Source organism: Cupressus sempervirens, chromosome 1, assembly GCF_028749045.1.
Source record: "Cupressus sempervirens isolate cs-2001-9-10 chromosome 1, ASM2874904v1, whole genome shotgun sequence".
NCBI classification, from domain to species: Eukaryota; Viridiplantae; Streptophyta; class Pinopsida; order Cupressales; family Cupressaceae; genus Cupressus; species Cupressus sempervirens.
The window spans coordinates 111,059,466-111,203,644 of record NC_143118.1 but is presented as its reverse complement, the minus strand read 5'-3'; the positions used below and the strand labels follow the sequence as shown (position 1 = coordinate 111,203,644).

The 144,179-nt window shown below is 35.8% G+C and overlaps 1 protein-coding gene across 1 annotated transcript; it reads left to right on the top strand.

Moving 5' to 3' along the window:
- The first annotated feature begins 48,468 nt into the window (after nucleotides 1–48,468).
- Nucleotides 48,469–102,593, top strand: LOC149576459 (putative beta-1,3-galactosyltransferase 12). Its single transcript, XM_089817380.1, has 7 exons — nucleotides 48,469–49,211; nucleotides 57,878–58,030; nucleotides 58,131–58,213; nucleotides 58,354–58,453; nucleotides 58,633–58,746; nucleotides 99,773–99,915; nucleotides 102,186–102,593. The coding sequence occupies exons 1-7, from the start codon at nucleotides 48,832–48,834 to the stop codon at nucleotides 102,269–102,271; spliced, it is 1,059 nt and encodes a 352-aa protein (XP_089673506.1). The 5' UTR covers nucleotides 48,469–48,831; the 3' UTR covers nucleotides 102,272–102,593.
- Nucleotides 102,594–144,179: the final 41,586 nt, after the last annotated feature.

Below are 144,179 nucleotides of genomic sequence, written 5' to 3'. Positions count from 1 at the left end.
TCATCACCCCTTGGGACGACCTCAACTCCAGCATTTCGGCGGAGTATAAAGATCGGGAGGTGAATCCAAAGACACCTCTCTTGGGATCAAAATTTTGTCACTCGGGCTAAGCCTCAAGGAACTTTATACCCTTGAGAAGTGAAAGAAGAGAAGTGGGTTACCGCTCCTCTCGGCTGTGTGACATCTTTTTGGTTTCATCTACCGATTTGGGCCTCACGTACCTTGCATATATCGAGGACTCCCTAGTTAAACCAAATTTCATCCTTGTAGAAAGCTTCCTAGGATGTTGGTGTGGTTGACGTGCTTGCTCCAAAATTTTGTCTGCTTGTTTGTTCATAAATTTTGAATGAATGTTTGCCAACTTTGGTCAAAATCCCAGAAAAGCAAAAATCTCCCAGCTCAAGGCATACTTAGCGTAGTCACTGCCTTATCAGAAAATCATCCAAGCTCCCCCGCTGAAACCGAATCTATCTAGTTCTTTGCCTTAGAACAATCCCAAATCCAAAGTCCATCCAAATCATCCCCCCAGCCAGCTAGCAACCCAATCCAAAATCACCCAAGCCTTTAAAAAGTTGTTGTTACTCTGCCAGAGTTTGCTATCCAATCAATCCTACCAATCAACCAATCTCACCAAGGTTATCCCTCTGACAGAGCATTGTCTAGGGTAATCTAGCTTTGTCACTTGCATCCCTCATCACCTTGAGCTAAAGGTTGGGATCCACAAGTGGTCAATCTCGTGTCATGCCCATAGGATCATTAGTCTATCCTCAAGTTGACACAGCCACCACCAAATCCAACACATAGGAAAGAAAAACTCTCACTTTTTGACAGCATACCCTTGAAGTCTTCCACCCACAAGATAGCCAAAAATCTCTAGCCAATCCTCCTTAGGTCTGTCATGCAACTTTGACTCTCCCTAGGAAATCTTTCATCAGCCAATCCAAAATCTGTGCTTAACCCAAATCCAACCATGAGCTTCCATGTTCATCCATACGCAAGACCCCATCCCCATCAAACTCATCATCAAAGCATGAAGTACCAATCCTATCATGATGTGTTTGGTCGCATTGTCCTTGCTCCCGCCACCTCCTATTCCAATGATGATGAAAATCTTGTTGACTATGATGGGTATATTGAAAGCCTTAGAAACATTCCCCCAAGCATCCCCCAAAATCCAAGAGTTATTCCAAACTATCTAGTCATGCCATCTGATATTCCAGCTTCCCCTTCATCACCCCATCAACCAAGCTTCCAATCTTCCACCCTCATCACACTAGCTATTCCTGTCAATCCACCTCCACCTTCGACACACGAGTCTCCAAGGAATCTCCTAGAGGAAATACAAGAAAAGTTGCCTCCAACAGTCGATAAGCCATGTCATCTAATCCAACCATGTGAAGTAGTCAGTGATGAAGCTTCCCCATCTATAATATCACCTCCATCTCCCATAGCTATCATCCCCATACCATCCATCAAATTGCTTAAAATCCTTCCACTTCCCACAAGCATCAAAATCCCACCACCTATCAAATCCCTCCAAATCCTATCCACATTGCCTCCAAGCATTTCCCAAATCTCTCATAATGACCCTTATGCATCCATCTTCTACTCACCCATCTCCACTACTGAATCCCCCATCTATCCATCCGCTGCCTTTGAAGAATCCATCCCTTCACCTCCTATCGCACCATCCACTCCAAACCAATCCTATCAAGATCCTGCCCAAAAGCATGTTGACATCCCCCAAAGCATAAATGAAGATATCATCGTACCATGTCTTCCATCCATAGTGCAGTCACCATCTCCTCCATCTCCAAAACCTCAAGCCATATCTCCTCCACTACAAGATATCTTGTCATCCCACCAGCTACATCAAGATCCTATCCTTCCATCTCCCCCGCTCCATGCTTCCATCTTACCACCTATCCAAGCTATTCCACCATCTATAATCTACCCTCTTGGTTCACTTACATTCATCTACGGTGGCCCTCTCTCAGCAGAAGAATTAAGAATAGTATCTCCCCATTGCAATACACCTAATAAATCACTTCTACCATTTTCTGCAAGCAAAAAGTTTTCTCAGCTTGTTCAAATGCTCAATCGATGGCATTATCAAGGTCAAGGTTTAGGACCACAAGAGCAAGGAATCAGAGAGCCTATTATTGCACAAAAAAATATAGGATTTCATGGTCTTGGATATGTATCCAAAGGCTCACCATCTAAAGGTGTTGGTACACCACACCCCCAAACCAAGCCTATCTCCAAGCCCACCATGCTAGCCTCCCATCACTCCTTCAAGAAATCTTATGTCATCCCCCCTCCACCATCTTTGCAACCCAAAACAACCTACCATATCCCCCCTTCATCCGCTAAATCCATTTTGGGTCCCTATGTCCCAAAATCTACCATCCTCCATCCTCCTATCAGCCATCATAAAAATCCTATTCCATCCATTCCTATGCAAGATCAACAAAGGCACATATCAGGGCACATCATCCATCATCATCCCCCTACATGCTCTTTCATATCCTCTCCATCTCACAAAGCTTCTCCTAACCATCTTCCCAAAGCTTACCACAGCAATGTGAATGCCAACTTCAAAATGCATAAAGCTAAAAATCCACATCCTAGGCAATCATATGTCTATTCTAAAAGACATACTCCAAAAAGGCAAAATCCAATCAAAGAATGCAAAACAATGCAACAGCCTATGAAAAGAAAATCCAAAACCATGTGGATCCCCAAGAAAAAAGTTGAAACCCAATGCATAATGCCATCCACCATTGCTAATCCCCCATCTAGTGACTCATGTCCCCCATCTCCTAACTCCATCTTGGGTGCCTATATCCCCAAGCACGCTTCCACAAATCCTCCATCACGCCCGCATCTACCATCTATCCCCCATATGCTCTTTTCACACCCATCCCAACATGTGCCAATGTTGCTCTTGTAAGCATCCCCATCTCATGCTCCTTTCCAACCTTTTCATCCCTCCATCTCTTACCATCAATCCCATCTAATCCAATCTATTGCATAAATCACACATCCGGTGTACCAACAACTAGCAACAAAATTGAACATTCCAACAGTTAGTGAAAAATCCCAAAAAAGCCAAAATAGCTGAAGAAAGCCAAAATCATTCCAGCTAAGTCCAAAGTCAAAAAGTCAAAAAAAAGTAAAGAAAAATAAAGCATCCACTAGTGAAAACTTGGCAATTCAAGCGCCTTGGACAAGTACCATGATGAAAACTTGGCAAACAAGCGTCATGCATAATCCTGCCATCCCCAGCTTAGCCTATCACCCTCATGCTTTTGGTGATCTCTTGACATCCACCTCCATCTTCCAATCTATCCACCTATCCTGCATCCTCCAGCTTCCATCTCACACAATCCACTAATCTTATGCAGCTTCAGCCAATCATCTCAGCTATCATCCATCTCCCTAGCCCCTTCAGCTTTTTCCATCCTAGCTTCAATCCTATCACATCCATCATAAGACCTCCTTCCGCATGTTATCTTCTGATTGGGGGCACTATATTCCTTGGAGATCTTGTCTTGTCCATCCTCCCTTGTCATTGGTATCTAGCTCTAGGCTATCCTCATGCAAACCCAATGTCATCTCTTTATATCCATCATAATCCTAGCTATCTACCATCCTATCCAGCCATCTCATCTTGCTCCTCTAGCTATCCTTGGTCACAAAATCTCTCATCATCATTGGATGCATCCTGCCAAATCCATATCTTTCGCTATCACCCCACCCTTAGCTTTCGCATCTTGCACAACATCGAACCATCCCGCTATCCTATCATCCTGAGCTTTTTGCCTGCTTGTAACTATCTTGGTCAGCTCCAGATTGTAAATATCTTGGTCCGTCAGCTTGTACATCCTCTTTAGCTTAGCACCATTGTATCTATCCAACTTTTGTGTCAGTTCCTCCTTAATCAGCATCTTGCACACATCGCACAACCCTTGGTTAGCTATTCCAATGCATCCTTTAACTAGATCTCCTATCACCAAAGTGTTATTCTTCTTAGTTCAGCTTGCCAGACGCATCACTCGTCTAGATCCATTAGCTTAGGTGCTCTCCGATAGATCCTTGCAGGATATAGCTTTCCTCATGTCTGATCTTGGTCCGTTAGTACCTTGTCCTACCCATCTCGTTGGCAAATGTTTCTCTTTTTGATTTTCACTTTCTTTTGATTTGGAATCTTCCCTTTTGGGTCTTGAAGTATCTTTTCCAAACAATCTTTTCGTTCCCTCCTCAAAGTTGCCACGATCTTCCATATCATGGTATACTACAAATGGGGTAATTTGGGCATAAGGTCTTGATCAAGTCTTTTGTTTGTTTTTATTTTCTGCTTGTGGGTTACCCAGTGTCGGTTCCACTCTGATTCTTTCGAGATTCATGTGTGATGCTGGGGCAATCCTTGCGTGTTTGTTTTGAGTCAGTCCGTCAGTCCTCTGGGCAGTTGGTGAAAAGGCCTTGATGTTCTTGGTAACCTTGGCAATTAACCAACAGTCCTATAGAAAATCTAGTGCTCAACTACATGGTGGTACTTCTCTTTGAAGTATCCCCCTACTCAAAAAGCTTCAATGGAATCCCTTTATCTCTGTTATCCCCCATCCATCTCCAGCATCTGTCTCTCCTTCCCCAGCTTGTGCAACCGTATCTCTCAGAATCAATCATCACTCTTAGCTTTAGGGATCCACAATCCTAGTCTTAGGGATCCACCAATCCAAATCAATCCACCAAGCCTCATCTTTTGAGATCCACAATCCTAGTCCTAGGGATCTTCAAAACCCATCTTCTGCCAATCTGACTCTTTGAAATCCTATTGCATCAGCTTTTTAATCCCCTCATCCATCTCCCTATCCTAGATTCCTTTTTATAGCACTCTGCTCCTTCATCCTCCACCTTCCCTAAAGTCTTAAGCTTGCTTCCTCTTGTGCATCTTATTCTCCTTTATCATTCTCCCATAGTGAGAGTTTGAGCTAATTCAGCCCCTTCTCTTTGCCAATCTGAGTTTCCTTGCTCATCCGAGATTCTTGTACTTTTCAAGAAGCCATCGAGCCTCGCTTTCTCTCCCCGCTACCTTCTTGAGGGGGCATCTCACAGTCCATTCTCTCCTCTTCTGCTCTAGCCTTGGGCATCTTATTTTCTTATCTTTGATGCCATGCCACTTGCGGCATCACATCAAAGAGGGGCAAAATGTAGACACCTAAAAACTTTTAGAAAATAAAGTATTTTTATTTTCTGAAAAAGTCCTAATGACATCATCATTTATTAATTAATTATTTATTTAATTAATTAATTAATTTTTATGCCATTAAATCCCTTTATCTTAATTAAAAATATTTAATTAAGGAATCCCTCCCAAAAATGTTTAAATCTTATTTAAATATTATTTCCTTATTTATTAATTATTTAATTAATAAATTGACCAAAAAACCCAAAATAAATAAAAAAAATATTTTTTGCCCAAAACTTGGCCAATTTCCTTAAGCCCACTAACCTCTTCCAAAATCTTATAATCCTTTTTTAATTTCGATTAAAGGCTAATCCCATCATTTCCTACCCCTAATCCCAACTCAAAATATTTAATTAAGATTAAATATTAATCCTCATGTTTATTAAAAAAGTTTTAATAAATATCTCCTCAACCCAAACCCTTGAAATAAATAAAACTTTATTTATTTCCTAAAAATCTAATTTATCCTCATCCTAAGAAGTTCTAGACTCTTCTAGAAAGTCTTCATCCTCATCCTAGGAAATTCTAGACTATTCTAGAAAGTCTTTATCCTCATCCAAAGTCTAAACTCTTCTAGAAGATGTCTTTAAACCTAATCCTAATCCCCTCCTAACCTTTTCGCATTCCCTAAACATGGGTTAAGAATTACTAACCCAAGCCAAAGTTAACAAATATCTCCTCCTTCACCCACCCTCATTAAATGCCATCCACTTGCCTATCCCTAAGCTAATCCTAAACCATCCTAATCCATCCTCTAATCATTTGCACAAGCCTAAACAAGCTTAAAACCTTCCTAATCAAGTCCAAGTCGAAATTGCTCTCATCACCCTCAAAATATCTCAACCATAAAACTTTATAAAGTCCACTAGGTCATAAATGACTCTTACAAGCCCTTTTATTGCTCTTACAAGTCATTATGAAGGTCTTTATGAAGATTTTATCCCTTGAGCCTCCTTTGTTGACTCATCCTTCCCCTTTCCTCCATCCTCTCACCATGTGACATGTGTCACTCCTTGATTGGCTATAAGGAAGCACAATCCATGTGCTCTCTTCTCATGCAATCTGAGCCCTCCATGAGCTTTTTCCCATCCTTGCATCTTAGCCCTCAATCCCTCAAGCCTCTTGCCTATAAATTGGATCCTTCCCCTTTGCAAAATAACACAATCCATGAAGTAAAGTCATAATGCCATTTTGAGAAGCCATTTTACGTCAAAACCATACACCCACACCCAAATTCCAACTCCATTTGAAGCCTTTTTTGAAGCATAAGCTTGAGCATACATCCTATCTATTTAGACAAAGCTACTCAACAAGAGAGCTTCTCATTGAGAGAGTCCATTAATGGCTCATATTCTCAATTGAGAGCTTATCTTAGTCTATCTTGAAGTTTATGAATTTTGTTTAGTTTGTAGAAGCTTTATTTAAATTTGGTTTCTATTAGCATACTAACATTGCTCATATACACCTAGTTGAGTATTCTAGTAGGGTCCTCTCTCTATTTTACGGTCTCCAATAAGGCTTCATGATCAGCATTAGTAATAGTAAAATGTTTTTTTACTTTTAATCTTTCTTGATGCTTCAACAACTTCACATTTGTTGCTATAATAAGATGCAAATATATGAGAATTATTTTGTGCTTCTAATAGTCTTTGAATGTAGGAATTCCATTCCTTCTAAGCATATATGTCTATAGCCATGTTCCAACAACAACCACTGAACCAGTAGGATATCTGAATCCATCATCATCTATGATCGATTGTACAATATTTTTTTTACCTCTTACACAACATGCTAACCAATAATCTAATTTCTCATCATTCCCTCGTGGTGCAACCAATGCAAAGATATGGCATGGCTAAAGAAGATCTCATAGATGGTTATGCTCAAGTGAACTTTCCATGTCATCATTTCTGATAGAGGGTATGATAGATAATGGAATAATATAATGTGGAGCCTAAGTGTCCACCCATCACTCAACTCATAGTGATCCCAATCACACTAAAAACAACTAGGACAAAAGCAAGCTAGTTGTCATGTCCAAATGGTCCATGTACTAGAATCAGAGCTCCGAAATGAATGCATTTTTTATGAGTCTCTCAATGTAACACAATCTGATATATCACCTATGGACCCTTCCTTAACCAACCAAAAGAATCTGCATACTACTAAATCAAGAGTCCCCTCTTATGATAATGTTGAACTACACCAATCAACAATGCTACGAGCATCAAGAAGCTTTGCTCCTGAAATTGTCAATTGCTCCTTAACTAGAGCTCTCTTCACACATGCCCCAGCTCCATCATGTTCCCCTTTCCCATGGCTAGACTTAAAATAACTCCAAATATGAGGTACCCCCCTATCTATTGCATCCTACAAAATCAATAAAACATGCGAGCATTCTTGAATTGAGCTCTGTAATTATCTGACCAAATGATATGTCTATCCATAGCAATGCCATACTCTTATAAGAAATCAAAATAATTCTCGAAACCATGTTGTACAAACTCATGAGAGTGAGAGCTATCATCACTCATATAAAAATGGTACTCTCTAATAATCTTCCAATTATCTTCCGCACTATCAGGGGCATGTCTATATGTTATGTGGACAAAAAAAGCAATTTGAATGGAGTTGTAATACCAAGATTGTGTCTCATTTTGAGGCTACAATGCGTAGTGCTCAGTAAAGTCAACAACTCATATAATAGTGCCAATGGGAAAAGTCTCCTTACACATTCTAAATTTTTGATCCAAGCACTAAGACCTGTGACTATGTCTTGCATACTTGTAGAAAAGATTTGTCTTGAAATTTGAAATAAAACTAGCCACACTAATTTATTTTGCAACCAATTCACATCTAGAGCCCTCACCCCCACTCTTCAATGTGTATTTCACCATTTCATATACCATTTTTTTTACTACTATCTTCCCAAGATCTTGTTCGCACCCCTAATGGAAACATGTGTCAAACTTGGATAAGCCACCACATTTTGAGCACTTCTCATTTAAGTAAGCATTTCTATAAAAGAAACAACCATCAACTCTATGACATAAAAATTGATCTAGCAAGTCTCTTGATGATTTTGGAAGCCCACTAACACCACAATTCTCCAACATTTCTTTACTATGAAAAGTAGAATGAATGAAGCATAATAGTTCATGGTGCATAGAAAACTTGACATGATATTTGCAATAACATGTATTTCAAATTTTAAGTGACACATAATAAAATGGCTTCAAAGATTCAAGAGCCCTTTGTGATATATGCAATCTTGGATGACTCTAAATTCTTTGAACATAGTTTGACATACATCCAAATAATGTTTAGGATGTGGCATGCAGTCTTTGATGCCAATTCTCAACTTTAACATGTCTTTAGCATTGGGTGATACTCTTGAGCTAGAGTGCCAAAACTGTGTAATTTCTTCCTTTACATCATCAGATAACTTCTTATCAATATGTGGAAGTCTTCCACCAAAAGCCCATGTTTCATTTTGAAGAGGATCATCTATCCTCTCTTGTCTACTAAGTGTTCTTTTCAAAGTAGTATGATTTAGGTTCAAGTCAATACAAGTTTGTCTCATATATCTACCATCTCTCAAATGATGACTTGCCAAAGAGGTTGTAATAACTCTTTAAGCAATTCTCTTATCCTTCTCCCTGCTATATTTTCCAATGCTATTGAGAGCGCTGAAAAGATTCTTCACAATAATGGCATTTCTTTCCAATTTTATATTGACACAAATCTTCAATTTAGGAAGCATAGGTCTCATCTTTTGCATCTTTAATAAGTGCATAAAAAGTTGACATTGCTCCACCACTATATTGTGGTTGAAAAACATCTTATATAGTCTTGAAGCCCATAACCGAATAGTTCTTTGTGATTTTTTCCCTTCCAAATTGGTAATAATCATTTCATCAATTTCAATTATCTATTTTGGTGTTCTAGAACATTCATGTTCTTATCATGCAATTTACATTATGAATTGGTAAAATTTCATTCTCCAAATTTTCGTTCTCTAAATTTTCAATCTCAGCATTATCATTATCAATTAGTTCATTTTCATTCCCCAACTATACATATTCATTCTCTGACTCTATGATTTCACCTTTGATCAATACATCATCAACTTGACTCACATTTAACATACCTTGTATCTTCCTTCGGTGATTTACCTTGTCCCTTTCCTTATATGCAACATTATCTTAATTCGATACCTTCTTTTTGCATTTAGCCTTTCGACGACTATTGCTCCCTATTCAAAATACAATATTGGACACCTAATCATACATTATAGAACCTTTTTCAATTGTATGGGCCCCAAAAAATCATTTTTCTCCAAATTCATAAAAATGGCCCTTAAAAAATGTGATTGTCGAGTTTGCAGTGATAAAGAATATTTTGAAAAATGTATGCTAGTATTTTGGGTACATGATCCCATATCGGGTATTCGATCCCAAATTAGATACCTGATATGATATCGAGTACCTGAAATGGATGCCCAAATTTTAGAGGGAAGTCAAAATTTGGCAAGTGTGGGCAATGTGAACAAATTTGTACATTATTATATATTAGTATATTATTAAATATAATATTTGTATATAATTATTATTATGAATAATATTATTATTATTATTAAATATAATATAGTAATATATATTATTATTATTATATTTAATAGGATATTATATATGATGATTATTATTATTATTATTATTATTATGACCTGTGAATATAATATATTAATATATGTATATATGATTATTATTATTATATTTCATAAGATATTATATATGATTCAATCGAATGCGTCGAAAGGAGTCATAGGTTATCTTATGACCTCTTTTGATGCATTTGATGACAACATATGTCCCTAGGGGCCCTAGGACCCGTAGGGACCTATTTGGTTGGTTCAAATGCGCCAAAAAGGTTCATAAGATAACTTATGACCCCTTTTGATGCATTTGATGATAACATATGTTCTTAGGGGCCCTAGGACCCCTAGGGACATATGTTGTGATGAAATGTGTCGTATGGTCCCTTTCAATGCATTTCATGACAACATATGTCCTTAGGGGCCCTAGGACACCTAGGGACCTATTTTGGTTGGTTCAAATGCATCGAAAGAGGTCATAGGATGACCTATGACCCATTTTGACACATTTCATGACAACATATGTCCTTGGGGCCCTAGGACCCCTAGGGACCTATTTGGTTGGTTTGAATGTCTTTCAATGCATTTGATGACAACATATGTCCCTAGGGACCTATTTGGTTGGTTCGAATGCATTGAAAGAGGTCATAGGATAATGTATGACCTCTTTTGATGCATTTCATGACAACATATGTCCCTAATGCGTCGCAAGGGGTCATATGTTATCCTATGACCCTTTTCAACGCATTTCATGACAACATATGTTCCTAGGGGCCCTAAGACCCCTAGGGGCCCATTTGGTTGGTTCGAATGGGTCGAAAGGGGTCATAGGTTATCCTATGACCCCTTTCATCGCATTTCATGACAACATATGTCCCTAGGGGCCCATTTGGTTGGTTCGAATGGGTCAAAAAGGGTCATAGGTTGTCCTATGATCCCTTTTGTCACATTTCATGACAATATATGTTCCTAGGGGCCCTAGGACCCCTAGGGACCCATTTGGTTGTTTTGAATGCATTGAAAGGGGTCATAGGATAACCTATGACACCTACTGATGCATTTCATGGATAACCTATGACCCCTTTCGATGCATTTTATGACAACATATATCCTTAGGAGCCCTAGGACCCCTAGGGGCCTATTGGTTGGTTTGAATGTGTCGGAAGGGGTCGTAGGATAACCTATGATCCCTTTTGATGCATTTCATGACTACATATGTCCCTAGGGACCATAGGACCCCCAAGGGTGTATTTGGTTGGTTGGAATGTGTCCAAAGGAGTCATAGGATAATCTGTGACCTTTTTTGATGCATTTCATGACAACATATGTCTCTAGGGCCCCTAGGGGCCTATTTGATTGGTTTGAATGTGTTGAAAGGGGTCATAGGATAACCTATGACCCCTTTTGACACATTTCATGACAACATATGTCCCTAGGGGCCCTAGGACCCCAAGGGGCTCATTTGGTTGGTTGGAATGCATCGAAAGGGGTCATAAGATAACCTATGACCCCTTTCGATGTATTTCATGACAACATATGTCCCTAGGGGCCCATTTGGTTGGTTTGAATGAGTAAAAATGGGTCATAGGATATCCTATGACCCCTTTCGATGCATTTCATGACAGCATATGTCCCTACGGGCCCTACGACCCGTAGGGGCCTGTTTGGTTGGTTTCAATGCATCAAAAGGACCTATGACCCCCTTTTGACACATTTCATGACAACATATGTCCCTAAGGGCCCATTTGGTTGGTTCAAATGCATCGAAAGGGGTCATAGGTTATGTCATAAAATGTGTCAAAAGTGGTCATAGGTTATCCTATGACCCATTTCTATGCATTTCATGACAACATATGTCCCTAGGGGCCTTAGGACCCCTAAGGACCTATTTGGTTGGTTTGAATGCATTGAAAGGGGCCATAGGATAACCTATGACCCCTTTCGATGCATTTCATGACAACATGTCCCTAGGGGCCCTAGGATCCCTAGGGACCTATTTGGTTGGTTTGAATGCATCGAAAGGGTTCATAGGATAACCTATGACCCCCTTTGATGCATTTCATGACAACGTATGTCCCTAGGGGCCCTAAGACCTGTAGGGACCTATTTGGTTGTTTCAAATGTGTTACAAGGGATCATAGGATAACCTATGACCCCTTTCGATGCATTTCATGACAACATGTCCCTAAGGGCCCTATTTGGTTGGTTTGAATGTGTCAAAAGGACACATTTCATGACAACATATGTCCCTGTCATGAAATGCGTCGAAAGGGGTCATAGGATAACCTATGACCCCTTTCAATGCATTTCATGACAATATTATATTTAATAATAATATAATACTATATATTTTAATATAATAATAATATATTACTAGATTATATAACAATAATAATCATATATATTACTATATAAAATAATAATAATAATCATATAATATTACTATATATATTTAATAATAATTATTATCATATATATTACTGTATTATATTTAGTTATAATAATAATCATATTTATTACTATATTGTATTTAATAATAATCATAATAATAATTATATATATTACTCTATTATACTTAATAATTATTATTATTATAATAACTATATATTACTATATTATATTTAATAATGATAATCATAATAATCATATATATTACTATATATAATAATAATAATTAACAATAATAATGCCCACACTTCCCAAATTTTGGTTTCCCTCCAAAATTTGGGTAGTTTCCCTCCAAATTTTCCAAAATTTGGGCTGGGCTATGAATGTTCAAAAGAATTTTGGTCACCAAGGTTTAGGTACCCGATTTCATATTGGGTACCTAATAGTACCTGATCTAGTATTGGGTACTAATTTGAAATTGGGTACCCAATTAGGCTTGGTATTTACCAAGCCTATTTGGTCAACTCAAAAAATGTGTTTGACAAAGGTTTCACTGACATTCAGACTTCGAGTAGCCATCTGACAATATTATTTTCATCAAAATTCAATGAAATGAAAAGAGTTTTTTAATAGCACTCTCAAGATTCCATTGATATAATTGTGTTCAAATTTATAGTTCGATAAGTATTTATTAGTTAATTTTTAATGAAGATTTCTATAAAGTGTTGATTGACATACTAATTGAAAACTAGCTATAACTTTCAAATAGTATAACATTTTTGAAATCCAAAAGTTGTGTTACATTCTATGCTTCACCTAGTATAAGGGGGGGGGGAATTAATTTGGTAAAGTTTTTGACTAGTTAAGGTGGTCAGACACATGAGTTTTTTTATTCTGGAAAAGTTATAGTAGAAAATTCATATTTAATTATTTATTTGGAATAAAAATACACAAAACTATGTGTCACATCTAGCCATGAGTCTACTTTTTTATCTAGAATTATACTAAAAATTATTATCATTTGATTTTGATTAAGGTGGTTAGACATACGCCTACTTTTTATTTTTGCCCTGAAATTTTTGTAGTACTTCATTAAAATCCAAAATTTTGACAAATCAAATTATTTTTTCTCTATATAAGGCCTAGTAGTTTAGAAATTACATTCAATTTCCTACAAATTCTTTTCTTACAAAATTTTGATATAAAAGCCCATAACTACTTTAAAATTATGTGCCAGGTTAGCATAACCTTGATTTGCTTGTTTTTCATTGCCACCTAAGGCCATAGTCTGGTTGACCATGATCTTACACATACCCAAATAAATAATACTATTTTTTTAAAGTAATGCGACAAAGAGTTTAATATTTTGAGGAGGAGCAAAGGTTCGACATCATCATGAAATCAATAATCATGATCAAGGATCAAAATGAATATATTGTATAACATTATTTAGTTTAGGTTCTTATAGTACTTGTTGAGAACTGTGAAAACTTGGTCAAGACTTCATAGCCCATAAAAGGCTAGTGTAATCTGGTCACTGACAAGATATACACCATCACTCTCATTGAGTTCAGTGCCACCATTCTCAAATTTACCATCTAAGCTCTTGCACAAAAAACATGAGCTTCATTTGTACTGTGATATGTGATATTAATGCTAATCTAAACGGTGGTTGACATGCATTGTGAACCAAGGAAAATTGCTCATTAAGAACCACTTTGATTTGCATAAACATTCAAGTATAATAGGACCAAACATTGGATATTTTCATAGTTTTGGCTTAGATTCAAACAAACATTAAATTTGTTCTTGACACAAATTTCTATGCCCTAGTTGTTTCCATTTGATTCAATTCCTTTAGCCTCTTCTCTGATTATACATTGATGAATGGGGTACAATTTGCTTGCAATTTGTGATTTGTGTGTTTGACTACCAAGCACAACTCTAACTCACATGTGCAACAATAGGCACACTCTAATCGACATTGGAGCCATCTCTTCCCATTCTATTCCCAACGTTAGTCATCTAGCAAATGATAGCTTGTCATTGATTTTAATATTATATTTGCCTTAGCATTCATTCTGACTTAATTTGCAAACTGTATAGAAATCAAATCTGGGCATTTTTTGGCACTAACATTAGAAAAAATGGTTATCGAACCTCCATTGCAACTCATAAATCAATTTGAAGTTCTCAATAACATTGGTGAATTCAAGGATCATGTTGCCCCTTTAAAATTGAAGCCTCAAATTGATGTGCAAGAAGCTTTCTATTCCAAAACCAAATACTCAAGGCAATAATTAGACCTTGCTGGTATAAACCAGAGAACATACACAAGCAAGCAAACCCTTGGAAGATGCACATGCTAATAATCGAATGGGTATGGAACACAATGCAACAATCAAAAAAAGAAGAGATGGATAATGGTGATGTATAGGATGAAGAAAAATAATCCCATCCACATACCATCAGCCACTTAGCCTTCATTAGATGAACAAACTGCTAGAGTAGGAAAGCCTCCAGCCTGCTCTAGAGCCAGATTTGATACTTCTTTCCCTATAGGACCCCATTTTAGGCCCAAACCTCTCAATAGAAACACATATAGAAATTCCTACCTCCCCCCATATAGAATGGTTCATCATTCACTCATACTTCAAGAAGAAAATTTTTCGAAATAAAATAATGCATGTTATTGCGCTAGGGTAGAAAATCGGCTCCACTACAGAGACATCACATAATCATCTATCGCTTAGTAGAGCATATGTGAAACACAAAATTTTTGTAAACACTCACATCATTAGCAACACACATAGTGAAACCAGATGGTATGAATGCAAAAATAAAGGCCTTTATACATATTGGGGTGGATCTGAATCTAAAAAGTCTTGACTCATCAAATGGCTAAATTTTTTTTGGGAAGAGCAGGAAAGTATCTCTAAATTTTCACATCATGTGATTTATATTCATTGTCATGATGGTAGAATTAGAAATAATTTTTTATCAACTTCAAAATTGTTTTTACAAAGGCTATGCTATCAAATTTTTCAAATGGGAACCAAATTTCAATAAAATCCTGATTTTAAATTCACAAATGCCTACATGGATCTCCATTCAATCCTTACTAGCATAACTTAATAACATAAAAATCCTAAAATAGATAGGATCTTCCATTGGGGAGTTAATAGGTATGGACATCAACTATTTTCATTCTAAAAACACTAAATTCCTCATAAATTTGGAAATAGGATAGAAGAACTAAAACCTCTTAAACTAATAAAGAATCACTCCATTTATGACCTAAACATTATTGGATCCAATGAACATATAGAAGGAATTGATAAGATGGACATAAACAGATCTAGATCCTTTAGAACTATCAACAAAGATTCATCTTTATGCAATTTTTTTCACTCATGAACATCTGGAAAAGAAATAACGACAGGGAAAAGGAAATTGAAAGGATATAATTAGAAAGGGTATATGTAGGAGGAAAAACATGAGGAAAGATTAAGGGCAATAGAAGTAGGAGAAAAAAGGGAAGATAGGATAGCACAAACCAAGGAAATACAGAGAGAAAAAGGGTTTCTTGGAGAAATTTATTCACCCAATAAGTTCATTAAAAAAAATAATGAAGAAAAACTTCTCTTGGAAAAGGAAAGTGCCAGATTCCAATACCACAGCACACCTTCAATCATGTAATTAACTCAACAATTTTACCAAATGTGAGCTCTAATCATTATCTAGATAGCTTAGAAATAATGGATCAACATAAGCCATCTAGGAATCCATTTAAATGTGAAAAGATGTGGTTCTTGGATGAAATTTTTATGAGTAACATCAATCAATGGTGGCAAGAAGGCATATTTTAGGTATCTATGATGTTTTGTTTTGTCTCTAAATTAAAACTCTAAAAAGAAAATATGCAAAAATGGAACAAAACTCACTTTAACAATATCTTTCAAGATAAACTCAAAATATAGGAAGAATTTAAAGATCTTAATGAAGAAATTGTTAGGAATGAAATGAATAATAGAAGTTTTTTAAAAGAAAAAGAATTATTTTCCAAACAAGAGAACATATTAGGAAATAAAGAATCTTTTGTAAACAAAAATCGAGATAAAAATGGCTAACCAAGGGAGACAAAAGTACTAAATTCTTTCACAATAGCACAATTAACAATAGAAACATAAATAAGATAACAAGCATAAAAAATGATGTAGGGAGTCAGGTTGACATGTCTACATAAATAGCAAAAACCTTTGTTAATTATTATACGAACCTTTTATACAATTATAAAAGCTCAAATGTCCCTTCTCAAACACCATGTTCAGTTCAATTCCAAAGATAATTACACACGAAGACAATACATTTTTAAATTAGCCATTCACAATGCAAGAAATAAAGGATGCATTATTTAGTCTCTACCTAAAAAAATCTCCAGGACCTGATGGCTTCCAAGCTTTCTTCTTCCAAAAATGCTAGCAGAAACTGGGGGAAGACTTATGTCAAGCAATAGAAGCCACTTGGGGCATAAATCAATAACACCTTCCTAGCACTCATGCCCAAAAAAACTAATTATAAGACCCCGAGATATTTTTGGCCAGTTGCATTATGTAACACTATATATAAATTTTTAACTAAGGCTCTGGAAAATAGACTCAAAGTGGTATTACCAAAACTAATATCAGAAGAACAAATAGGATTTATACCAAATAGATTGATATTAGATGGAATAATCATCATTCAAGAACTCATTCATTATGTCCAAACCAACAAGGAAGCATGCATGTTAATGAAACTTGATATACACAAGGCCTATGATAAAGTAGATTGGACATTCATGTGTAAAACTTTAGAAGCCTTTGGTTTCTCAAACCAATGGACTAACCAAATATTCAATTGCATCTTGACTCTGAAAATCTCTATACTCATAAATGGTACTCTAGAAGGCTTCTTCAACATCTCTAGGGGAATTAGACAAGGGAATCCAATATCTCCCTTTCTCTTCATAATTATGGAAAATCCTTTGGTAGAGAAATTAAAAAGGCACAAGTAGAAAATAAAATTAAGAGAGTCTCGATCATTGACGGGATTGCTAACATAACACATCAACAATTTGCGGACGACACAATTCTCTCAGCGGAGATTAAAGTGGAGGAAGCTAAAAATTTATAAACTTATAATCAAAACATATGTGGAATCCTTGGGTCAAATGGTCAACATGGAAAAATCAGAAATATTCTTCTTAGATACTAACATTGAATTAGAAAACAATATACGTAAAGAAATGGGCTTCAAGAAAGGAACATTCCCATGCAAATACCTAGGTGTGCCAATAGAAAAAGGAGCTAGAGATAGAAAATCTTGGGAACATATCATAGAAAAAATGGGAAATAAAATTGGAAATCGGAAAGGGAATTGGCTCACAAAAGCTGATCGAGTCACAAAAAGCAGATTAATTATCTCATCCATCCTAATATTATTGAAAACAGATTGATACAAGTATGATAAATACATTTCAATCATTGTTTTGTCACTGATTCCAAGCCTTCTATTCGATGGTAAGACAAAATTTTATATGATTTGAGTACTATCATTTATTTGATTGATGAAGAGGATTTGATCAAATGAGGTAACAATAGAACCTAGAGGAAAGGTTGAGTTATGATATGGAAAAGGAGTACAAGAATCAGCTAAGACAGTGATATTATAGTGCATTGATAATCTACTTGAGGTTACAAACGTTGGTTATATGGATTAAGTTTAGAAGAAGAAGTTAAATAGAGATTGTTTGCCAAGCTTGACCGAGAAAATAGTAAGTGTCGAGCAAAGTTAGTGCAAGCCGAGCAAAAAATTAGTTAGAGCCGAGCAAAGTCAATTTTAGTGTAAGTCAAGTGAAATAGTTGATGTTGAGCACTAGTAAACTTTAGTTTGTGCCAAGAGATTTTATAGTGGATGCCAAGAAATGTAGTATGTGTCAAGAATCAGAAGCCAGTTAATGTTGAGTGTCAACATTATGAGAAAGATTGAGAATTGAATGAATCTAAGCTGACAAGTTTGATTTCTTGGATTATGTGAACCGTATGGAAGATAAGATTGATGAGCTAATAGCATAAAATTTATGATAAACTATTTTAGGTGAAATCAAAGAGGATTGAAGGAGAATTTTATAAAAGGGAATGAAATGAAATAAGGGGTAGATTCATTGAATCCTACCTAATCTATCCTAACCCTAAATTGGGCAATGGAGGATGAATGACAAAATATCTTAATTCTCTATTTATAGAGATGACTAGTCAAAATCAAGGTTGGTTATGTGCGAGAACCTAAGGAAGACAAGGAGTCTAGGGTATTGTGTCATTCATTGACCTACGAGAAGAGTTTGCATTGGAAAGCTAAGCAAGAAGGCTTAAGAGTATGGATGCGTGAAGGGTGAACAAGCTATTAGAGCTGAAGTGTGTGAAAGCCAAGAAGAATGGAGGACTAAAATAGAGTTATGTAATTTGCAAATGGAGTTGTAAGTTATTATCAGATCAAGCCTTACTGTTACTTTCTAATAATTGTATTAGTCTAGGGTAAATCTTTTGGATTAAGGTTGACCTAACAATCATTTTTAAATCCTTTAACCAGATGACATTTCAAGTGAATGATCTAAAGTCCTCTAATAAGGCTCACTCCTAACAAGGTGATTGAAACCCTTTAACGAGGTCACATTTAATAGTGTGCATTGTAACTTTTAATAGGGTTGGCCTTTCATAGGGCATCACTTCAAAAGAGTGAGAATGAGTAGCATGTTACTAGTGGTTTTTTCCAAAATGGATTTCCACATTAAATCATTATTTCAAATTTATTATTTTGAATCTATTATGTTTCATGTTTACTTTTCTACAAATTGATTCGACGGTAACCTACAAGTTTTAAGTGATTGCATAATCTAATGGATGCATGCATGATGAAACTGTTTTATCAATATGAGTTCACTAAGTTATGAAAATTTTTATTTATACATTTGGACCTTGGATAGCTGATTCACACCCCCCCCCACCCCCCTCTCAGTTATTCTAAAGAATTCCAATAATTGGTATTAGAATCATCTACTTAAGAGGACTAAGTTGAAGGTACTAGAAGCACAAAGATCAAGATGTTAAAAAGAGAAGTACCCAAGCTTAATAGAGATAACTTTCTTGCATGGCCAAGTCTAATGAAGCTACACCTTGGAGGATTTGGAGATCATGCACAATCTACCATTATTATTGAGTATATTGATCCTGCTAGAGGCCTAACTATTAAAGATCTAAAAAAGAAGAAAAAACACAACCAAGCAATGTTGGAGACTACCTCTTCCTAAGCTATGCTGAGTTTGATGTTATCAAAAGTCTTGACAATGCAAAGAAAATGTGGGATGCTCTACACACTATCTATGGAGGTGACAAGAATGTTCTAAGTGCCAAATTTGAGAGTCTTAAAGGTAAGTTTTATGATATGAGAATGCAAGAAGGTGAAAATATTTCTCAATATTGCTCAAGGATAAAAGATGTTGTTAATGCAATAAGAAGAGCTACTTATACAACATATGATGATACAATAATAAGAAAAGTTTTGAGAACACTATTACCTATATATGTTATTAGAGTTTATGCAATACAAGAACTAAGGTGTATATTAGGGAATACCCTAAGTATTGAAGGTTTGGTAGGTAGGCTCTGTGCTTTTGAGCTATCTAACTTTGATAATTATAAACCTAAAAATATGGAATCTGCTTTCAAAGCTAAGTTGTCATTGAAGGAACCTAGTGAGAAGAAGTAGAAGAAAAAGGAAAATATGTATCTAGTGATAGTGATATAGATGAAGAAGATGTAGATCAACTTGAAGCACTAATGGCAAGGAGATTTCATAGAGGTAAAGGAAAGTTTTAAGGTAAACTACTTATCATTTTTTTCAATTACAATTAGGTTGGTCATATTGTTGCTAGATATCCAGAGAAGAAGAACTACAAAGGTGGTGACAAGTACAAAAGTAGACGAGATGAAGATAGCAAAGATTATAAAGACAAAGGCAAGAAGTCATGCTACATTGCTAAAGAGGAAACAAAATATGGATCTAAAATTTATGATGATGAAGTGGTGTATGTTGCAATGAAGGATGAATCTGATGAAGATGTAGCAATTGCACTTGCGTCTTGTGTGAATAAAAATGATAGATGGATCATTGGTAGTGGATGTTCACATCACATGACTGGAGATAAAAGTAAGTTCATCACCCTGAATTGTTATGACAGAAATAGCGTAAGATTTGGTAATGATGCACCATGTTTGATAAAAGGAAAAGGTTCTATCAAGCTCACAGAAAATATGTTATGTGACAATACTTACTATGTTAAAGAACTTAACTATAATTTGTTGAGTGTGTCACAACTAAATAATTTAGTATGTAAGGTTGAGTTTGAAAACAAGATTGCTAAGATATATGACACTGATGGAAAACTAATTGGAAAGGGACTTCATATAATAGCAATATGTTCTTGAAGACAGAGAAAGGAAAAGGTATTTTGTTATCTAATATTTTGTTATCTAAAATTGTTTGTTGATGATATCATATTTGGAGGTCAAGATACTTTATGTAATGTTTTTGAAAATGAAATGAAGCAAGAATTTGAGATGTCTATGTTTGGAGAGATCAAGTTCTTTGTGGGTTTGCAAGTACATCAGATGAAATATGGTATATACATCACTCAGTGAAAGTATGTTAAGGAGATACTAAATTTTTTTGGATTAGAGGATTCTAATCTAGTAAGTGCACCTATGGTGACAAGATATAAATTGTCAAAGAATGATGGTTCAACTGAGGTGAATCAAACATTATATAGGTCTATGGTTGGCAAATTACAATATGTAGTACATAGCAGACCTGATATTGAATTATCTATAGGGATAGCTACAAGATTCTTTGCTAATCCTAGGGAGAATCATTTGATGTCTATAAAGAGAATAATGAGATATCTAAAAGGAACAGAGGAGTATGGTCTATACTACAAGAAAAATGAAAATTTTGAATTGAAAGCCTATACTGATGTTGATTGGGCTGGAAATATTGATGACAAAAAGAGCATCAGTGGAGGAGCATTTTTCCTAGGCAAAAGGCTAGTTACATGGACTAGCAAGAAACAAAACTACATTTCTCAATCTACTACTAAAGTTGAATATGTTGTTGTAGTAAATTGTACAAACATTGTATGGATCAAATAGCTACTCAAAGGTATGAAGAAGGAAATTGTTGAACCTGTGATACTTTATTGTGATAATACAAGTGCTATAAATATATCAAAGAATCTTATGATGCATATAAAGACTAAACACATTGCAATCAAGTATCATTACTTAAGAGAATTAATTCAAGATAAAGAAGTGAAGATGGAATATGTCAACACCAAAGAAAATATTGTTGATATCTTCACAAAAGCATTACCTAAGGATGCTCATGAGTATCTAAGAGGTGAACTAGGGGTGATACCCCTATCAAAGGCTATCTAAGAAACATGAGGTGTGCCCTACATCAAACAAGTTGATTGACATATGTTATACATTGATGTCGTGGAACTTAATTTAGGAGTTGTCTAAAGTAATCAAAGAGTTGGATTTACAAATTAGTCATAAGCAAGGTGATCAAGGGAGAAATTGAAACTATTCATATCTGCATATTTCAAATGACGAGTCTTTGGCATTATTGTCAAAGAGGGAGATATAGAAGGAAATTGAATAGAAACTTAAGAGATTATTATCAAAGAGGGAGAAATCCTAACACACGATATGAGGGAGAAATTATGACTGCTAAGAGAAAAAGTGTATCTACTGATTACATCTACCTAGTAAGAGGGAAATATAAGAAGCAATTCAGGAGTCATAAGGATGAGTTGATTGTTTGTTGATCAGAACATAATAGAATTTTGTAACCTATTCGAAGATGAAAGTTGTTGATAGAGGGAGAGATTTCAATACAAGGAATTATTTTCTTTTTGGTATTTTGTTGGTCTTACTACTTAAACCGAGTCAGTTTGGTTGATCAATTTGGTTTGCCATCAATGCCAAAGAGGGAGATTGTTGAAAACAAATTGATAATAGTATGATAAATGTGTTTTAATTATTATTTTGTCATTGATGTCAAACCTACTATTTGTTGGTAAGAAAATTTCTTATATGATTTGAGTACTATCATTTATTTGATTGATGAAGAGGATTTGATCGAATGAGGTAACAATAGCACCTAGAGGAAAGGTTGAGTTATGATATGGAAAAGGAGTACAAGAATTAGTTAAGACAACGATATTATAGTGCATTGATAATCTACTTGAGGTTACAAAGGTTGGTTATACTAATTAAGTTTAGAAGAACAAGTTAAACATAGCTTGGTTGCCAAGCTTGACCAAGTGGATAGTAGGTGCTGAGAAAAGTTAGTGCAAGCCGAACAAAAAATCAATTAGGGCTGAGAAAAGTTAATTTTAGTGTAACCCAAGTGAAATAGTTGATGCCGAGTAAATTTTAGTTGATGTCGAACACCATTAAACTTTAGTTCATGCCAAGTGATTGTATAGTGGTGTCGAGCAATGTAGTATGTGCCGAGCATCATAAGCTAGTTAATGTCGAGTGTTAGCATTATGAAAAAGATCGAGAGTTTGATGAATTTGAGCTGACAAGTTTGATTTCTTGGATTATGTAAACTATGTAGAAGATAAGATTGATGAGTTGGTGGTACATAATTCATGATAAACCATTTTAGGTCAATTCAAAGAGGATTGAAGGAGAAGTTTTTAGAAGGGAATGAAATGAAATAAGGGGTAGATTCATTAAATCCTACCTAATCTATCCTAACCCTAAATTGGACTATGGAGGATGAACAAGAAAATATCATAATTCTCTATTGATAGAGATGGCTAGTTAGAAGCAAGGTTGGTTATGTTCGAGAACCTAAGGAAGACAAGGAGTCTAGGGTATTGCTTCATTCAATAACCTAAGAGAAGAGTTTGCATTGTCAAGCTAAGAAAAAAGGCTTAAGAGTATAGATTGTTGAAGGGTGAACAAGTTATCAGAGCTGAATTGTGTGAAAGCCAAGCAGAATGGAGGACTAAAATAGAGATCTATAATCTACAAATAGAGTTGTAAGTTGTTATCAGATAAAGCCTTACTGTCACTTTCTAATAATTATATCAGTATAGGGTAAATCCTTTGGATTAAGGTTGACCTAAAAGTCATTTGTAAATCCTTTAACCATGTGACATTCCAAGTGAATGATCTAAATTCCTCTAACAAGACTCACTCCTAATAGGGTGATTGAAATCCTTTAACTAGGTCACATTTAATAGTGTGCATTGTAACCTTTTATAGGGTTGGCCTTTCACAGGGCATCACTTCAAAAGAGTGAGAATGAGTAGCATGTCACTGGTGGTTTTCCCAAATTGGGTTTCCATGTTAAATCATCTTGTCAAATGTGTTATTGAATATGTTATGTTTCATGTTTACTTTTCTGTAAATTGATTTGATAGTAACGTATAAGTTTTAAGTGATTGCATAATCTAATGGATGCATTCATGATGAAATTGTTTTATGGATATGGGTTCACTAAGCTGTGAAAAGTTTTATTTATACATCTGGACCTTGGATAACTGATTCACACCCCCACCCCTAGTTATTCTAAATAATTCAAATAGATATACCAAATGTCATGTTTACCTCTACCTAAAGGAGTCAAGAGGAAAATAGATTCACAACTTAGGGATATATTTTGGAAAGGTACATATGATAAGAAGAAACTATAATTGATTAAAGGAGATAATATTTGCAAACCAAAAGATAAAGGTGGCCTAGGTATTAAGAACCTTAGTTGGCAAAATGAAGCCTTGTGAGCTAAATTGGTTTGGAGAATGTATAATGAATACAATAGTAAATGAGCCCAAATTCTTTATAGGAAATATCTAGATAGATCTTCCCCCATTTATCTATTCATAAATATTAACCCTCCTAAAGGGTCAAAATCTTAAAATTTTGTGATGTAGTGTAGCCCTCTCATTGGCAAGAACTTAACTTTGGATGTAGGAAAGGGAAGAGAAGCTTTATTTTCAAAAGACTCTTGGAATGGTCTTCCCCCTCTCGATTCTTATAATATTCCCACCAACATCAAAAATATATTGATCAATTCATGGTACAAGTAGGTTAGTCACTATAAATGTAAAGTAAATGGTACTCAAAATGTAGAATGGACAAGGAAATTAGTAGAAGGAACCGCATTATCAAAGCTTGAAAAATAACAATTCAATTCCTTCATAAATCAAAGAGATGTTAGTAACAAGAAGAGATAGGACAAACTAATCTGCGAGCCTCAAGATCAAGAGTTTATACTATTAATAAAGGATATGAACTAATTATCAATTCACAAAGATGGGATCAGCTAGAATTCTCCTAGAACTATGTTGTGATCCCATGTTTTTACCTAAGGTTGGTCCTATCCTATGGGCAACCTTGCAAGAGAGGATACTCACAGTTAATAGATTCACCAAAATGGGGTATGGAGGTCCTTCTAGATGCCACTCTGTAAAAAAGATTTAGAGATAATGAGTCATCTATTTTTCATTGCAACTTTTCTAAAAAAAATTTGCATCAAACTTAGTTGGTTTTCAACCCTTCCCAATAGCCTTTGGGAGAATTTTTTAAGTTGGCCCAAAAATTGGCAATCAAAAATCTATAGTGGTTTGTGGAAAATATTACCTTCAATTCTCTTATGTGAAATATGGAAGGAAAGGAATAGGAGGATTTTCCATAATGAAGAAATGAATTTGGGATCATTTCAAAATCAAGTTGAGGCTTGTATAATTGAATTCATTAACAATCATCTCAAGAACTCAGTTAAAGAAGAAGTTTTGTTCTTTGAATGGGATGCAAAGATGAGAAAGAATTGGAACAAGCTTATTAACCCCCCATTGGTATACACTAAAGTTGATAAGAAATCTAGACTAAACTATAAATGGGAGCCTCCACCAATCAGATGAGAAAAACTCAATTTTGATGGAGCCACTAGAGGGAACCTAGGAAGAGCAGGACTAGGATGTATCATTCACTCAAATAAAGGATTATGGTTAGCTAAGAGAGCTAAATCTCTAGGACTCACTTCAAATAATAATTCCAAACTTGAAGCTCTAATTGAAGGACTATGACTTAGCTTAGAATTAGGAATGCCAAAATTAATCATAGAAGGGGATTCTCAAATTACTCTAAATGCTCTCAGGAATAAGAAGGTGCTTAATTAAAAACTAAAGTCGTTACTAGAAAATGAATTACTCTTAATTCATAAATTTGAAGACATAGGGATTCAACATATTTATCATGAAGGAAATATTGAGTAAGATAAGTCGGTCAATCTAGGAGTTCAGAGTATAAATATTAATGAGAAACTACCTACTACATAATTAAAAAAATCATAAATACCCCCTATTGTTTCAAATATAAAATGCATCTTCCGCCTTTAAATAATCAAGAATGTTTGTCCACCTATTTCTCACTGAGGAATTAAACACAATTTCATCATTGAAATTAAAACCTCAAATTATCAACCCTATTAAGTAACTTAGCATCTTTCTTAATATCCTAGAAATAGAAAAGTTTGTCTCAAATTCAAATCATTATTAGAGATAACCTAACTTAGAGACACATTATCCAACGATGGAACTAAAATAATTCCTATGAATATAATAGAACAAATTAGATGCAAACCTTGATTTTATTAAGATAATCAATGGACCTCAGAAACATAACATCCACTACTAAAACTTAGACAAAACTATAATAACATCTTTTTCATGCTAAGGAATGGAAAGACAACACCACAATAAAAGGAAAATCTAGGGTGAAGACTATTTTTAGTTATGTTTGTGCTAACATTACATATGAAGTGGTAAATTTCTTATAGTTGCAGCAAGATATGAAAGCTAATAAGAGGAATTCTCACTAAAAAATAACATTTCACCACATAAACGATTGCAATAACAACATAATCTCAAATCAATCCTACATAAGGGACTTACGAAGGAAAGAGAAAGATATCTATCCATTTCATCAAACATCTTCTTCTTCTTCTTCTTTTGAAAGTACTCAATTATATGAACTTATGTAAAGAATGTTCTTCTATATGATATATAAACTGGGGTATGCCCCTTTTATTCTTTGTAATAATACATGACTTTTGTCTTGGGCAAGAATAGAGGTTTTATTTTTTGTTCTTTCCTACCAGTGCCTGTTTAAACATAGCCCTTATAATTTTTTCATTCTTTTATATAGATAATCAACGAGGCCTTGGCCTTTTATCAATAAAAATATATATATATATATTATTTTTTAAAAATTTGAAATTAATAATAATAATTTATTTTTTATAATTTCAAAATTTAATATATATAAAATAAAAATTAACTTGCATGCATTATTTTCATGTCCGATTACTTTTAAACATGCATGATTATTCTATCAATTTTTCCAACATTCATTTATTCATTTTCACATGCATAATTATATTCATTTGTATTCATTCATTTACATGGACAAGTACATTGAGTTACATGTATATCTTTATACATATATTTTCTATAAACATAATACTTTTCACAATAAATATATTCTATTTTATTTATAAAATACATAAATATATTTTCACATATAATTTTCTCAATTTTACTTTATTCCAATATTAGATTTAACTTCTATTTTGGATGACAATGTCTAATTCATCTTTGACTTTCAATTTGTTTTCATTTTATAAATTATTTACAAAGACATTTAATCAAGCTCTAAATTGGATTATTATTCAAAAATTCTAATTATTTTGCATGCAAGTTTTCTCAAGAAGAATTTAGAGTTTTGACAGATTTCATACAACATGGTTTTTTAATTTTAAAATAAAAGTTTCTAGATTTAAGCTTTATGGAAATTTTCTACACAAGAACAACAAATTTTCTTCTTTTTAATTTCTCAAAAATAATGTAACCCAAAAAGTAATTTCTCTTTTAATTTTCACAAATAAAAATTATTCATAAATTTTAACAATCACTACAAAGCAACATGATAAGCACAAAGAAGACTATCTTTTCAAATGAAAGAGTTGCAAGGTTCTCAAACCCTACCTCAAATCTACTAGTAAACTTTTCAAGATAGCACAAGCCCAAAACACACGATCCAAAATTCTCCTAAGCTTTGAATTTACTCTTTAACTTCAATGTCGAAAATATCATAAACTTCTTTGTAAACCTGTTAATTCTAACTCTATGTTCAATTGGTCTAGCCAAAAATTGTCTCTCTCTAAAATGACCGAAAAGCCTCTAATAAAGAGCCCTAACCCTAACCATGATTTTCTAATTTTTAATATACAAAACATCACTTACTTTTAATTAAATATTAAATAACTTAATTTATTAAATCTTTTCATGCACACTTAGAACACTTTTAATATAAAATATTATTTGCTTTCTTTTCTCCACTTTTTTTTAATCTTGCACGACACTTTTAGAATCATAATTTATTATTTCAATTAATAATAATAATTAAAGACCATTATTAAAATACAACTCTAATTTAATTATTATTAATTAAAAAATTATAATAAATCAATATTAAATCTTTAATATTTCAATTTCTCTTTATCCAAATTTTCAATGTAGATTTTTAAATTATTATTTTAAAATTAAAGTACATATTTAATTAATTTCCAATTAATTAAACAACATCATATTTTATTAATTTTCTTTTAAAATCAAATAATATTTAATAATTTGAACGTCATAAGATTAATCCAAGCATCATAATTATATCATTTACAAACAAATCACATAGTTAAAGTCACATAAAAGCAACATGAGTAAAAATGACCAAAGTCAAAATCAAACAACACACACAAAGAAAAACTCACGGGTTTCAAAATGGTAGGCAGTCAGATAAATATCCTCCTTCTCAGGACAAATAATTAGTCTTTGGCTAGGATAAAACCTAAACATTATTTCCTCATTCTACCATTGAATTATTGTGATAGGGCACGCTCATTCTAGCAATTTAGTGAAGTTGATGCCCAGCACCTGCAACTTGCATAAAAGATGAGCATGTACATGATATATATCTAAACTAAATAGGCAATGACAGGGAGTGGTACATCGTGTAGATTCTGGCTCGTACGTGAGTACAACTCCCTCCCTCAACCATATTTGACATACCAAATAAAAATATAAAACAAACACGCACACACCATACACATGCAAGTATGGGGTAAGTATAATTAATAAAGCATGAATATAAATATCATCATTTCCTAACATAAGAAAATCATCATCACAAAGGTATGGCAAACATCATTCAAAGACACATCATATGTCATTGTTAGTAAGGTAGTTGCACTCACTAATTAAGAGCAATTAAAGCATCATCATTGCAAGTAATCATTGTTATGTGATATAATCAATTATCCTACATAACAAACTATTGCATTTAAAATATCAATTAAGGGCTAACATGTCCATAGAAGAGTCAAATAGAACTTTCACAATGAGGTCTACAATGATACTAAAGGAGGGGTATTCCATATCCTCCTCTTTCTTTTCCTCTTCTTTCTCTATCTTTTTCAAGGATATAGCATTGGATGTGACTTTGTCTAATATGTTTGACTAGCTACCGATTTATTCAAACTTTGCACTCACATGAGTAGGCACCAAAGATAGTTTTATAGGTACTACTTGACTACACATAACATCATAATCCTTTTTTCTCTTGTTCTCCTCTTCATCCTCTAAACTAGTGTAGTCCACAATATAGGTTGTCTCCAAATTACCAACTTCATCTTTCTCTTTTTCTACAAAGGGATCATCTTTAATACTAGCAAATGGGTCTTTACTTGTATCAATGGTGACAGTAGATCCCCCTGTCATCATAGTGTCATATTTCACTTTGGGTGCATCATCTATTTCCATTCCAATTTCATCATGTTCATCTTTAGTTATTATTATTATTGACAACGCTAACTCTATCATGCCCTTTATTATTGCCTCCTTTGTCTATGTAATAATGTCATCATATACTCCTCCCATTAACAATATTGATCTTCTCTTATTTCTTAGCAATGGAGCAATTTTCTTCAAGATTTCTTACTTTTCTTCATCATCCATAATAACACAAAACCTTGTAATTTTTTTCTCTCTTATTTTCTTGTCCTCCTCCTTGATTCTTGGTTCATTCTCAATCAATCTATTATATAAGTCCTTTGGAATGTCCCTATGAATATGTACAAAAAATTGCTTGAAGTCTATCATGTATTTGATGACTGCATTCTTCAATTACCTCTTCTACATAGGATCATATAAATTATAGTATTTGTTCAATTGAGATAGATTTCCATCTCTAATTATCATTTGGTTCATCTTGCCAATTTTAGGTTTCCAACTCTTTCTCTTCTTCTCACTACTCTTTGTTTCCTATGAGTGTAGTTGTGGTTGTGGCTATGGTTGTGGTTGTGGGGGAGGTGGAGAAATCTTCCCTCTCATCTTTCTTAGTGTCTTATCTTTCTTTTCTATTATAGCCTTTTTTCCCTCATAGGTCATTAAAACTTTCAGTTTCTTACTGGGTCTTGGACCAATGGCCATTTCCTTAATCCTTTTTTATCTTTTAGGTAAAATTTCTTTTTTTTTTTGTTCCTCCTTTTCTTGCTTGACAAGTGCAAGTGTCATTGATGGTGTGGTTCTTGTAGATCTTCTTGACATTGTAGGCAAACTCATTTCACTTATCACTATTAAATCTTCCTCTTTTTCTGATTATTCATCAACTATTGTAGGAATGACATTGATAGGTGTTGTTGATGGTGGACTACTTGGTGCAATGGATAAAGGTTACACTAGAAAAATGTTGCTTTGGCATGTTGCCTTCATCTCTGTTGCTATTTTTTAGCCTCCACATATTCTTCATGTGTCATCTTTGTCTCCTTGAGCATTTTCCTCACAACTTTTTCCATTAATTTCTTGGCTACCTTGGATGTCTATAATTCATGTGCTTCTGCCAATCTTTCTTCTGTAGTGCCTCATTTCTCACACTCGTCATCTACATCTTTATTTTAACAATTATGTTGCATACTTAATTATCTATGTTTTAGTCACTTCATATCCCAATAGGTCAACAAACATTACTCTAGGCACAATTGCCTCCATGGATGTTCTGTCAGTTTCAACCATAAAACAAATTTATTTCTTATACCTTTCAACAATAGACTTTGGTATCCTTACTTTGTTTTTTCATTTCTATCTGGAATGATCTCATGAAATTATTTATAGTCATAACCATATAATCTTTAGGTGTTTTTTGTGGTTATGGTTGTGGTTGTGGGGGAGGTGGAGAAATCTGCCCTCTCATCTTTCTTGGTGTGTTATCTTTCTTTTCTATTGTAACCTTTTTTTTCCCTCATAGGTCATTAAAACTTTTGGTTTCTTACTGGGTCTTGGACTAGTGACCATTTCCTTAATCCTTTTTGTCTTTTACATGAGATTTCTTATTTTTTCTCTTCCTCCTTTTCTTGCTTGACAAGTACAAGTCTCATTGATGGTGTGGTTCTTGTAGATCTTCTTGACATTGTAGGTGAACTCATTTCACTTCTCACTATTAAATCTTTCTCTTTTTATGATTGTACATCAACTATTGTAGGAATAACATTAATACATGTTGTTGATGGTGGACTACTTGGTGAAGTAGATAAAGGTTACGCTAGAAAAATATTGCTTTGACATGTTTTCTTAATCTCTGTTGCTATTTTTTTGCCTCCACATATTCTTCACGTGTCATCTCTGTCTCCTTGAGTATTTTCTTCACAACTTTTTCCATTGATTTCTTGGTTGCCTTGGATGTCTATAATTCATGTGCTTCTACCAATCTTTCTTCTATAGTGCCCCATTTATCACACTTGTCATCTACATCTTTCTTTTAACAATTATATTGAATACTCAATTATCTATGTTTTAGTCACTTCATATACCAGCAGGTCAACAAACATTACTCTAGGCATAATAGCCTCCATGCATGTTCTATCAATTTCAACCATAAAGCAAATTTGTTTCTTATACCTTTCAACAATAGACTTTGGTATCCTTACTCTATTTTTTCATTTCTTTCTAGAATGATCTCATGAAATTGTTTAGTCATAACCATATAATCTTCAGGTGTTTGTTGTGGCTATGGTTGTGGTTGTGGGGAGGTGGATAAATCTTCCCTCTCATATTTCTTTTCTATTGTAGCCTTCTTTCCCTCATAGGTTATTAAAACTTTTGGTTTCTTACTAGGTCTTGGACTAGTGGCCATTTCCTTAATCCTTTTTTATCTTTTACGTGAAATTTCTTATTTTTTCTCTTCCTCCTTTTCTTGCTTGACAAGTGCAAGTGTCATTGATGGTGTGGTTCTTGTAGATCTTCTTGACATTGTAGGCAAACTCATTTCACTTATCACTATTAAATCTTCCTCTTTTTTTGATTGTGCATCAACTATTGTAGGAATAACACTAATAGGTGTTGTTGATGGTGGACTACTTGGTGCAATAGATAAAGGTTACGCTAGAAAAATATTGCTTTGGCATGTTTTCTTCATTTCTGTTGCTATTTTTTAGCCTCCACATATTCTTCATGTGTCATCTCTATCTCCTTGAGCATTTTCCTCACAACTATTTCCATTGATTTCTTGGTTGACTTGGATGTTTATAATTCATGTGCTTCTACCAATATTTCTTCTATAGCACCCCATTTCTCACACTCGTCATCTACATATTTCTTTTAACAATTCTATTTCATACTCAATTATCTATATTTTAATCACTTCATATCCCAACGGGTCAACAAATATTACTCTAGGCACAATTGTCTCCATGCATGTTCTGTCAATTTCAACAATAAAATAATTTTTTTTTTGTTTTTATACCTTTCAACAATAGACTTCAGTATCCTTACTCTATTTCTTCATTTTTGTTTGGAATGATCTCATGAATTTTTTTTATAGTCATAACCATATAATCTTCAGGTGTTTGTTGTGGCTATGGTTGTGGTTGTGGGGGAGGTGGAGAAATCTTCTCTCTCATCTTTCTTAGTGTGTTATCTTTCTTTTCTATTATAGCCTTCTATCCCTCATAGGTCATTAAAACTTTTGGTTTCTTACTGGGTCTTGGACTAGTGGTCATTTCCTTAATCCTTTTTCATCTTTCACATGAAATTTCTTGTTTTTTCTCTTTCTCCTTTTCTTGCTTGACAAGTGCAAGCATCATTGATGGTGTGGTTCTTGTAGATCTTCTTGACATTGTAGGCGAACTCATTTCACTTCTCACTATTAAATCTTTCTCTTTTTATGATTGTACATCAACTATTATAGGAATAACATTGATACGTGTTGTTGATGGTGGACTACTTGGTGAAGTAGATAAAGGTTACACTAGAAAAATATTGCTTTGACATGTTGTCTTCATCTCTGTTGCTATTTTTTTGCCTCCACATATTCTTCACATGTCATCTCTGTCTCCTTGAGTATTTTCTTCACAACTTTTTCCATTGATTTCTTGGTTGCCTTGGATGTCTATAATTCATATGCTTCTACCAATCTTTCTTCTATAGGGCCCCATTTATCACACTTGTCATCTACATCTTTCTTTTAACAATTATATTGAATACTCAATTATCTATGTTTTAGTCACTTCATATAACAGCAGGTCAACAAACATTACTCTAGGCATAATAGCCTCCATGCATGTTTTGTCAATTTCAACCATAAAGCAAATTTGTTTCTTATACCTTTCAACAATAGACTTTGGTATCCTTACTCTATTTTTTCATTTCTTTCTAGAATGATCTCATGAAATTGTTTAGTCATAACCATATAATCTTCAAGTGTTTGTTGTGGCTATGGTTGTGGTTGTGGGGAGGTGGATAAATCTTCCCTCTCATATTTCTTTTCTATTGTAGCCTTCTTTCCCTCATAGGTTATTAAAACTTTTGGTTTCTTACTAGGTCTTGGACTAGTGGCCATTTCCTTAATCCTTTTTTTATCTTTTATGTGAAATTTCTTATTTTTTCTCTTCCTCCTTTTCTTGCTTGACAAGTGAAAGTGTCATTGATGGTGTGGTTCTTGTAGATCTTCTTGACATTGTAGGCAAACTCATTTCACTTATCACTATTAAATCTTCCTCTTTTTTTGATTGTGCATCAACTATTGTGGGAATAACACTAATAGGTGTTGTTGATGGTGGACTACTTGGTGCAATAGATAAAGGTTACGCTAGAAAAATATTACTTTGGCATGTTTTCTTCATTTCTGTTGCTATTTTTTAGCCTCCACATATTCTTCATGTGTCATCTCTATCTCCTTGAGCATTTTCCTCACAACTATTTCCATTGATTTCTTGGTTGACTTGGATGTTTATAATTCATGTGCTTCTACCAATATTTCTTCTGTAGCACCCCATTTCTCACACTCGTCATCTACATATTTCTTTTAACAATTCTATTTCATACTCAATTATCTATATTTTAATCACTTCATATCCCAACGGGTCAACAAATATTACTCTAGGCACAATTGTCTCCATGCATGTTCTGTCAATTTCAACAATAAAACAATTTTTTTTTTGTTTTTATACCTTTCAACAATAGACTTCGGTATCCTTACTCTATTTCTTCATTTCTGTTCAAAATGATCTCATGAATTTTTTTTATAGTCATAACCATATAATCTTCAGGTGTTTGTTGTGGCTATGGTTGTGGTTGTGGGGGAGGTGGAGAAATCTTCTCTCTCATCTTTCTTAGTGTGTTATCTTTCTTTTCTATTGTAGCCTTCTATCCCTCATAGGTCATTAAAACTTTTGGTTTCTTACTGGGTCTTGGACTAGTGGTCATTTCCTTAATCCTTTTTCATCTTTCACATGAAATTTCTTGTTTTTTCTCTTTCTCCTTTTCTTGCTTGACAAGTGCAAGCATCATTGATGGTGTGGTTCTTGTAGATCTTCTTGACATTGTAGGTGAACTCATTTCACTTCTCACTATTAAATCCTCCTCTCTTTTTTATTGTACATCAATTGCTATAGGAATACCACTAATAGGTGTTGCTGATGGTGACTACTTGGTGCAATAGATAAAGGTTACAGTAGAAAAATATTTCTTTGGCATGTTTCCTCCATCTCTGTTGCTATTTTTTTTGCCTCTGCATATTCTTCATGTGTCATCTCTGTCTCCTTGAACATTTTCCTCAACTTTGTCCATTGATTTCTTGGCTACCTTTGATGTTTGTTATTCATGTGCTTCTACCAATCTATCTTTTGTAGTGCCTCATTTTTCACACTCGTCATCTTCATATTTATTTTAACAATTTTGTTGCATACTCAATTATTTATGTTTTAGTCACTTCATATCCCTATGGGTCAATAAACATTACTCTAGGAAAAATTGCCTCCATGCTTGTTTAGTCAATTTCAACCATAAAACAAATCTGTTTTATACCTTTCAACAATAGACTTTGGTATCCTTACTCTATTTTTTCATTTTTGTCTGGAATGATCTCATGAAATTGTTTATAGTCATAATCATATACTCGTTAGGCATTTTTCTATAGAAATAACTCAATAGTTCCATTGTACATGTATCTGAAATCCGCTATGATTATGGCATACTTGGAAATATTTTCATAAAAATAAAGAAAAGATATGTAATTAAAGATCCAAATCTAAAGGCTATACACTTGTTTTTCTTAATCCTCTTCAAGTTGTCAAACGATTGTTGCTTCAAAATCTCATATAGGTTTACTTCAATTTTATCAATACACATTTTATATGCAACATTGAGAAATCCTATTGAGAATCCATCCTCTCTAGAGCTTTAACTCATCCTATAGGCTAGGATTCTACTTATAAATCTCACATCATCTTGTTAAATTAAGTTCAACATCAAGCCTATACCATTCCATTTAGTCTTTGTGTTTGCAAGCACTATTTTCTTCACATTTTTCTCATTGATTGGAATTCTTCCCTTATTGCTAAGTCCACTTACCTCATGGATTAGGTCACTTTTGATTTCAAAAACTGGATCTCCCAACCAAAATTTGTTGTCATGTATTATGTTTAAGATGATTCTACCCCATTCCTCATTGTCAAACTCATGGTGGAATATATTTTGTCCAATCTTGAGTTGACCTAAATGATTGTACTCATCCTTGAAAATCGTGTATTGTTTGCAAATACTTTCAAATTCCTTAGAAATATCATTATCTCTTGTGGTCTTAAACTCACAATGTATGTAAGATTGCACTTCCTCTATAATTACTACTTTGTTTTGCATTTGCGAGAATGCCCCAACAGGGTCATCTCCTAATTGTGCAATTGAACCTCTCCTAAATTATATCTAGGTTTGTCCATAATATCATGAAATAAATAATGATCCATTTCAAATTTCAAATTACTTCATAGTAGATCCTTAGTAACATGGATAAATGCCTTGAAATTGTGAATCTAGGGCTTTAGCTTAAAATATCTTAAATTACTTCACAAACACTTCAATTTTCCTTCAAATCACACTTCAATATCCTCCAAAAGTTTCTCTTGGCTCCAATTGTTCTAATGATGACTCATTACTTCAATTCAAGTCCTTTTATCTACCACAAATAGTACTTGCATTAATTGTGCCAATGCGCAAACTCAAAAAGTTGATACTTTAACTAATAGGACAAATTTCTTTCTCAAGCTCACATATGACCTTAGAATTTTATGTGTTGTTGATTGTATCTTCTAGACATAATTTTCATGCTTCTCCTAAATGCACAAAATTTTATCCCATCATTTCAAGGTCTAATAAATTTCTAGTGCAATATCCCTCGTTTCCTTTAATGAATTGATTGCTTAAATTGATAAGGGTTTGTCAGCCACTATAACTGATTTCAACTTCTTCTCAGATGTGTCATTTGTCTTCTCAACCCATACTTGTGTACTTGAAGGTGTCATTTCCTTAATAAATGTTTCATTTAAGTTTTCCACTCGATCTTTTACATTTTATTTCTACCTTTCATTACATTTTCCATTCCTTCTTATGTTGTTGCTTACATTCCTTCTATAGTTCATGTTTTGTGACCTCATACTTGGTATTCTCATGTTGTTCAATCTATAAAATCTTTCCATGTGTCCCATTTTGTTGCCAATTTGACATGCTATTACATTGTTACCATATCTAGGTCCAAATTTATTAGTTTGTAATATGCAATCCCTAGTAATATGTCCAAAGTTGTTGCACTTATAACACATAACTCCATTTCTTGCTCCAGTAGGTCTACTAGATGCAGGATTAGTACTTTGATATATTCTATTATTATTAATATTATTATATCTAAGTTACCTATATTTATTAGCTCTATGTCCATAAGCAAAACAATTATAATAATAATTAGAAAAGGGTTTAGAATACTTACTTGTGTAGTCCTTCTTCATATGACCAAGTTCATTGCATAAAAAAATATTCCATTAAATTTTTTCATCATCTTCTTAGTTTGTTCAGGTTGATTTGGTACTTCCTTGTTTAGATCTGCTTGTTGTTCAGGTTGTTGGTTCACTAGGTTTGTTTCCTAAGTAACTTTGGATCCTTTAGATGATTCTCCTTTAGTATATCCAATTCTTGTCTTATCACAAATAGGTCTTTGTGCCATGATTTTCTCAACAAGCTTCTCAGTACTAGAATACAACTTATCAAGATGTTATTTTTCTTGTATAAGCTCTCCTTTAATAATAGTGTTGTACTTCTCAAGTTGTGTATATTGTATCTTTGTGGTCTCAAGTTTAGATGTCACCTTGGTAAGTTTGGATTTTAGATCTGCATTCTCATATCCCAAATCTAATTGAATTTTCTTCTCATCTTCCATCAAACTCATCTTAAGATTTGTGATCTCAAGTTCATGCTTTAGAATCTCACTCTCCTTCTTAAGATTATAAAGTGTATCACTATCTTTAATCTGATCATTTGACTCTTTCTTCTTGGATTTAGTAGATTCAATCCACTCCTTCAAATTCTGAATGAAATCTTGTGCATCTTTAAGTTTTATCTTTAGATTGTCTCTTTCTTTTGAGATTATAATAAGTTCCTCAAGAGCTTCTTTTAGGTTCTTCTATAACTGATTCATATCCATAGTGATCTTACTCAAGATATTAGGTCTCCTCTAAATAACAAAGCTATGATACCAATTATTAGAAATATGGAATACTTGTGAGGGTGAGGGTGAATCAATGTTCCAAAAACATTTGCCCAACTGCAGATACTATTTACAATCTTAAAACCAACATATATAATCAAACTAAAAAGTAAACACAATAGTAACATAATGCAACTCATAACATTATTATTTTTTAACTAGAGAAACCTTGTCCTAGGGAAAACCCTGGTGGCGATGGTACCCAAAAATGATCCACTAATCAAAAGTATGTTGTGAAATATATTGACCTTGTTAGGAGTCTATTACATCTATATAGTATATCTATCCTTGTTAGAAGCCTCAACCCTATTAGGAGTTGATATTAAAATTACAAAAGTAGTAAGTTGAGCCCACTACTCAAACATGCATATACAATAAGTACAATCTTTACACAAAATGTATAGATACAAAAACCTTTTTTATTGTGTTGACCTTTTTGACTGTGTTGATATCTTCAATATCTAATTTGTTCTTTGTAGCTCTCTTCACAAAACTAATTATATTGTTGTACACTTACATGTGGTATCAATACTAATTATACAAAGTGTGTATTACAAAATTATAACATTAAATTACAATGCCACACTCTTTTCAAACAAAAAGTGTCTTCCTTTAAACCCATATTCTTAACTAGTTAGCCTTCAATACCTTGCATGCTTTCCAAAACATAAAATTTATTTTTGCTAATTCAAGGTTAACATCTAGGATGTCATCCCAACCTTGTTAAGTCATTGTTTTGGTAAACTAAAACAAGGACTTAACCAAAATACCTTTATTATGTTATCTTCTTTGTTCCACCTACATCATATGTACCTATAAAACTTGCCATAACTCTATCCATACAACGAATATTCTTAAGCACTCTTAGACACATGCTTATTCCATCATATTCTTCATTTAGTCAACTACGCATAAGCTCAATTACTTCCTGTAAACTGTACTAAAGCAAAATGCACGATTGTTCATAGTTCTCCTGAATTATACTTAGATAATGTTCTAAGTTCAAGTACCCAAAACTTGATACAATGTTTTCCCTTCTTCATAGAAGGTATATGTTATCATAAATGAAAAACCTATATCATCCTAGCCAAACTGCCAAAAAATCTTGACTTGGGAGCATGAGAAAGAGATTTGATATCTTGATTATGAAAATGAAGTCTCCAAGCCTCCTTGTATATGAGTTTTCAAGAAAAAAAAAATACAAGTCAATTGGAGAGCACAATAAAACCAATAAAACCCCCTAAGGCCTTTTGGCCCCCAAGCCCTAAAATCATTGGTAATTAGGTCAACTTGGTCAACCTAGTCTTGGACTAGGTAGACTTGGGGTTGACCTGGTCCTAAAGTTTAGGTCAAAGGTGCCATAGAAAGAAGAGGCAATTACTAGAAGAAATAGGAAAAAAAGTGGAAGAAGATAAGGAAAAGAGGACATCGAGCACATGTACATCCAGGGTCTGAGAAAGGCATTATGGAAAGGGTGCTAAAAGTTCTTAAATGGAAAGTGCATCCATTTCAAGATGGTAAAGTTACTCCATGACTCTATGGCCCCCTTGTGTACATTATTGAAATGTAGTGATATTTTAGAAAATGAACACTTGTATTTGACATTGTAAGTTGATGAATTTACAATGATTGGTCTCACTATCATGATGGATATCATGTGACTTGATATACATGAGCATGTTATGATAGTTAGTATCTCTTGGACATTTTGATAAATATCATGAGACTTGATATCAATTGAAGATCATTATGATCCTTAAGAGAAAAATCATGGTGGATAATATATTCATGGACATACCATGACTTGTTACAGTATACATCACGAGACTTGATGTTAGAGCACATGCCATAATTTGGATATTTTATGAAGAATGTCTCGTGACTTGATCTTCTTGAGCATATTATATCTTTTGATATCGTGAATAAGGTGATATCTTTTCTCATAATAGATGAGCCTTTTGTTGTGATCTATACTTGGTTACAACTTTGTCTTCCCTATATTTGAGGGAGTGTTGAACAAATGATAGCTTGGGTCAAATGTAGGTGTGATAATTGATTCTATGATATATATCCAAATACTTATGTAGCTATCATTTGTTCAAAATGTTTGGATATCCACGTCCCTAGATGATTTTGAGATAGTAGAAAAAATAAAACGAGTCAATGATACCATATATGCAAGGGAAAAAATTGAAAAACTAAAGAAGAAATGATGAAATTATAGAAATATAAAAGAGAAATTTATAAACAAAGGACTATTTTAAAGATGCCATGACCTATGGTGTTTAAAATCAATCTCCTAAACCTGAATTTTGAGCCCCATTAGTGGCTCTTGTTAAATGAATTGACTAGACTATTAATTTGGAGTGTTGCAACAAGCATATAAGAGGTCATACACATTGGTAGATATGGGATTTAAAAAACTAAAATAAATAATGAGCCTTCTTTCACATAAACTCAAAAAAGAAATAAAGATACAAGATGTGTAGAGCTATGACTACTAGGACGATGTGCACTTAGTCATATGCAACAAAACTTTACCATGGTAAAAATTAATCTCTCTCATAAGTTTGACCCTATCAATTTAGTGTGAAATGCATCTTTGAATATTAAAGTTGTGAAAATATAACAATTCATTAAACCACTATTCAATTCAAATTTATTCTTTATAAATAAATAATAGTAAAAATAACCCCTATACAAGTTCTAAATCTAATATTTCAAACATTGATTTCATACATTTGCTAAAAGTCTAAATTTTGGATGATCAAAATGAAAACCTTTGGTTCATATGGGAAAATAACAAAAGTATTAAAGGAACCTGAGAATATAAGGAAGATCTCTCTCTCATCCTGAAGTTTGTTTTCCTCTCTCACGTCAATTTTCTTTTATCCTTTGCTCTACATTTTTCCTTCTTTTTCCATCTACTATACATCATATCCAAAGAAATTGTTGATCTCATTTTTGTTTTGACATATGAGTGACAATACACTTAAGTCATTACTTAACAATACTTATTACATGCCAAGTAAGTAGTGTATGTCGAGCATAAGTTGTCAAATAGTGCATGTTGAACAAGATATATAGTATGTGTTGAGCAAACAGTTAGTATCGCATCACTCCAGTGACAAGAAAGCTAATACATGTCGAGTGATTTAAATGCTAAGTGAATTGTGGATATTGAGTCATTCAAAGGCCGTGTTACAACATTGAAGATCTAGTGGATGCCAAGCATTAGAGGCTTCAAGTGCTAAGTAAACATTTTTGGACATAGTTGTTTGTAATGGCACACACTCTTATGTAAACTATTTTTGGGCCGACTTAAGGATTGCTTTGCAATTATGAATGAATCTACATTGAGATCCCTATGTAGTACATGTAGCCAATCAAATAAAGGGATGAATTAAGTGGAAAAATAAGTGAATCATAGTCATTGATTCCTACCTAACCTTAGGTCACCTAAGTCTTCTTAAGGAAGGCAAAACCTAAAGAGTTTATGAGTGGAGAGAGAAGTTTCCATATATAGATAGAGTATTCATGGTGACTAAGGAGTTGTGAGAAAGGATATGAATTGTAGAATTAGTTAGAGAGAACAGAGGAAAGTAGAGAGAGGACATAAGTGATAAATTTGATCAGAGAGAATCAAGTATACATTAGGAAAGAGATGATCTGATATCTAGCAGAGAGGTGCTAACCAAAGGATCAAGGTTGAAACATTCTAACAGGTGAATTAGTAAAAATCTCTTAACCAAGTAGTCCTATCAGGCTTTTTAAAATTCTTTAATGAGGTGCTTACTTCATTGTAAGTTGAATTCCTTTAACCAACAACACTTTTAATAGGGTGTTGAAATCCTTTAATAGGGTAAGACCTAACAGCCTTTATAAGCCTTTAAAATGGTAGACCTTTCACAGGGTAGATCATAGTTTATGATCAAACAATTGTAACCTTCATTGAATCAACTTTACACCTGCAGTAGTGAAGATTTGTGGGTGTCATCCCTACCCCAATTTTAGCTTCTCATTGGAGGGTTTTTGGGCAACCAAATATCTTGTTTCATATGTGTTTCATTGTTTTCATGCTATGTATGAATATGCTTAGTTTGGTATTTCAATTTACATGCAAATTGTGAGATGGATGTGTGGTGAATGTTTTAATGGTTAGAGTTTTGAAGTATTGACTCACCGCCCCCCCTCTAGAGTTTACTTTCCCTATTGTTATTTCCAACATTTGGCATCAAAGTCTTGTTCTTTGGAAAGGAAAGCTTTATGGCTTTGAGGAAAGATCTTAAAGATGGAAGTCTACAAGTTGGGAAGCCATTAAGAATTAGAAGTTTGAAATCCATCTTTCCCTACATCAGTTGGATTAAGCACGAGATGAGTTGAAGCACTCATTAAAGAGAAGGAAAGAGATAACTATTGAGGAGAATTACACACATTACCAAGAGGAAAACACTACTGAATTGTTTGCAGATGGAAACTCAAGTGAATTTGATGCAACAGTTGCAGATCTAATGGAAAAGAATGGTGCCCTAACTGAAGAGGTCAGAAATATTAAGATAAGACAAGAAGTCCAATCAATATTGCTATGTGAGGTGATCGAGTAGAAAAAGAAAGCTAAGGAAGACAAAGTCATGATTGACGATGACAAAAGAATATCAACCAACAGACTAGAAGAGAAGACATCCGAGGTACAAAGGATTGCTAAAATGTAACTGGAAATAATGAATCAAGTGATGATTTCCAATCATGAATTGAATGGTAAGGACATTGAGATCACAACCCTGAAGTTATAGAATGAACAACTAAGAAATGATCTAAGAAGAGAAAAAGAATTTGCTAAAAGTTTCAACAAGTGTAGTGAAGGCATCAAATACTTTGAGAAATTGATGAGATCTCTTAGATCTAACAATGATGCTACTAGATTGGGATACACAAGTACTGAGGAAGGAGAATCATTTAAAAGTGGTGAACAAAGAAACAACAAAGGTAAGAACTACAAACCCACTTGTCATAATTGTGGAAAGATAGGTCATACAACAAATGTTTGCAAGAACAACAATGCAAATTAAAACCCCAAGTAGAAGTTTATGAGTTGCTATCATAAGTGCAACAAGCAAGGACATCAAGTACACACAGATTTGAAGGATATTGCCACAATTGTCAAAAGTATGGACATAAAGCATATGAATGCAGATCTAATGCCAAGTGGACATCAAAAAAGTAGACAAAGGGACAATACAATGGAAAATCCTACAATTGAGATTACAATACAAGGTATAGTTGTCACTATTGTCAAGAGTATTGACATTTTGTTGAGAATTGTATTAGAACTCATTTTAGAAGTGATTACAATAGGTGGTTGAATCAAACTACATGTTTTAGCTGCTTGAAGATTGGTCACATCAGCAGAAACTGTCCAACAAGGTCAAAAGCACCAAGCAATGAATTCAATAAAGGCAAAGAGAAGGTTGATGTTGATAAAATCAAAGTGCAGATGAACAAGACATGGAAGAAAAAGGAAGATTATGGCACATCGAGTTCAGATGAGGTCACTTCATCTAATGGATCAGGTGATCACAACACCCCCAACTAAGAAATCAAAAGGTATGTGGGACTGATATTTCAATGATATATTTTACATTAGTTCCAAGAATCTAAGTTCTAAAATGATTATAGATGCATGAATTAAGATGCAACGTATTGGTTAGAACCTAAAAGAAGTCTATAAGTTTTGTTAGTTTTCATGTTGTTGCCGAGCATGAAAAGTTTCACAGTTGTTGTCGAGTGAAAATAAATTTTTTGTTGATGCCGAGCTATTAAGGGTGATGGTATTAGCTGAGCTCGCTATGGTTTCTAAGTGTAGTAGAAATCATGTGTAAGCTGAGTGAGCTGAAATTTCTATGATAGTCAAGCTTACAATTGTGTAAGCATTGAGCATTTATTGCTAAGTTTTAAGGGTTATATAGTCGATTTTTGACTCATTTACATTCATTCAAGATTGAAGAGAGCACAAAGAGAATAAGGTGAACTAAGGTGAAGGATTCAAGCATTTTTAACTAGATTTAGCTGCTACTCATTACCACTTATCAAATTCATAAGGTATTTATCATGTTCTGAGCTACATTGTTTAAATTATTGCAAACCCTAGTTATTTAAAATGGCATCTAGCTCTTCTACTACTGTTAGGAAGGAAGGAAAAGAGGTTTTGAATGTTCAATTAATATTTAATGAGATTAAACAACCACCCTTCCAAGCTATTCCTAAGATAGCATACAAGGGATATCCTACTGGTGCATTATTAATGATACCACCATAGGTTTTGATGATACAAGATGTAAGATGTTGTTACACTTGTAAGGTTGGTAGTATTGGAGACATAGAAATTAGAGATTTATATGGAAAACTATGTGTAGATGGAGTGTTGAAGGAGGAAAAAAAAATTGTAGAGAGAAAAGGGTTAACCGATGCCCTAGATTTTCCAAATGTATTCAAAATGGAATGGATTAATATAGTACTTAGTAGAATACATGATCACTTTGTATGGTTGGAAAATGGCCCTACCAAGATCACAAAAAGGATCAATGAGGTACATGGTATCCTACCCTTGATAGACCCAAGACCATGTCAAGTGATGCTAAGGAGGTAATTGAGAAGAATACAAGGGTTGTATGGAACAAAATAGGGATGACCATAGACACAATTTTAGATCCCCTAATTGCATTTGTAGTGAGAATAATTGCTCACAAGTTCTTTCAATCTAGCAGATTGAACAATGTGTCTTGTATGGCTATAGATTTAGGCTACAAGATAGTGAAGAAGGATCACTCTTATGACCTTGCCGAGTTACAACTCCAACAGTTATCAGAAAACTTGGGGGTCATAAGAAAGACAAAGAGTGCACAATGTAAATTTGGTTCACTATTAGTTTGCATTTTTTTTATGTGTGGAATACATTTCCTTCATTTGGAAAAGTTGCTTGGAAGACCAATAGGTCTATTATGATTTAGATTGGAGAGTTCATAGAGCAACTTGGGGACAACTTTGAGATAGTAATGACAAGCTATTTTGAAGACTTTAAGAAGTTTATGAAATAGAGACTGAGAATACCAGTGTCACTAGTGGAGAAATATTATGATGATGTTTATTTTCTAGTTGATGTTGATCATACATATGTACAAGTAGTTGTTCCAAGGGTTAGATGGCTCAAACCATTGCCCTATGAAATCAATGTAAATGAGGCATCGACAACCATCACAACACTATTAGAAGACAAGAGTGCAACCTCATTTGGCAATTATGAGGAAGACAAATCAAGAAACACAATAGACTTGAAGACAACTTCTATGGTTAGAAAGAAAAAGAAAATTGTGAAGAAGCTAAAGGAAAGATTTGGTGAATGGGGAGAGGAAGAAGAAGAATATGATGAGGATGGTGAAGATGATCAACCAACCCAAGCCCCACTTAAACTTACACAAGGTCAAGGAGAGGACCAAGAAGAAGAAGAAGTAGAACATGATGAAGGTGTTGAGGCAGAAGAAGTCAATGAAGCACCTAAACCTACAGAAAAGAAGAAGAGGAAAGATAAGGAGCATGCAGTGAGTAAACCAAAGAAAGTTGTGAAGAGACCACAATAGAAGCCAACAATAGGGTTAGTACAAGGGCAACTGCAAAGGAGATTCAAGAAGTTGAGAAGCCTAAAGGAAAAAGAGTTATTGTAGCCACAAAGGAGGATGAGCCTAAGAAGAAACATAGGAGAAAGTATGTAGCTCCAACCGAATCAGATGAGGAGAGGACAAAATCAGATGACAACAATCAATTCCATGTGGTAAGCCACAATCCCTCTTCTGATTTAGACAACTCGTGTGACAATATTAAGAATAATGTAGATTTATTAGGGTTCACATGTGTTGAGTTGGATAAACTTGGGAAGTTAGATATGAATAAGGTGGAAGAATCTGTATATAAGATAATGGCCACATTTAAGAACACACCTATTGAGATTGCCAAATCATTACCTAAAAGTCTATATGACAGAGTTGAGCAAAGGTGGCGATATAGTTTAACAATTGAAAGAAATATAAGGGAGACTACTCTAGCCAGAGCAATGCCAAATTTGGACAAGTCATTAATGAATAAGGCCATAAACAAATACAAGGGGAGATTTGCTCCAAAATATAGAGCCTTTAATATCTTACATAATAATATTGAAGAGGTTTTCAAATAGAGCACCTAGATATGGATAGTCATCTATGGGTTGACAATAGAAAAGGCAATTGAACAAGCACCTAAGGAGGTTGGTGAAGAAAAAGATGAACAAGAGGTAGTAGAGATTACTAAGGATGAATTTGTCAAAGATAAACATGAGGGAGGCACAATGAAGGAAGCAAATGAAGAGGCTACAACTAAAGAAGAGTTGCTACAAGATCAAAATGTACCTGAGGTACATATGTCGAGTGTCAATCCCCCTCAAGTGGACCAACCAAGCCAACAAGATACAATAAAGATAAAGGATGTTTCTAATAACACAGTGCTGAACATCAATCCTTTGACAAAGGATGATTTGAAAAGGATAACACCAGATTCTATTTTAGCTACAAAATTATGCACTAATTATGTATTAGTTAGCATAGATGAGATTGACAAGGTCTTAATAGGGGAGAAGACAAATGACACATCTAGTGTACCCCTTACATCTACATATACAAAAGGTACAAAAGCACTATAGGGTGTCACCATTGACACACATGTTTCAATGCCCAATGTGGTATATCAAGTGAATGACACATTGACATCATATGTCAACAAATTAGTGCCAAATGCTTCAATGCAAGAAATATTGACAGTTGAGTAGGATAGGACACAAGTCCATATAGGCTAGGAAGGCAGTCCTACACCTATCTTACAGATACAAGGTGAACAAGAAAACATAGAGAAGGAGAAGGATGGGACTGAAGAGTCAATTTTGACTACACAACCAAAGGAACAAATAGCAATTCAAACATTGGTTACCCTACCGATCTCTACATCCCCTATTCCTTGTCAAACTCTTCATAGGCCGAGTGTAGATGCTACACCATTGCAATCATCAAGGCCTAGTCCTGATACATCTAAGGTTGGAGAAGGCATGTCTTATGGAGATGTCAACTTGGATGAGGTGATTGAACTTCCAAAGTTTGATCTTGCAACAATCACCATAGAAGAAATGAGCATATTACAGGAAGCTCTAGCAAGAAAGAAGCACCAAGAGTTACTCAAAAGGGAGCAAAAGCAAAGACAAGTTCTCTATGACATTAGAGAAATATTTCTTGATGCATTTAGCCTCCCAACACCTAATGAGGAAAAACCTATTATTGCGCAACTAGTGAATATGGTTGATAAGATTATACCTGGATACAATTACCAAACTTCTAGAATGGTCTAAGAAAAGGTTTTAAACAAAGGTCAATGAAAAGATTTCTAGTGCCATTGCACTAAGATAGGTTGACTTAGCAACCAAGATGGAGAATGTAAAGAAGGTGTTAGAGAATATATTTTCTCTATACCCAAAGCTTTTTGGTGTGAATTTATTCACACAAGAAGGATAAAGGGATATTGATTGACTACAAGGAGATCTAAAGACTACAAGTAACATTCTTAAGTTGTCTCTTGGTCAAAGCCAGACTCATTTTCAAAGATTGTTATCTACTCAAGGTCAACTAGCTGCATTACATCCACAAGATGTAAATATTAGGGCTCCCTTGATAAGTATTCAAGCCATGTTGATCCCCACACATGGAGGCGTTGCACAAGGAACTAGCCTTTTTTGAAACATTGATGAAGAAAGATTCTCATCTTTCGACTTATGAAGGCCTAGTAGACCTTGCTGTCGAGCTAGATGTTCAAATTCAATATCTAGAGGTAGTGTGTAATAATTAGAATGCAACACTCAAGATTATAAAGGAGGTCCATCAAACATTTTTGGACAAACACACTATTCATGTACCACCCATGACATAAGTGTCAAAAAGGAGGATATTGTTCTTCAACTTAGAGCCAAGTAGTGAGGGGCATCCATGTTGTCAAAATCATGGGCTCTAAGTTATTCCTAATTAACTTAGAGCCCATGTATGAAATATTCCTAAATATTGTTAGACTTTCTTTAATTTTTGTTGACTTGGTCAAGAGTTTCCTACCCAAGTCATTATGTCTATGATTAGACATGTTAGACGATATGTATTTCGACCTTACTTTTATCCTCGCGTCATATGATGATGATATTATGATGATATATCTTGTGTTGATTATGTTATTATGTTCTCATGATGACTATGATTTACCTTGGAACATGTTAAATAGAAATATTGAAAATTAAAAGTGCAACAAAATATATGCAATTAAATTTTTTGGTTATGATTTAAATTGACTAACCTACTGATTATATCTTGAGCGAAATGGGAAGTTGATGCAAAGATAGGGGTGTGGTTGAGGTAGAGGAGGCTAGCTCCTTGATAAGGGTTGACCAAAAAGATTTGGTTGCAAGTATACACATTGCATGCTAGTATTTTGTCTCTATCCTATTCTCAATGAAAACAAGTGCATGATTATAATACATTGTATTTGTTATTTAATAAAGTAGATATTGCATACATGGGTGAGGGGCATCCATGCTGTCAAAATCACACAGGGCACAATCCTGGCCTCATCCCTTATGATATTGGGTATTTGCACTTAGCAAGATTTGATCTCTATAGACTCTTTATGAACCATTCAACTTCACTTCTAACCCAGGGCCTTTGGACAATAGATCACTTTTGATTTGCTCAATCGTGGCCTCATCCCTTATGATATTGGACCTTTGCACTCAACAAGATTTGATCCTTGTAGGCTCTTTATGAACCATTCAACTTCAATAGACCACTTTTGATTTGCTCAAACTTTTTGTTTTGAGTTCCACTGAAATTCGAGGAAGTGACTTCCAATATAAAAAATTAATTAATTAATTTTCTTTTTCCCCGAGGAAGTGACATCCGACTTAAAAATAAGAGCGCAGCGATTATCTCTAGATTCACCCTGCCATTGAATTTGTTTTTAAAGCAACAAAAACATGTGCAGATAAAATCAAGATCCAACATATTATTCCTGTCCCTTCGAAATTGGGATCAAAAGGAAGCTTGGGACTGAATCAAACTCCTCCAACGTTCACCAAACGAACTGCTGAAGATAAAACTCTATAATCAAAATCAGTGTAATCGTCAAATCGGGAAAGCAATGAAGGTGAGAAAAACCAGACGGCTTAGATAAAAATGGCGTCCAAATTTCTCCCACTGTTTCAAAACGGAAAATATAAATCACGGTTGCAGCAGAGATCTTGCAGCCCTCACTTTTCAGTCTTTTGCCTGTGCGCGGGCATCATAGGCATTTCGTTTGGCCTATTTGCACTGATAAGAGGGAGACCTGTATATAAATTCAGATGCGGCAATGCGGAGGACACGCTGAGAAGCCTTCATCTGGGAGGGGCTAATGCCAGATATGCGGCGTGGCCTGGGGGTTTGAGTCAATTGGAGGAAGAGGCCAAACACAAGGTTTTGGGCGTCGTCGGAATTCAGACCGGATTTGGTTCTAAAGAGCGCCGGAAAGCTTTGCGGGAAACATGGCTGCCGTCCGATCCGGACGGCTTAATCAGGTCGGGGAAAATGTCTTGCCGTTGTTTTGGATTTATTTTCAATTACGCTGAATTAATTAATCTCTCTTGTTTTTAATTTTTCCTTTGTTTCAATCCTAATTCTCCCGATCGAATGAGTGATCTGTCCAGAAGCCCTAGGGTTTAGTAGTCTAATGCTATATTAAACGCTCCTGGATCTGTCTTCGTAGCAATGCAATTACCGATGTTTTGGTTTCTCTGCCGAGCCATCATTAAGGCCAAGAAGTCATGTGGCAATGATTGATTATTGTTATCAAATTTTTAGTGTCTTGAGAAAAGTTACAAAAATAAGCTAATTGATTTATAATTAGAACCTTTTCTCCATCTAGAGATGCAAAATCAGCTGGGAAAGTAAAATTCACAGAATCCTAGTATAAAATTAAAATATTAGTGATGGAGCTGAACAACATCCTTCAACATCCTTTCTGAATATAAACTGTTACATTTCCGGATGCTAACTATTAATGACAACAAATGAAGCTAGCTGTAGCAATTATAAATTGCCAACCACAATGTATAATGGCTTAAAACCTGTAACATTAGATTGGATGCAGGAATAACACGAGCAAACAGGACTGAAGATATTGCTTGTATCAAATTCACATGGGATGTTGTATTAAACAGATCTTTAGCTTAGACACAACTATTGATCAACATCTTCATGGTAGAATTCACTCAGGACTTGTAGTTAGTAAACACTGGTTATTATGCCACAGCTGAGGGATATCTCTCTACTGAATTCGCCAGAGATTTGAATCCAGCCTCATCCATTAAGGGACAACATGCCCTGTGAGTTTTGATGCTGTATTTTACTCAATTTCATCTCTTCAACTGATTTTCTGGAATTTGAACTTGGGGCTCCATTGTTAATGCCCTTGCCCCTAATACTATCACTTGAACTCATCCTGGTTGACTGGGTACAGATTCGTTGTTGAGAAGTTTGTGTTCCTTTTTAGTTTCTTTCAGCTTCTTTCACCTATTGATGGGATTATACTTTTAAGTTTTTAACATGTTCACAATCTCAAGGGATGATTTGCTTGGATGATGAATATTAAAGTTAGAAATATCTGTGGATTGGCACTAAATAAGCAAAGCACTGGAGATCCACAATGATAATAAGCAAGAAAACCCATAAAATTTATTTAAAAAGTTTGCAATGGATGCCTATTTGTGAACGTTTATCCTGACCGTTAGCGGGATTCAGACTCACAGGCTACTCATGATTCTTGCAGTTAATTTTCCAATATTAGAGGCAAGCATTAATAAAACAAAAACAAACTATCAAAGGCATGGTGCTTAAATACAAATTTTAAGTTTAAATAAGTTATTTTAGCCAAACTGTCCAAATTAGAACCTTAACTGGTTGTACGGCTGGAAAAAGAAAAATGAATACCAACAAAAAGAAAGTCCTAAAATACAGTTGAAAGATTGATGCTGAACCTAAACAGCACTAATTTGAAATTTAACTAATCAGCTTCTTGATAACAATAATTAATAGCTAAAAATTTAATTGCAGGAAAGTTCATGATAAAGATCTAACACAATGGGACCAAAACAATTTTATATGTAAAGTTCAGTAGGACAATAGCCAGACTTATACTCCGTACCCTTAATCTACAGAAACTTAACAATTTAAAAATAAGGTTAAAGCCAGCATAATTAGTTATGAGATTTTGAGACAAGTGTAATTCAACTAGCTGAGGATTAATGGCAGCCTGGCAAGTTTGCACTGGGTAAACAAATATGGTAGTTACTCAGGAAAGAGTTATGTTTGCTCATTCTATTGAAAATTAGAGTTAAACTCTTGATTATGAATACACCTTAGAATAGAATTGTAATATTGAGAATTTCGATCCTCCCAGATTGAATTTCCATGCACAAGATTGCTACACTATCTCAGTTCAAGTAAAGGTTTCCTCATCCTGCACCTCAAATAGAGAGATGGAAAATGATACAGATAAGGACACTTTGTGCTTATTATTAAAGCAAGAAAAGGGTGAAGTTTATCTGTAAACTCCTTATTATGAATCACTTACAATTTTTTAGATTCACCAAGATACAGAATTGAAACGAAGATCGATACAGATGTTGCTTGTGAACTGATCAAATAATACTTCGGAATGCCAAAAAAAAAAAAAAAACTAAGTAGACAAAAACATGCATCAGAAAGAACAAGAGACAAAGGATTTGATTTTGGAGTTCACCAGACTCTGGCTACATCTTTAGATCTTCAAACTTGCAAGATCGATGCCATTATTATGAAGCAAAACTCTTACATCATCATGATCTTCTATGGAGTTACAATCTGCTTCCTGCTTCTACACTGCGATGACAGGAACTTGCTAGCAACATGTTCGTGCCTAGCTCCTTTGTCACATTTACAATGCTAAGCAACAAAACTGCAACTCTCTCTCTCAACAAGAGCATATGAATACAATAGGCATTCAGTCTTTACAATAACGACATAAAGTCGGGAACAATCCTCTCAAGAAAGCTCTAAGTTTTCATCTTATTTTATGAGACCAGTTAATTCTCTAGAGCATTCTCTCCCAAATTCTTGTCTCTTGGATTACAAAGACTTCTCCAAGTGTCATTCCTTCACCAAAATTCTCCCAGAATAAATTGTCTTTGCAAAGGAAAATGACTCCCTTTTATACACCATTTTTACCATATTTGATTCAAAACTAACCAACCACCATATTTATTGAAAAAATACCCTTCTTAGCTTATATAAATATAAGCCTCACAAAATAAAGTAACCCCTTCCTCAATTTAGTGATCCGATAAATTGAAATTGATTTCAATCATTCATATTGGCCATATAATTAATAGGATGTTATAATCAAACTAAAATAACCTTCTTAAAAATCATGAATATCATGGCACCCTATCCTTTGATTGCACAAAATGGATTCTTGGGAGTTAGTTCACCATGTGGTCCCCATGCTTTGACCTTAATAGCCAAAATTGGCATACTAAGTAAAATAGTGTAAGTACATTTATCAAGGCCGCTGCAAGTGGTTTAATGGCAAGGGAGATTATTAAGAGAAGGGAGGTTGGTGGTTCAAAACAGGTGCCTACCTCTTTTGTCTTATCTATGTTTTGTCTTATGTGCTAAGAACAAATACAATTTACCGCCAATGGTAAGCGCATGCATGGTGTGATGGTAGAGAAAATAAGTAGGAAAATGGAGTTTATGGGTTTGAAACCCATAAAAATATTTTGAAAGAAAGAACTGCCTTATTGGCTACCAGGGTGCCACGTGGCAACAAGTGTCATGTTTAGTATCTGATATGTGTCACACTTTGATTGGACCAATAGTGCATTGCCCTGTCACTATCTTGATCATCTAAAAATGCCATGTCATTGTGAGCTTGCCACATGTTAATTTTGACTGGCTGACTTTGCTGATTGGGATGCTGATGTCAACACCGTCCACCTTGTCCTCCTTTGACCACAAAACTTTAACTGGCCATAACTTTTGCATATGAACTTGGATTTCATCCAATCAAAATGTGTTAGAAAGCTCTTCAATTTGAGACCATTTTTGATCTATTTTGAGAGAGTCAAATATTTACCTTTTTGGGCAACCTTTGTTTTGTTTGTTTGACCAAACCTTTGACTGAGCATGTCTTGAGCAAACAGACTCCTTTTGACATGCTTCAAATTGTGTCAGGAATGTTTTGTTGTGCTCTATGCATTGATAAAATTTTTGGGAGATTCTGAAGGAGTTGAATTTTTGAGGTCTTTGAGATCCACCTGGATCATAAGTTGACGAAAATGAGTATTGATAGTTTACAAGTGTCTTGCAGAAAGATTTGATATAAATGACAGCTGACGTTTTTACATCAATGATGTGAGTGTCATATAAGCTGCATAAATCTTTTGTGAATTCTATACATGTTTCACTGTCTTACAAATCTTGTAGATCTCTCAAGGATGTTTAGAAAATGTGTTCTTTATAATTTTTTGGTTAGAGTGTTCATTTTCAAGGTTGACTCTTCCAGCTGCATTGATTTCTCACTCAAATTCTTCTCCACATAATTTTTTATCTGAATTGCTGAACAGCTTTGAGAAAGTTAATTTCATGAAAGACAAATTCTGTTCTAGCTTTTCACGTTCATTTTATAAAACTTCTGTACGACCAGAGATATGATCTTTTCTTTGTCCGCTGCAACTAATAAGATAATTATTTTCAGAAGTGCAAAAAATATTTGTAGCTTCAAGGATGTGGCAATATTCAGGCTAGTTTACTATAATGATGGTAGTTTTCTTTGTTTTTCTCTTTCTAATAAATTGTCATGTATGATTTGCTAACCATATAACAAATCAATTTAATGATATTCTGTTGCCTAAGCTTATTCTAAGATCACTTTCATAGTTACTGGGTTCATACCCTCAGGCCCTGTGCTGGGTTCGGGTATGCACCCAGTATGGCTAGATCTGTGGGTACCTGCTGGGTATGTATATGCTTATTCAAATATTTTGCACTATCAGTTGGCATTTGGCATTGATCAATGATCAAGTAGTATATTATGAAATTATTTAGTTTAAGAATTCTGCATATTTCTCTTATTTTTTTGTATACACACGTAAACACGTACCCACACATACCTCAAACCCTAATTTTTTTTTTTCACGTATCACATAGCCATGTACTGACTTCTCGTACCTGCACATGTCCCCGAAGCTGAACTGGTAACAAAGCAGTTTATATCAAAATAAAGTTTCCTCTTATCGACTAGAATGATTGGATGCAAGAAAATGGTGTTAAATGTAATAATATTCATGTGATGTCTCTTGTGATCGACTGCAACATAGAACCACAAGTTATGATTTCATTCTTCTCTTGCTGCAACAGGACCCATCACTAAGCTGTCAAACACATCGTATGGGTTTTCTTAGAAAACATTCGATGCAGTTCTGTAATGAACAATGGATGATTCTTACTGATAAATTTGCCTACAAGAAAACTTGTGATCCTTATCTGAAATGTAGTTGTGCAATTTTTAACTCTGCTCTTCCTTGGTGACAGGGAAGATGTCCTTAATTTTGGATAAAGATTAACCTAAAACTTAAAGATGGTTTATATGGCGTCTTCAATTTGCTGTTATAGCTCAAAATAATCCCATTCAAAAATTGCAGAAAATCCAGGTAGTGTACAACTCAATGAAAGCATGCATTACTCTGTTTTGAAAAGTGTCACCCCTAAAATGCCAAAAAATTTGATGGGGTTACTCATTCTGATCCAGGTTGTTCTTGGGTTCCATTTACTGGTTGCTTACAGTAACAATATAAACACAATTAAAAGAAATAGCGAACCATGTAGGAGAGTTTTAAAAAAAGGATTCAAAATAGAGAAATACATCACTAATGAAACTGCTGCTGGTCTTACTGTATCTGCTGATTTGGTTGTCTTGGACGAAGACAATCCTGATGTTTTGTTCATTTATCTGATCACTGATCTGTAAACTAGGATGGTTAGCTCATACAATACTCAGCAGCATACAGATAATAAAGGACACAAATATCAGAATTTGCTAGCGAGACTTCAACTCAGAATTGCAAGGAAATGAGAGTCAGCAATCACAGAATGAAAATGATTTACAATGAGGAAACCCATTAGCGGGTGAAAAGTACAGCCAAATATCTGCCAACTACTCACATAAATCCTCTATTGGTAAGGTTATTTTAATATTAGGCCACTTGAGGACACAACAAGTATATGAACCTCCAGAATAATAAAATTAACCAAATACTAAAAATACACACATATTGAACCGACTTATTAAATAAAAGAAGAATAGAGAAGAAGCTTTAGATTATGGCAGAACTGTCCGAGTACGTAAGCCTCAGATGAAAAATTGTTTTGAATCAAGAATATCTGATCCTGCATGAGGATGCCGTGCAATCCAAACTGGCAGGAGTCATGGAATCTAGTGTACCATAATATATCTAACATTCAACACATGTAATGAAATGCTAATGCATCAATATCATGTGGCAGAGAGGAATAAATAAATAATCAAATAGTAATATTTACCAATGATTAACAATTTGGGCTTACTATTGACGGGTAGATTTAAAGTAGAAACCTACCCTTCTGTGATACTTTATATTCAAAACCCGTCCATCCTTAAGTAGTACCAAAAAAATCAACTACACAAGAATGCAAATATGTCTACTTGATAACTTCCCAAAGTGTAGTACTGATAAAAAAGAGATCAGTTTACAAATCAGCAGGAATCAAGCATGTAGATTAGCAAATACTATATATTGCAGACCACAGAAATATTATTTATGATGTCATTGGATGACAGTGGGTCTACTTGTAGTCTTTTGTATCTTGTCTTGAGACAATGAGTTTCACTTGTGCAAGTCTGTGGTATCTTGCTCTAAGGCAGGGAGTGCTAATTGTGCATCTTTTCCAAGTACAATAGCTCCTTGGCAGTGTTTCTAAAACATTGTAATTCAAGCTATTTATATTATGAATATAATTCTCACAGTGGTTTTTCGCAGTTTTTGGTTTTCTAGTATATTGAGTGTCACAAGTCAAAACCAGAAGTTTTGAGCTGAAGTTGTTGCCACCACTTGCTACTTAATAATTTATAGGTGGAGGCATGGTCAGGTCATAAGCCTTGACTAAGACATCTTAGAGTTGTTTTAGGCATATACACATATGCAAAAAGAGAAGCTCAAAAAAGAAGTTGGAGAGCAATGCTATGAAATGAATCTTTGTTGGGAACAATCATGGTGGTAAATAATATAAGCTTTGGTTTGCACAAATGGTAATATGTACTAGAATTGTTCATCTATAGAGAAGTTAACCTCTTATAACATTGCAACCAAAACAAACTAAAGATGATGTGATTCAACTTCCCTCTACACCTAAGACAGATAAATTGAGACACCTAGATAGACAAGAAATCAAGGAGAGTCCATCTAGATTTGAATCCTCTAAAGAGGATGAAGAACGTCCAACTCATTTTGTTTGAAGGTTTACTAGACATAGACAACCACTTGAAGGTATTCACATGATGGGTGGCAATTTATTTTTTATTTGAATATGGATGAACGTAGATATATAAAATATATAAAAGAGGCATCAAGTATGAATGATGCATAATATTAGAATATCTATATGGATGAAAAAATGTTGCCAACAAAAAAGAATGAGACATATGGGATCTAGTACCATTTTGTAAAGGATGAAAACTTGTTGGTTACAAATAAAGAAAAATATTGGTTTGGATTGAAGTACAAAGAAGTACAAAGCATGATTGTTTGAAAAAGACTACTCTCAAGTTGAGGTGATTAGAGTGAGATATTTTCACCTATTGCAAAAATGATGTCCATTAGATTTTTCCTTCAATTGTAGTTGCTATCATATTGCAATTTTCTATATTTTCACAATCCTCGGAAGGGATTGAAGCTGTTTTATTTTTAATTTATGGTTGCGATTTATGGATTACTGTAATTAATACTAATCCCATTAAACTAGGAGATAGTGTTGCAAGTACATGGAGATAAAAATAGGAGAATATCAAAGTGCCAGTTGTTACAAATATTATTGAAAAAATGATGCCTTTTCTGGTTTCTCTTCTGGAAGGATGGATATGTTAAACAATGTGAAATATCTATTCCAATATTTATTAAAAACATTAAAAACACCTAAAGCTAGCTGGTCAAATGGACACAAAGTTCCCAAGCTAGACACGATTTATTTTAAAACAAGTCCTAGCGACTATCACAAAATTGGAAATTGCTAGGTTTAAAGCGACTGTTTGGAAACATCTAAAATGTTGTTGCCACTGTCCTGGTCAAAACACATGTAAAAAAGGCTGCGTAGACAAGGCACACATACCATTTGACAAAATGCCTCAAATAAATGTGGTTACATGGGAAATCTTGGTGGTAAGGTTACATAATGACTTTTTCAAAAATTTATAGGAAATTTGGCACGTGTATGCTGAATAACATTGTTCACAAGCCTTCAATAAGGTATCTGATTTTTTTATTGCAAGGCATATGCACATATTTCAAAAGAGAAGTAAACAAAGTCAGAGAACAAGGCTGTGAAATGTATCTTCATTGGGAAGTGTTGAACCTCACAATTTACATCTCACTTAGTCACTTGTGTGAGTGGGGAACCCCCTTTTCCTTGTCTGTTAGCCTTGTCTGTCTTTTTATTAATCACAAATCAGAGGGTCAGGGATTTCATGAAGATTTGACACCCTCGAAACTCAGATCCTTGATTCTGCCTGTCTATTTCCTTTATTTGTTTCCTTGTTGAGGATTAGACGCGAAGGGATCACAGATGTCATGGACTGCGAGAATTTCTTTGCTTCTCTTTTTGGTACTGATCTGCAATGAGTTGTACCGTGCTCTCTCTGTGATATGTTTTCTGACTTCTATTCTCTGTGGTTCTTTCACAATATGTACATATTTGCATCATTTCCTTATGGATGAAATAAGATAATTAATTCAACCTGGCATCTCTTTTCTTCGCTTCAACCTCATGATGGTGTACCTTTTTCTATTGCAGGCGGTGTTCTTCATTTGTCTTGTGCCTACTGAATTATATTGCTATATCTGTTTCTTTTCTATCTTGAGAATATTTGATGTGAGGTTAAAATCATGTTTTGCAGCTTGGAGCAAGCAACAGGTTTGGCTTTCAGGTTTGTGATTGGTCGAACTAAAAATGTGCAAGAAATGGCAGAACTGGACAAGGAGATTGAGAAATACAAAGACTTTATGCTTATAGATGTTGAAGAGGAATACCTTAAACTTCCGTATAAGACGTGAGATTCTGTGCTAGCTTAGAATGAGTTTGAAATTTCAGCTTTGCTTTGATGAACCTTTGTTCTTCAATACACTGAAATAGAGCTTTGGATTTTCCAGGTTGGCTTTCTTTAAAGCGGCATATGCTCTTTTTGATGCTGATTTTTATGTTAAAGCTGATGATGATATTTACTTGCGGCCAGGTAGCCCTGAGGATGAATTGTTTAATTACAAATTGGAACTTTTAATTTGAAGTCCCAAAACTTATTCTGGAGATCAATTTGTGCAATTTTTTTCTTGTTTATACCCTGAATCTGTATATTTGTTATCCTTTAAATTTTAGACCGTCTTGCAACACTTCTGGCAAAGGAGCGTCCTTCTCCTCGGACATACATTGGATGCATGAAAAAGGGTCCAGTAATTACTGATCCTAAGTTGAAATGGTAAACAGAAGATATAAACATTTATTTTGAATGACAATTGTTTTAATCTGCAACTTTTTGAAAATTCTGAATCTAATGCTGTTGTGGACTAATTATTCCTGAACTTATTTACCAAATTCAATATTTTGTAACAATTAGCCGAGTTATACTAAATAGAAATATTTCGACACTCAATACAGGTATGAACCTTTGGGTTACTTACTAGGGGGTGAGTACTTCTATCATGCATATGGGCCTATATATGCACTTTCTTCTGAAGTAGTAGCAGGACTTGCAGTGGCAAGAAATGACAGGTAATGTGTTTGCATAATTATTTGTTAATGTTTGTTCTCAACTCTCTATATTGATGTTTTCTTTACTGTAGAAATAAGCATTTCAATACCAATAACCATTCTAGAAGTTACAAAATTACTCATGTGAGACTTGAAAATTTAAATTCTGACTTTAGCAGGAAGAACATAGTAATTTGTTATTTATAGGTTGATGTATGATTGTTTTGATATACCATTTTGTCTGCAATCAACAACCCAAATCTATGCATTATTAGACATATTTATTAGATTTAGCCAGCCATTAACATCTTTTTAACCTTGACGCTATTGGACACGGTCCATATAGGCTATTTTTAGCCCACAGTCAGCCTACATAACAAACCTAAATGAATTCTGTATTATAACTTACCTTCATAAAATTTAATAATTTATTCTGGCATAACAAACAGCAACTTTAACAGATTCTATATTTTATCATATGCTGCAGAGTCTGCTGACATTTCGCATGGTTATCAATCTCTGTATCATGGGATCATGCCACAATGACTAGCATTCTGATGTTTCCTTTAGTCAATCTTTCACTTTGAAACTATATATTTTCAGCTCATACTGTTGTTAATGACACAAATTTTGAAGTCATTGTAGTTTTCTGTTGAGGACCTCACTAATTGTTTTTTATTATAATCAACAACCTAACAAGTGGGTTGGCCCTTACACAACCACAGCCTGAAGGTGTCAAAGAGAACAACACTAAAACAGGGGTGCTGGCTTTTACAGAACATCAACGGCCTATTAACAGCACAAAAAACAAAATAATCAGTACACTAGCACAAAGACCAGTAGCCCTTTACTAAAACAGGGGTGCTGGCTTTTACAGAACATCAACGGCCTATTAACAGCACAAAAAACAAAATAATCAGTACACTAGCACAAGGACCAGTAGCCCTTCTTGGGAGTGGGAGGGACACGCACTCATCGCTGTGTGTAGAGTGTGGGTTTGAAGAACTATTTTTCCTGCACTGATGGACAACTATCCAGGTGATGCTGTCCTTAGAAAGCCCACCATAAGAGAGGGCTACTAGTGAAACTCCATTTGGGCACTGTCAGCACAATGACAAGAGTGCTGAGAAAATTGAACATTGTTAGCTGAAGCTTGGAACAGAGGAGCAGAAGGCAAAGAGTGGTCCACAGGTCGAAAGTTGGCTGCATCAGAGGACCTCACTAATTGTTGACTGATTCCTTTAGAAGGAAATTACTACGCTTTGCCACCAGTTTTGAAGTGATAACTTATCTCGTTTGAGGACCTCACCAATTTATCACAACTTCTTTTAGAATGCAATCCCTACCCTTTACCGTCCAATATCTGCCATGCATTCCCTGTATCAACGATTATATCTGAAGGTTATGCTTCTCACAATGAACATCAATTGTATAAATTCAGAATTGATTTCTCCAATCCCAAGGAGCTGCTGTATGAAATTAGCACCCCAAATCCATAATGGCAAAGCAACAATCTTGAATAAGGGAAAAAGGGAACACCAACATATGATTGCATTAAGAATCAGCAAAAGAATAACTTATATCGTACAGGAGGCATAAGCTTCTATTTATCCAACTTTTTGTAGGGTTTCTTTGAGTTTTGGGGACAAGTGTTAGAAGGTTGCAGGTTTTAGTTAGGATGGCTATCTAAATAAAAAAATTTAACATATGAATTTTTGAACTACAAATAAATCGAAGGATAATAATTTGTACGACTAAATAACTTAAAGAAGGTGAAAATTTATGAAATACATTGTGTTACATAATACATTTCTAATGATGATAAATTGATCCAATAAGCTATTCCTTATTATACCTTGATTTTCATTCCATCAATTTATGCAAAAAGGATTAAAGTTACAAATTCAAAAGTAAGAAATTAGAGTTGAGAAATCCGTAGGTGCATTTGCTAACAAGCTTAAAACTTAGAGCATCATGTGATATATATGTGGGAACTGCTTTCCATCAATTTGTTAGGCTTTTCTTAAACTGAAGTGTCAATGCAATCAGTTAGATGTAAGGGATTATGTATAACAATATGGTTTTCCTCTTTCTTAGAGGCAAGTTTATTCCTTTAACAAAGTGGATTAAGATATAAGCGAATAAATTTGTCTCAACAACAAAGAAACTAACAACCAACAAGCGGAGGCAAATAGCGAGTGTACTAGCACTCAGTAATCTTGCAGACCCATTTTTCTACAATTAATTGTTTTGTTTTGTGCCAAGATGTGATTTTCTATATTTGTAAAAATCTTGTAGATTTAATGTTTGCCTACCTAAGGAGCTTTTTAGTCAATGGATATTCACATGAAATGTTCATATTTGGCAAGGTGATCCACCACAACGTATATGCAATCTTTTTTGGTGTACTTTAGGAAGCTTGATTATGAAGCCCATAGAAACACTTTCACATTTTTTATTAGGAATGAGTAGTGGTCATAGGAGGCTTGTTGGATGGGTTTTGACTACTCAATTCCTTTGACAAGTCAGACATTTTTTTAACATGTTTGAGGATATCTTTCTTGAGGCCTTTTCATGAGTTTTTTGCCTTGCATATAAGTTTTATAGCATCCTTGGTGGTCAACCAAGAAAGAGTTTGTCATGATATTTGTTGTGACCTTTTCACACATCACCCCATTGCAAATGGGGATCCCCTACATTTTTGTCCACTTGGTCCATTGTTGTTGAGCTGCTAGTGGTTTAGTGCGATTTCCCAATGTTTCAATAGTCTTCACGGGCACTGATGATTTATGGTATGTTTGGAATCAAGCATCAGTTGCCTTAAGTGTTTCTATCCTATAGACTCTAAGTGAGTGAGTCTTGTGATTGAGGGGATAGTGAAATTCGACCGTAGAAAGGAAATACGTCTTTCAAAAGGTCTACTAGTGATGTTTTTAAGTACTTTGATGAACATGTTATTTTTAGTAGGTTTCATTGTGTCTCCATTTGGACAAACTTACTATTTCTAGTTTCTCGGTGTCTCCATTTGGCCTAATTTTGATTTTGGACTAGCTAATTATTTTTAGTATGTCCTTTTTTGTCAACAAGTAAGCTTTGAATACAAAAGAAACTAAGAATATCTGTATTCAAGTCTGCTGAAGTGAAAGACTAAAGTGAGAAAATTTCGCAAAGGCATGGAAACAGTCCAAAGTCCTTCACTACCTCCCAAATTTGCCAAGGAAAGAGAATTAACGATGACGAAGGATTCTTCACAAACTCGAAATGTTTTCGACAAAATGTGCCAAAAGAGGGCCTCCATGAGTGCAAATCTCAAGGAGAGGAGGATTCCTCCCAAAAGGAAAAATCCTCCTTCACCTATATAGTGCGTCAAGAAATTCTAGAAGAGGAAAAGTCTAAAAAAATTGGCAAAGGCAAGGAAAAATCAATTGGAATTGTAATATTTAATAATCTTTGTTTCAATTTTGTACTACCAAATCAAATTTGGGCATCCTAGTTTTGCATCGTTCTTTGGAGGACAATGGGGGATACCTTAGGAGATATGGCTGTCTTTTGCTCCAACATTGTGAGTCCTCAGTCTTGGTGATCCTAAGTGGGCTCTCTTGTTTTTTGGGGTCTGACGGTTTCACCTATTGGCCACATTGCATGATGTGAGTATGGTGGGCTATGCTCTCACCTGTCCTTCCTTCATTCCCTACATCAGGTGCTTCACTTTCTCCTCGCCTTACCCTAGTTGAGGTCCTCCTCAACTATACCCTTGGGATCTCCCATCCCCTTTCCACCCCCTTCCTCGAGTGGACCCTCATCCCCACTTCCTTTAGCTTCGTTGATAGTGATGATGACCTTTTCATCCTCCACATTAGGCGACTTCTACCCCAGGATCCCCCCATTGATCCCAAATATGCCTCCAGCTTGTTTGACATGCTTGCGCCAAGCGCAGGAATACATGTCCTTGAACCGTTTGGTTCGCTTGGCCTTCTCCACTCATCCTGCTTGTTCACCTAGTTGAGACTTTCTTATTGTTTCTTTCTTCATCATAGGAAGCACTTGTTCTTCACGATGTAGTGTAGATCCCTCAGTGCCTCTTCCTGTAGTTCCCCAAGCTCTTTTGGCCCACTTTGTTCCCCTACCACCCTCCTTCCCCTTCTACTCTTGACCACAGTTCCTTGGCCCCATAGATCTCACTTTCTTCAATATCCCTGATTACCCTTCCCTCACCTCATCCCCCACTCATCTGTCATCTCTTCACCTTCTCCAAAATTAGTGAGGCAGTCAGATTCATGAACAAATGTAGGACAACAGATGAGGAAGTGTTCCAAGTAGAACTCTTAAAGCTTGGTACTAAACTTTTGGGCCCAGCTCTTTAACAAGGTGGTTTGCACTAGCTTCCCCGACTCTTGGTCACGACATATCATATATTTGATTCATAAGACTGGGTCAGTTTTAGACCTTGGCAACTATAGGACAATTGTGATTGGGTACACTTGTGCCAAGCTCTACACTACTGTGTTGGGCTAGGGGGCAAGCTGGCTTCCAAACAAACTTCTAGACCATGGATCACATCCTGACTTTAGGGACTATTATCGAGGAGGTTTTTCTCTTCTAGAGCCTCAGAGACATTGGGGTCTTGAAGATTCTCTTGACAACTATCATGAGATTATAAGAGTGTGTAGTGGGAAAAATTAGGACTAACGAGAGCTTCTCGAATCCTTTTCAAAGCACCATTGGGGTGAAGTAGGGTTGCCCTGTCTCTCCCACTTTATTTGGCATCTACATCGATGAGCTTGAGACTTTTCTTCAAAACTTTTTGGCTCCCTGGGGATAGTTGTTACTTATAGTAGGTTTGGATCTTCATTCTACTTTTTGTTGATGATGTGGTTCTTATGCCCTCCACCGACTTCTTGATAGTTTGGCTTCCTTTTGCGACTTGTGTAGGTTGTGAACCAAAGCAAGACTTGGATGATGGTCTTCAACTGCTTGAAGACCTCTCATCTCCACTTTGAAGACCTCTCATCTCCACTTCTTTTTTGAGGAGGAGATCAAGATTGCTTTGCCCTACACCTATTTGGGGGTCAAGTTCTTTGGTCCCCACTTCAGGGTGAATAAGAGGCTTGGCTCCTTGGCTATGCTTGAGAGACAATGCTTTAGACACCACTTCTAGGACACCACATCTAAGATGTCCCTCTTGGACTCACTAGTCAGACCAAACATGCTTTATGGTTTTGTGGTCTGGGGTCTCTCTCTCGTGGAGTCAGATTGGGCTTCTATGCAAAGAGTTCTAATGTTGCTCCTTTAACGTATCGTCGGGTGTCATCCATCTACTCCCCACAACATTATTTTGGCCGAGTTTGGGGCATATCCTTTTAGGCTAAGGGCTATCATCAATCTAGTTTGGTTTCTTAATTGTTTTTGGTACGCCTAGGCCTCCGCCTTGTTGGGTTCGATTAAAATTTAGATTGACTATTTCTCTCTTATAGTTCTCACGGGATGCTCTTGTCCACCTCCTTCATTCTTGGGAAGAGTTGAATGAACATTTCAAACTTGACATCTACAAACAATATATTACAACTTGGAGTAACCTCTTGGGGGCTCTCTGTTGAGCATGGTCTTTTATGTTGAGAACTTCATGGTTATTCATGATGGGACTATTATATGCCCCTAATACCTCGCTTGCTACTAGACGTACACCCTCCATAACTCCTTGGGCTCTTTCAATGTGTGCTTGCACAGGCTCCATATTTAGATAGGCCACCATATTAATAGAGTGGACATGACCTGTCGTCTTTGTTCCTTGGGGTTGGCAGTAGATGAGACACTTTCCACTGCCTCACCTACTATGAGATTAGTGGGAGGTTTATTGCTTGTTCAAAGATTGCAGATCTTTGCCCTCTTTCTTCTACTAGACTAATCAGCGATGCCTTGCGTTGTACCTCTAGGAGGCCATGCGGCTTCGGTGCCAGACATTGTAGCTTATCTTGTCGAGATAGGCTTCAGATCAGCTGATCACCTCCTTCATGCATGTGTCTTCGACCTAAGGCATGAAGTAGTTGCTTGGTTCCTCTATGCTTAGAAGCACCAAGTTTGTGAGGTCTCGTAGAGGCTACACTTGGCAGCAAAATCCCACCTCCATTGCTTCCTTGAGAAGGCCCGAGACCCTCTCTCGCCTTGGACTTTATCCTTCTATTGTGGACCACTTCTCGGCTAGGAAGGCGTAGTTGTGCTTGGTGCTCCGTTCGTCTCTTTTGGGCTTCTTGTTGGTTCTTTCTTGTTTTCCTCTTTCCCCATACACTGTTTTGTGTTTTCTTTTTTGGTTGTTGCCTTGGTGGCTATTTTCTAGTCCCCTAGACCATCTTTGTGGTCTCATCTTGGACATTAATAAATTTATCTTATCAACAAGGAATATTGTGACCTTGTGATGTTGTTGAATTGAGTGATGGGATGCCCACAATAATTCATCTTTGAGCCACGTATGTTCCACTTTATTAAAGTGATGGATGGAGTGAAGGTCGTTGATAGGTCAAGTTTAATTAGAAACAATTCGGATGAATAATTGAGGGATTTGGGACATTCCTAGTCCTTTTATATGAGCTCCTACATTGTCTACAAGTTGGTGAGAATGTTGAGATATGAAGGTCTGATGTACAAGGAACCCATAGGGAGTGATCTAGGACAATTCAGGGTGTACCCATAGGGTGTGATCCAGAACAATTTAGGGTGTACGAATGCTATCCTTAAGTTGCACTTGTATAACACTACTAATTTCTAGAAAGCCAATGACGCCTTCACCATGCATATTATTCGATCTCTTCAAGGTGGTATTTACGCGCAAATGTTACTAGAGCAATGAAATCAATAGAAAGATTCGCCTTCTGGTTCATCTAGTTCCCAAGTTTAGTTACATTTGACTTTAAGAGTTATCTTCTTAACCCTATTGGCTTTTGAGATACCTAACTAATAAGCTAGTGCTATTAGAGGTAACAAGCCAATTGACAAAATTTAATAAAGTCTTGAAGAAGGGTGGAATTTTGATAAACTATAACCATCACTATTTTACTGTCTCTCATAATATACAAGGTCAGATTTTGACCCCTACGATAGAATAAGAATGGTGGTTGGTAGGAAGTATGGTACATGATGCACCTTGAGGACTACTAGTCAAATGCTAAAGATGATTGTGAAATTAGGAGGAGAATTTCTTCTAGAATACCCACTCAAGACGATTAGAATATACAAAATCCATCTAGTTCTAAATCAAGTAGAAGAGGATTCAAACATAGTCCTGATTTCAAGAAGGAGAAAAATAAGTCCATTCAACCCCACAATTGGTCTACACTTGAATTTATGGATTTGATAGATTACCCAAGCAAGTCAAAATTCTCAAAATGGTGGATTTAGTGGCACATCAACAATTTGAAAGCAAGGATGCTCACCTAACTTATGACTCAACGGGGGATTGGGAGTCTCGTGATGGTATAATCAAGGAGTCATCAGAACTTGGAGCAGAAGAAGGAAAGAATTCACAAGAAAAAGTAGAACGTGGAATAGAGAAGAGCACTACCTAGGAGTTGCAATCAAAGAAAAGGCAAGATTTTCCAAGTGAAGGTCTTCCATAGAAAAGACGAGCTAGAGGCAACATGACAATCACCGAGAAATCCCTCAAGTGTACAAGAAGTTGTTCTTTGCACAAGAAGTAAATTACAGCAAGAGTAGCGAAGTGTTAATGCTTTTAGAGAATTTACCCAAAAAAGGAATGAAAAGCAAGAAATTCATTCAAATACAAATCTTCACATTTAAGGATGCTTCAACACAATGTTAGTTGAAGATTTGGGAAATCTAGAAATTCTCATTCCTGATGAAGAATTTGATGAGAAAATAATACGAGAGAAGGAACAATTATAAGTGCATGGTCAACAAGCAACCACTCTGGAAAGAAGGGAGAGAATGAAGAGGGATCATGTGGAAGAGATTGATCCCGTACTAGAGTTAGAGGAGTTTCTAAGTTGAATAAACTAGCTAGTAGAGAAAAGGAAGGCAGAGAAATTCTCCAAAATCACCAAGGATGAGATAGGATCCAAAATTTTGCATGTGTAGTACCAAGGATTGTTTTGATTAGGCCAAGGATGAAATTGCTTCAAAAGAATATGATGTAACAACAATTGACTTGGGATATGTGACCAAGGTACGAGTGATGGAAGATTTTGATGGTTCCACCCAGGCACTGAAAGAACGAATGAAGATGGAAGAAAAATACCAACGATTGAAAAGCAAGAACAAATCTTTGTGTGGATACCTAAGATGCCTAATATATCGAATTAGGTAGGAAGATCAAACATTTGTTCTAGGTACATGTCTTCCAAAGGAATCGGTTGATAGCCTTTAGGAAAATCACTCAAGGCACCAAAAAGTGGGCGATGAATGTCCATGATGTTGCTTGTAAGTTCATAGAGGATTTAGCACAAATGTATGAAAGACCTTTGACTATCCTTGGCAAAATACAATAGGTAGATTAGGTGTGGGAGGATACACATATTCACTAGGATGAGACCATTCCACACTTGGAGGTATTTATTGAAATTCCTAGGAAAGTATCAATTGATGGTGAAGTAATAAGAGAAAATGAGGCATATGACTTTCCACAATGGTATGGTGTAGTGATCACAAGGAAGGAATTATTTGATAAATCAATTGGAGAATGAACTCGATTGAGGAAAGTGATCAAGAACATCTAGGAAAGAATCCTCAATATAGCCAAAGCATTGTTCGCAAAGAGGCACTGATGCATGAATTCCTTCTCAGAAGATGATAGGGAGAATATTTCCATGTTCCCAAACATTATGCACAAAATTTAGGAAGCAACATAAGAATGGGAAGAGATTTTTAGCAACAAAATTTAGGGAAGCAACATTATGCTCATGCCATTAGCAAATAGATGACTTCTATGTGCAATGTATGGCTAGTTTGAGCCTTTTATGTGTTTGCTTAACTTCAAACATCAAATGCACATTGTTCTTCAAAATGGTGTTCATTGATGTTGTGAAAATTCTTAACACAACCTTTGGAAACATAACCTTATTTGTGTAGTTGATTTCATGAAATAAAACGTAACTGATTTCACATGCGTAGTCATTATCTTTCAGGTTCTTAGGATTAAAATAGAATCTCTCAACCCTCATTCTCTTTACTTTCAACATTTTTCATTGGAACATTTCAGAGATTTTTTCATTACGAAATCACTTGTATATTTCAAGAAGTTTAAAATTGTCTAAGTCTTCCTAAGAATGAATTGTGTGAGTCCCCCTTGGATTACTAGCATACATCAAGCCAAACAAGCTCATACCTAATATAAAGTAACTTTTTTGCAATAGGAACCTTGGAATCACCTCTATGAACTTCACAATTTTAGCATACAAGGGGTCTTTACTCAAGAGAGGATAGAGTGGCCATTGGCACTTTATTTTGTATTAGTGTTGCCATAAAACAACCATCAACATAATTGGTGCTAGAGGGAGGGCCCGTGATTTTCATTAAAGATAGACTTCACATCATGAACCAAGATGGTATTGCCGTAATGAGACATTCCTACTTACAATCAAGAGGACATCATTTTAGGACAACTCTTTCACTTGGGAAGTTAAGAGAAACATAATTGTGCTGGACGGGAAGGAGAGAAAGCTTAGTGAATCAAAGCATCTATCCAAAGGGCATTGATTATTTAAAGGAATCAAAAAATTCACACACTTCCATGATAGAATTAAGGAAGGTAACAGTTGCATATTGGATTGCATCAATTCATTCTCGCTTGAGAGGCATCGAAGAATCCTAAGGTCCACTCTAGGAACAAGAGAAATACAAGATTTAAGATTTGATTGAAAGCCTAGGTGTGGCAAGTAGGAAGTTGCGACAAGTCAAGATTAATCAACTATAGAAGATCTCGCAAACTTATTCTAAACTCCACTGCCTCAATTTCAAGTGCAAGGAGTTGCTTAAAGTAGGTAGTCAACAAGGGCTAGTTCAAGGAGTTGCATTAGCAATCTGTTGATGTTAGTTTTGTACCACTACATAACATATAGCAATTGAACACTTGATATGGGATATCAAACACTTAATTCCTCACTTAAAGTTAATGCTCATGAAGACACGAGAACAACTCCAATGTTCCTTACACTTATGGATACTAACTCAGTTATTGATGTGATTTGCTGGTAATCACGTAGGCGGCCTTACGTTGTTCATTCAAGGATAATTTGGGTTTGGGGATGATGGTGATGATAATGGGTTTGTAAAATATATGAATGCCAGATAATGTAGATGGTGGTGATGATGGGGGTGTGTTTACCAATGATGCTTCTACTAACTTCTTTCCTCAAAACTCCAACTATTAAGCTACTCACTGCTCTACTCCTACTCCTATGAATGGAAAGATTAGCAAATGGACGGGGATCGAATCTAATGAAAGCTAACCAGCGGCTCTACCTCCATAGATGCAATGATTCAAGGGAAAAGGACTAGTTTACCACACAAGGCTTCCTAACCAACCGCTAGGATGCTAGTAGCCTAGTTTATAAATCCCTATCAAACATCCGTGCAATTATCCATCTACTTCTTACTCATACTTAGCAACCTTCTCAAAATAAAATATACTTTAACTTCTTCAAAGGAAATCTAACTTTAACTATTGGAAGTAGAAACCATGCACTAACACCAAATGTTCTTAATCACCATGCAAGTCACAACAATGATAAAGAGAAGCGATTTTGGGATTATCTTAGCAACAATTTTCTCCGACCCTTTACAAATGAGAGCAAATGGCCTTATATAGAGGCCAAAATTACAACCAACAATCCAGATGGGATCCTAGAAACCCTAATTAGGGTTGCCACCCCATCGGCCAATGAGAAAATACCACCTCATCAATGGACCAATGAAAAAAAAGGAAAAGTGGCAACCAATGAGAAGGCACCAAAATGGTAGCCAATCAGAATCAGACACCTATCCTACCCAAGAAAAAGGAGAATTTGCCACTTGGGCTTACATCAATTGATCTTCTATTGTAGTTTGACCCTTTTCTTTCATTTTTGAGCCAAAGTGATGAACTTGGCTAGCTTGTCATTAACTTCCTTCATGGGAGGGCAAGGTGTATGTTTCATCTTGAGCTCAGCTGAATTCATCATGTTGCTCGTTGCTTGCAGTGATTTCTCATGATCCTTTTCATATTCTTTTGCATATCCGATAAAGGCATTGAGGGAGGCAAGGGTGCCCAAGTGTTTCTTTTTGATGGCAACCTTCCCCAACTCATCCAATCTCGATCCAAATTTTGTCCCATTGATGTTCTTCTCTTTGATATCTTCAAAATCAAGCGCAGCCCCAACATCACTCATCATGGTTGAAATGGAAGTGTCAATGCTTGGGCTATGTTGTGCAATCTTGTCTTGTACCTCTTCAAGTATTCTCAATCTGATAGTCAAGGCAGCAAACCAAGACTCCACCATACTCAATCCTCCTTCATCTACCAACTTGGCTCTTTCCAAATATTTCTCCGGTAGCTCGATGAATGCCTGTAGCCTAGGAATGGCTAAGTCCTTGACTGGAAGGAAATCCTTCCATTCCCCTTCAAATATTTTGAATTTGTCTCTAATAGCCACTAATGACCTTAATGTCGAGACAAAGGAAGGCAAGAAATTTTGCCCATCTTGGATTGTATCATGGATCCAATCCTTGACTTCATGCAGCCGGGCCGATATCTCTTCTATGTTGCTCCTGCTATCTTGAGGAGGGGCTGCCTGGTGCAACTGTTGGATAGGCTGGCAATCTCTCCAATACTTGTTCTCGGCCTACAATTTTACAATTCTTTCATTTGCCTTCCTCAACCTTTCTTTGATCAAAACGATGCCTTCCTGGATCTCCTCACAGTCCATGACATCTGTGATTATTCCCAAGTTATGCTCTACTATCTCATATTCCTGAGCCACAATCTCATCCAATGCCTTGTTAACTGTTGGTATAGCAATCTGAACCTTTCGGTGACCATCATTGTCGCTCCTGAATTTGTCTCTGGTTCTCGCTATCACCTTTTTCTACTAATCCTTGGATATCTTCAACTATTCCGGTAGTGACTACCTCGCCTCTTGGCATAAGAATTTGCCTTAACCATAGTGGTGCAGTGCATCTCCCCAAATCTGGATTTGGTTTGATTAGCAAAGCATCGCCAATGGCCTCAGGCCCTTGGCTCATTTCTTCAATATCAATTGGCCTATCCTCTTCTTCACTAGTGATTGCCATGTCATCTCCATGTTGATTCTCTGAGAGAGGAGAGTACTCGGTGCTGTCATTGTAACCACTTGAGATTCTGAATCAGAGCTCACCTCTACCATGGCCCTTTGTCCACTTGTATTATCCTCTTGGCTTCTAGCCTCAATTATGCTCTCCCTTGACGGTGCTGCATTCTGTCTCTTTGTTGGAGGTTCTTGATGTTCTTTACTTTTCTCGACTTCCAAACTTCTCCTGTTCTTAACTGTTCTTTGCTGCTGGCTACTACCCTCACCTTTCTGTCCGACTGATTCTGCTGGATCTTCCTTTGATTTCATCTTCTCAGAAGTAAGGTGTACCCTCTGACTTTGTAATTTCCTTGACTTCGCGTTGTATCATGACTCGGTGCGCAGATCAACTGCCCTTGTAATTGCTTCCAAGAAAGGATCCTGTTGATCATCCCAATCCACTAGATTCAACTCCATTCCATCCTTTGTATCATAATCTTCTCTTAACACATTTTCATCATCTTCCGGTTGATCGAGAATGTCAAGGCCTCTCCATCTGATTGCCCTCGTCATGTTTATTGACAATCTTGAGAAAGCTAGCTTTCTCACGTTAAAGTCATCTCGTGCATTGGCCCATAAATCCTCTATAATAGGAACATGTTTGAATGCATTTCCATGAGATGCCTTGATAAGACCATTAGGATCAAATACTTGCCTTGCTCTATACTGTGCTAGATGATACCATTCTAATTCTTTCTCTGCAACTGCAAAGGCGATAGGATTGGGGCAACTATCATTGCTTATTCCAAATGAGAAGGTAATCCCTCTCTCACCTTTAAGTTTCATCATTTTGTCATAATGCTCAAGTTGCCTAGCCAATTCCATCAAAACTACCATGTTGGGTGGGTACCTTGGAAGTCTCTTAGGACAAACTGTACTTCCTGCTACTCAAATATAAGTGAATTGTGGAAATTGGATGAACCAACTTCCATACTTCTTAATTTTTTCTTTTGCTTCTGATGAGAGTCTCTTAGTAGGTGTCCCTTGTAATATCCTTACCGTTTTCATGGCAAAGGCGTCACAAAACCTCTTATAATCCTTGGTGTTGTGCAAATGAAGCTGTGGATAACACTCATGCACCAAACATTGCCCCGACCCATTACCAATTACTCCTAAGGCCTTAAGTCCAGGATTTTCATATAATCTTGCAATCAGATAGAAAAGATAGGACCCCATGTACAATTGTTTATGATTTTGTACGGTCCTAAGTTGCAATTCTAAATTCTCGCTTATAATCCTAGCCCAATCAAATCTTCTTTTTCCATTTTCAATTCTATCAATAAAATAATACATCCAGTTTTCGAATTGCATACCTTGAGCTAAGCCCATGATCCGGGTGAGAAGCAGAATGAGATCGCCGTACTTTGATTTGAAATCTGACACGGTGAGCCTTGATGATCTGGTAACTCCCTTCTTGCCTTTGTGTAACCAATTCTGCTTTAGATGAATGAAGTAAACCTCTTGATTATCCTGAAATAACTTGGCCGCTTGATCCATCATTACCACTGTCATGCTTTTATATTGGGAAATATTAAATGCTTCTTTGACCACTTGTCCACCAATGTTGGCCAACACTCTTTTCCCTTCATCAAAAATGATGGACTTATTAACCAAATCAAACCGGGATGCACACTCCATGACCAATTTTGCACAAGGCAAGGTAGGAGGGAAGGCCGCTGCATGTACAATTCCGCTTTTGTAGATTTTCTTTGCCATGGGGGATTGCCCTTTCTTCAATTTGTCCTTTGACTGCATCATGTTCATTGTGTCAATATTGGTGTCACTTATTCGCCTCAATTTTGAGAAGAAGGTTGTCTTAGGCATCATGTCTTCCTTTTCTCTTTTGGTGTTCGTTTCCTTTGGGTTCTTGCTTGCACTAACATCTACCATCCTAAATGCTTATTTCTGCCCTTTCGTTTTAATTGATATAGACTACCCTCATCGATCTCCAACCTTCTTTCTATCAATGGAATCTAGCTTATTTCTGCCTTGCCAAGTCTTATCAATCTCCAACCTTCAACCTAGGGGTGGGACTACCACTTATTTCTGCCTCTTGGTTACCTTAGGATGGACTACACGTATATCTCCCAACTTCAACCTAGGGTGGTCTAACTTGTTTCTGTCTTGCCAAGTGTCCTATCATGAAGTCTACACTTATCTCTCCAACCTTCAACCTATCAATGGGATGATGAAGTGGTGGATGATGAATGCAAGAAGAACGTAAGGGAAATGAAACCAAGCAAGAACAAGGAGTGGAATCCACCTTTAAACCAATCTTCACCTCTAAAATGAGTAGAATTTACCATAATTTTGCATTTACCAATAATCGGGCCCTCTTCAAATTCGGATCAGATTTCGGAAATTCCAAGCCTCCTTGCAAAAAAAATTCAGAATTTTGATCTCTTTAAGACTGCCTACATTTGCCAAAAATCAGACCTTGGACCATGTATTTTCTACCGAAGAAAAAATTGCTCAAATTTAGAGCAAAATTTGCAGCCTTTAGCAAGAAATTCAGACTCCAAAAAATCGCCAAGCAAGAGAAAAGTTCAGATCTGCTTCAAATCGCCTAGGGAAGAAATCATAGCCCTTTATGGAAGAAGAAAAGATGCCAAACAATGCAAATATTTGCTCCAAGAAAAATCGCCAAAGTCTGAAAGCTGCTTCTCCAAGAAAAATCGCCAAACATAGAAGAAGAGATGACATTGGAATGAGGAGGTGAGAGGGGGGGGGCGGAGCCCTCTTATACCACAATCTCTTGCTCCCTCAAGCTGGCCAACTAGCCCTGTAGGAGAGAAAAATTAAATTAGTGCTTCATTAATGGCCCAAATTTAAATGCCATGCTAAAATTTATTTTTCCCATAGTGAAATTTGCCCATTTAATTGCCGGTTGTGACAAAAAATTGCAAAATAAAATTAGGAAAGTCTTGGAGATGCCAAGTTTTTTATTTAAAAACGTTTTAACAATTAAAATATCATTAAAATCAACTCTAGCAGGCCAAAATCGATTTTCAATTTTAATTTACAAATCTCTTTCAACATTTAAAAATCTACTCGGCGATATTTCAACCAATTTAATGAGATTTTGCCATTTAATCCACTTTCAATTTTGCAATGCAATTTTAAATTTTAACCAAAACAAATCCTTTTCCTAGCATCCAAAATCGATTTTCCATTTTTAATTTCACTATCACAAAATTTCCCTTTTCACCAAGAAAAATCAAGATTTTCCAAAACAATTAAATCTAAAAAAAATTTCATTTTGAAAATGCTCAAGTCTATACAATTATATCCAATTTTCAAAATTCGTCTAAGTTCCAAAATTTTTGCAAATTTATCGTGCCAAATATTGTTCTAACCATTAAAAATGTTGTCTTTGAAATTCGTTTAGCCTAAGGATAAAATTACAAGTTCCGAAAAATCAAGTTAGGATCGGGTGAAGAGAGAAATCCAACCACATCCCTTCTGGCCCGAAGGTGTCCAAAGTGTAAAATTTCCAAATTGAGAACTTTTGTACAACTCCAGAATTTTTTCGCTAAGGCGATCCAAAAAAAGGGGGTCCCCAAAATTTTAGGGCGATGATGTGAAAACTTCACAAATTCGGTGACTCCATGGATGAAATGTTCCTGAACGTTTCAAATAACTTGGAACAAAAAAATCTCATGATGGCCTATCTGCAAATATGCTTAAGGACAAGCACTCAACAAGGGAAAGAACTCTCAAGTTGATCCTAAGCACCCTGACCATAAGTTACTCACGTGTGTGCAAATGATTTATTCCCCACTCGACAAGAACTTGATAATCTCGCAGATCCATTAAACTTAATTATTAGAATATCCTTAGTTCAAAAGCAATCTGGATAGAGCCTCGTTGCCAGTGACGCATCTATAGCCCCGATGGAATTATCGCGGTGGCACCACAATCATGGTTCTCACTAGCACCGGTAGAGATGATTGCACACCCTTGAACCAAATTTCATCTTTGTTTCCACTTTGATAATGCCTTTTCTCTTTTCTTTTCTTTTCAATCTTTTGTTTGGCTTGTAGGCAATGAAGCTTGCGGAGGGTTTGGAAGACCACAGTGGCGTTGAAGCAGGTGCAAGATTTTTACTAAGTCCAACTTCACTTCAAAACACCAAGAACTCAGAGCAATTAAGTGTGAGTAGAATGTTGTGACCATGTCAAAGATAACTTAAGAACCTCTATCAAGTTTGACCCAAGTTTAGTACAAGTTCTACCATAAACTAACGACTAAGCACATCCTTTAATCTTTGAACCTTGCCAAATGCATTCGAGAAATGAACAAGACGGACTCCGTTTTGTCACCAAAAATGTAAAATCTACACACCTTGCCCACAAGTGATAACATGGACCCCCTTTGCACTTGCAAAGGCCCAAAACCAAAATTGCTCTCCAACTAAGGGAAGCTAAAAGATCCCATGTCAAATGACTTGATGCAAATCAAACTCAAGCTCCCTCACAACACCTAAACTAAACAACTGAAAGAAAACTACGCTAACCAACCGAAAGGGAAACTACTCTAACCTTTGGGCCAAATGGTCCAAAACAAACTCTACTCTAAAGAAGGGAAAGCAAACTAACTACTAACCGAAAGCAAACCTAAACTAACTATGTACAAAAAGGGCTCCAGTCGGAGTCCTAGGCTTGGAAATAATGCTTGAGGAATTGCTTATTGATAGGCAATGGGACATCCTCATTAATGAGTGTCTGAAGTCTAAATGCATTATCCTCGATAATCTCTTAAATTTCGAAAGGACCCTTCCATAGTTTGTCAAATTTATCATGTTGTCCTTTCTTTTCATGGGCTTTGTCCCAATATAAGACCACGTCAAAGATCCTAAAGGCCTTGTTTTGCGCTTTTCTGTCAAATTAATGTTTTACTACCCCTTGATGTTTTGCAAATTTTTCTAGGGCTTTGTCTCTTTTTTCATCTAACTGCATCAGTTGAGCCAACCTAACTTGGACTCTGTTTTCATTCTCATCATAGCATTCTTGTATAAACCTTAAAGTTGGGATTTTCAATTGAATCAGGAACACAGGATCTTGTCCATAAACCAAATGATAAGGGGTGATTCCTATGGACTCTTTAACTCTTGTTCTATCGGCCCACAAAGCATATCTTAGTTGTGTGCCAATTTCTTGGGTTCCTGTCTAAAAGTTTTTGGGTCACAGTCAAAAGGATCTTGTTTGTGGATTTTGCTAGGCCATTTCCCTAGGGATAGTAACTTGATGAAAATTTTAAAATGATCCCGTGGTCGAATGCCCATGTATGAAATTTCAAAGAAATGAAAGCAGAACCATTATCACATACAAAAGCAGGACACCCAAACTTGGTAGTGATTCTTTCCTCTAAAAATTTGATGACAATCTCAGGAGTGCAATTCTTGAAAGCTTGAGCTTCTGACCACCGAGTATAGTAGTTAGTTGTGGTTGGAATATACTTGTGTTGTGCCAGGAAGGTGGATTGATAGGACCAATGAAGTCGAGTCCCCACATCGCGAAAGTTCTCACCTCAATAATTGCTTGCAAAGGCATTTTGGATTCCTTTCTCTCTTTGCCGATGTTTGACAAACATGACAAGTCTTTATGTGCTCGTGAGTCTCTTTGAACAAGGTTGGCCAATAGTATTCGGCCCTTAGTATCCAATGTGTCGTAGCCAAATCTGATCCATGTCTTGTTCCTCATTTATCATGAAAATGTTCCAAAATGTTTCTAGCTTCTTCTTTTCCAACACATCTCAAATATATCCCCTCATGATTCTGCTTGTATAACACTGCTCCTTGCAACATGTATCTTTTGCTATTGAATCTCAATGCTTGCTTCTATACTGGATTCAACTGTGAAGGGTACCGATGATTTAACAAATAGTTGATTATGTCTTGATACCATTCGTCGGGGTGCACGTCCTTTAATTCGTAAACTTGTTGTACAAGTCCAGGTCCCTCTGATGCCATGGTATGCGCCAACTGTTGCCCTTTGACCAATTTCATCAGTTGAATTTCTTTGTCATATTCCTGGATAGTGGCAACCCACTTGCATCTTCTTTCTCCAAGTTCGTTTTGCATTAAAAGATTTTTCATTGCTATGTCTGGCACAATTGCATGTACTTTGCTTCTTAAGATGTAATGCCTAAACTTCTTCATTGCCTCCACCAAGGCATAAGCTTGTTTCTCCACATTTGGGTAATTCAATTCGGCCTCCCCGAGAGGTGCACTCATGAACGCTATCGAGTACTCTTCATCTACTTCATTCTTCTGTGTTAAAATGGCCGCACACGCGTGATTAGAGGTGAAAGAGTATATATTGAATGGCCTCTCATAATCTGGGCTTACTAGAACTGGTGCGTTGATGATAGCCTGCTTTATTTCTTAAAATGCCTTCTTCACTGCTAGAGTCCAATCCATTTTTGCATCTTTCTTTAACATGCCATTCATTGGCTTCACAATCTTAGTGAATGCGGATATGAACTTTCTCATGAAGTTGGTCTTTCCAAAGAATGACTTGAGTTCTTTCTTGCTAGCTGGCATGCCAAGTTTGGAAATTGCTTCTAAATCAATCTTTGTTTCTTCATCCACTTCACCATTGATGATTTGTGCTGTGAAGACATCTGAATTGGTCAAGAATTTGAGGATATGTCTATCATCTTCAAACACCTAGAAGTTCTTGACATTATCTAGTGCTGATGGGACCGATGCTAACTCAATTCTAAATTTCTTCAAGCCATCCAACTTAATTGGTGCTAGTGAGCTTGCAGCTTGTGCGGGGGCATTAGCCACCTGATTGTTTGCTCTGAAGCTAAACTTGATATTGAAAGCATCGAAGTCCTCTACGAATCCCAAACTCTGTTTCTATATCTCTTCAATCTCTTGTAGTGGAAAGCGAGCTTTTGCTTTATTTGCTCAATTACTAAATATGAATCTCCAAGTACATGAAGTACCTTGGCACCTTTCTTGATAGCACAGAAGAAGCCCAAAATCAAAGCTTCATATTCTGCCATATTGTTGGTGCATGGGAATTGCAGTCTATGTGCCTCCAAATACGTTGTCCCTGTTGGGCTAACTCAAATCTGGCTCCAGATCCTTGCTTAGTCTTGGAAGCATCAAACCTTAGAGTTCATACTCCATCACTTTCTTGATGATCCTTTTGGGAACCCTTGGACTTGTCTATTTCATCACTTTTCTTCAATTCTAATTTAGGGTGCGTAGTTTGGTTCTTTGCTTCACCCATTATGCTACTTTCTACTTCATCAACTTGTAAAGTTTCAACCCTCTGTTTTCCATACTGATCATCTTGTTTTAGTGCCCCTGGGATTCTCTTCTCTACTTGTTCTAAGGCAATTGTGCACAAGGAGCAAGATGATTCCGAATGGAAAGCATTGTGGATTCTGCACTAGTTGGGCAATAATAAGTCTCTTATTGATGTTCGGTTACCCAACTCTACTCCTTGTTGTACAGTTCTAATCACAAGATTCTTAAAATTCTTGAACATGCCTTCACCATCGTCGGATGAAGTGTCTGGTTCGACTCAATCAGGATCTTAGTGGAATCCTTTCCTTCACTTATTCATTGTCAACACTTCTGTCTTCTTAGGTCTATAGGTGTTCATACTTGTTTCTACAAACAATATTTCATTTGATTCCCTGTACTTAGTAACTGTCAATCTAAACCTTGGGATGCTATCAATTTTGATTTGGTTGGCAAGTCCTCTCCATAGGAGGCACATGTGAGAAAACTCAGTTGCCATGTATCCATTCAACCTTTTGGTCCAATCTCTACCTAGGATCAATCCATACGTATCGGCCACATCTACCACTGAAATATCTACCGTGTGTTCCATCCTTGGTTTAGATGCCAACTGCATGTGTATGTTGTGTAGCTCACCTACCACTGTTACTTCTATCTTATCCAATTGGGTAACCTTTTTGTTTGATCCCAAAGGCGTGATTCCAAAACTTCTACAAATATTCAAAGGTAGGACATTACTCGATGCTTCTGAATCTATCAAACAATTATGGAGAAGCTTCCCAAATATCCTCACTAATAGCAGGAATGGGGCTGGCTTGATAATATACCACTGGTGTCTTATGTACTTGGTTTGGCTTTACACTGAAATCTGTCAGTTGAACTACCTCTTCTTTCTTCATCGTTTCCTTATTATTTACCGGGTCTTGACTCCTTTGAGTTTGTTGTTCTGCCAGCATTGATCCTTGAGCCACATAAACTTGTTGAGGCCCTGGTATTCTGTTGAACTCACTAATGTCACCATATGCAATCTCTTGTGTAGAGCTCTCCATCTCTCCATATGAAATCTCTTGAGATGAATTTGTCATGTTCCCACTACTATGGTTACTATGTCTGTACTCGGGTGTATCCCTTGAAGAATTTGGTACGTTACTTGCATTGGGGTGTGGAGGCGTATTGAAATTGTTTGGAGGTATGGAGGATGTGAAGGGTCCATCATTCATCTTATTGTTTCTTTGATAAAACCTTGCATTGCCAGTCGGCTGTTGAAATGTTTGGTTCCCACCTGTCCCTTGGACTAGAACAGTGTTGTTCAAAGGTGGGAAAGAGTCCGACCCATTGTTATATCCATTTTGATCTATTACCTTGCTAATTGGCCCGTTGGTTGACTCGAGGGGAAATCTCCCTTGGTGTTCTTCATATGCTTCAAATTCCGGTGGAAATAAAATCTCCTCAAAAGTCAAGCATTGATCATAACCTGAGGATAGGACAATTTCATACCCTGTGACCTGAATATCTTCTTGGTTGTTTGACTCATCTATTATGTTCTGAAATAGGTGAGATGCCCTCTTGAACTCAGCACATCCTAACTCCGAATGTTGATCAATCTCGTGGAATCTGCAATACTTAGACATGGCGGACTCGGCTAGAAATATTCTATCCACCAGCCTACTATTCACTGAGGCTTGATTATCTAGTGGCGACACCACATTTCCATTGTTTGGGCCTATGTTCCATGTCCACTTTTGGTTAGACTGATTGGTATATCCTTGATCTTGTGGCTGGTTGTTACCTTGATGATTATTATTTTGATAGTTCTTTTGATAACCACCACCTTGGTTGTTTCTCTGATAGTCTCTATCCTAATAGTTCCTTTGGTATCCACCTTCTTGATGATTTCTTTGATACCCTCCTTGATAACGTCCACCATGATTCTGATAATTTTTTCCTTGATTGTTTGATTTGATCAACAAGTTTATGACATTCGAGGAGGGAACATGACAAATTCATCTCAAGAGATTTCATACGGAGAGATGGAGAGCTCTACACAAGAGATTGCATATGGTAACATTAGTGAGTTCAACAGACAACCAGGGCCTCAACAAGTTTATGTGGCTCAAGGATCAACGCCGGCGGAACAACAGACTCTAAGGACTCAAGACCCGGTAAATAATAAGGAAACAGTGAAGAAAGAAGAGGTAGTTCAACTGATAGATTTCAAAGTAAAGCCGAAGCAAGTACATAAGACGCCAGTGGTATATTATCAAGGGAAAGATGAGCCAGCCCCATTCATGCTATCAGTGAGGATATTTTGGAAGCTTCTCCATAATTGTTTGATAGATTCAGGAGCATCGAGTAATGTCATGCCTTTGAATATTTGTAGAAGTTTGGGAATCACGCCTTTGGGATCAAATAGAAAGGTTACCCAATTGGATAAGACAGAAGTAGCAGTGGTAGGTGAACTATACAACATACACATGCAATTGGCATCTGATCCAAGGATGGAACACATGGTAGATATTTCAGTGGTAGATGTGGCCGATACCTATTGATTGATCCTAGGTAGAGATTGGGCCAGAAGGTTGAATGGATACATGGCAACTGAGTTTTCTCACATGTGGCTCCCGTAGAGAGGACTTACCAACCAAATCAGAATTGATAGCACCTCAAGGTTGAGATTGACAGTTACTAAGTACGGGGAATCAAATGAAATATTGTTTGCGGAAACAAGTATGAACACCTATAGACCTAAGAAGACAGAAGTGTTGATAATGAATATCATAAGTGAAGGAAAGGATTCCACTGAGATCCTGATTGAGTCAAATCCAGACACTTCATCCAATGATGGTGAAGGCATGTTCGAGAATTTTAAGAATTTTGTTTAGAACTGTACAAGGAGTAGAGTTGGGTAATCGAACATCAGTAAGGGACTTATTATTGCCCAATTCGTGCAGAATCCACAATGCTTTCCATTGAGAATTATCTTGCTCCTTGTGCACAGTTGCCTTAGAACAAGTAGAGAAGAGAATCCTAGGGACACTAAAACAAGATGATCGGTATGGAAAACAAAGGGTTGAAACTTTGCAAGTTGATGAAGCAGAAAGTAGCATAATAGGTGAAGCAAAGAACCAAACTACGCCCCCTAAATTGGAAATGAAGAAAAGTGATGAAACAGACAAGTCCAAGGGTTCCCAAAAGGATCATTAAGAAAGTGATGGAGTATGGACTTTAAGGTTCGATGGTTCCAAGACTAAGCAAGGAGCTGGAGCCGGATTTGAGTTAGCCCAACAGGGGCAACGTATTTGGAGGCATATAGATTGCAATTCCCATTCACCAACAATATGGTAGAATATGAAACTTTGATTTTAGGCTTCTTCTGTGCTATCAAGAAAGGTGCCAAGGTACTTCATGTACTTGGAGATTCATATTTAGTAATTGAACAGATAAAGTAGAAGTTTGCTTGCCATGACAAAAGATTGAAGAGATATAGAAATAGAGTTTGGGATTTGATAGAGGACTTTGATGCCTTCAATATCAAGTTTAGCTACAGAGCAAACAATCAGGTGGCTAATGACCTTGCACAAGCTGCAAGCTCACTAACACCAATTAAGTTGGACGGCTTGAAGAAATTTAGAGTTGAGTTAGCAAAAGTCCCATCAATACCAGATAATGTCAAGAACTTCCAAGTGTTTGAAGATGATAGACATATCCTCAAATTCTTGACCAATTCAGATGTCTTCACAACACAAATCATTGATGGTGAAGTGGATGAAGAAGTAGAGATTGATTTAGAAGGAATTATGAGTTTGAAGACAAATACTATTCCAAAGGGAATGATTGAGTTAGAAAGAATATTCGACATGGACCAATTCAACAAGGTGCCATATCAACCCACAGGGGGTGATCAATGTGAAAAGGTAAATTTGGGAATAGAGGATTGTTCCAAAATAGTTCATATTGGGAAAGTTTGCACACCTAAGGAGAAGGCGGATATACTGAGTTTGATGAAGGAATTCCCAGATGTAATTGCTTGGGGATATGAAGATTTGAAAACATATGATCCTTCCATCATCACACATACAATTCCACTGAAGGAAGGAAGTAAGCCATTCAGGCAGCGACAAAGGCCAGTCAATCCTTTGTCAAAACCATTGATATCCCAAGAAGTAAAGAAGTTGCTAAATGCACAGATCATCTTCCCAATGAGGCATTCAACATGAGTCGCCAATATTGTCCCAGTTAGGAAGAAAAATGGAGAAATAAGGTTATGCATCGATTTCAGGAATTTGAATAGAGCATTAGAAAAGGATATTTATCCATTGCCATCACTAGATGAGGTCTTGCAAATTGTAAATAGAGCACAAATGATGTCATTTATGGATGGATATTCGGGGTACAATCAAGTAATTGTTGAAGAAGAAGATAGATTGAAGACTGCTTTAACCATGAAGTGGGGAACATTTGCATACAGGAGGATGCCTTTTGGCCTGATCAATGTTGGTGTGACATTTCAAAGAGCCATGGATTATGCTTTCAAGGACTTAAAAGACAAGTGGATTATTATTTACATGGACAACATAACAGTATTTTCAAAGAATAGAGAAGATCACATTTTGGATTTTAGGAAACTTTTCACGAGATGTAGAAGGTTCGAAGTTTCTTTGAATCCGAAGAAATGTATGTTTGGAGTCACCGAGGGAAATTTTTTGGGACATGTAATTTCAGAAATGGGTATCATGGTAGATCCAGAGAGAGTGGAGGCAATTTCCAAACTTGGCATGCCGGCTAGCAAGAAAGAACTCAAATCATTCTTTGGAAAGATCAACTTTGTGAGAAAGTTCATATTTGCATTCGCCGAGATTGTAAAGCCAACGAATGACATGTTAAAGAAAGATGCAAAAATGGATTGGACTCTAGCAGCAAAGAAGGCATTTGAAGAAATAAAGCAAGCTATCATCAATGCACCAGTTCTAGTAAGCCCAGATTATGAGAGGCCATTCAATATATACTCTTTCGCCTCTGATCACGCGTGTGCGGCCATTTTAACATAGAAGAATTAAGTAGATGAAGAGCACCCAATAGCATTCGTGAGTGCACCTTTTAGGGAGGCTGAGTTGAATTATCCAAATGTAGAGAAACAAGCTTATGCCTTGGTGAAGGCGATGAAGAAGTTCAGGCATTACATCTTAAGAAGCAAAGTACATGCAATTGTGCTAGACATAGCAGTGAAAACTCTTTTAATGCAAAACGAACTTGGAGAAAGAAGAGACAAGTGGGTTGCCACTATCCAGGAATATGACAGAGAAATTCAACTGATGAAATTGGTCAGAGGGCAACAGTTGGCGCAGACCATGGCATCAGAGGGACCTGAACTTGTACAAGTTTACGAATTGGAGGACGTGCACCCCGATGAATGGTATCAAGACATAATCAATTATTTGTTAAATTACCGATGCCCTTCACATTTGAATCTAGTACAGAAGCAAGCATTGAGATTCAAGAGCAAAAGATACATGTTGCAAGGAGCAGCGTTATACAAGCAAAATCATGAGGGGATATATTTGAGATGTGTTGGAAAAGAAGAAGCTAGAAACATTTTGGTACATTTTCATGATAAATGGGGAACAGGACATGGATCAGATTTGGCTATGGCACATTGGATACTAAGGGCCTGATACTATTGGCCGACCTTGTTCAAAGAGACTCATGAGCACATAAAGACTTGTCATGTTTGTCAGAGATCGGCAAAGAGAAGGGAATCCAACAATGCCTTTGATTATTGAGGTGAGACCTTTCGCGATGTGGGGACTCGACTTCATTTGTCCTATCAATCCACCTTCCTCGATGCAATGCAAGTATATTCTAACCGCAACTGACTACTATACTCAATGGTCAGAAGCTCAAGCTCTGAAGAATTGCACTGCTGAGATTGTCATCAAATTTTTAGAGGAAAGAATCACTACCAGGTTTGGGTGTCCTTTTGGTTTTGTATGTGATAATGGTTCTGCTTTCATTTCTTTGAAATTTCATACGTGGGCATTCAACCACGGGATCGTTTTAAAATTTTCATCAGGTTACTATCCCCAGGGGAATGACCTAGCAGAATCCACAAAAAAGAACCTTTTGACTGTGATTCGAAATTTTTTAGACAGGAACCCAAGAAATTGGCAAAATTGGTCATGGAGTGTGCATCCCGGTTTGAGTTTGTTAGAAGTCCATCATTTTTGATGAAGGGAAAAGAGTGTTGGCCAACATCGGCGGACAAGTGGTCGAAGAAGCATTTAATATTCCCCAATATAAAAGCATGACAGTGGTAATGATGGATCAGGCGGCCAAGTTATTTTATGATTATCAGGAGGCTTACTTCATTCATCTAAAGCAGAATTGGTTACACGAAGGCAAGAAGGGAGTTACTAGATCATCAAGGCTCACCGTGTTTGATTTCAAATCAGAGTATGACGATCTCATCATGCTTCTCAGCCGGATCATGGGCTTAGCTCAAGGTATGCAATTCGAAAACTGGATGTATTATTTTATTGATGGAATTGAAAATGGAAAAAGAAGATTTGATTGGGCTAGGATTATAAGCGAGAATTTAGGATTGCAACTTAGGACCGTACAAAATCATAAACAATTGTAGATGGGGTCCTATCTTTTCTATCTGATTGCAAGATTATATGAAAATCCTGGACTTAAGGCCTTAGGAGTAATTGGCAATGGGTCGGGGCAATGTTTGGTGCATTAGTGTTACCCACAGCTTCATTTGCACAACACCAAGGATTATAAGAGGTTTTGTGACGCCTTTGCCATGAAAACAGTAAGGATATTACAAGGGACACCTGCTAAGAGACTCTCATTAGAAGCAGAAGCAAAAATTAAGAACTACGGGAGTTGGTTCATCCAATTTTCGCAATTCACCTATATTAGAGTAGCAGGAAGTACAGTTTGTCCCAAGAGACTTCCAAGGTACCCACTCGGCACGGTAGTTTTGATGGAATTGGCTAGGCAACTGGAGCATTATGAAAAAATGATGAAACTTAAAGGTGAGACAGAGATTGCCTTCTCATTTGGAATAGGCAATGATAGTTGCCCCAATCCTATCACCTTTGCAGTTGCAGAGACAGAATTAGAACGGTATCATCTAGCATGGTATAGAGCAACGCAAGGATTTGATCCTAATGGCCTTATCAAGGCATCTCATGGAAATGCATTCAAACACGTTCCTAGTATAGAGGATTTCTGGGCCAATGCACGAGATGACTTTCATGAGAGAAAGCTAGCTTTCTCAAGATTGTCAGTAAACATGATGAGGGCAATGAGATGGAGAGGCCTTTACATTCCCGATCAACTAGAGAATGATACAGTGGATGGAACGGAGTTGAATCCAGTGGATTGGGATGATCACTAGGATCCTTCCTTGGAAGTAGTTACAAGGACAGTTGATCTACACACCGAGTTGTGGTACAATGTGAAGTTAAGGAAATTACAAAGTCAGAGGGTACACCTTATGAGAAGATGAAACCAAAGGAAGGTCTAGCAGAATCGGTCAGACAAAAAGGTGAGGGCAGTAGCCAACAGTGAAGAACAATTAAGAACAGGAAGAGAAGTTTGGAGGTCGAAAAAAGTAAAGAACATCAGGAACCTCTAGCAAAGAGACATAATCCAACATCGTCAAGGGAGAGCATAATTGAGGCTAGGAGCCTAGAGGATAATACAAGTGGACAAAGGGCCGCGGTAGAGGTGAGCTCTGATTCAGAATCAAGTGGTTACAGTGACAACATTGAGTACTCTCCTCTCTCAGAGAATCAACATGGAGATGACATGGCAGTCACTAGTGAAGAAGAGGATAGGCCAATTGATATTGAAGAAATGAGCCAGGCGCTCGGGGCCATTGGTGATGCTTTGCTAATTGAACCAAATCTAGATTTGGGGAGATGCATTGCACCACTATGGTTAAGGCAAATGCTTATGCCAAGAGGCGAGGTAGTCACTGCCGAAATAGTTGAAGCTATACAAGGATTAGTAGAAAAGGTTGATAGTGAGAACCAGAGACAAATTCCAAAAATAGTGGCAAAGGTTCAGGAGCAACAATGATGGTCACCGAAAGGTTCAGATTGCTATACCAACAGTTAACAAGGCATTGGATGAGATTGTGGCTTAGGAATATGAGATAGTAGAGCATAACTTGGGAAGAATCACAGATGGCATGGAATGTGAGGAGATCTAGGAAGGCATTGTTTCGATCAAAGAAAGGTTGAGGAAGGCAAACGAAATGATTGTAAAATTGGAGGTGGAGAACAAGTATTGGAGAGATTGCCAAATAATCCAACAGTTGCACCAGACAACCCTTCCTCAAGACAGTGGGAGCAATATAGAAGAGATATCCGCCCAGCTGCATGAAGTCAAGGATTGGATCCATGATACAATCCAAGATGGGTGAAATTTCTTGCCTTCACATTCAGGTCATTAGTGGCTATTAGAGACAAATTCAGAATATTTGAAGGTGAATGGAAGGATTTCCTTCCAGTCAAGGACTTAGCCATTCCCAGGCTATAGGCATTTATCGAGCTATCAGAGAAATATTTGGAAAGAGCCAAGTTGGTGGATGGAGGATTTAGTACGATGGAGTCTTGGTGTGTTGCCTTGACTATTAGATTGAGAATACTTGAAGAGGTACAGGACGAGATTGCATAGCACAGCCTAGGCATTGACACTTCCATTTCAACCATGATGAGCGATGTTGGGGCTGCGCTTGATTTTTAAGATATCAAAGAAGAGAACATCAACGAGACAGAATTTGGATCGAGATTGGATGAGTTGGGGAAGGTTGCCATCAAGAAGAACCACTTGGACATCGTTGCCTCCCTCAATGCCTTTATCGGATACGCGAAAGAATATGAGAAGGATCATGAGAAAACACTGCAAGCAGCGAGCAACATGATGAATTCAACTGAGCTCAAGATGAAACATACACCTTGACCTCCCATGAAGGAAGTCAACGACAAGCTCTCCAAGTTTATCACTTTGGCTAAAAAGATGAAAGAAAAGGGTAGAACTATAATAGAAGATCATTTGATGTAAGCCCAAGTGGCAAATTCTCCTTTTTCTTGGGTAGGATAGGTGTCTGATTCTGATGGGCTACCATTTTGGTGCCTTCTCATTGGTTGCCACTTTTCCTTTTTTTCATTGTTCCATTGATGAGGTGGCATTTTCTCATTGGCCGATGGGGTGGCAACCCTAATTAGGGTTTCTAGGATCCAATCTGGATCGTTGGTTTTGCCTCTTAGTCTGTAACATTGGTTGTAATTTTGGCCTTTATATAAGGCCATTTGCTCTCATTTGTAAAGGGTCGGAGAAATTTTTTGCTAAGATAATACCAAATCGCTTCTATTTATCATTGTTGTGACTTGCATGGTGATTAAGAACATTTGGTGTTAGTGAATGGTTTCTACTTCCAATAGTTAAAGTTAGATTTCCTTTGAAGTTGTTAAAGTATATTTTATTTTGAGAAGGTTGCTAAGTATGAGTAAGAAGTAGATGGATAATTGCATGGATGTTTGATAGGGATTTATAAACTAGGCTACTAGCATCCTAGCGGTTGGTTAGGAAGCCTTGTGTGGTAAACTAGTCCTTTTCCCTTGAATCATTGCATCTATGGAGGTAGAGCCGCTGGTTAGCTTTCATTAGAATCGATCTCCGTCCATTTGCTAATCTTTCCATTCATAGGAGTAGGAGTAGAGCAGTGAGTAGCTTAATAGTTGGAGTTTTGAGGAAAGAAGTTAGTAGAAGCATCATTGGTAAACACACCCCCATCATCACCACCATCTACATTATCTGGCATTTGTATATTTTACAAACCCATTATCATCACCATCATCCCAAAACCCAAATTATCCTTGAATGAACAATGTAAGGCCGCCTACATGATTACCAGCAAATCACATTGATAACTAAGTATCCATAGGTGGAAGGAACATTGGAGTTGTTCTCGTGTCTTCATGGAATCATGAGTATTAACTTTTCAAGAGAGGAATTGAGTGTTTGATATCCCATCTCAAGTGTTCAATTGCTATATGTTATGTAGTGGTACAAAATTGACATCAACACAGTCCTTCAATGACAATCAATTCAAGCAATGACAAATTGGTGGCCCCAAATGTATCTCCTCTTGCAATATTCACTACTTATCATGAGATGCCCAAGAATCCTAAATATTTTTATTCTAAGTTTTTTATTGATGACGTTAATTGCACTACAGATGAACACATCAAGAATTTCAAAGATACCCTCTAGAATAGGAATATCCAAAATGAAGATGTTGCTAGCAAGCTATTCACATAGTCATTGGGCAAAGAGGCATTTTACTAGCATATCAACCTATCCACTAATTCAATTCAGATTTGGAAGATATTGAAAGATGTATTCTTTGGAAAATTTAGATTGTCAATGACTTAGCAGAAGTATATAGACAATCCATTGAAGTATGAGGACAAGAACATGAGCCAATCAACGCCTTCCACAATATATTTTAAAGGGTCTATTCGAGGATGTGTGATCCATTACTCACGTGTGATGAGTCAAAATTACTATACAACTTTGGATTGTTTCACTTCTATGTTTGTTTAGAAAGCTCATCCAACAACAACCGACTTGAAAGAAGCGTACGCAGAAGATGTCAAAGTTAGACTTGAGCCACCAACAATTGCTACAGGAGAACCTAATTACTTAAGACATACTAGCATGTTAATCAAGGAATGAGTAATGTCTCGACAAGTTATGCTCCTACTATCAATCCTATTCCCTCTCCCATTAATGAGCTAGTGCCGCATCTAGGAACTCCTATGTTGCAAGCATTGCTAGTTTAATCGGTTTATCTTCAAAATACAACATTCTCAACTTGGACTCAAGAAGAAAAGGAAAGAAGAAAGGGATGACATGAAAGAGGTGATGGAGCAAGTCAAAAGGCTGTCTAGTGAGGTGGCATATCGCAAAAACCACAACAATCAAATCCAGAATATCCAAAGAAGTTATCAAGTACACCAAGGTGTTGACTGAGGATACACGATCAAGGATATCAAGAAAATATCCCTGGGTTTCAAACAACAAAAAAGGATTCTAGAAGAGATCGTGGAATAAAATGCCAAATAATGGAGGCGCGCACACACACCTTTAGATAATTTACCGACTTCTGAGGGCTGACCTGCAGATAAATCTTTTGTAGCAGAAGTGGCTTTTTTGGTATAGTATAGGATGCATAATATTGATCAACACTTTGAGTTACAATGTCATGACTTAGTTGCATCCACTAACTTTCATAGGGTTGCAAGAATGTAATGTGCCCTTTTGGGATCGCACTAAATCTTACCCCAAAATCATAGGTAAAATTAAAGCAAGAAAAGTAATATAATCAGAGTTATGTCTTGGGTTCCTCTAAATTTCTCTGAGTCTTTTAGCCTAAATGTAATAAGAACAAATAGTTCTTTAGTTTTGTAAATAAGGTAAAAGAGTTGTCAAGTAAAACAAGATTTATTATTTTGATTAAAAGTCAAGTTTCGTAAAGGATTCAAAAGAATGTGGTTGTTCAACTTCCTTGGAAAACTTTCTTTTTCTTGTCAAGGCTTGGATATTTAACATCCCAGAATCTCTTGGTGTCAAAGTAGCAATTCTTATATTCCTTTTAGAACTACTAGGTAACAGGTTTGTAGAACCTAGGAGGCAGATAGACATTATAGAAATTTTCTGCTTGATCAACAAGAATGTAGCAATTCTAATATTCTTTTTAATTTCAACATGGAGTAACAACTAGCATTGATATATGCACCATGTGTGGAAAAACTTTTAAATTGAAACTACCCTTGGACATATACAAAGAAGAGACACTTGCATTATCTCTAGGAATGCAAAAAATAAGCCTCTGAAATTTGTATTGCATACGAAGCACGTATACAACAATATTAGATTCTACAGTTAAAGTGGACCAAATCTATCATTATGTACAAAGTTAGTTGATAAACATTTGCAAGTACTACAGAAAAATAAGTCATTTTCAAAGCACTTTTATAGGTTGTTGAAGATATGCCAGAGTGACAACATTTGTGGTGAATATTGGTAGAGTAGATCCCAATAAGAGGTATAAAAGCAGTTGACCACAAGATACTGGAGGTACAGAAAGAAGCAATAAATTACACATCCCAAAAAAGAAAACTGATGTTAAATTCGTAAATATAATGTATTTAAACAATGCTGATAAGTTTTCTATTTGATCAACAATTGATATGATTTTAGCTGATATATTATAGGCCTATGCTTACATCTAATGCAATAAGTTCAGGATTTTAAACGATATGTTGGTTCTTGTATTCCTCATGGTGGCTTGGTCGAAGCTTCTCTAAAAGAGAAATCTATTAGAGTGGGGTTGCCATTGCACCAAAAGACCGATCTGTCAATGTCTGATACAACTACTCAACTTATAGTACACAGGAGGCGGTTAAGCACTTGTCACGAATTCCAAAGGGAGCACTGAACAAATTTCCAACAATATCCCCCTTAGCATTATCCGAGGGTTTGAGGATTCGAACCCGTGACTAAGCGCAGATAGCACTTGTTAGAGTGGGGTTGCCATTGCATCAAAAGACCGATTTGTCAATGTCTGATACAACTACTCAACTTATAGTACATAGGAGGTGGTTAAGCCCTTGTCACAAATCTCGAGGGGAGCGCTAAACAAATTTCCAACACAATCAGCTAGGAAAGCTACCTATGGCAGACTGATAAAACACTGCTTGTCATGTCCCCTTCTCAGCACTAGATAGTTGGGCGCCAATTTAATCTATCTCCACATCCAGATAGATTAATAATATTATTTAGCAGGATGCCTACTAGTCACAACAAGAGTTTAATTTAATTTACTTCAAAACTTTATTAAGTGAGTTTAATGTTATAAAGTTATTTACTTTATAAAATGACTTTAAGTGACTACAGGACGAAAATGAAGTTTTAATCCCACATTCCTTGCTCCTTGTGTTTTCCCTCACTTCGAGGCTATAAAGTAGAGCTTACATTGGGATTAACAACATACAAGAAATTTATGAAAAAAAATATTCCAAGTTCTGGTTGCTTTGATGTGACTGGTCTGAGGCTTTGAGGATGAAAACCCTCAAGTCTGAAACATTAAGGAGCTGGACGTTACCCCATGCTTCCTTTAATTTGCAGTTGAATGGTTGTGGGTAGAAATCAGCAAGGAGTGAGCTTCCAATTTAAATAGTAAAGTAAGTTCCATTGTTTTTGCATTTGGAGTTTGAATATAGCTGATTTTATATAGGGAGTTGAGCAGTACATGATAGTTGGGTATTTGCTTTTGGGTCTGGAAAAGTGGCATATGGACAGTCCCTTGCTAAATTACAAGGAAATGAAGCTATCATAAGTGATTTTATTGCTACCATGTTTGAAGCAACCCGTCTGGTGTTGGCTGGATGAACTGGACACCATTTAGCAGGGAGAGTTCTAATGCAAAAAGGACCTTCTACTCCATTTCCAGCAGGGACGGCATAGTTACAGAGTTTGGTCTTAGCGTAGGAGTTTCATTTACCATATTCCGGTAGTGGAAAGTCATACGCATTAAGAAGGGGTTATCACGTCTTGCCAATGACCACCTTCATTAAAGTGTAAGCCATTTTGCCTTCTTACAACAGCTTCACATTTCAGGAGTCACAGTGGGAAAAACGTGGAGCGAATATATACGCTACTGCCAGCAGTATTCATATACAACATTCTGGGCGAAAATACTGACACCAAATACTTATGCGTAAACCCTTTTGGCAATCTTAGAAGGAAAAGGATTGCATGCGTGATTCATACGGCAGTCTTAGGAGAAAGGTGCTCAAGTAAGAGGCTCGAGTTCTGCAACTCCAGTGAGCTCTTGGACATATACAGGGTACGGACTGTATCTGAGCTCATTTTCATATATTTAGTATAATGTAAACTGAGCGTAATTTTCCAATTGTAATTCCAGAATAATTGATTCTGAGGTCTGGTTGTAATTACTCAGTGAAATCTGAAATTATCTATTCTAAAATTGAAGGTGAAAAAAAGGAAAACATCGTTGTTAATGCTGTAGTAAATGTTCTTGAGATTGGCTTTAAGTTTCATGTAAAAGATTTTGTTGTTGCCTTACACTGCTCCGAGACTTTGGTTGCACGTTAAGTGTTTGATGAAATTACACCAGCCTGGTATTAGTCTGCTGTTCTATTTCCAGCAAGTTTATTACAGTGTTATCAGAGCTACAAGACCTGCTATCTTGTGGGAAACAATTAAAATTTTGCAGAACATTATCATCCTAAAATGACAACCAGGAATGAGTAGAAGGCAGCATAAATTCAGTCACCTACAGCGGAAACAAGTAGATTCCTCAGTACACGTTGACATTGAAGATAGTTTCTCGGTTGATGAGAAAATAACCTTGGAAACAGGTGGACAAGCTGATATTACTCAATAGATTGAACAATTGGGATAGGTTGAACCAAAAAACAATATTAAAACGGCACATAACGGAGATGAACAAGACAGGGAAGTACAAGAAACTTTACGAGCTATTAGAGATGGGCAAAACAACATTGCAAATGCGATTCAGCAGTTAGCAGGTACTATGCAACAGTTGCTTCCAGTCCAAAGAAGGGCACCTAGTCATCACAGTGGAGGTGGAAGTATAGCTGGAACTCCCTGAGCAGCTAGAGCTCCCACACATAACACAGACAGATCTTTGATGCCTGTTTTTAATGCTGAAGAAGAGGAAGTTGTACCATCTGCAGCCCCAAATTTGTTACTAGATAATGTTATGGCAACATTTGATGAGTGGATTTGTTTTTTGATGAGTGGATTTGTTTTCGGATGAAATTAAACAAAATTTGACCTTCGTGCAGTATTTAAATCAGAAAAGAGAGGCTGAAAGGCAGCAGCAAGACCGGAGACCGAGAGCACCTAATAGGGACTTAAAACATGTTATCAATAAACTTACTCTCCCCACCTTTGATGGTAGTGGTCAGACGTTCGCTAGAGCTTGGATTCACAAGCTAGATACTTATTTGACACTTAAGCCCATGGCTGAAGCGGAAGCCATCAGATTTGCGACTATGCACCTGGCGGGAGCCGCATATGATTGGTGGCATCATGGATTGGTTACATAGAATCATGGCCTCATAATTTCATACGAGATTTTCAGCTCTAAACTGATCACCCGTTTTGACAGGAAGGATGTTGAAGTCTATTACAGGGACATGGCTTAGTTATGTCAGAGTGGATTATTAGATAAGTACATTGATGAGTTTCAGTGTTTATCAATTACGGTGCCAGACATGATAGAATAGCGGAAAGTGATGCTGTTCACAGAGGGTTTACAGGATAGATTTAGGGGTTTGGTTAAAGTTCTTAAACCAAACACTCTAGATGATGCAATCAAGATAGCTCATGACTTGGATTCACCCTCATTGATATTACAGCCTCCAAAGAAACCTTATAGGGGATCTACATCAAATTAAGGAAATAAAAATCAACATAAAACCACTCCTCCCAAGTTGGATTTCGAAACACGGAATGAGCTCAAAAGGAAGAAATTGTGCTTTACTAGCAGGGAGCTGTGGACCCCAGATCACAGATGCCTAGGGAAAGGCAAGATACATTATGTAGAGGTTCTATTCGAGGATGAAGGGAAGCAGCAGGAAGGTGAAGAGGGTGAGGACAGCGATGAGGAAGAAGTTGAAGAGCAGGCCCTAAAAGATAAGAAGAAGAAGAATGTTACAGAATAGCCTCCAGTCATAGCCACTCTTTCTAGTGATCCGACATGTCATCCTTTCAGAGTGAAAGGTGTGGTTAAGGGGCAGTGCATTGTATGCCTTTTGGATACAGGAGCTTCACATAACTTCATCAGTACACAGATGGTATCTAGGAGAAGTTTACTGATAGTTGACATTCTTGAGTTTGAGGTGAAGGTAGTAGGCGGTGAAGTTTTGGGGTGTACAGGGAAGGTAGCTGGTCTTTAGATACAGTTTGATGATTATCTTTTGGAGACCGATTTCTACGTTGTTGACTTGGATGGGTTGGATGCCATTTTGGGTAGACAGTGATTAAGGACTCTCTGCAAGTACACCTTTGATTACGAGACTATGCAGTTGGAGTTCTTACAGGGTGATAGACTGGTAGTCCTCAAAGCCATAAGATATAGTGGACCTAGATTGATTACAACTCACAGGATGGAGGCCATATTGAGACATGATGATATAGAGTGGGCCACACAGTGTTTTATCTCCTCAAAGGAGACACAAGATCCAGGGCAACGAAATCATTGTGACATTCAAATAGTTATAGATAAGCACAGGAGAGTGTTTGAGGATATACCTCCTGGGATTCCATCAGATAGAGGGTTTGAGCATATTATTGAGCTTGAGGAGGGAGCCAAACCTGTTATTGTTACCCCTTATTGTCACCCCTTATTGTCACCCTAGGCATTACAAGGAGGAAATAGAGAAGACGATAAAGGAGCTTTTGGATATGGGGCATATCAAACCTAGCTCTAGTCCCTTTGCCTCTTCAGTAGTGTTGGTTAAGAAGAAGGACGACACCCTTCGGATGTGTATAGACTACCACACACCGAACAAGAGGACCATCAAGAATAGGTATCCAATTCCCCGCATTGATGAGTTATTGGATGAACTTCATGGGGCAGTTTATTTCTCAAAGATAGATCTTCAATCAAGATACCACCAAGTTTGAGTCCGTGAGGAGGATGTGCACAAGACGACTTTCAGATGCCATTACGGATGCTATGAGTTTTTAGTGATGCCATTTGGGCTCACTAATGCACCTGCCACTTTCTAGTCATGCATGAACCATATTTTGAAGAAACAGCTAAGGAAAAGTGTACTGGTCTTCTTTGATGACATTTTAATTTTCAGCAAGACTTGGGAAGGACATTTGCAGCATTTGGATGAGGTACTTAATCTCATGGAAGAGCAGTCCTTATTTGCAAAAGAGTCCAAATGCGAGTTTGGGCTAACAGAGATTCTCTATTTGGGGTATGTGATTGGTGCCGAGGGGGTTAAGGTGCATTAGGAGAAGATACAAGCAATTCTATATTGGCCACCACCAAGGGATGTATTGGAATTACGGGGTTTCCTTGGTCTCTATTCCTATTATCGGCGGTTCGCCAAGGGGTTTTCACAGGTAGTAGCTCCCTTTACCAATTTGACATGGAAAGGGGCATTTTCTTGGACAGAGGATGCTGAGGCAGCATTTGATAAGCTGAAACAGGTGATGAGCTTGTGTCCAGTGTTGGCACTTCCTGATTTTTCTAGGCCCTTTGTTTTAGAGTGTGATGCTTCGAGAAGCGGGATAGGGGCAGTATTGATGTAGGACCGTCATCCCATTGCTTTCGAGAGCAGAAAACTTAAGGGCAGCGAGTTGTTATATTCCACCTATGATAAGGTGATGCTAGCTATCATGCACGCCTTATCCAAATTTAGGCAGTACTTGGTGAGAAGTAAATTTATAGTTAAGACGGATCATAACAGTTTGCGTTACTTCCTGGAACAGAAGGAGTTGAATGAAAGGCAACAGAAATGGGTTAGTAAGATATAGGCTTACGATTTTGACATTGAATATGTCAAAGGGAGAAATAATATAGTCGCTGATGCTCTTTCCTGACGACCCCCAGTGCTAGCATGTTACGCCATTTCAGAGATTTCAGTAGATTGAAGGTCCCAGTTATTAGTGGAGTATTCTAGAAATACTCATGCTTGTCAGATTTTGGATGGTATACTTTAGGACGAGCGGTACAAGGTAATGAATGATGTTATTTATTACAAAAACAGAATCTACGTAGTACCTGAATCTAAACTGAAGGGGGACATTATATGCACCATACATGATGCACCATCAGTAGGGTACCCAGAGTTTTTCAAAACCTACAGGCAGATCAGAGAGACATTCTCGTGGAAGGGGCTTAAGGATGATGTATTATAGGATGTCAGAGAGTGCTAGTCTTGTTAGCAAAACAAGTTGGAACAGGGTTTTCCTGCAGGATTACTTCAGCCTCTCCCTATTCCAGCCTAGAGGTGGGAGAGTATTTCCATGGATTTTATTACTGGGTTGCCGAGGGTCCAGGGTAGGGACTGCATCTTTGTAGTAGTGGACAGATTGATCAAGTACACACATTTCTTCATGATAGCCGCAAACTGGTCAGCTTCCTAGGTAGCTGAATTGTTTTTCCGAGAGGTTTTCTGGCTCCATGGATTACCCAGAACTATTGTGAGTGACAAAGACAGTAGGTTTCTCAGTACCTTTTGGCAGGAGATTTTCAGATTGACTAGTAGAATTGATTCCCAGCACGAGTTATCAGCCATAGACAGATGGCCAAACCGAGGTAGTGAATAAGTGGGTGGAAGGGTACTTGAGGAACTACATTGCAGGACAGCAGAGGGCATGGGTTAAGTGGTTGTATTTGGGAGAGTATTGTTACAACACCAGCTACCATATGTCCATTCGGATGACTCCCTTCCATGCTCTTTATGGTTATGAGGCCCTCTCTTTTATTGATTTGGCATTACCGGATAGTAGGGCACCCCTGGCCAAAGATTGGATAATGGACTAGCAGGATATCCTCAGAGCTCTCAGGGATAATATTCAGTAGGCACAGAATCAATAGAAGTTATACGCTGATTGACATCGCACTGAGCGGAGTTTTGAGGTGGGTGATAGAGTTTTCCTTTGTCTCCAGCCATATAGACAGACTTCCTTGAAGAAAAGTGGGTCCGAGAAACTTAAGCCCAGATTCTATGGACCTTATTATATCACCAGGAGGGTAGGAGAAGTCGCTTATGAGCTGGATTTTCCGGGTGACAGCCGAATCCACAATGTTTTTCATGTCTCTTGCCTCAAGAGGGCTGTGGGTCAGTAGATTGTATCTTCAGTGAGTTTGCCCCCGCTTGATGAAGTGGGTAAGCTTATTTTGGTGCCAGAGGAAGTGATTGAAACCCGAGAGAGGAGGCTGCGCAACAAAACCGTCAGGGAATATTTATTCCGTTGGAAGGACTTACCTTATGAAGATGCCACTTGGGAAGGTTACTCTATATTGCAACATCCAGCATTGAGATTGCTTGAGGGCAAGCAATCTCGGGAAGGGAGGATTGTCATGTCCCCTTCTCAGCACTAGATAGTTGGGCGCCAATTTAATCTATCTCCACATCCGGATAGATTAATAAAATTATTTAGCAGGATGCCTACCAGTCACAACAGGAGTTTAATTTAATTTACTTCAGAACTTTATTAAGTGAGTGGAATTAAGTCATTTTAATGTTATAAAGCTATTTACTTTATAAAATGACTTTAAGTGACTACAGGAGGAAAATGAAGTTTTAATCCCACATTCCTTGCTCCTTGTGTTTTCCCTCACTTTGAGGCTATAAAGTAGAGCTTACATTGGGATTAACAACATACAAGAAATTTATGAAAACAAATATTCCAAGTTCTGGTTGCTTTGATGTGACTGGTCTGAGGCTTTGAGGACGAAAACCCTCAAGTCTGAAACATTAAGGAGCTGGACATTACCCCATGCTTCCTTTAATTTGCAGTTGAATGGTTGTGGACAGAAATCGGTAAGGAGTGAGCTTCCAGTTTAAACAGTAAAGTAAGTTCCATTGTTTTTGCATTTAGAGTTTGAATATAGCTGATTTTATACAGGGAGTCGAGCAGTACATGATAGTTGGGTATTTGCTTTTGGGTCTGGAAAGCGGCATATGGACAGTCCCTTGCTACGTTACAAGGAAATGAAGCTATTGTAAGTGATTTTATTGCTACCACGTTTGAAGCAACCCGACTGGTGTTGGCTGGATGAACTGGACGCCATTTAGCAGGGAGAGTTCTAACGCAAAAAGGACCTTCTACTCCATTTTCAGCAGGGACAGCATAGTTACAGAGTCTGGTCTTAGCGCAGGAGTTTCATTTACCATATTCCGGCAGTGGAAAGTCATATGCATTAAGAAGGGGTTATCATGTCTTGCCAACGACTACCTTCATTAAAGTGTAAGCCGTTTTGCCTTCTTACAGCGGCTTCACATTTCGGGAGTCACAGTGGGAAAAATGTGGAGTGAATATATACACTACTGCCAGCAGTATTCATATACAACATTCTGGGTGGAAATACTGACACCAAATACTCATGCGTAAACCCTTTTGGCAGTCTCAGAAGGAAAAGGATTGGATGCGTGATTCATACGGCAGTCTCAGGAGAAAGGTGCTCAAGTAAGAGGCTCGAGTTCTGCAACTCCAGTGAGCTCTTGGACATATACAGGGTATGGACTGTATCTGAGCTCATTTTCATATATTTAGTATAATGTAAACTGAACATAATTTTCCAGTTGTAATTCCAGAATAATTGATTCTGAGGTCTGGTTGTAATCTCTTAGTGAAATCTGAAATTATCTATTCTGAAATCGAAGGTGAAAAAAAGAAAAAAAAGAAAAAAAACATCATTGTTAATGCTGTAGTAAATGTTCTTGAGATTGGCATTAAGTTTCATGTAAAAGATTTTGTTGTTGCCTTACACTGGTCTGAGACTTTGGTTGCACGTTATGTGTTTGATGAAATTCCACCAGCCTGGTATTAGTCTGCTGTTCTATTTCCAGCAAGTTTATTACACTGCTCCACCACTTTGAAACAGTAAAAATTGAAAGCGGTGGAGGCAATGTGTGATTGTTTTATGTTCAGTTTGTCAGCATTCAGCTGACTCTTTCGATTTTATCCTTTTTTCACTGTCGAAGAACTACATAAAAAAAGATGGCTTTATTTGAACATATGACCATTATTTTTTTATTAACAACTATGTTAACATCACGCAGACGGAAGCCATATAACATATAGGTTGTGTGAATTTTCAGAAACATTTTCCAGTGATTCACTTTTAGACTTTTTGATTTAATTATGTCAACATCTCATAGACAGAAGCCATAAAACATATAATTTTGTGTAAGTTTTTAGAAACATTTTCAAATGATCCACTTTTAGATTGTTTGGATCAGAATTTGATCTTGATGCTAATTGAACAAAATTGGTAAGTGATCAGTACTAGGCATATCTTGTGAATGGGTTTACGAGTGTAGCCTAATTTTAGTGTAGAAGTGATTTTTTTACAATATTGGTTTGTTTTGCACATTGATTTGACTATTTTATATCAAAATATATGGTGCAAAGTGTATTTAGATCCTTTTGTATGCTCAGTAGTTTCATCTGTTTAATATGAGGGAGTGCAATCTTCATTTGTAAGATTCATAGTGCTCTTATTGCATAGTTGCCTCTCAATTTTTGTGTTTGGCTTGAATATTCTAGTGCTGTGCCAAATATTAAATATAGATATGCTAAGATTTTCATGTCATGGCTGAATCGAAGCTATAATTATTGTATTCATGAAATCCTATTGTATGTGCATTTACAGCTTTAGAATGTTCACCAATGAGGATGTCACCATTGGAGCATGGATGCTTGCTATGAATGTTGACCATGAAGACAATCGAGCAATATGTGACTCTCGATGCAAACCTAAATCTATTGCTGTATGGGATATCCCCAAGTGTTCAGGTATGCTCACCTCAAATGTGCTTGCATATACTTTCTTATTTACAAGCTATAGATGGGGATGAATGAGGTAAAAGAGTCGAGAAGAAAGAAAGAAAGAAAGAGTTAATAGCTATTTCCACAGAGGACAATAGTATGTCAACGGGACCCTAAAGGATAGAAAGTTAGAATGGATTAGTAGAAATGCTAAATAATATGATAACAACTAAAATCAAATATCTAAAGTAAAACTGAGATCTTTATTTATGTGAAATTATCCTCTTCACTTTCATAGTTTGTCATTGAAACATTACTTATCTGAAATCGTCCACTTTAATAAAAATTGTCATTGAAACATTATAGGCATAGACAACTTTCTGAACGCATATTTGCAAGCTTAGTATTTATGTGCTTTGAAAATTGGAATTGCATAATCTTGATAATTTAGACATGAGCAGTAAAAAGATCACCATTTCTCATTTTTATTCATAATCAAACATTCTGAAGCATATAAAAGTGCATGGGTACATGTACCCACACCCCTAGGATTGCATACCCATGTTCCTAAGTACCGGGTACTCACTGGAGAGCATCATAGCTAAGGGCCTTGATTATGATTTCTGATATTTGTTTCGGTTTTTTGTTTGCATATCAGCTTGTTTATCATGCTGAATTCAATATGTAATCAGTTTGAAACTTCGGTAGAATACTGATTAACTGTAAACTTTATCATTGTTCAAGACAGAAGTTTATCATTTGCAATATGTCATTGTTATATGATTTATGATTTTCTTGTTCATGTTTAAAGTACACCTTCTCTGTTATGCAGCAAAACATTTAGCATATATTATTATTACAAACATTTTGCAAATCTGAAATTGAAAACAATACATTGCATCTACAAGCTTTATCATTGTTGTTGTTTTCAAAAAACCATCGTTATGACTCATATTTTCAGATTTTCCATAAATATTAAATTGATGTACCCAATTACCCCTGTCCTCTATTTTTAAAAATAGTTGTACCAGTACCCATTCCCATACCTTAAGTATTCAAGTACCCCCAATCCCGTGCAACCTTCTTTTCAGTCAACAATTATGCTATCTTTATTTTGAGAGGATGAAAAGTGCTACATCGAATCTTCTTTTTTATTTATTTCATCCCGGCCTACCACTTCTGGATCGATTGCTGAGAATCTTCATATTGTTCTTCTTTAAACAGCAAAGATAGTTGTCTCTAATTTTACAGTATAGACATAAATGCCATTGGGAGTAAGGTCAAGGTGAAATTAAATATGATGCAGAAAAAAATGAATAGGTACATAAGCATAGAGTTTACTTGACATGGATGGATAGCACCCCACTTGAGGGGGAATAGTGTTCCGTGTGATAGGTTTTGAATTTAGACACTCCTAGAAACTAGAATGCCTGCTATAAGTTCAAATCAAAGAGTTTAGTTATGCTCATCATGTTGTATTTGGCATTTTTGGTTAAATCTTTGTTTGTATTGGATACATAATATCAGTTTGTTCAAGTACAGGTGTATATCAATTCAACCTTTATTAGATATGGACTTTAATCCTAGAATTTGCTGAGTTTTCAGAGAACAAAACTGTAAAGGGAATCCTTAAATGGCCAGAACATCTTAGGACTACAAATAGTTTACGAAGGGTTACTATATGGCATTTACACCGATTCTTTACTTTTTGTGCTAACATATAGCAATCCAAACCTCTCCACCTCAAAGAGATCATTGATACTAAACATATTAAAATTGCCAAGATAACTGCAAATTTTATTTTGAAGATGCTTTATTTGGTATGTCTTTATTTTGACTGCTTAAAGTTGATATTAATTCAACATTCACTAGCTAGAAATAAACAGCAGCAGCACATTTTCAAGAGAATGCCAGGATATATCTAAAATAAGAGGAAGAATCCAACATACTTTTAAGCCTGATTCCAGTGTTAAATGGCCTGCTCTCATTATACTATTTGTACAAAGTGGTTCTATCAGGATTGAGTGATCATTATATTCAGTTGATACCAGCAGCTGTTGAGTATTATTAGATGGAATTTTTGTTTCTAGACTTTACAGAATGTAGTGTGTATTTGAGAGTGATATGCTGCTAGATTGTCAGAGATTGGGTGTTTCTAATTAAAGCGTGCTTTGCTAACATTGGCTATAAACTAAATTGTTTCATTTGTATGGAATCTCCAAGGATTGGTGGATTCAGTCTAGCTGATGCAGAGTGAATTTCTTGCTCACACCAAGTATTATTGTTCTGATGTGCAGGTTTATGTAATCCTGTAGAAAAATTACGAAAATTGCACAAGATTGACATGTGTTCAAAGAGCCCAACATTGCCACCTGATGAATAGGGAGTGAATGTCATCCAATTCTTTTACACGATCATGTGCTCTTATTAATTTTTTTAAAGCTGATTGGAAACTTCATTAGATTTTTCCAGTTGCCTTCCACTATTGTGATATCTAGTGTACCGTGTACACGATAGACCTAAAGTAATCAAAAGTTACTCAATTTGTTCATGTGACATTCAATGTCAGCATAGCTACCAATTCTTTGTCAGTTGGTTTTTGCAAAGTTGTCTTGAATATGGGGCAACTTGTTTGTATTTTTATTTTTCTGGTGTAAGAGACTTCTCCCATAATCTAATCTGAAGGAGTTTTAGAAAAGGCATCATTCTGGATCATGTCAAAATTTTCTCTGTACAGTTGTCAAATTTAAGTATTGCTACAATTAGTTGAGAATTATCGTGCAAATAAAGATAACTGGATTGTTTGTAGTTTTGCTTAGAAATGGAAATGAACTCCTAACCTTGCTGATAAATTTACATCTTTGGGATAATTTATTCTCGCTACTGTCTAATCGGATGTCAAAACTTGAATAAAATAGAAATGTTTTATGAACTGGTCTATTAACATGAATCACAAATCTGGAAGGAGTCTTTTAGCTTTTCACCTCATTATATATTTTCAGTTCAGCATCATCTTCTTTTTACCCTCATTATTCCCATTATCCATCATAATCCTTTTCTCTAATTTCTTTGTTGGATCAGGTGTTGCATTTTTCAAAAAAAGAAGTTAAAAGGTTTATCTATTTTATAATTAGTACGGGAGTGACAGTTTTCAGGTATATTCAATCAGGGGACCTTTTTGCAATATGTGCTTGTGAGTCTTAATTATGCATTTCCTAGGTTTTACCACCTAGAGAGCACCATATTAGTTACTAGAAATGTCAGGAAAACAAAGTTTCTAAGGTTACTACTGATCATCATCTGCACATCTTAGCCAGAAGAAGAATATTGCAGATTTCATCTTATCATTGGATGAGTCATTGAAGTAGTTAGTTATTCCCTCTCCAAATAGCTATTATTCTTGAACATTGCAGTACAAATTTGTTAATCTGTACACTGTTAAGTTTATCCCAAACAAATAAAATCCTGTAGAGATCCGGTTGTACTTCTAATCAATTCAACAGAAACATGTTTGCTAAAATATTCACCTTGTAAAACCTACAGTGGCTTATTGTAAGAAAATTTTGTGGTGGTCAAGAGTTCTAAGTATGTGAGGGTTACACGATCCTGATTGTAAGTGAGGTCTTGGAGTAGTTTCTTTGGATTCACCATGAAGATGGTATGCATAGGTTTTAGAGGGGATATGCTACCCTAATGACAATGTAGCCAAAAAGAGCAAAAAGCCCTCAATTATCTCCAACGGTATAGATTATGCTATTTAGCTCAATTCAATATAACTAGGGAGTAAAATAGAAATCTGTATGCTAATGAAAACAGTTTCTACGACTAGGCTTGTGTAAGTACAGAATATAAAGTCTTAATATTCATGAATCATTGAAAGGTGATAAGCTAAAAGTTACTGATATACAAAGTACAGACAATAGAGAACCTGTTGCTAGTAGGTGAGCGATCAGCCTTCAATTGCGAAGCTTCAAGCAGAATATAGCATGTCATGTATACAAGTTACCGAAATACAAAGTACTCAACTGGTGGATTTCCTACATGGTCGTCTTTAGATGTGCTGGGGATTATTTGGGGGCTTGCTTGATCAAACCCCCATATAGGTCATTCAACCTCCATGGACAGACAATAGATATGACAAAAAAAGCTAAAGTAAAAGATAAATGTTCAAGATGTTCAATAGAGGAATCCCCCATGTATTATGGTGGTACTGACCTCACTGTGAAAGGAAGCTACTACTTGTTGGGTGGATATTTTACAACCGACAGTTTCAAGGATAAATTGCAAAACAGTGGTTTCAACCTCAACATGTGAGACACAATCTCTCCTATTTAAGAGAAGCCTTCCCCTATCTACTTTTACTAAAAAAATAGCCTATACTAAATTTTAACACCTATGATAGTGTATACTAAGCCAATTGATAGGGAGTTTACATTCACCATGTTCTCTTCTTGTAGAGTGTGTGTTCTCGTGTCGTATTATCTTATTTCAGAATAAACAATTCATTTCTGACAATGATCTTTTGAATACAATTTAGCAACGTAAAAACTAGAAGCTCATAGTATTTCCACAACTCCTCATGTGAATTCAGGAATAAGCATGAAATGTATGTGTAGTGCAATCTCCAATGTATATTTCACCTTACATGCACAAATGGAGAAAATAAAAACAGCAATAGTTCCTCCTTGTTTGAGTGTTCTATTAGAGCTTCAAATTTGATTATCTACTTAAAGTCTGCAAAATTTAAATCGCTCTTGGACAAAAATACAAAATTCACAATAAATCTCCAGAAAATGTCGTCACATAACACCTTGAATGAACACGAAGTCTGACAGCAATTTGTTTCTTTTATTGAAAGCTATTTGATTTACATCTAAGCTCAAAGACTTTGAGTGCACATATAGACTGACAGAATTATGTTGCATTGCCAAAAAATAATATTTACAATGAGCACCCTCTCTTTTTTATAGGTGAGGGGTTGTGATGCAAGTAGAATTGCTCATAGACAAGGTAAGATCACAATAACTTTGGTAAGCTCCAAGCCAAGGGTTAGTTCCAAAGTCCCACCAAAGATTGAGGCAATCAGGTAGTTCAAGTATAGGTTGCTAATAGTCCACCTATCACAACCAACTCACCTATTCCCGCAGCCACACTCAAAGCTCCACCAATCTCCTTATTGACCCTTCACCTTCCGAGGCAACCTCACAAGCATTTCTTGGCATCCTTCAATACCAATTTCCCTAGAGCATCCCATAGGCTTCAAACATCCCATTCCAATATTAACCAATTATTGAGTTACAAGTAGTAGGGCAAACAGACACGAACCTAAGAGAGACCTAAAACCAATTAGCCCTCCTATTCGAGTTTTTGGCCATTAACTCAAAATCTTTCCAAATCACCCAAGGAATAAAATAGATATTCAAACACCCTTTTTTGAGTTCTACAAGATTGCAAAGACTTGGGTCTCTAAACCACTTTTCAAATCGGTAAACCACGACACCCTAGATTTAAGGGTTTAAGGCCCAAAAATTAGGATATACACTGTTTTAGAACTTCTAGAACAATGGCCACTTGTCAATACTGAATGTTCCAAGTATGGACACACTATATGTTCAAATGAAGCTACTACAATGCATCAACACCATTACCATCCTTCTACAACATTATACTCTCAAACACTAGCTAGTCACATATATAAATGCCTAGCTTAAATCACCAAGTTCAATACTAATGTGGGGAACAAAGGCTTGAAATGCAGAGACATATAGTGCATAGGACTACCTACCTCTTCTTAGTGGAAAATTATAGTTATAGTGGGTTTAAGGTGAGAGATAACCCATAAAGACTAAAACCTACTTAATAGTCCTACTATCACAGTTTGAATTAAACTTGACCAGACTACAATTAGCCTACTAAATCACAAGTAAGATGTTATCAATCTATGCCAAATACAATAATTAAGCAACTAAGAATATTGTGCAAAACAAAGCAATAACTTAGAGGTTGTAACAACATAGATTCCCACCAAAATCATAGTTCTAATCTTCCATTTTCTATCCAAATTGTCGTCTCCCTTACATTTCAAGTGTGGCAGATATCCTCTCACCTTTCACAAAAGAATCTCCACGAGGAAGACAAAAAGTCACTGTTCACCTTCACAAGTTGACAAGAAATTTCAAAAGTTGGATTTTGCAATTTTGCAACATTTTGAGCATTTTTCAACGTAACTAAATTAAGACCCATACAACATTGATCGAGTGGTTCCAATGGCACAACAAGGCATGCAATTTCATCACATGACTAAATTTCTTCAAACATACATAAATGTCTTCACACCAAGATGAAATGACTTCATTACATTTCTAACATGTAATAACATCCTAAGACCTACTATTAAACCAAAATTTGAAGGAAATTACAAGGAACATCAAAGTTGCTCCTGCACAAGACTAAGAGCAAAATGTGAGAAGTCTAACCAACTAAGACTTATTCCACAACTAACTACAATTGATTTATTCAACATTGTAGGTCCTATTGAATATGATCACAACTAACTACAAATGATTTTACATGTAATTACAAGTTACAACTTTGCAAGTGATGTGATCACCTGCAATTATATCTTTTCATTTTACATGAAATTTGTCAAAATGTTCAAGTACGAGTACATAATTGAAAACAAAATTAAGTGTCCAAAGACATGACTCTATGCACATTATTTTTTGTCAGTCTTCTTGTTACTATAGAATGCTCCATGATTGAAGTACTCAGGGTTGGTAGAAGCATCTTGAACTAGAAGAGGAACTTACATACAAGGTTCTACATCACAATGACCTTTATTGGGAAACCATCTCAGTCTTGAAAGCATTTTAAGCTTTTGATGAAAGAAAAAACTATTTATTTGTCCTAGGACAATATTCTTCTTCATTGATTTCAATGTATTCTTGTGAGTTTTGTGTCCTTCAACCATGGAGTCTTATTACAAAATAAGGCCCATGCCTTGATTTGTTGAGTTTGTAGGTCATGTTTGCAAACAAGATTGACAAGGATAAGTTGAACAAGATGCAAAAGTGGTGCCAAAATTAATTTTAGGTCTTGGAATGCATATTGCAAGTGGGAAACAAACATAGCTATTGACTTGCAAATGAGTAAAATGAAAATGCATTTCCTAGGTGCATTGGTTTAAAAAACATTTGCACTTGCATTGGGGTCTTAGAGATTCGGTCTCTGTGGCACTATTACAAGTGATTGAGTGCACTTCAGATTATATTTAGGTTTCAAAAGGTCAATTACAAGAGTCAAATCTCAAAAGACAATTTACAAGTTGGGAAGAAAAAGATACGGTTGCATATTGGAATATAAGCCATTTGTATTGGAAATGTAGGGAAAAATATTGTTATTACATGGATATGGAATTAGAAACTTTGATTTCAAAGCTTGGACACAAATCTATGAATGATGTGATTGAAGCATTGATCCATGTTTGCATTTTCAAACATCAAACTTTGTAAATGAAATGAAGAAAGTGTTGGATTTGGACACTTCAAATCCATGCATTCTACTCATTTCCTATAACATGACATTGCTGCAATATATTTCGCTTCAATTGTAGATAGAGAAGTACAAATTATCTTCTTGTTGAGCTAGAAACAAGGCATCCACCAAGGAAAAATGCGCAACCACTTGTGGTCTATTAACATACACAGATCCTCTCCAATCTTCATACGTATATATTGTTAGAAAAATAATTAGAACATGTAGGAAACCATAAACCATAGTCAATAGTCCTTTTTAGATACTTAAATATCCTCTTAATAGATGAAACATGAGTTTGTTTTGGTATGGCTTGAAAATGTGCAACATAACCACCAACTTGCATGATATCAAGTCTAGTAGCTATAACAAATGACAAACTTTGTATCATAGACCTGTCGTAAGTTTGATCAACACTAGGAGATTCATCCTCTTTACTTATCTTGCATTCAGTTTCCATATGAATGTAAACATATAACAATCATCCATTTGAAAGAGGCCCAACATATTTGGATTGAGAAATGAAAATACCATTAGCCAATTGATGAATTTGCAACCCAAGAAAGTAAGTTAACTCACCCATCATTGACATTTTGAACTCATTTGTCATGCAACTAGCAAAATTATTTTTGTCATTTTGGAGTTATCACTTCTAAAAATTAGGTTATCCACATACACAACAACAATAAGAATTTAATTACCTTCATCTTTTACATATAGGTTGTTATCCACATAGCCCTTTTTGATTCCTTGTTACTGTAGATTATTTTCTAACCTGTCATACCAAACTCTTGGAGCTTGTTTAAGTCCAGACAATGCCCTTTTTAGCTTCCGCACATCATCCAAATTGTTAGACAAAGTAAACCCTTCAAGTTGTTCAACATAGACTTCTTGTTACAGGTGCAAAGGTTTCATCAAAATATACACTTATTGTACTTGACCCTCAATAAGGTTTTGTTTTGAATGTAGACAATTGTATGGATAACTTCTCTCCAAAAAGCATCACTTGTTTTTACTTCATTCCTGAGGAAGTAAGCCATTTCTTTAATTGTTGTATTCTTCCTTTCTACGATACCATTTGTTTATATGTTCAAGTAGATGAAACTTGTCTTTAAAATCCACTTTATTTTCAACGAAAGCTTTAAGTGCTTTAAACTTATCTAGAGCTTTTGATTTTTCTTTGAGAAAAGCTACCCAAATCATGCGTGAATAATCATCTATCGACAACATAAAGTATCTCTATCTTGTAGACTTTTTGTCCTAGTTGACCCACAAAGATCTATGTGGATAAGCTTAAGTGGCTTGCAGTTGGAAAGTTCTTTTGGTTTAAAGGAAGCCCTTGTTTTCTTTCCTTCTTGATATTTTTTGTAGATGATGCTTGTTGGTTTTTCTAACACATGCATGTCTCCAATTGCTTCCTTCTTGTTGATCTTAATTAGATTATCAATATTTATATGTCCAAGTCTCTTATGCCAAAGCCATGCATCTTCTGCTTGACTCAAACAATAGGTTTCATCATTAGTATCATCAAGAATGTAAAGATTGTTTGATGCACTGACTTCATTTGCAATAAGTTCTTCACCTTTCTTAATGGTACAAGTATTTGTATTTAAAAGATCATAACCTTGGTCAAAAAAGCTAACTTACACTCAACAAATTGTGTTTCAGACCTTTGACATAAAGTACATTCTATACTTTAGTTCTACTATAATTTAAAATTAAGGTTATAATACCAGCAACTTCAGTAGATGAACTTCCTCCAAATCTGACCTTTCCTCCTTTCATATTTTTAATTGTATGGATTATTCAAGTCACTATGTTACTTGACAAAATCCTCTATAGGTTATTGAAAATGATTTTGACTAAGGTTGTCATTGTTGACAAATAATGTTAAGAATAGAAGGATGATTATCAACAAAAGGAAAAGAAGAAATTAAAACACGAGTATGACATCAAAAGATGCAAATGGCCTAAGGAATGTTGTTGTGTAGAGCCTAATCAGACTCAAAGGTAAATTTTCCCCTACTTAATTTGGTGTGGTTTACCCATAGATTTGTCTATGGGGGTTTGGCAGTAGCACCTCCAAGGCGGGGTCAAGGGGTAGTGCCCCTTGCAGGGTCCTAGGGCAAAGCCCTAGATGCGCTCCCTGTTATGGTATAGGGTGGGTTCAAGAGTAACGCTCCTGAAAGCTCAAATGACTATTATTGTAAAAGGTGTCAAGAGCTATTTTTCTATTGGGCGACTTATTTTAGCCCTGAGTTTGTAAGTGGCCAAAAACTTGTATAAAATGGCTTAGGGTTGGATATTTCATTATGTATAATGATTTAGTTGTTTCTTGCAGCGGTATTGAATTTTAAAGGATTGTGGTTTGTAATTAGGTTGAATACACGAGATAATAATAAAATTGGACTCGTTGGTGAAGTAGCCTAGGGATTGGGTGAACCACGGTAAATCTTTGTGTCTTGCATTCTCTTTTGTGTACTTTATTATTTTCTAATATTGGTTATATTTGCATGTAATTATTATTTTTGTCCCTTAATCCTAACAAGGGGTATCATAGCCAAGTTATTTCAGTTATCCTCCACAAGGTCTCATGGTTGAGTGGGACCACTGGCAGACGAGGGTAACACTATAACATTTGGGGTCAAATTGCAATGGCAATTTGTGATAGCGATGTGATTTGTGGTGATTTTCATTTTCTTTTTGCAATTGTCCCCGACGTTGTCACAATACCAACATTGGCATCGCAATTGCGACATAGACATGATTATAAACAAAAAAAGAAAGAAAACACCACATAGCTCATTCCCCATTTGTTTTGATTTTGGAGAGCTGTGTGCAAAAGAGGTGGAGAGCTCTGAACGAGGGTGGAGAGCTCTGAACATTGTCGTGCCCTTGTGATCGGTGCATTTTGTTGTTGTGATCTTTGCATTTAGTTGTCGTGCCCTTGCTCTACGATTTCGTTGCTGTGATCTCTACAATGTTGTTGTCATGCCCTTGCTTTGCGATTTTGTTGCCATGTCATGCCCTTGTGATCTTCATGCCCTTGCTCTGTGATTTTCTTCTAGGGGAGAACAGGTACCTATGTAAATGTTCTTTTCTTTACCTTCTAAACATGTATGTCTTTATATTTCCTTCTAAAGATGTATCACTTTATATAAACATAGATCTTTTTTAAGGTGCTTATTACATATTAGCTCACAAAAAAAAAATTGATCCAACTACATACATATTTCAGAATCCAAATAATAAAACAATAAAACTCAGTCAACCCATGCTAAGTGACTTACCTCAAGATCTTGTACAAAAATAATGCAGACCAGGAAAAATGGGCAGAGTTCGCAAGAAATTTTACAACAATATATCATAGCATATATTTTTAGAAAGAAACAAGCCATAACCTAGTTAAATTGGTCTAGATGTTGATTAGTTGGGTTGATTAGAAATTCCTATAGAACTATCACCAGATTAGGTACAATAAAATGAAAAATCAGTTATTCCCAACTAGCAAGACCAAATACAATTTTTCAAGGTGATAAAATTGCATATGCAGATGCATCACTTGCATGCCAAGCATGAAGTGCATTCCCCAAATTATAATGAATGGTTGGATATAAAGGCTCCATACGCTAGCCCAACCATAGAAGCCAAGGATGTAACCATGCATGTATTGGCATAGTCTCCGTGCGAGGATCCCAAGTATCTGTTGTTGTTGTTAATTTGAGCATCACTATACGATCTAGAATGTTATGAAGTACTAAAGCCTGTAGTAACTTCTCCCATGTCTCCAGAAAATGTAGCATAGGTTTAAGGTCCTTTGGCTCCTAGAGATTTGTAGCAACTATTCTCATTGTTGGAAGAATAACTTCAGTGAAGAGTTGAGTGTAAGGAGTTGAAGAAGCAAGTTCTGCTTCTGTGTAAATGTCATAATCATGAGGTTCATTCCCTCGCAGAAGCCTCTTCCACAATGGCATTGCCTATAAACCATGCAAAGGATGTTGAAGTGGTTCCCAACCTTGTTATAAGCAATGGCAAAGCAAATGCAGATGCAATACATGACAAATTGCACAACTTGTAGTCTTTATATATACAAAGAGATCTTTGTAAAGGTGATTATTACATATTAACACAACAGAAAAAGTGATCTGACTATATACGTATTCCAAAATCCAAATAATAAAACAATAAAACTTACTCAACCCATGCTAAGTGACTTTGCTCAAGATCCTACACAAAAATAATGTAGACTAGGAAAAATGGGTAGAGTTCGCAAGAAATTTTACAAAAACAGATCATAGCAGATATTTTTAGAAAGAAACAAGCCATAACCGAGTTATATTGGTCTAGTTGTTAATTAGCTAGGTTGATTACAAATTCCTGTGGAACTATCATCAGATTAAGTACAATAAAATGAACAATCAATTGTTCCCAGTTAGCAGGATCAAATACAAATTTTCAAGTTGATAAAATTGCATATGCAGATGCATCACTTGCATGCCAGGCATGAAGTGCATTCCCCAAATTATAATGAATGGTTGGATATAAAGGCTCCATACATTGGCCCAATAATGGAAGCCAAGGATGTAACCATGCATGTATTGGCACAGCCTCCCTGTAAGGATCCCAAGTATCTATTGCTGCTGTTAATTTGGGCATCACTATATGAACCAAAATATTATGAAGTACTAAAGACTATAGTAACTTTTCCCATGTCTCCATAAAATGTGGCATAGGTTCAGGGTCCCTTGGCTCCCAGGAATTTGTAGTAGCTATTCTTACTGCTAGAAGAATAACTTCAGTGAAGATTTGAGTGTAAGGAGTTGAAAAAGCAAGTTCTACTTCTGTATAAATGTCATATTGACGAGGCTCATTCCCTTGTAGATGCCTCATCTACAATGACATTACCTCTAAACCATGCAAAGGATGTTGAAGTGGTTTCCAATGTTGTTATAAGCAATGACAAAGCAAATGCAAATGCAATACATGACGAATTGCACAATGTGTAGTCTTTATATATACAAAGAGATCTTTTTAAAGGTGCTTATTACATATTAGCACAATAGAAAAATTGATTTGACTGCATACATATTCCATAATCCAAATAATAAAACAAAAAAACTCACTCAATCCATGCTAAGTGACTTAGCTCAAGATCTTGTACAAAAATAATGCAGACCAAGAAAAATGGGTAGAGTTTGCAAAGAAATTTTACAAAAATATATCATAGTAGATATTTTTAGAAAAAAACAAGCCATAACAGAGTTAAATTGGTCTAATTCTTGATTAGTTGGTTTGATCACAAATTCTTGTAGAACTATCATCATATTAGGTACAATAAAATGAACAATCACTTGTTCCCAGCTAGCAAGATCAAATACAATTTTCCAAGGTGATAAAATTACATATGTAGATGCATCACTTGCATGCCAGACATGAACTAATGAAAGATGTAGAAGAACCAAATGAGGAATCATGTGAACAATTCCTTGAATGTTCAAGAAAATAAGAAGGCCAAACCGGGAAGAAGAATGGAGGGAGTGACAAGGAGTTACAAACAACAGGAATGAAGAGGAAGGGGATAAAGGACAAGGGGTCACCTCAAAAGAAGCAAAGGTCAAAAGGCAAGATGGCTTCACAAGTTGTGACTGAATTAGAGACAACAAGAAGTTCAAGTTCAGGGTACTCACCCTTATGTTGAAGTAAGAAAGAGATAGATTCCCCCTTTAATGAAAGTAACGAACAACATATTGAGAGACATTTTGTGGTCGACATTGAGGCCCTTTTAAATGATCAAATAGGGCCCTAAGGTGCAAATGTTTTGGACATTAATTTGAGCACCCAAGATCGTGACTAAGGAATTTAAAGTCATGAGGATGAACTAGGTGAGATCAACTCCCTAATATGGCTATGAAAGTGAATGTGATGGGGACAAATAATAATAGCCCAACCCATTAGGAGTTAGCAAGGTAGATCTAATATTTACCTTTGGATTTGGTTTTCTTCATGCAATCTTATTTCATTTCCAAGGTTGATTCCTAGATAGGGGTTCAATTCCCCCATCTTTTCCATATTTTTATGTGTTGGTGTAAATGTCATAACAAATTCATAAAAGTTAGACTTGCGAGATTGTAACTAGTCAAAATTTTGGGCAAATTCCCCAACGAACAAAATGCCTAGCCCATTTTGTTGCCTAAAATAGAATGTGTAAGCCATTTTGCTACACTTGGAAAAACTTCAAATTTAGTATAAAGGTTAATATTTTCAGCTTTTCAATTATGGCGATTACAAGTTTTTGTTTATTTTTGTTAGCATTTATTTTCCAAAACTACTTAATTAAGTTTATTTGAATCGTTTAGGTTGCATAATTATTTTAAATTCCCCCAATCCATTTCATCCCTAATCATAAAATTGTCGCATTTAGCGCTTGATTTTAACTTGATCCTTTTGAGGCACCTTTCTTTCAATCATAAAAAAGGGGTGGGAACATCTATTTCATACCAAATAGACATCCCCACCTATCTTTCTTTAATGTACATTTGCATTCTCGTTGGAAGAATGACTTCAATGAATAGTTGAGTGTAAGGAGTTGAAGAAGCAAGTTCTGCTTCTGTGTAAATGCCATAATCATGAGGCTCATTCCCTTGCAAAAGCCTTTGCCATAATGACATTACCTCTAAACCATGCAAAGGATATTGAAGTGGTTCCCAACCTTGAAACACTCTTATAAGCAATGACAAACTAGATGCAGATGCAATACATGAAAAATTGCACAACTTGTAGTCCTCCCGATATTTGGACTGTACATTCTCAAAGACACTTGCAAGTGATTTCAATGTCATAGTACCTACCACAACACTTTCCTAGATTGTATCCAGTGCTCCCATAATATCCTCCACGTGGTCTAGCTGTTGTTTTTGTCATGCAATCTCTTTTTGAAGCCGCTTCTTCTCCTTCTGGTATATTGCCACAAACTCTCTCTTGTGCCTTAAATTTTGATATGAAAGATATGAATGTAATATATTGTGCCTCTTATTGACAAGTTGCTAGTGTTATGGAATGGTTTCATTGTGCATGATATCTCTAAACCAATTGGACAAAAACAATTTCAATTTTATGCAATGCTTGTGTGGACAATTCGTGATGCCCCAGGGTTGACAGATTTTTGTGGTATGCTATGCTGAAATCTAGTTGTATGCAATAATACTAATTCCAAAAATGAATATATTTAATCCAATTGCATCGTTATCTTGTAGGTTTTCAAACAAAGGAAAAATTTGCAAAAGTTTAAGAAAGCATGTGTTTGATGAGAATAGGCACTTCCTCCACATACATCATAAGTATCAAAGTGTCGAAAAACATCTTTTCAATGGTAAAGAAGAGACTACATCAAAGCCACAAAGAATGACACCTCACCTATAGCAGTTGGAATATAATAGAATTCGAGGTAGTACCGCTCCAGCTAATGGTTTATATTTGGAAATTATATATATTTTGATTGTGTTTTGTTGGCTAATAATGTAATTTAATGATCGTGAAGGTCGTCAAGGCATCATTGACCACCTTCCAAAGGGACTAAAATGTTATCCCAGAGAATTTAGTAGGTTGTTCTATACGAGCAGCTACAAACTATGCATTTGTTTGATACTATGCATATTGGAAAGAATGCAACAGAGACACTGTGAAAAATATTGGATAGAAGGCGTGACAAAGAAAAAGTTGCCAAAATTTGTAGTGACATTCATGATCCAATCATGCAATGAAAAACATCATTGAATCAAATAGAAATGGAAACTAGATTAATGCAAGTGCCCTTCCTTGGTTATTAATGGAGTGAAAAAATAATGTCATAAAAGAAGTCATACAAAAAATTTGATTTCCTATAGGATTTATTGTGAGTATAAGCAATCTCATATCAAAGAAAAGTGAATTTGGGCTAGGGCTGAAAATGCATGATTGGCATACCTTCGTCAAGGTAAGTCACAATCTTTTGTATTTACAATATATTTTTGAAACTGCATTCAATTTTCATTGTATTACTTTAGCAAAGAATGAAATGATAAGTTGACAATTGTTGCAGTATGTGCTACCCTATCACTCCTAAACAACTTCAACAATAATATCAAACAAGTGATATATGATCTTGGAAAATACATGAGGTAAGCAATGATATTTGCTCAATATATCAAACAAGTAATATATTGTAAAGTCTCATATTTATATGTTTTTGTGTCTTGAATCCCTTGTAGGTGGCTATCATCTAAATAAATCCATAAAGAAGATATAAAATATTGGAAGAAAAGAAATTTTCTACTAATGTGTGAAATGCAAAAGTGTTTACCTTCAACTTTTTTCAATGCACAAGAACACTACCTCATACAATAAGTTGAGGAGATTGAATTGTGTGGACCTGTACAACCTAGGTCAATGTGGATGGTTGAGAGGCACTTGAAATTTTTGAAGGGTTTGGTTTGACAAAGAGCACATCCTAAGGGTTCTATGATTGAGGGATATATGGTATACTGGATGATGGTGTATGCTACTCAATATCTTCCTAATCTTGTAGCAAAGACCCATATCGATTGCATTTGGGCTCTTGACTCCATCAAAAAATTTGAAGGGGAGTACTTGGTGGGGAGTGATAGATTTAGGAAAGTGAAAGGTAATAAATTATGAGATTTTATTGTAGTTAATTAATTCTTAATCTTCAAAATAAATCTGTTGTAAGTTATCTATTTACTTTTGTACAATTGCTAAAGAGTGGGATGCAATACATTTGTTTATTGCAAACTATCAAGATTGGATGACGGTATGGATTGAACAATATCAACATTTTGGTCATAGATTAAAATGGGAATAAGTGTCTTCATTGGTTAAAAAACTCATTGTAGTGGAGATCCCGATGTTATACAAAAGGAAATAGATTTAGCATATGGTTTAAGAGATCTCTAGGTACTTATAAATTTGTTAATCAACTATATGTTTTTGAACTCATGATGCAATAATTTATACATATTTGACATTATTGTAGGTGAAATACCACAAGGATATGTTATGCAATGGTTATAAATTTCGCATCAAAGATCTTGATGACACGAAGAGAACTTGTGATTTTGGGATAGGTGTAGTCTTCTAGGTGACCAATATTTCATCTAGAAATGATTTACATCCGCGAGAATCTCAAAATAGATACTATGACATTTTGGTTGATATATTTGACTGTGACTTTAATTCCTTCAAATTAGTTATCTTTTTTGTCAAATGGTACAGACCACGACTCAATCAAAATGATCCTGATAGAACTGTTATTGAGTACGAGAATGAATTTCCAATGATTAATAAAAGATTGTTTGAGCTAGTTGGGGATGAGCCCTATGTTCTTCTAAGACAATGTGAGTTGGTATCTTACTCAGATGTTCCACATAAACTAGGTTGGTCATTTGTTTTTAGACATGATCCAAGGGGAAAACTGATAAAGTATAATGCGATGGAAGAATATGTCGAGGAATGGGAAGAAGCAAATCATGATCGAGATTTAGTTGATGATGCTCGTGATGCTCATGATGCTACTACAATCATGATGATGATGATTCTATCGATCACGATGATGATGATGATGATGATGATGACGACAACGATGACGAAAATGACCACGATAGTGGTGGCGATGATGTCGATGACGACAATGATCATGTTGATGAGATGGATGAAGAATAATAACAATGATGGGGGGGTCTGATTAGCTAACATTAGAGGGAGGTTTGATTATCAATGAGAATAATGAAATGTACAGTTATGGGATCAATGCCTATGCTATTCAATTTTTAGTTCTTGATAGATTAATGATTAATTTGATTAACTTGTCATGTACTTTTTAGTGTTTATAATTCATGTGATGCTAATATTCGATGTAATTTTGAGTATATGTATCATGATTTTTTTAGCTAACATAAGACAATTGATTTACTATTGCCAAAATTCGAAGCCCTTTCATGAGCATCCCACACAGTCTCATGTATCATTAGGTATAAGTTAGTACACCCCATAGAGATTAATGTCTTTTACCATTCGTAAAATATCTCTTCATTGCCACCTATCTCTCTTATTTTGTGAAGTGCAGGTACTAGAAAATAGGTTTTTTTTAGATTTGTCTTCCTCGAGCAAAGAAAATGTAGGAATGGAAGAAGAAAGTGGGATCTTTAGTATGTCTAAATCAAGGAGATCGACTCAAGGTCAAAAAATCATAAAGAAATTCAATAAGTGCATGAAATTTTTCCTCGCTCAAGGGGGGTCATATTCTTATGATGATGACATTGAAGGAAACTCTGATGTGCCCTTTAGGTACAAATATCTACAGAAACAATGGGTCCCCGATGAACTTCCTCCAATAAACACTAATTTTTGTGTTGAGAGGATATATCACATAACACCATCCTCATTACATGGTTTGGGCCTATTTTCCATGGATGACATAAAGGTCTCTTACAACGAATTGATGGAATATGTTGGACCTTGCTGTGATTATAGTAGTTGGATGCAGATTGTTAGATAAATGAAAAGTATGGGTAGGTATGTACTCGCAGAAAATTATATACAACAAAAAGTTAGTGAACAATATAAAATAGTAGCTATATACATTGATAGAAGGCCAAAAGCATTAGGTAATATTGCAGGTTTTATAAATAGTACACGACCTGCATCAACTAAGAAGTGACCCAATTGCATATTTGAGGTGCACGGGGGAAATCACGTATTTGTATGTGCGATAAAATCAATACGTGGAGGCGAAGAGCTTCTTATTGATTACAATTTGAATCACATGGATACAAGCAAAGACACTATCATGAGAGAGGTGGTAAGTATTATGCACATTTAAAATCAACTCCAATCAATAAATCCAACACACCATTGAATTTTTATATGTTTTTTTTGCTAACTTAGAATAATAACACGTGTTTTAACATGTCTCAATGGAACAACCACATGATACACATGAAACCAATGGTTCTTCTTCTCGACAGCTAAAACTCATTATTGTTGTACAAATTAGATATAAGAAATATGTTAATGCATATTTTTTATTATGTTTTATTCTTCACTATTATTTTGGATTGATTTTAAATATAGAGCTAATATTAATGCTCTTGCAAATGAGTGTTGCTCAAGAAAAGAGAAAGCAAAAAGCAGTCCACGAGGACAAGGAGCCACATGATGAGTTGGATGAATTTATTATTGATTTTGTGTCAGCCACTGATCCTGTGGTTGCAGTGCAATAGGTGCTTCGTGCTACAGGAAGAAGGTTAATGCAATTGGCATCAACTTGACCTCAAACTCTTGAAATAAAAAGACAGAGGATAGGTTGATGCACCTAGTTTGTACATATATAGTAAGTATTAATGTAGTTTTTAATTATAACAAAATTTCAATAACGGTTTTTATAGTATACTTTTTTATTGATGTCATTAAATAAAATGCATGTGTTATTTTTACAAAGGATGTCAAGGACATCCAAGGGTGATTCCCTAGAGGATGATACTTCAGGTGGTTCAAATACATCACAGGTTCTATCCTACACTTGTGTTTTGCTCGAACAATATTTTTTAAATAGCTCTAATAATCTTGTTTTATTGTGCTCTAACAATCTCATTTTTCAGCTTCTACTATTGATCCTTTGTTCATTACATCGCTTGCTACAAGGAAAAAAATGAAGAGGCTGTTAGGATTAACCTCAAACAAAAATAACAGATACATGCAAATATAACCAATATCAAAAAATAGTAGAATGCACATAAGAGAACACAAGACATCAAGATTTAATGTGGTTCACCTAATCCCTGAGCTACAACCACCAACAACAAGTCCAATATTATTATGATCCTGTGATTACAACTTGATTACAATCTGTAATCTCTTACAGCTCGATACCGTCACAAAAACTAATTTTTGTATCACGCATTATGAAAATCTCTAACCCTAATCCTTTTTATACAAGCTTTTTGTCGCTCACAAAATTAGGGCTAGAATAATAGAATAATAGTAGCCGACACCTTTTACAATATAAGGTCATTTTTGGCTTTGGGGGTGTTGCCCCCAAAAACTCCCACGGGGGCGTTGCCCCTCGACCCCACCCTATACTGTGACAGGAAGCGCACCTAGGGTGCTACCCCAAGACCTTGTCTTGGAAACCCTCTTAGAAATAATCTAGAGGGAAACTGCACCAAAAAAAACTCTAAGGATGATTAGGCTTCACATCACAACAATCTGCCACTTGGAGATTGATCAAACTCCATAATAATAACCTCTCACTTGGAGACTGATCATAGCACTACCAAACATGTAGCTCCCACTGGAAGATTAAACCACCCTAGACTCTGTTGTTCTTTTAGTCTTTTCAATCTAGAAGACCAACTGAAGTTGAAGAAGAGTTCAACTTCTCCCTTGTCACTACCTTTGTAAACATATCTATTGGATTGTCATTTGTATGTATCTTCTCTAGCTTTAACTGTCTAGCATCCAAAACTGACTGAATGAAATGGTACCACAACTGTATGTGTTAAGTCTTTGAATGCAGAGCTAAATTATTTGCAAGATGAATGACACTCTGGCTATCCGTGAACAAATAATTATCCCTTTGTGGGTGTCCCAATTCTTCCATGAAGAACTGAAGCCATATCATCTCCTTGGCTACCTCTGTAGCAGTAACATACTCTGCCTCTGTAATGGATAAAATATTAACTTACTGTAATTGAGAAACCCAACTCACTATTGCCCCACCAATAGTAAATACATAACTTGTAGTGCTTTGCCTGGTATCAATATCCCCTTCCAAATCTGAGTCGACATATCCATGTAAAGCAATAGTAGAGCCCCCAAAGTGTAAACACTTACTAAATGTTCCTCTCGAATATTTGAGAATCCATTTAACTGCATTCTAATGCTCAATTCTTGGATGACTCATATACCTGCGAACAACTTCCACTACATGTGCAATATTTGGCCCAATGCATACCATAGCACACATTAAGCTTCCTACAACTGAAACATAGGGTGCCTTAGACATCTTGTCCTTCTCTTCTTATGTCTTGGGACACATCTCCTTAGTTAACTTGAAATGACTAGGTAAAGGTGTGTCGATAGCTTTAGCATTCTCCGTAGAGAAATGTTGCAACACCTTCTCAATATAATCAGCCTGAGATAATGTCAATTTTCCGTTCTTCCTATCTCTGCAAATCTTCATACCAAGGATTTATTTTTTTGGCCCCAAATCCTTCATAGAAAATGCATGTGCTAACTGGCATTTTAGCCCCTTAATGTGATCCACGTTAGACCCAACTACAAGCATATCATCAAAATATAAACATAAAATAATGTAGCTTTCATCATCCAACCTCTTAAAATAAACACAATGATCTAAATGACACCTACTATATCCATGATCATGCATAAACCTGTCAAATTTCAGATACCATTGCCGAGGTGCTTGTTTCAAGCCATATAAACTTTTCTTCAATTTCCACACTAAGTTCTCCTTATCTTTGACCTCAAATCCTTGTGCCTATGCCATATATATCTCTTCATCCAAATCACCATGAAGGAAGGCCATTTTAACATCAAGCTTCTCTAAATGCAAATCTTCAGTAGCCAAAATACTTAAAACAATGTGAATAGAAGTCATTTTAACAACAGGAGAGAATATATCATCAAAACCAATTCCTTTTTTTTTTTGTGCAAATCTTTTTACCACTAACCTAGCTTTAAAGTGTTTCTTACCTTCATTCTCTTCTTTTAACTTGTAAACCCATTTATTCTGCAAAGCCTTTTTACCTAGAGGCAACTTGCATAAATCCCATGTATTATTTCTCAACAAAGAGTCCATTTCTTATTTCATTGCAGACTTCCACTGAATCTTTGTATCCACCTACACAACTTCATTATAACATTTAGGTTCACCAACATCAGTAAGTAAAATAGAGTACAAGGAAGGAGAAAATCTTTTTGGATGTTTGCTTATCCTTGTTGACCGTCTAACATTTACTGGGGTGTGTGGTATTTTTTGTTGCATTTGTTGCACATCATGAGGAATTGTTGGAACATCAAATTTTGGAGTATCATCCAACACTACATAATCATCTTCTTTCTTCTCATGTTGTTGCAATAGATCTTTGTACAACACTTTCTCATTGAATATGACATCCCAACTTCTCACAATTTTATGGTTTTCAAAATCCCAAAGCCTATAACCAAATTCATTAATGTCATATCCAAAAAATACACATTTCTTTGACTTAGCTTCCAACTCGGTTCTATTTTCAAAATTTATATGAGTAAATGCTTCACAACGAAAGGTTCTAAGAAAAGAATAACTCACCTTCTTACCACTCCATGCTTCCTCTGGAATACCACAACCCAAAGGAGTAGAGAGACCTCTATTAATCAAATATACAACAATATTGATAGCCTCTGCCCACATGTTTAAGGGCAACCTTGTATGCAACCTCATGCTTTTTGGATGCTCCATTATAGTCTTGTTCATGTGTTCAACCACTCCGTTTTCCTGTGGAGTCCTTGGAATATTTTTTTTTGTCTATGAATACCATTAGCGGAGCAATAATATTCAAATTCATGACTGCAATACTCACCACCATTATCAGATCTGAGACATTTTAGTCTCTTTCTAGTCTCATTTTCAACCAAGCATTTCTATTTCTTAAAAGTTTGAAATACATTACATTTTTGTCTAAGAAATAAACCCATACTTTTCTAGTTGCATCATCAATAAATGTAACATAATAATGAGAACCACCAAGGGAAGATACCTAAGGCAGTCCTCATACATCTGTATGCACAAGCTCTAATTTCTCACTTCTCTTTTCCTTCCTAGTCTTCACAAAACTCACTCTCTTTTGTTTTCCATACACACAACTTTCACAAAAATCCATATTAACACATTTTAGACCTGGTAAAACTTGCTTTGAATGAAGTAATTTCACCCTTTCTTACTCATGTGCCTAAGACTATTGTGCCACAATGTTGTATTAGAATCTACAATAGCTATTTGTTCTCCTTACTCAACTACAACAATTGTTCTTGAACATTCATTTTTCTTTGAAACAATCAAAGTAGAAGGAACAATATAACTTGTACAAAGATATAAGGTGCCTACTTTCATAAGGCATCCTTTTGAAACCTTCCAATTTTTATGATTAAAAGTAACTACACAACCCTCATTACTGAGTTGCCCTACTAAAATTAAATTTCTACTCAACTTTGGAACATTAGAGCCAATGATTCCCATTCTGCAACTTAATCTTAACTTTTCCCTTTCCAACAATCTAATAGGGTTCATTATCCCTCAAATAAACAAGCCCAAAATTCCCTTGGACATAATCAATAAAATAATCTCTATGAGGTGTAGCATGAAATGAAGCACCAGAATCTAAAACCCATGAATCATCAACACTTTCTAAAGACAGAAGCAAAGCATCATTTTTGGATTTGTTACTTACCACATTTGTCTCTTTGTTCACTTTTGGTTTGTCTCCTTCATAGTTCTTTCGAGTCCAACAATCTTTCTTCGTATGCCCTATTTTACCACAATACCAACAATCTCTTAGTCCTCTGGATTGAGACCTCTTCCCCTTTGACTTTCCTCTTGATTTCTCATGATTTTTGAAATTATTTCCTCTCTCAGTCGTTATGCCTCTACTTTGTGCATTCAAAGCACTTCCTGATGTAGATCCACTTGAGGATTTCCTACAAGTTTCCTCACTCAAAATAACACTGATCACATCATCAAAATTTTGGGTATTAGATCCATAAACAAAATTACTCACAGCCATTACCAAGCCATTCCAACTTTCAGGCAAAGAACACAAAATTAAGAGAGCCCTAATTTCTTCATCAAAATTAATACCCACATAAAATAACTGACTAGTAATAGTATCAAACTCATTTAAATGATTTGTAACATATTCTGCCATTTTCATATTAAATAAATGCTTCATGAGAAATACCTTATTTGAAGCAAAGGGCTTTTAATACAATTTTGCTAGGGTTTCCATCAAATCTTATGTCGTCTTCACTTTTGTAATGTTAAATGTCACTAATGGTGCCAAGCATAATCGAATGCTTCCAAGTGCCTTTCTGTCTAAAATCTCCCAGTCCTCACCTAACATAGTTCCTTGTTTCTTGGATTTTTCTTCCAATAGCTACCATAAGTCCTTATGATAAAGATAGTCCTCCATTTGCATCTTCCATAACTGAAAGTTCTACCCATCAAACTTCACCTTTAGCTCATCCTCATTTGCCATTGCTCCCACTCAATTGTGAGACCTTCCTGCAAAGGATCACTAATTTTTTTTTTTGAAAAATGATGACGATCTAGCTAAATAAAAAATGACAACCAACCTAGCTCTAATACCACTTGTTAGGATTAACCTCAGATAGAAATAATAGTTACATGCAAATATAAACAATATTAGAAAATAGTACAACGCACATAAGAGAACACAAGACACCATGATTTAATGTGGTTCGCCCAATCCCTAGGCTATGTCCACCAACAGAAATTCCAATATTATTATGATCCAGTGATTACAACCTGATTAAATCCGTAATCCCTTATAGCTCAATACGGCCACAAGAACCAATTGTTGCATCACACATTATGAAAATCACTAACCTTAAGCCTTTTTATACAAGCTTTTTGCCACTTACAAAATTAGGGCTAGAATAATAGAACAATAATAGTCGATGCCTTTTACAATATAAGGTCATTTTTGGCTTCAGGGGCGCTGCCCTCGAAAACCCCTGCGGGGGCATTACCCCTCGACCCTACCCTGTACTATGACAGGGAGCACACCTGGAGCACTGCCCCCAAACCCCTGTAAAAATAATCTGTAGGGAAATCACACCAAATAAACCTCTGAGTCTCATTAAGCTCCACATCAAAATAGAGGCACTGCCAACTACAAATTCGACAACACGTAGCATGATGACAGATGTAGTGGCAACACCTATTGGTAAGTATATTCTTTTCTTTTTTTCTCACATTTTTCATGTGTTTATTTCACTTGAACTATTATTTATTAGGGGGTATTTTGTAATATTGGATTCATTTTATGAAGGAGGTGATGATGACATTCTTGGGTGTACCTATGTTAGATGTACAAGAATAATAAAGAATTGTAATCAATTGCTCGTTAGCAATGAAGATGGTCTTCCCCTAAAAGTAGCCCAACTTCCAAGTACTTTAAAGATTCATCCTTTCGTTTACTATAAAATCTTATACCCATAATCAAATGCACTAACCTCTCATGTAGTTCCTTGCAATAACTATTAATCCCATTATTATTTTGCAGGGAATAATTTATTTTATGAAAAAGTTCATGATGAATGTTTGTGTATATTTGGGCTGACCACGCACAGGGTATCATATTTTAATTTCATTGCTAGATCATGTTTTCTTTGATCAATTTCTTCAAGTAAATTAAAAGGTAGCTTCAATTCATTTATGAATCTCATAGTTTTTTTCTCTTCTTAAAAGGTGGAATTCAAAAACTAAAGAGTTAAAAGATAAACTCATTGATGTCATGACAACACTTTTTGGATCCAATGTCTTTAAGAGAATTGGGCTCCTTCAAAAAGCGAGCCAATATTTGAAGTATATTAGGTACAACTACATGACCCAAATGAAAAAGAACCCTTGTTATGAGCACCCCCCTATATTCCTATTATTTTGTGGGAGAATCTTAAAAAGGATGTCACTAAGAAAAAATAAATAGATGATGGAGAAATGGTACCACGCGAGGAAAAAAGGTATGTCCTATTAAGAATCAAATTATGTAATAATTACTCTTAATACTTATGTGATCTAACATATTTCAAACTTCACATAGCTTGCTTGACACATCAAAAGAAACTAAAGCAAGAAAATAGAAGCACAAACAACACAAGCTCGGCTTGGGTGGATATTCAAAACTTGCTGCACAAATTGTTAAGTATAAGTAAATGAAAAATTATATGCAAATATTTATAAATTGTAAACAATTTTGGTCTTGATGAAATTGATTACAAAAAAATTCATGATACCAAGCAAAAATGTAGGCCATGGAGTTAAAAAAACAACTTCTCAATAGGACAAGAAATTAGGCTACACAAAAGGCTATACAATCATGGCTAAATGACTCCAAGCAATGAGTGCACAAGGTTCTTCTACTGGATCTATCGATGAGGCAAATAAGTCAATTGATTTTTATTTCAAATTAAATACTTTAGCAATTACTATATTTGATATTAAGTTCCAAAAATATAAGTTGTTATATTTTTTTCTAAGGAAATAATGATTGCATAATTGTTTAAAACTTTAAAGTTAATATATTTATATGTATTAAAATGAATGACTAACATTTCTCAATATTTGTCTTGTATTTATATGTATATATAGTTGATAAATGCACTAATTATTTACATTGAATTGTAGCCTGCCAATCCTGATACACTAACCGGGCACCGTGGAGGCATCGGTTCGAATGTGGATCCTAGTACTCAAAGTATATATTTTCTATTCAATTTTTTATTTCTGAATTATTAATACAAGTAAACATTTTAAATTGAATTTGGTGTAGGAATACAAATTTAACTATAATATGTGTTGGGATTAAGAAAATATCTTGTATTGCAATTGTAGGGGATGTAGAAGTTGTTCTTGATGAGTGTGTTGAGGTCCAAGCCGGTAGGCAAGATGATGTGGTTGGATAAGGTAAAGAGTGCTACACTATTCTTTAAAATATTTAAAGTCTCAATTTTTTAAAATTTAACCCTTTTATTGTTATTGCAAAGGACCCAACTTTGCAAAGGATAGCGAGTGCATTTCCACGGGTGAGAATAAATATCGATGATGACATGGATATGCCTTTACAACAATATAGGGAAGGACACAAAAAGAAAAAAAGAAAAAAAAATGATTCATGTGAACTTATGTAACTTATTTGATAATGAATGATGTTTATGTCTAGATGTTTTATTTATGTTGTATTGAATGTTCATGTGAATGTTCTAATGAATCTAATGTTTTAATGTTAATGTAAATATTCTAATGAAACTTATGTGTTAATGAATGTTATTATGTGATAATTCATGAATATTATATTTTATTAATAGAATGAATGAATTTTAGATGTTAGCGGGGAATTTAGATCTTGGGGTGGGGGGGAGGAGGGGGAGGGAATGGAGAAAATGAGCTTCCACCTTCACGTGGTTGGCCTTGATTAGTAGAGAATAGTAAACTATTCTCAAAACCAAGTGAAGCTCAACATTAACCTATGATTGCATGACAACTAATTGTGTGAATATCTTGGATTTAGGCAATGCATATAGAACGTAGTTGCACGTGCATTTTCAATTCAAAGTAGCATTCACAAGTTTATCAAATCAATGGTATGATGTCATTCACATCTACAATTTTGCATTAGCAAGTTTAGTTAATTGTAAGGTGTTTTGTAGAGTTTTAAATGATAGATTCAAGATAAGTAGGTGGTATTCTTTGAATTGTGTCAAATTATGATATTGCTATTAAAATTCATGTGTATGAAGTATTCGAAAGAACAACTTTCTATGAGATTGTCTCAAATTATTCCTCTCTAAGGTATTCTATTGTTTCTATTTATCTGCAATAATGTTTTATCTTTGTTTTGGATATGTAATGTCTCATTTTTTTTTTTGGAGGAATTAATTGTAAAGTTATCAATTAAAAAAAATATATTACAAGGTAACTTTATAAATTAAATAAAAAAAAGCTTCTAGAGGTTGCTGGAAGAAGCAGAGAAAAAAAAATTAAAAAAAAGGAGGCCGACCTATCAAAGAAAAAAGAATAAATAGGCATTGAGGGCTCATTGCCTATCATCGAGATTTATTATTGATTTTTTCTTATGTGTGTTGTGGAGCTTAGGGTTTCTGCAAATAGTCACAATTGGCCATTGAGAACGAAAACTCTCAATTGGTATGCCATTTTGAGGGTGTGAGAGATCACCTGAATTATTGCAGCTGTGGGAAGGATATTTTAGTCCTTTCATTTGTGCGTAATTGCTAATTTGGAGTTTCCAGTGGAGTTGCACTTTCACCATATCATCTACAACATTTAGTCTCCACCATTTGATCAATCTAGGTTCTTTATTTCAATCTGTAGTTGCAACAAGTTCTCAATTGTATACAACCAATTAGGGTTTCTCTATAATGTGCTATGTCATAATGTTTTGGTGCTGAAATTTGCCATATCATTTGTAAAAAAATTTGGTTTTCATTGAATGAATACATTGGCACTATTATTTCTTTTATTTCAACTATATATTTTAGCAATGTATTAAGTTTAGGGTTTTGTTTAGTGGCCTATTGGTACGGGTCATTACAGTGGTATCAGAGCGATTTCTTGCCAGCTTGATAGGGTTACCCAACCACCATTTAATTTAGTTTACAAAAGAACCAACATAACTAAGAATATGGCTGAGAGACATTCTCAAAGTCCATCCAGAAGTGTGGGAAATGATGAGACTTTACAACAACAGGAGAGGCTTCTACAGTCAATAGAGGCAAGTACACAGGCAATGATGGTTATGATGCAAAATTTGATTGGGGAAAATAGGAGGAATAATAATAATAATGATGAGGATGACAGGAGCATAGTAGGATCACAACATAGGACACGATTTGGAACAGCTGACAGAACCGCACGTCCTACATTCAGAGAAGAAATTCCAGCACGCACACCTGATGCTATGGTAACAGATATTGTAGATGAACTCTGACAAGTGAGGAATGAGTGGGATTCATTACCAAAATATGTACAGGATGGATGGACATTTGACAGGTACTTGAATTATAGAGCTGTCAGGAAGAAGCAAGTAGATAAACACAGTGAGTTCCAATAGGTCACCAACAAGTTGGTATTACCCACATTTGATGGCAGTGGAAAAATGATCGCTTGTGCTTGGATTCATAAGGTGGATACTTTCCTATCTCTAAAGACTATGACAAAAATTGAAGCACTCAAGTATGCTACTTTACACTTAGATGGCGCAACACATGATTGGTGGACACATGGCATGATCACAATGCAACACAATTAGGTAACCACTTATCAAGAGTTTGTGGATAGATTGATAGAAAGGTTTGATAAAAAAAATCCTAAAGTTTATTTCTGGGAGTTAGCCTAGTTGAGACAGTCAGGAGGGTTAGAACAATTTATCAATGACTTCCAGAAGCTTGCAGTGATGGTGCCTAACATTTCAGAAAGGAGGCTAGTCATTTTTATTCACAGAGGGATTAACTGAACCACTCAAGGGGTGGGTAAAGGCCTTTGATCCTTGTACATTATAGGAAGCCATGAAGAAAGCCCGCAGTATGGAACTTGCAGCTCCGGCAAACCAGTTTAGTTCAAAGGGTTCTTCATCATTTAGAGATAACAAAGGGGAATTCAGCAAGGGTAAAGAGAAGGTTAGTGACTCAAAAGACAAGCTAGCTGCACCTTGGGATAAGGAAACACTTAATGACTTGCGTAGGAAGAAGCTATGCTTCTTTTGCAAAGGTCCCTATGAGTTTGGTCATGATTGTCCTATGAAGCCTAAGGGGAAGGCTAACCGAGTGATGTGGGCTTATTATGAAGGTTCAGATTTAGACATCTCAGAGCACCATGATGAGGATCCTGATGAGGTAGAGGGTGAACAAGAGGTAGATAGTGCTGAGAAAAAAGAGGCTCCAGAGATACATTTACAGGAGGCACGTCTGTCTAGTATTCAAAGAGAGGGATCTTTTAGATTTCGAGGAGTCTTGGCAAGACAAAAGATTATTACTCTGTTGGATACAGGTGCCATGCATAATTTCATTGATGCATGATTTGTGGAGAGGTGTGGACTCATTACTGAGGAGTTTGAGGGACTGAGAGTTAAGGTAGCTGATGGATATACTCTTTGTTGTGATAGGATGGTGCGAGATCTACCTTTGCGCCTGGACAACTATGAGTTTAAGGCAGACTATCATGTGGTCAACATGGGTGACATGGACATAGTACTTGGGATGCAATGGCTACATTCTTTGAAGGAGGTTACCTTGAGATTGGAGGATATGGAGATACGATTCGTGGTGGATGGCAGGACTCATGTGCTGAAGGCTATCCGTAATGGTAATGTTAGGACTATCTCATTTAGGCGGTTGGAGAGATTAGCCAGGCATAATAATATAGAGGGGGCAGAAATATGTGCCTTGATTCCTACCCAAGGGGAACAACATAAGATTGAATATCATCCAGATATTCAAAAATTGAGAATCAAGCATGGGAAGGTATTTAGTGAGATTCCACCAGGCAGACCACTAGACAAAGGTATTGAGCACATTATTGCGTTGGAGGAAGGTGCTAAGCTTGTCATGATCACACCATACCAGCACCCAAAATGACTCAAAGATGAGATCGAGAGGACCATCAATGAGTTGCTAGCAATGGGACACATCAGACCAAGTAAGTCACCTTTTGCATCGTCTATTATTTTGGTAAAAAAGAAGGATGAAACTCTACAAATGTGTATTGATTATAGGGTTTTGAATAAGAGAACTATAAAGAACAAGTATCCCATCCCACACATCGATGAGCTAATAGATGAATTGCATGGGGCTTGTTATTTCACAAAAAATTGATTTGAGATCAGGCTATCACCAGATTAGAGTTCGAGAGTAGGATATTGAAAAAATTGCTTTTAGATGTCATTATGGGCATTTCGAGTTTTTAGTCATGCCTTTTGGTTTGACTAATGCACCTACCACTTTTCAATCCACTATGAACAAGGTCTTCCACCATTAGTTGAGGAAATTTGTGCTAGTGTTCTTTGATGATATTTTGATCTATAGCAAGACATGGCAGGAACATTTAGAGCACTTGGAGATAGTATTAAGAATTTTATAGAGTGAGTCCTTGTATGCCAAGGAGTCCAAATGTGATTTGGGGATGACAGAATTGTTGTATCTTGGACACATCATTAGTGCAGAAGGAGTGTGAATGGATCCTGAAAAGATCCGTGCTATTGTTGATTGGCCACCACCAGAGAACCTTACATAGTTAAGAGGGTTTCTTGGTCTATGTGGATTCTATCACAGGTTTGTTAGTGGCTACTCACGGCATGCAGCACCCATGACATATTTGCTAAAAAAAGGGGCATTTGTGTGGACTCAGGAGGCACAGGAGTTTTTTATGTAGTTCAAAGAAATAATGACTACATGCCTAGTATTAGCATTGCTTGATTTCATGAAGCCATTTGAGCTTCAATGTGATGCTTCTAGAGAGGGAGTTGGTGCTGTACTCATGAAGGAAAAGCATCCTATAGCTTATGAGAGTAGGAAACTTAGAGGGGTTGAGAGATCATTTAGCATATATGATAAGGAGATGCTGGCCATCATGCATGCCTTGGCCAAATTCAGACAGTATCTTGTGGGCAGCAAATTTTGTATTAAAACTGATCATAATAGTTAGGCACTTTTTGGGATAGCGGGACCTGAATGATCGTCAGTAGAAGTGGGTGAGTAAGTTACAGGCATATGATTTTGATATCACATATGTTAAGGGGACACAAAATATTGTTGTAGATGCTTTATCTCGTAGGCCACACCTCACTTCTATGATTCAGATATCAAAAGATTGGCGACACTTGACTGTAGTAGAATATGCCAAAGACACGTAGGCCTCTGCTATAGTGGAGGGAATAAAAATTGACACCAGATACACTCTCATAGATAATTTGATCATTCACAAGAACATGATTTACTTAGTCTCAAGATCGAAAGTGAAGCAGTTGATTTTTAGAGCATTCCATAATTCACCTACAACAAGCCATCCTGGATATTTCAAGACTTACAGGTTAGTATGGGAATGATTCACTTGGAAGGGACTTAAGGCTGATGTTTTATAGTATGTGCGTGAGTGTCATGTTTTCCAGTAGAACAAAAAAGAGCACACTTATCCAGCAGGGCTCCTTCAGCCACTTCCTATTCCTGATAGGAAGTGGGAGTGCATCTCTATGGATTTTATTACTCGCTTGCCTAGGGCCCAGGGGCGTGATTGTATCTATGTGATGGTGGATAGGCTAAAAAAATATGCTCACTTCTTCCCTATCACTACTACATACTCAGCAACTCAAGTGGCAGAGGTATTCTTCAGGGAGATTTTTAGATTACACGGTTTGCCTTGGAGCATTGTGAGTGACAAGGACAACCACTTCATGAGTCAATTTTGGCAGGAGATATTTCAGTTGTGTGGCACTGAGCTTACACCTAGTACCAATTATCACCAACAGACTGATGGTCAAACATAGATTGTAAACATATGAGTGGAAGGGTATTTGAGGAATTATGTGGCAGATGAACAACGAGTTGGGTCAGATGGATATATCTCTATGAGTATTGTTACAATACTACATATCATATGACTATACAAATGACACCCTTCATGGAACTTTATGGTTATGAGGCACCTAGTTTCTTAGATTTGTTGTTGGGAGACAGTCGAGTACCCTATGCAGGTGAACTATTACAAGAAAGTAAGGATATAGTTGGTACTCTTAGAGACAACATTGCTAGAGCTCAGAACTAGCAAAAATAGTATGCAGACAAGAAGAGGATTGAGCGTAGTTTTGAGGTAAATGATATGGTTTACCTCATGTTGAAACCATATAAGTAGTCCACTCTCAAGAAGAGTGGTACATAGAAACTCAAGCCACGCTATTATGGACCATTCAAGATCATCAAATGAGTTGGTGAGGTGGCTTATGAGTTGGAGCTTCTCACAGATAGTCGAGTGCACAATGTGTTTCATGTATCATGCCTCAAAAAGGTGTTGGGTCAAAATGTGATGCCTTCTACAGTATTACCTCCCTTGGATGATGAGGGGAAATTGATCTTAGTGCCAGAATTCATTCTGGATAGTAGAGAGAAGAAGCTTCGCAGGAGAGTAATCAGAGAGTATCTAGTTAAGTGGAAAGATTTACCTATTGAAGATGCTACTTGGGAGGGAGAAGTGATTTTGCAGCATCCAGCATTAAGATTGCTTGAGGCCAAGCAATTTTAGGAGGGGCGGACCTGTAATGTCCCATTTTTTTTTTTGGAGGAATTAATTGTAAAGTTATCAATTAAAAAAATATATATTACAAGGTAACTTTGTAAATTAAATAAAAAAAAGCTTCTAGAGGTTTCTGGAAGAAGCGGAGAAAAAAAAATTTAAAAAAAGGAGGCTGACCTATCAAAGAAAAAAGAATAAATAGGCATTGAGGGCTCATTGCCTGTCATCGAGATTTATTATTGATTTTTTTCTTATGTGTGTTGTGGAGCCTAGGGTTTCTACAATTGGCCATTGAGAACGAAAACTCTCAATTGGTACACAATTTTGAGGGTGTGAGAGATCACCTGAATTATTGCAGCTGTAGGAAGGATATTTCAGTCCTTTCACTTGTGCTTAATTGTTGATTTGGAGTTTCTAGTGGAGTTTCACTTTCACCATATCATCTACAACATTCAGTCTCCACCATTTGATCAATCTAGGTTTTTTATTTCAATCTATAGTTGCAACAAGTTCTCAATTGTATACAGCTAGTTAGGGTTTCTCTGTAACGTGCTATGTCATAATATTTTGGTGCTGAAATTTTCCATATCATTTGTAAAAACATTTGGTTTTCATTGAATGAATACATTGGCACTATTATTTCTTTTATTTCAGCTATATAGTTTAGCAGTGTATTAAGTTTAGGGTTTTGTTTAGTGGCCTATTGGTACGGGTCATTACAGGATACAATTCTATTGTGGCTTTGAAATGAATCAAAAAGTATATACAAATTTTAGATTTGATTATGTAGAAGTATTTGCATTACATTATATGGATTATCATTATAGTGATAGAGCACTAGAATACATATTCTAAGACGAATCCCAAAGATTAGATCTGACATGTTGATGAAAAGGTTCAACACAATTGAATCATATTCTGATGAAATGATCAAATTAGTATGATCTAGAATGTTGATGATTTATTTTCAATATAATCAAGTCATATCATCATGTTGGATCATGAAATGATTGAAAGTTTTGATACAAAAGCTTCAACACTATAGAAACATAACACAGTGATGGATCATAAAATATAATTTAGAACGTCAATATACAAACTTTAATACAATTCAATGATGTGATTCAGATCTACAATTTTGCATTAGTAAGTTTAGTTAATTGTAATGTGTTTGGTAGAGTTTTAATTGATAGATTCATAATAAGTAGGTGGTATTCTTTGAATTGTGTCAAATTATGATATTGGTATTATAATTCATGTGTACTTTTTGAAGTCAAACTCACTAATTTATAAAATTTAGTTGCAGTGTATGAAGTATTTGAAAGAAAGAATTTCTATAGGATTGCCTCAAACTATTACTCTCTAAGGTATTCTATTGTTTCTATTTATCTACGATCATGTTTTATCTTTGTTTTTGGATACAATTCTATTGTATGTTTGAAATGAATTAGAAAGTATATACAACTTTTAGATTTGATTGTGTAGAAGTATTTGCATTACATTCTATGGATTATCATTAGAATGATAGAGTGCTAGAATATATGTTCTAAGATGAATCCCAAAGAGTGGATCTGACATGTTGATGAAAAGGTTCAACACAATTGAATCATATTATTATGAAATGCTCAAATTAGTATGATCTAGAACGTTGATGAATTTTTTTCAATATAATCAAATCATATCCTCATGATGGATCATGAAGTGATTAAAAGTTTTGATACAAAAGCTTCAACACGATAGAAACATAACACAATGATGGATCATAAAATGTAATTTAGAACATCAATACACAAACTTCAATGCAATTCAATCTAGAAATAATCTACACAACGCAATATACTATGGAAGCTTGAGACCATAATGAACTGAAATTTTTTTTGTCTTTCAAATGTAGTGTCTGAAGAAATGTAGAAACAAATCTCTGAGCAAGGCACTATATAAGATCAAAGAAGCTGAATGATTTGCTAATGCTATATTTAATCTCAAAAAATTACATTAAGTTATATTGTTGTTGTTCTTTCCACCAAGGTTCATATGAACTTGATTCTAATGAATAATAAATAACATACTAAGAATAAGAAAATTTCCACAATTCATATGAACCTATCATTTATGGTTTTAGATTTGATTGTGTTGTTATTTATGCATCAACGTCTTGGATCACATTCTATGATTCATCATATAAATAAGAGAAATATAGCATCATGAGAAAGAATGATCCAATTTAAATAACATAATTAAAGTATTTAGCTTGATTTATTCTAAATTGCTTGCATAATTGATGTTGTTGGGATTTATTTCACTTTTTATTACTATTGGGAAGATAAGAATTGCAGAGATTTGTATATCTAAGATCTTAGGAGACTCTTTTCTTCCATGTCCAAAGGAGGAGGCCTTAGAAGAAGAAGATATTAGTGTTGAGGAGATTGAAAAGCTTTCAATACATAGAAGGCACATGTTCATAGCTTCTCATGAAACACCATTAAGGTGGAGCTTGGCAAAAAATGAGGTTGCAACTAGTCATTGTGCTTCAAAGGTAGAATTTTTTTTCTTGATTATTGTGTTGCAGATCTTTTGAGGTTTAGATTTACTCGTGAAACTACTTTTGGAGTCAATCAAATCAATGGTATGATGCCATTAACATCTACAATTTTCCATTAGCAAGTTTAGTTAATTGTAAGGTATTTTATGGAGTTTTAATTGATAGATTCATGGTAAGTAAGCAATATTCTTTGAATTGTGTCAAATTATGATATTGCTATTAGAATTCATGTGTACTTTTAAAAGTTAAATTCATTGATTTATGAAATTTAGTTGCAGAGTATGAAGTATTCAAAAGAATGGATTTCTGTGGGATTGCCTCAAATTATTCCTCTCTAAGGTATTCTATTGTTTCTATTTATCTTCAATCATGTTTTATCTCTGTCATGGATACAATTCTATTGTATGTTTGAAATGAATAAGAAAGTGTGTGTGTATATATATAGATATATATATATATATATTATACAACTTTTAGATTTGATTGTGTAGAAGTATTTGCATTACATTCTATGGATTATTGTTAGAATGATAGAGTGCTGGAATATATATTCTGAGATGAATCCCAAAGAGTGGATCTGACACATTGAAAAAAAGGTTCAACACAATTGAATCATATTATGATGAAATAATCAAATTACATTATGTTATTCATTATTAAGATAATCATATTTGTAAGAACATAACTAAAACCTGATATGTTAATAGATATCTTGGTTTCATATCGATGTAGAATCTATAACCATGTTTAGAACACCACATATTTCTTCTTAAAAGAATATGGCAATTCATCCAACTTGGTCTCGAATGCATATATATGACATCATTAAAAAAAAAAAAGAAAGTCCATTACAATCTATTAACATAAAACATAATAACAATAATTGATAGTGTTTTGCATATGTCTAATAGATTGTTTACTTTGAGAAGTTTATGAAGTCTCATAGAAACATAGGAGCAAAGAAATAAAGAGTTTGGTTGTAGTATCTGACTTAATTTATTTTGAGAAGTTGAAGAAGTCTCGTAGTAGTAGGCAAGTAGTATCAATGAAGGAGGAGGAGCAGATTTATTAGAGTTGGGATAGTAGCAGTATCCTCACCCATCACACTTTCCCTTCTTGTAGCACACATCCTCATTTTCCTCATTGTCACCATCTATGTCACACTGAACATCACCACAAGGATCAATCTAACTACAATATCCTAGTGTCTTACCACCACATTTTCTGATTTCACAACATACAACAATCTCCTTCTCATAGTCACCATCTTTACTGCATACAACATTTTCATTGTAGGGATCTTCTTGAGCCATTGTCAATATACCTATCATACACACTAAACAAATCAACATCATTGTAATGCATAAAAATTTCACGAATGCTCCCATTCTCTTTCTCTTTCTCTTTTTGGTTATGTTGGCAATAAACTTTGTTCCATTCAAATTTATAACCATCCAAAACCTTGCATATATCAAGAAATTTATAGAGTTATGAACTTCGGCTACAATTATTGCCTTTGTGGAGAGGGCAAGAGTAGAGTCTAAGAATATTATTGTCCGAGTGTAGTTATCAATAAAGTCTCCAACATTATTTTTCCAAGCATCATTCTCTTAGTGTTGGTATCTATAAAATCTCATCCTCCTAAGCCTTGATCTAATGACTAGGTTGCATTAATCATGGATGAGAATAAGAATTCATCTATTATATTTGTCTTGGTTCGTACAAGAAACAAAAAGAAATAATAGCCATAGGAATCCAAATACAAATTAGAAAATAGGAAGGGATTACACCACCAATAGATCTACTATATATTTGTCTTGGATCGTACAATAAACCAAAAAAAAAGATAATATCAAATTATAATTTAATGTTTGGCACAAAACAAATTGATATAATTAATTGTGATAGACTAATTCAATGGGTATTCATCACTCCTGCAACATTGCTCTTAGATTCCCATTGCAATTACAATGGACTAATCCAATGGGTAGTCGTCACTCTCACAATACTGTTGTTGCATACCTATTGCAATTGCAATAACAGATTGAAAACTTAAGCCATCATATTTAGGATAGTCTACTATCGTAATTGGGATGACATGAAGATGAAATCTTGCCCTTGCCTTCTTCCGAATTGTGACAGATTTAGGCATTGCAATTGCGATGGACAACCTTGTCATCATAATTTGTGATAGCAAAAGTCTAATGCTCATCTGACGGGAGCCAATTCATGGTACTGTTGCTTGGGAAATAGGTTTTTGTTGCAATTACAATGGCCCTCCATTGCAATTCAGGCCCAAATGTAGTAGTGTAAGCCATAGGTTGAGAAGTTTAATGGAAAAAACTTTCAGTTATGGAAAATTCAAATGGATGACTATCTTTATTTGAAGGATTTATCGCAACCATTGGAAGGAAAATTCAAAAAAGTGGACTATGATAGATGAGGACTGAGACATTTTGGACAGAAAGGCACTTGGAAGTATTTGTTTACACTTGGCACAATCAATGACATTTAATATTACAAAAGTGAAGACAATGGAAGAGTTGAGGCAAACCCTAGCAAAGTTGTATGAAAAGCCTTCCACTTCAAACAAGGTATTTATCATGAAGATGGTAGAAGGTGGATTTCTTGCAAATTTTAAATGAGTTTAATATGATTAGTAATTATTTATCTTTTGTAAATGTCAATTTTAAGACAAAATTAGGGCTCTCTTGATTCTATGTTCTTTGCCTGAAAGATGGAATGACTTGGTAGTGGTTGTGAGTAACTATGTTTCTGATTCTAATTCCCTAAAAGTTAATGATGTTGTTGCTGTCATTCTAAGTAGGAAAAATTAGGAGAAATGAGAGGAGCAATTTTTCAAATTGTGAGAAATTGAAAGGAAAACCAAAGAGAAAAAGATCTCAAGCCAAAAGACCAAGAGATTGGTAGCACTGTGGGAAACCAGGACACAAGAAGAAATATTGTTGGAATCAAAAGAACAATGAAGGAAATAAATAAGGAAACAAGGAGGCAAATGTGGTTAGTAATAAATTTGAAGAGGATGTTTTGCTTCTTTCATTAGAAAATGTTAATGATTCATAGGTTTTAGATTTAGGGGATTCATTTCATGCTACTCCCCATAGAGATTATTTTCTTGATTATGTCCAAGGGGATTTTGTACTAGTTTATTTGGGAGATAACGAACTCTATTAGATTGTTGGAAAAATAAAAATCAAGATAAAGTTACATTATGGGAATCATTGACTACTACAAGAGGTAATACATGTTCCAAGACTGAGTAGGAATTTTATTTCAATAGGGCAACTAGGTGATGAGGGTTGCATAGTTACTTTTAATGATAAAAAATGGAAGGTTTCAAAAGGCTCCTTAGTAGTAGAAAATTGTGTGAAAGTAGGCACCTTATATCTTTGTACATGTCATATTGTTTTTTCTTCTTTAATTATTTTAGAGAAAAATGAATGTTTTGACAGTTGTTGTAGTTGAGCAGGGAGAACAATCAATTGATGTAGATTCTAAAAAAACACTATGGCACAATATAATTGGTTACATGAGTGAGAAAGGTATGAAATTAATTCATCCAAAAAAAAAATGTTGGGTTTGAATTCTGTCAATATGGATTTATGTGAAAGTTATGTTTATGAAAAACAAAAAAGATTTAGTTTTGTGAAGAGTGGAAAGGAAACTAAAATGAGACATTAGAGATTAAATTGTATTGCATAGGAAGCATGAGCTGGTAAGAAGATGAGTTATTCTTTTCTAATAATGTTCAGTTGTGAAGCATTTGCAGATATAGATTTTGAAAATAGAACTAAGTTGGAAGCAAGTAAAAAAATTGTATATTTGTTGGATATGGCATTGATGAATTTTGTTATAGTCTTTGGAATTTTGAAAATCATTAAGTTGTAAGAAGCAGGGATGTCATTTTCAATGAGAAAGTGTTGTACAAAGCCCCGTTGTAGTAACATGAGAATAAATAAAATGATTATGTAGTGTTAGATGATACTCAAAAGGATGATGTTCCAGTAGTTCCTCATGTTGTGCAACAACCGCAACAACAAATACCACACACCCCAATGAATGTTAGATGGTCAAAAAGGCTAATTAGATCTCTAGACATATTTCTTCCTCTTTGTATTCTCTTTTATTAACAGATGCTGGTGAACCTAAATATTATGATGAAGCTATGCAGGTGGATATAAAGATTCATTGGGAGTTAGCAATGATAGAAGAAATAGACTCTTTTAAAAAAAATAACACTTGGGATTTATGAAAGTTTCTTGTAGGTAAAAGGACTTCATAGAATAAATGGTTTTATAGGTTGAAAGAAGAGGATGAAGGTAATAAAATATTTAAGGCCAAGTTGGCGGTAAAAGGATTTGCATAGAAAAAGGGCATTGATTTTGATGAGATATTTTCTCTTGTTGTTAAAATGACTTCTATTTGTACTATTTTAAGTATTGTGGCTACTAAATATTTACATTTGGAGCACCTTTATGTTAAAACAACCTTTCTTCATGGAAATTTGGATGAAGAGATATATATGGCACAACCAAGGTAAGGAGAACTTGGTGTGCATATTGAAGAAAAGTTTATATGGCTCGAAGCAAGCACCTCGGCAATGGTATCTTAAATTTGACAGTTTTATGCATGAGCATGGTTACACTCAGTGTCATTCATACCATTGTGTTTATTTTAAGAGGTTATAAGATGATGACAACTACATTATTTTATGTTTATATGTTGATGATGTGCTTGTAGTTGAGTCTAACATGGATCACATTAAGGGGTTAAAAGACCAACTAGCACATTCATTTGCAATGAAGGATTTGGGGGCAGTAAAAGAAATCCTTGATATGAAAATTTGTAGAGATAGGAAGCACAAAAAATTGGGATTATCTCAGAATGATTATATTGAGAAGGTATTGCAATGTTTCTCAATGGAGAATCCTAAACTTGTTAGGACACTGAGCTAAGTCAAGTAAATGTGGATTTTTTCGATATGACATTGATGAATTTGGTTATAGGCTTTGAGTTTTTAAAATTCATAAACTGTAAGGAGGGATTTTATATTCAATGAGAAAGTTTTGTACAAAAATTTGTTGCAGCAACATGAGAAGAAAGAAAATATTATGTAATACTGGATGATACTCCAAAATATGATTTTCCAGTAATTCCTCATGCTCCTTAACAATAGCAACAACAAATATTACAAACCCTTGTGGATGTTAGATGGTCAACAAGGCTAAGTAGACCTCCAAAAATATTTTATCCCTCTTTTTACTCTATTTTATTAATAGATGTTGGTGAAACTAAATGTTATGATGAAGCTACGTAGATGGATACAAAGCTTGAGTAGGAGTTTGCAGTGATAGAAGAAATGGACTCCTTGTTGAATAATCGAGCTTGGGATTTATGTAAATTGCCTACAGGTAAAGGATTTTCACATAATAAATGGGTTTATAGACTAAAAGAAGAGGATGGGGGTAAGAAAATAGTTAAAGTCAGGTTAGTTGTAAAAGGATTTGAACAAAAAAAATGCATTGATTTAGATGAGATACTTTCTCCAACTGTTAAAATGACTTCTATTCATATTGTTAAAGTATTGTGACTACTAAAGATTTTCATTTGGAGCATCTTGATATTGAAACAAATTTTATTCACAATTATTTGGATGAAGAAATATATATGGAACACCCACAGAGATTTGAGGTCAAAGGTAAGGAGAACTTAGTCTACAGATCAAAGAAAAGTTTATATGGCCTGAAGAAAGAACCTCAACAATGGTATCTTAAATTTGATAGTTTTATGAATGAGATTGGTTACACTTGGTATCATTCATGCCATTGCATTTATCTTAAAAGGTTGAATGATGACAACTACATTATTTTATGTGTATATGTTTATGATATGCTTGTAGTTGGCTCCAACACAAATCACATTTTTTACTATCAGTACAAAAAGGAACACTATCGGTGTGCAATAAATAAATAAATAAATAAATATATATGTAACAATACTTATCATAAGAGAGTCACATACTAGAAAAAAATTACAAAATGAATTTAAGCAAGCGTAATAGCATATTAGACTTATATATTCTACAGAAAAAAAAAAGTTAAGTCAATTGAAACAATAAACCATAGCAACTTGAAATCTCTTGAGAAAGAATACTATGCCTAAGAAAGTCATATTAGTGGACGTATCATGGAAATATGAACTTGAAAATCAATTGAGTTCATAGAAAGAAACCAAAGTGAATGACATTGGAGCATTATTGTGGCTACCAAATTGTGTATTGTGTTGATCTCAGATTGGTTTTGACTAATGAGTGTCTACACACTTAAGTTATTTACTTAGTTCATGCCGAACAAGTAGTACATGCCAATCACAACATGTATATAATATTGCATGCCAAGTTCATAGTGAGTGCCGAGTCACTCATGTGCTGAGTCACTCAAATTTTGAGTAGACAGTGTATGTTGAGTGATTCAGGAGCCAAGTATCTAGAGCATGCCGAGTGATACAGATGTTGAGTCACAGTAAACAGACCAATATATGCCAAGCATTAGAGACTTCAGATGTTGAGTAAGATAGTTTTGTCATAGTTGTTTGTAATTGCACAAATAACTATGTAAATCATTTTTTAGTTGACTTAAAGATTGAATTACGATATTTTGGAGATAAGGACGAATCTTAAGTTGGATTCTCAATGCATTACATGTAGCCAATTAGGTAAAGGGAAGGATTAAGTAGAAAAATGGATGAATCATATCCATTGATTCATACCTAACCCTAAGTCACCTAAGTCTTCTTAAGGAGGACAAACCCTAAACTATCTAAGAAATATGGAAGGAGTGAAGTGAAGTTTGCATGTGCAAATAGAGCATTCATGGTGACTAAAGAATCATGAATTGAGATTGCGTTGTAGAATTAGTTAAAGGAGAATAGAGGAAAGGAAAAGTATATAGAAACAAGACATCTGATCAAGAAGGATCGAGAGTACTTCAGTATAGAGGTGATTTGTCATCAAGCAACAAAGTGCTAACTACAAAATCAATGCTAAATCATTCTAATAGGTGAATCAGTTAAATCTCTTAACAGAGTGGTCTGAAGAGGTTGTATTGAAATCCCCTAACAAGGTGCTTACTTAATTGTGAGTTGAATTCCTTTAACAAGGAACACTTCTAATAGAGTGTTGAAATTCTATAACAAGGTGAGACCAAACAATCTTTGTAAGCCTTTAACAAGGTAGACCTTTCACAAGGTAGACCATGTCTCATGATCAAAACATTATAACCTTCATTGGATACACTTTATTACTACAGTAGTGAAGATTTTTGGGTGTCATCCCCACCCCAGTTTTACCTTCTCATTGGAGAGTTTCTGGGTAATCATATCTGATGTCATATATGTGTGAATATTTAGTTTTTTACATGTTTTAGATGTACATGATTTAGATGGTATTTTAGTTTACTTACTAAATGTATGAGATAAATTTTTTAAGGGTGAAAGTTTAAACTACTGACCCCCCCACCCCTCAGAAGTTTACCTTTCCTATTGTAATTCCAACAATTGGTATCAGAGCCTAGTTCTCTAAAAGAGAAGGGTTGCAACTTTGAAGAAAGATCTTGAAAATATAAGTCTACAAGTTGGGAAAGATCATTGAGAATTAGGGAATTGAAATACAACTCATTCTACATCAACTGAATGAAGCAAGAGAAGAACTAAAGAAATCTGTAAAGAGAAGGAAGGAAATTGCTATTGAAGAGAATGACACACAATACAAAGAATTAAACACTACTAAGCTATTTGCTAATGGAGATTCCAATGAATTTGATGCAACAGTTGTGGATCTAATGGAAAAGAATAGAGTCCAAGTTGAAGAAATTAGGAATCTCAAGTTGGAGCAAGAATCATAAGCCATACTGCTATGTGAAGTGACTGAACACAAGAAGAAAGCTATGGAAGATAAAGCCATGATTGAAGAGGACAAAAGAATTTTGACCAATAGACTAGAAGAAAAATCATTAGAGCTAACCAAGATTTCCAACTTGAAATTGGATATTTTGAGTCAAATGATGAGTGCCAACTATGAATTGAATGTCAAGGACATTGAGATAACAACATTGAAACTACAGAATGAGTAATTGAAGAGTGACTAAAAAGGGAAAAGGAATTTGTTGAAAGTTTCAATAAACCTAATGAAGCCATCAAATACTTTGAGCAATTATTGAGATCCCCAAGATCTAATAATGATACATTTGGACTAGGATACATAAGCGTTGAAGAAGGAGAGTCATCAAAAAGTGTTGAAGAAAGGAACAAAAAAGGTAAGTGTTGGAATGTCTCAATGGGAAGAGTGCTTCTGAGAGGGGGGGGGGGGGGGGGGGGGGGGGGGTTGAATCAGAAGTACTAGCCTTTTGACTAATTTTAAATCCTTAATAACATATAACTGAAATTAACATGCATGCATAAAAACATTAAACAATCATGAGAAGCAAACATGCATCACCACATAACACTTGAGATTTTGATGACCCAAAAACCCTCTAGGAATAAGAAGGTAAAACTGGGGTGGGGATGATACCCACGAAATTACTGTAGCAATTAATTTAAACCACTTCTGATGGTTTGCCCTGTTAAAGGCCTGCCCTATTAAAGGCTACAACACATTGTTAAATGTGACCCTGTTAAAATATTTCTACACCCTGTTAGGAGTGTTCCTTGTTATAGGAATTAAGAACATTCAACTTAAAATGCCACCCTATTAAAGGATTTACATAAGGCTATTAAACCCACCTAATTCAATAGGATTTCCAAATTCCTAATACAATTGTGAGAGAGTATTAGAATAATACACCTGATCTAATACAATCTCTGATGCTGATCTCAGGCTATTGATCTGCTCTTCTATCTCTGATCTCTGCTAGATCTAATCTGTTGATTGTGTTCCTTATTCTGTTCTGATCAACTAGATGTGTAAATGCTGTCCTTTCTACTAAACCATTGACACCAATGTTCTGCAATGACCTTAATGATAGGCTCTACTTTTCATTCTTCTTTCGACTCCACTCCTCTACTATGTTCAATGGCATCAAGACTCCCTTATAAATATTAGTGGTT

What these genes read in the sequence shown, in the direction of transcription:
- LOC149576459 (XM_089817380.1), top strand. Translation starts at nt 48,832, where the DNA reads ATGGCGTCCAAATTTCTCCCACTGTTTCAAAACGGAAAATATAAATCA. An exon ending in GATCCGGACGGCTTAATCAG is followed by an intron (nt 49,212 to 57,877) that starts GTCGGGGAAAAT and finishes CATGTTTTGCAG; the next exon opens with CTTGGAGCAAGCAACAGGTT. An exon ending in ACTGATCCTAAGTTGAAATG is followed by an intron (nt 58,454 to 58,632) that starts GTAAACAGAAGA and finishes CACTCAATACAG; the next exon opens with GTATGAACCTTTGGGTTACT.